This window comes from Alnus glutinosa, chromosome 11 (genome assembly GCF_958979055.1).
Source record: "Alnus glutinosa chromosome 11, dhAlnGlut1.1, whole genome shotgun sequence".
In the NCBI taxonomy this organism is placed as follows: Eukaryota; Viridiplantae; Streptophyta; class Magnoliopsida; order Fagales; family Betulaceae; genus Alnus; species Alnus glutinosa.
The window spans coordinates 8,448,560-8,592,738 of record NC_084896.1 but is presented as its reverse complement, the minus strand read 5'-3'; the positions used below and the strand labels follow the sequence as shown (position 1 = coordinate 8,592,738).

Below are 144,179 nucleotides of genomic sequence, written 5' to 3'. Positions count from 1 at the left end.
GGCTTAGGTGCGGTAAAAACAACTACAACATAGGTGTTGTAATTTTTTCAATGGTCAAGGTCTAATTTTAAGTGTTTTGTAAGAAAGAAAAAAAATATGAAGTTTGATCTTGACTATTGAAAAAATTACAGCATTTATACTGTAGTTGTTTTTACAGCACCCCAGCCTAATCTTCGAAATTTAGGTTGTTTATGGTGAAATTTGTTTCTTAAGAGTTTTTTATATTTTTTTATTTTTGTAACATAATGTTTTTTAAGAGTTTGTAACCACAAAATATGGCCTTTTCCAACTAATTTCAAGTATTTTTTTTTTCCTTTTTATCAGGGAATATGATGGTTTCAGTTGGCGTTTCTAATATATAAGTTTTCAGTTTTTTTTTTTTTTTTTTTTTTTTTTTTGGTAATGAAAGGTTTTCAGTTTTAGGCTATTTCTGATGCAATATAATAGGAAATTATTATTATTATTATTTTAAGTAAATAGGCAATTATTTTTTAGTTCTAAAGCATGATGACAATTTAGGACGGTCATGAGAGTTGTGATGTAAAATATACTTGTGGGACCAAATAAAGCAATCGGGGGCAACCAACACATGCAATTATAGGTAATTATTCTCAGCCCACCCACTCTTCGGAATCTTGTGTTTAGACTTCATGCGCTGCAGTTGCAGCCTTCAACCCTCCTTACTATAATAGTATAATCACTAAGGGTGGGAGGAAGTTTCACTAATCTTTTTTTTAAAAAAAAAAAATTAAAAATTGTAATTTATCTTTTTACACATGAGAAATACATATTTTTTTTTTCAAATAATAAAGATAAAATTAGAATAAATTTTATTAAAAATGTATTTGCTCTGTAAAAATTTAAAAGTCTTACTCATTCTCAAAAGACGCTTTGAGAGATAAAGAGTGTCCATAACTTATAAAGTTTTCAGTTCATGTATCTCTTGGCGATGCAAAACACTTTAACACACTCCTTTACTTATGACAACTTTGGCCAAATATGTACAATATCGGAAGGGAAAGATTTTTTATTGTCCAAGAAACCTACTATGATACCATGTAAAAAAGTCGGTAAGCCTTACTTATACATGCTCTTTCAACTTTGTCCTTTTATATATATATATATATATATATATATACTTCTCACATGCAAAAGAACACGTGACATTTTTATAAATTAAATCGAAAGACTTTCATCCAATTTAATTTAGAGAAAACTCTCTCAAAAAATAATTCAAAAACTGAAATAATAATTTAATTCATGCACTCAAAATTTATTAAAACACTTGATGAAGTCTGTTATTAATGTATCATGTCAACACCGACAGACCAATAAGACTTGTCACCCCCCATTAGAGGAGGGCCGTTTTTAATTTAGTCCAACCTAATTAATGACTGATTTTTGCATTTAATTTATCTCGTAATAATATACAACTTTTGACCGAGTTCACCGATTCTACTCAGACAAATCTCCCAAAACCTCCTTTAATAATAGCCCACCACTTGAAACACGAGAAGGAAAGTCACCTTGATCTGCGGCACATCTCGTCTGCTGCCACCGGCTCGCCAACTTCCGCGGCCTCCTCAGGAGGATTACGGTCCGCAAAAGGCTCGTCCAGATGGGAAATCTAAGCCGCTGGACGACAAGATTTTCCACGATTTCTCCGATTGAAGGACGAACCTCTTCGTTCGACGACACGCAGCGCGCTGCTATACATAGCATCTGTAGTATCGTGGCCTCCATGTAAGAACTGGGAAACGAGATCCTCGCGTCGAGAATTTCTGACACGCGTTGCTCTTCGATCAATGGTGTTGCCCACTCCACGATGGAAGCCGGAGCCCTGCAAATATCGATGGCTTTCCTCCCGCTGATAAGCTCCAACAACACGACTCCGAAGCTGAACACGTCGTTTCTGGTGCTGAGTTTGTCGGGCGTGGTGTAACAAGGATCCAAGTACCCGATAGTGCCGGCGGGTTGACTAGGCAGTCTAGGCGAGTCGAATCGGAGAAGAACAGCGAGTCCGAAATCTGCCAGCTTCGCATTCCAGTTTGAATCGAACAAAATGTTTGCGGACTTGATATCCCTGTGGATGACCGAAGGCTTCCCCTCGTGAAGAAACTGGACCGCCCGGGCGATTTGCATGGCGATTTGCATGCGTTTGGGCCACGTCGGCGGTGCGGCGGAAACGTGAAGCAAGTCGTGGAGAGAGCCGTTGGGCATGAGTTCCATGACGAGGAGTTTAACGTCGTTGTTGGTCGAGGAGTCGTGACTCGTTCCGAGACGGCGGATGACGTGTGGGTTTTCTCGCAGAGACGATAATACGAGTATTTCGTTGTCGAGTTTTGACTTGTCGTGAGACGGCTTCTTTATGGCGACGAGTTTGCTGTCTTTGAGAGTGGCTTTGTAGACTGATCCGTCGCTTCCTCTGCCGATGAGTCTCGCGGCGGAGAAGCTCTCCGTCGCCTTTACAAGCTCTTCATAGTCATATCCTTTCATTTTTCTACTGGTTTTTCTTGTAGGATGAGGGGGAAAAGCTAGCTTTTTGTAGAACCCAGAGAGAATAAAGAAAGAAGATACGGTCTGGGAACCATCAAAAGGAAAAATAAAATAAATTATATAATAGTAAAAAGAATTTGTTGAGAAAAGAAAAAGTTAGAGGAAGGGAGGGAATAGGCAACGATGTCCTAGTTGAAAGGGAAAGGTTCTGACGACTGACGAGAGATGAGATGCCCATTAGCTGCTTGTCGGGCCGGCCACCGCTACTTTTCTTTCATTTCCTTCCAATGAAATTTTGATTTTGATTTTCTTTTTCTTTTTTATAAATCTATTGTTATTATTATTATATATATTCATATGTTAGCTAGGAGGCAAAATTTACTGAATAATTTGGTTTGTGGAACCTGTCATAATAAAGAGATGATGTTTTCTGATGTCACATATTCTTCTACTAACTCCAATATAACACGGCATTCACGTTGGGTTATATAAAACCCACTTTTAGCTAAAATAGGTAACAAAGACGTCAAAACACTTCTACATTGGCTTATGAAAACCAATGCTACAATAGATATTGGGAGCATTTGTGAACAGTGTCACGCAACTAATACTGTTCACATACATATCTCATATTTTATTAATTTTTCTCATTTTCTCTCACTCTCTCAAAACTTCTTTCTTGTTCTTCTCCTACCTTTTCTCTCTCACACAATCTTCCCCTCCATCATGGTCGAGCTGAGCGCCGGCATGAAGATCTCCCGGATCTTCTTCTGGATTCGCATGGCACCCCAGAACGTGGAGGCAGGGGCTCTTGTGGAGGGCCAGGGTGGAGGGCACGAAGGAGGAGGTGCCAAGAAGAAGATCAGATCTACACTTATCACTCAAAAGAAAGCCAAATTCATCAGCCTCTACTTGGTTGATCGAAATTCCCCTATTTCTCTGTGTCGATCTCAAGGATCTTCTTCCTTTTTTCTTGGGTCAAATTTGTTTGGGGTTTTTCTTCTTCAGATTTGGTTGAGGTTTCAGAGATAATTGATGGGATTGTACAGTGAGAAGGTAGTTTGGTTGAGGTTTCTAAGTTGGGGCTTTTCAGTTTTGGTTAATTTATTGAGTTTTTGTTAATTGTTGAGCAAATTTTTGGTGATTTGGTGTTCCAGTTTGTTTGGGTGCAATCTCTTCATGTTCCTGGCAGATGGAGGGTTTTCTTTGGTATTTTTGGTGAAGATGTGTTTTTAATTAAAATAAATAAAAATAAAAATTGATTATTTTAATAAAATAGAGAAAAAGTTTAGATAAGCCGATGGATGAAGTTGTTGAAAAGTAGTTAACTACACTAGTGAAAGTGAGTTTCTGTTAGCTATTTTGAGAAAAAAAAAAATTACACAAGCCGCTGTGAGTGCTCTAATATAGACTATATAGTTATAATTTATAACCCTATATTTGGTCCGATCTCAATATAATGGCCATTGACATTGTTTTTGAGGTAAACGAATGTTTAGACTCGGCCCTTAACTGGGAATGGAATGTACACCGACCAGTGTATTACATCATGCTCATCATATCTCAAGGCGAAATTATAAGCAAAACTATAGTTTGGGTAGGACTAACTATGGTAGGACTCGTAGGGGTGGAAATGTGAACAGATAATAGCCGACTGCATCCAATATTCGCTATCCGCATATACGGATGTGGTTAGCAAAAACCATCATCCGCATATGTAGATGCATATAGCGGTTTTATAGTATGCGGATGCAGTTATTTAGGGTAAACCTAACTTTAACCGCATTCGCATTCCCTATATATATAATTAAATTCACTGAAACGACGTCGTTTTGAATTCGGTAAGTTTATGACTTTTAAGTTATGTTAGGTTTTTTTCACTATAATTTCAAAATTATACCTCACTACATATATTTTTTTTCTTTTTTTTTTTTCTTTAGATAATCCAAATCTCGATTACGCTTTGAGATAATGATCATCTATGGCTAATAATCATGAATTGTGTAGCAAATGAAATCTTAATTTATTTAAGCTTGCATATAGTAATAACTGCATTATTTAATTTTGCATATAGATTTAGATAATAATATAAAACGTCCATTACTTCATATGCGGATAGCAAATAATAACTGCATTTAATAACCGCAATAATTGCGTGAATGTGGACAGTAATCGCATGATGCGGATAAGTAAAAGTGATAACCACATTATAAGGATGTAGATATTACTAATAATCGCATCTACATCCACATTTTCACCCTAGGTAGGGGTGTTTAGCTGGTCGTACCACTTATCTATCTCTTCGCATGGATTATGGGTACATATGCAAACGGATGGCAAAATATGAATAGGTGGACTCGATCTATATATATAATCTTATAAAATAGCACCGTTTCAAGATTTAATACCAAAATTATGTCATTTCGTGTAGGGAAATAAGTAGAAAATAAAACTCTAATGCCTCATTTTCTTTCTCCTTTTCTCCATAGGCGCAACTTCCCTATCTCAAGCAACGCCCACAGAACACCGCCCACCGTACGCCGCCACTAGAGAGCACCATGTAAGCAAAAAGCCATTGAGAAAAATGCAAGAAAGAAGAAGAAAACCATGTAGAGGATGGACTGAACGGTGGGTTGTTTTTTTTTTTTTTTTTCTCTCTCTTTCTCTTTGCTTCAGATATGGGTTTGTTTTTTTTTAAATATAATGAACAAAACAGTTTTTCTTTTTTTCTTTCTTTCTTTCTCTTTCTCTTTGCTTCAGATATGGGTTTGTTTTTTAAATATAATAAATTGAACAGTGGATTTTTGTGGTTTGTAGAGGATTGATCAGTATCAGAGGGTGGAGGACGTAGACGCCCTAGCCATCATCGATTGAAGCTGCTCGTTCCTCCGGGTAAACTTTTCTTTCTCTCTTTTTTATTCCACTTTCGATTTCTTCGACTGTGAAAAATCTTGGTTTTGGGCAGACCTGTGAAATGAGTTTTCTTTTTTTTTTCTTTTTTTTTTTTTCCATATGAATTAGAGGTCACTTTAGTTATTTTTCTGTTGTGGAATAGTTTTGGAAACTTGTGGCAAAAAAAGTAGTGAGCAATTGAAATGCCTTTTAAATATATGTATATTTCTTTAACAAGCTTGAAAGGCTTATTAACAAAGTTAGTTTAGTGAATTGCTAAAAAAATTATTTGTTGGCAACCAATTATCTTTTATCACTTATTTTGCACTTGACTAGATATAATCTGCTTGTCTTGTATAAAATTAATTATTTGATTTTTTATTTTTTTGTGATTGATGATTTTTTTTTTCTTTCTACAAGGCAATTGATGATTTTTTTTTAGGTTCCCTTTGACTTTCTACATTGAGTGAATCCAAATCCTTGCACCCATTTTGATTAAAAGCTGCTCTATCTTTTGTGTTTTCAGTTACTCATTGTGGCCACCTCCTCCTAAATGGACTTTTCAAGTTCACACTTCGAGAATGAGGGTGAAAATGAATCTCTGTTTACACAGATTCCAAATGATGTTGCTTTGACCCACCAAGATGGTCCTCAAATTGGTTAGGCTATAAACTTTTGTTTGTTTTTTAATTTTGCTTCGACTGGGTGATTGTATGATTTATTGTTTCATTGTTGTTCCTATATTGATTGTTTCCTCTAAACTTTGTATTCTTTTTTTCTTTTTCTTTTTTTTTTTTCTTTTTTATATAGATGGAAATCCAAATGTATGGATTTAGAGTTGGATGATAAGGAGGACAATGATTCACAATACAAGATTATAGATGGGGATGAAAAAGTTCAAGAACCCAAGGAATTAATGGTGTTTAGTTCAAAAGAAGAAGTTTGCTTATATTATAGGACATATGCTAAGCAAGCGGGTTTTGGTGTCCTAAAAAGAGGCAAGAAAAAGAACAAAGATGGTTCTACAAAGTACATCATCCTTGCATGTGTTCGTCAAGGCACGACAGAAAGCAACACATCATCAAATGCTACAAAACCAAATCCAACAATTAAAACGGGGTGTAAGGCAAAGATCAATGTGCGGTGGGCCGTTGATGGAAAGTGGTTTTTGACTATAGTTGTGGTTAAGCATAATCTTTTAAGCCCAGGGAAAGTAAGGTTTTTTAGATGCAATAAGAAATTAAATTCTGCTGAAAAAGAATGCTTAAGCTAAATAATAGAGATGGAATACGTCTGTGTAAGAATTTTAACTTGTTGGTTGTTGAAATGGGGGGGGGGGGGGGGGGGGGGGGTATGAGAATCTTGTCTTTGGAGAGAAAGATTGCCGGAATTTTATTGAAAATGTAAGAAATCTTCAACTTGGCAAAAGAGGTGCCGAAGCACTTCGTGATTATTTCAATAAAATGCAAAAGCAAAATGATGGCTTCTTTATGTGATGAACATGGATGATGAATGTAGGTTGCGAAATGTATTTTGGGTTGATGTACGCAGTAGGACAGCGTATGAAGATTTTGGGAATGTCATTACGTTTGACACGATGTACTTGACTTATAGATATGGCATGTCATTTGCTCCTTTTGTAAGAGTGAATCATTATGGTCAATCATTTGTTTGGTTGTTTGATACTTGGTTTGGGTACATGAACGGCTGAGCTCTAAGTGCAATTATAACATATCAAGATAAGGCTATGAAAAGTGCAATTGCAAAAGTTTTTCCAAACACTCGACATAGATTTTGTCTATGGCACGCTATGAGAAAACTCCCAAAAAGGTTTGGAGCACATGCTGAATATAGTGACATTAAGAATGCCCTACAAACTTGTTTGTATGATTCTCAAACATGTGATGAATTCGAGGAAAACTAGCAAAGTCTACTTGAGTGTTTTCAACTTCAATATAATGCATGGTTGCATGGGTTATATAGGGAGCGGACTTTTTGGGTGCCGATATATATCAAATATAGGTTTTGGGCAAGAATGACTACTATGCAGCGGAGTGAAAGTATGAATGTATTTTTTTTATAATTATGTGCACTTATGGATCACATTAAAAGAATTTACTGACCAATTTGATAAGGCTTTGAGAAAAATGGTTGAGAATGAGACACGTGCTGATTTTAAATCTTTTAATAGCACGATAAAATGTGTAAGCAAGTTTTCTTTAGAGAAGAAATTTCAAGATATTTATACCAATGCAAAGTTCAAAGAAGTGCAAGAGGAGTTTACGATAATCAAGTTTTGTAATAACTCTCATCTTAAAAAAGAATCTGCAATTTCTAACTATCAAGTGATTGAATTTGATGCCATTAGTGAAAATTAAATTAAAGATATAACATTTGTGTTTACTTCAATGAAGATGAAATTGAAGTGCAGTGCAGTTGTGTATTGTTTGAATTAAGAGGCATTTTGTGTAGGCATTCCACTTATGTGCTACTTACAAGGAAAGGTACAACACTGTCATCAAAATATTTTATTGACAGATGGAGGAAGGATATAAAGTGAAAATACACTTTACTTAAGAGTAGGTATGATAATGTTGGTGATAAGTCTAATGCCCAAAGATATGACACCATGTGCAAGAATTCTCATGAATTAGCATCTCTCACATTAAAAAACGTTGATCATAACATGGATCATTTACATGGATGTGATGAAAAATGTTGATATTTTAAAGGAGAAATACCGTGCATTAAGTCTTGAACCTAGTCAGGTTTCCCAAACCATCTTCTAGCAGTAATGAACTCAGTGAAAGTGATGATGGTTTGGCAATGCAAAGAATAAGCTGCTTAGTCCTTTTAAGTTTCAAAGTAAAGGGAGACCACTGATAGGAAGAAATGTGCCTATAGTAGAAAAAGAGACCAAGAAGTTACAATAAAAAAAGAAAGCACAAGCCAAAAAGAATCCACCGAGTGACAGCAATGCGAAACAGAATAGACGAAAATAGCAGGCCGGTTCACACATTTTTGTCCCTTCTTAAAAACATGTGCACTGCCCCCACATAGATATTTCTTGTGTTTTGTTGGAAATACACTTACACAACCATTTTTTAATTGTAGACCTATAAAGCAATGCAGGATCAAGCGAACACAAGTTAAATTCCATTGCCTTTGGTAACTAATGACAACACGGTCATATAATTTTTACTCAAGATAGTATAATTACTCAGGTATACAAAATAAAATAAAATCAGTGGACACAAATATGACTGGTTACTTGATTCCTAATTTTACAATTTTTTCTTTTTTCGTTATGTAGGATTTCGTATTTTCAGCATCGACAGTGGTTCAAACATTGGGTGGTCTCTATGACGTCTCCGTATTACAGTCTCATTTTATTTTCTTTGGAGCACAAAGTGCCAAAAATTGCTTGAGTGGAAAATGGACTTTTACCCCAATGTTTTTTGGTCGAAATGATTTAAACCATGAGGGTACTTGTTTGTTCATGATCATGGACTTTAATTGAATATTTAAAATTTGCTCTTCCAAGTGTATTGTGCCACTTTTTTCTTTGTCAACCACTTTTTTCAATTCTCATTTAAGTTGGTTGTTATAATTACAAGGGATATGTTCATTAGGTTGGGGTGCCGGTTGATCGAACATATGAGTTATCACAATTGCTATTTAAACACAAATATGAGGAGGTTGTCACTGCATCTCTACAAAGAAGCAATGTGTCCATTGTGTCTTGGGATCCGGATCCTCTCCAGCTCTAAAGAACCGGAGAAGAGCTGGTTGATGGCCTGGATCTCTTTAAAGGGATCCAGAGGCCATCAACCTGCCACGTCCTCAAGAAAAGAAAAAATCAAAATTAAACCATCCCCATTCCAACCTGTCGCTATGATCCACCCAAAACTTCTGCAAAAAAAACCAAAATACATTAAAAAATCCTCACCTCTCTCCAGACCGCCATCTCCCTGAAACCCATCTTCCTCGGCTCTCTCCAGCAGACCCACGAACACCGGGAGGTTCAGGAACCGATTGGGAATCACGAAACGCCTGCGTTCCTGGCTAGGTACACTGCGAGATGACCCGGCGAGGTGCGCCGGTTCGTACCGGAATCGAAGGAGCAGGATGGGTCAGTCCGGAACTAGAGGCTCATGTGTGAGACGAAGTAGTGGTGGTCAATGTGCGACGTGGTGGCTAGACAGATCACGACGTCGGCGACGAAAACCACTAGAAATGAGAGGATTTGGACCATTTTTTACAGACCCGTGTGCTTCTCTACGGTTTCTTCTCTGTCTCCGATCCTACTGCTAGTCCGACGCTTTTGGTAAGGTTTTTTTTTTTTTTTTTATTTATTTATAAGTAGTCAACAGAGGACTTCCAACTTTGATTTTGGCCTCCCATTTATTGGGTAAGTTCAAAATCTAGAATTCAGAATTTTTAATATCCAAATTTCAAATTTTGAAATTCCTCTGTTTCTTCTCTGTTTACAGATCTATTTGAATTCTAGCTTTTCTGGAAACCCAGCTTTTCCAGTATTAGTTTTCACCTTGAGAATTTTTTGTCAGGTTGAATGTTACGGTGGTCTACTTTAACTTGTCAAATGGCTTCTGATCAAGTGGCCAACATTCATAATGGGTTGAAGACCAATTCACATCGGCTTGCAATTGAATTTATGGCAATTTCTTGCCTAATAATTTTGCAATATCTACACTTGTGATGATAGTGACTGGGTGTGGAGCAATACTAGGATGTACATTAGTTAAAGCCATTTGTTTACAATGTAAATGATGCTTTAAACTATTTATTGATGGCATTTTTTTGTTTATCTTAAAATTTGAATGGTGTGTTTGTTGGAGGTAAAAAGGGAGATGTTATTGGTTGATAATTGCCTTATGGAGCATTATATTATTTACTTTTACTTTCACTTTCAATGCGGGTATCACATAGTTTTGTCTTCCAACTAATCCGCAAAGGTTGGCCTGCAAAGGTGGCCTCCTTGGAATCATAATAAAAATAAGATCCACCTAAAAGAATTTTCCTCTTAAATAATTTGAGAAAGCTTTGTACCATCCAATTAGAGCAAAACATCTACCCAAAACAATTCAAGGGAGGAAACCAACCACATACACATATCCAAAAATTCTTAAGAAATAAACCATCTTAACATAACAAATTGGTACAATATTCACCATCATCAAATAAAATCAACAACACATAACCACCAAGCTCCTAGACCTTCCACCATGTTCCTTCATTCATGAGACCACTAAGATCCTACAAGAATTTAAAAAACAAATTCAAAATATAGTATTCATGATTCAGTTTCTTTTTTAGTTGCATTCTTCTTAGTCAGAAAATAACATACCTGCAACTTTGTAATTAAAACATGTGTTTATGAATATATTACCTTAGATATTTAGGTAAAGTTAGGAACATGAGCATATGTGATATCACCGTTACTCTTTTGTGCCATGCAATCATGTGCTTCTATACCCTGTAAAAATATTATGCTTTTAGTAAGATAATAAAGTTGAACATGGAAAGTCAATAAGAATAATTTAGTAGACTACCTTTGACACTTTGATTTCCTTTGTTTGATTATTTGATGTGTCTTCTTTTGGTTTCTTCATATTTTCCATCCATGATTTGGGTCAACGTTTCTTATTACGATAAGTCTCTTTTTTCTTTATTCCTTTTGGTCCTACAATGACTGAAACACATTGATGTAATCTTTTGTTTACCAAAATATATCAATAATAAATAACCACTCGCAATAGGACGAATCCTTGTAGGATAAGGCTATAGAGAGGATGTTGAACCTCAAGGACTGCGTATGTGTTGTTATCAAGCTTTTTGAGATTAAAAATAACTTAATTTAAAATATGTTTGATTTGATTTTGTTTTCTAAAAATAAATGCACAAAAGTAAAAGACATAAATGTAAATAGAATAGGGATGAGATAAAGAATAGGGGATTGATTTTACCACTTACCGCATAACAATGATCAATCATAAATTAATAAGGAAAATTCATACTATGCATGATATAGGGCTCGTCTCACTTGAGTAGTCAAGAAATTACCTCTAAAGAATAAGTATAATCCATCTTCGGTTGGCACGGACCGTCTACCTAACCACTAAGATGCGGTATGACCCGTCTTCCCTAGGCATGGAAGAGCTACGTCTTTAATAGGATACACACAATCAATGAAATAGTATAACCCATCTTCGGTTGATACGAACTGTCTACCTAAATTACACTAAACTAGGGTGTAGTACAATCCGTCTTTCCTAGGCATGGCCTATCTAATCCTCTTGATTATATGTCAATTAAAACAGTTGAATAACAATCATTCACATAATCACAGAAAATATGAAGGATTGAGTTTAATCAATATAAAAGATTTTCTAAGACAAGATAAGAAATTCAAATTGATTGAATATAAAATTAAGATCAATTCTCACAGTTATACAACCATCATGCATATAGAAAATCTCAAATAAAAATACAATTAAATCATTGTTACTTGGAAAGGGCTATATCAATACCCTATTAGGAATTTAGCTGCTCATCATGGTGCTGGAATGGCCTCCTGCCATGTTCTTCTCCTCTTCAATTTGTCAGGCCTCAAAGAAGAATTTTCTGTCTAAATCTAATTAAGCACAAGCCCAAGTACAAGAACTAGCACACCTTCTCTTGAAGCTTAGGAGTCTATTTATAGGGACTATGAGAGGCCTAGAAGCTTTGGGAATTCTAGACAAATCGTCTCTTGAGTCTTCTTGTCCAAGTAGGAGATTGAAACTTCAATCCAAGTAGGAAAAGGATTCCAAATTCGTCCAGAATTGCGGTCTTTTATTTCAGGGAGATTTTGACATAGTAAACTTCCGAATTATGAAAAATCTAATTCTGACATATTTGTTTAATTTTTTATTATCTTTCCAACGCCACCAATTTCATTACAATCCGATATCTGACATAAAAGTTATGATCCAAACACTGAGGCATATACAGAATCCAAATTTGAATCCAATCCGATTTTGACTCTTAATGGAGAAATTTCGATTTAATCCTTCACTTGATTTGATTAAACTTAACCACATCATATAGGTCTTCTATTATGATTGGTTAAGATTAAACATATCTTCTAGGCCTTCTCAAAGTGTGCTTTAAGCCCAAAATTAATGGAATTAATTGTATCTTTATTTAAAACCTGAAAACAATAAAACAACACAAAATCAAACAAATAACAATGCTAAGGAATTAACATATATAAATTAAGGGGCTTGAATGTGCAACATTTAATGCTTATCACACATGATTGATCTTCTTTGTCCACAATATTAGCTGAAAGCCTAATATTATCTTCTTTTACATTACCTTGGCAATTCTTTGCATCACAAAGTCTTTTCTTCAAATCTACAACAATTGCGTTTAGAATATTAAAGCCTTCTTCAGTTTCACATGCATCATTCACCAATTGAATATATTTAGGACACAAAGCTCGATACCTATCTGCATATTCCAATCGAATATCTGACTCAATGTCCTTCTTTGTGAAATGTTTTGCATTCTCATCTTTTGCGTCTCTTCTCCATCTCTTTGTAATATATCTGTCAGGAATCAACTTGATATCCAATACATCAAGAATTTTTAGAGCATGTTGACACAAAATACCAAATGTCTCAAACTTTCTACAACTGCAAGACAAAGTTTGATCTAATGGATTCCACATAATTTTGTATTCTCCATGTCCATTGAAAACTCCAACAACATATGTGTGTGTCGCTTGACTTGCATTGTGGTTGATAATGGAGAGTGGTTGTACCTCTTCAACTTCATTTTGAAATAACGCAAACACCTTAGGCGTGTACAATTTTGCTACTTGATTCAAAATAGGTGAGCTTTTGAGATTCAACCTTGGTAATTTTTGTCTAGAGTTGTATTCTGCTTCTAACTCCTTATCACGTTTTTGATTGATAACTCTTTCAAAATGAGTGAAAAATTCTAGTATATTGAGATCAGTACGCAAGCAATCCTTCAAGTCACAAAAATTGAATCTCTCACTTAGTTGTGTAGTCCTCATTCCTGTCGTGAAGGTCCTCTTTACATATGCTTGGGCCCATTTCTCCTTCAATTTAAATATATCTAGTAGCCATTTATTTTCACGAGCATCGTATTTTTCCAACATGATATTCCAAGCAGATAGAAAGTCATTTTCATCATTATACTCATAGACACATGCTAAAAAGTCTTTATTAAATCGGGACCCACCTTTACGTAAATAGCCCAAGTGCCTATTAGCATTCTGCCACATGTGCCAACTACACAACGCATGATATGTTTCAGGCATCACTTCCTTGATGGCAGCTGACATTGCTGCATCTTGATCAGTGAAAATAGTAATTGGCTTCTTTCCGAACATTGCCTCTAGGAAGGTCTCAAATAACCATACAAAAGACTCAATTGTTTCATCAAATAATAGAGTAGCTCCAAATACAACAGTCTCTCTATGGTGATTGAGTCCCAAAAATACACTAAGTGGCCTTGCATCTCTATTTGTGCTATACGTTATATCAAACGTTATTGCATCACCAAAGTGGCCATAATCAATGATCATTCTTGCATCAACCCAGAAGATATTAGTAATCAACTCTTCAACATCCAATTGATAAGCATAATAATATGAAGGATTTTCTTTAAGTCGACCTCTGAAATATCTTTCCAAACTAGCAGCTTCCCTAAACTTCAAGGCTTTTTGTCGCTTATTGCGAAAATAGTTCTTATGATCTTGCTTGGTAAAACCAAGGTTATCACCTCCACCAACTTGCTTACTCATAAACTGATAAGAATCATTTAGTTTAAACCTGATTCATATGCCAAATCAATCTCAGCAGCTTGAGTTATAAACATTTTCCGTTGTGATGGCATCATGTGCACAGTTGTTGAGAGATGGAGATTATGATTATGCTCAGCAATGAAGTCAGTCACTATGTATTTTCCACTAGCTCGATTATATACAATACCTAAACGTGCATCGCATCCACATCTTGTTTCCACTCGAGGTTTCCTTGTTTTAGTATCTGAAAAATGGAATTTGACTTCTAAAATAAATAACAAGTGTGTGCAATAGTGTACAACAAAATATCACAATGCGAAAGTAAAAGAGACAGATATTTTGTTGACGAAGTGGAAACTCAATTAAGAGAAAAACCACTCTGAGGCAGCCAAACCCAGAATTTTCACTATGCAGAAGACAAAGCTAAATACAAAGTAGTAACACTCACATACCCCTGATGCAGTGGTCGTACATTGCTCTCTAACGTGTAACCCAACACGAACGCCTCCCAACCAAGTCTCCTACCTGAAGGGGTCTTCAATGGAATCATTTACCTTAGGGCCAACCCCTAAGATAGACTTCAGTTAAAGCCCACCAACAGCACACAACAACAACTTCAGAGAGAACAAATCAGCTCACTATCTTCACAAAATAACTCTCTGAGCTCTAGAGGAATTCAGTACCGAATTCTTGCAGTTCTCAAGCCCAGGGGCCTCTATGTATGAAATGGGCGAGTAGCTTGATAAATATGGGCGCCTTCTGGACGGTGATCATAGGCCGTCCGGATGGACAACTGTGCAACAGAAATTCCAAGATTTTCGCTGAAAATCTTTCATGTTTGAGAGCCGCGTCCGGACGGTGATGCACTGTCGTCCGGACGGTCGCACGTCCGCTGCAAGTAACTTCCATATAAGGCTTCGCGCGTCCGGACCATGGTAATGGGCGTCCGGACAGTTGATCTTCTACACGCAATTTCCATATCTGTTGTACGTGCGTCCGGACGGGAATCCACGTCGTCCGAATGGTTGAATCAATCTTCCCTTATTTGAACTTGGAAAGAAAATCTGAAGCTGGTCAAACATTGAGAGTCGTCCGGACGGGCTGTTGAAACGTCCGAATGGATGCAAGCTGGAGCAGTTCGAAGCTTCTTGATACAGAGGAGCATCCGGACGGAAATCCACGTCGTCCGGACGGATGATGCTTTAGTCTGATAGGCGTCCGGACGGTATGACACGTCATCCGGACGGCTGGAGCTTTGGACAGCTGGGCATCCGGACAAAAAGACACGTCGTCCGGACGGCTGACAAGGAACCACATTTTCTGTCTTGCAAACTGTGCAGAATCTTATGAAAATACTTCTAAATAGTGAAAACCTTGTTAAAAAGCATTTTTACATCAAGTGATTTTGTCCAATCAAAATGAGGCCGATTACAAACTAACAAACTCCGCTTTTGGCCATTCTGGGACAAAAATCACTTGACCGGTTTGGAAATACATTCCCGATCCAAATCAAAAATTACTCCCCCTTTTTGTCACAAAGGGACAAAGGGTAAACATAGTAAAAAAAAATCATCCACAACAAAAATTACTCCCCCTAACGGTCTCTGAAGGACCAGGGTAAACAGAGTAATGTAGTCCAAAATATCATAAAATATGCCAAAATATTTTAACAGAGGGAAAAGAAAAAACAACAACGAATACATAAAAAAAAAAATCTCAAACATCCTTTGTGATGAGTGCCAAAGATTGCATATGTGGACCCCTTAATTTGCATTTACTAAACCTTTAGTTTTGTTATTTTCTAATGTTTTTGGTTAGTTTTGGTATTTTAGTATTTTGCAGGTCATTGAGAGAAAACAATAGCTTTATCGTGAAAGAGAGCACACTTTGAGAAGACCTAGATGATGTGGTTATGTTCAACCAAATCAAGAAGAGGACTAAATCGGAATTTCTCTAATTGGAGTCAAAATCGGATTGAACTAAATTTTAGATTCTGCAGATGTCACAGTATTTTGAACATAACTTTCACCTCAAGTATCCAATTAAGTTAAATCAAGCGGTCTTAGAAATCTAACTCAATTTTATACAAATCCTTGTGAAATAGGATTTTCCTAATTCAGACTTCTGCTATGCCAAAATTTCTCCGCAATAAAAAACCACAAATCTAGACGGATTTGGAGTACTTTTCCTTCTTGGATTGTGTTTTGAGTTTCCTACTCAAACTAGAAGACTAACCTCCGATTTTACTAGAAATTCTAGGGCTTTTAGGATTTGTTTTCTCCCTATAAATAAACCTCTAAGGCTCAAGAAAAAGTGTGTGAAGCTAGAGCAAAATTTTGGTGTCTTCTTGCAACAATTTTTCTTGTAAGTTCTTTTAATTTTTAATGTTTTCAATTCTTGGATATCTTTTGTGATTTAAGGATACATTTGATGATTTATGATAGTTCCATAGAATTGATTGTGCTTGGTTTTCTTTGTTTAAAAAAAATTGGATATCCCTTGTGATTTATTTTACGGATACAATTGATGTTTTGATTTAAATTGGATATCTTGTTGTGATTTACGGATACACTTGATGATTTAATTTAAATTGGATTTTTTTTGTGATTTGTGTAAAGAATGGATACATGGGATGGTTTTGATTAATTATTTAAAGCAAAAGTAAAACATACTTAAGATTTTATTGTGAGAACTTTGGAAAATATTATTGATCATGGGAATATGTTGCTATGAGTTTGTGAGTGCGAATTCCGATACCCTAGTGCTTTGTTTGATTGATTACATTCACTCTAGTTAATTTTGTTTATGCTTGGGATTTTTATTCACAAAAACAATTTCTTAATTTTTGGAACTAGGTTAGGATTAAATTAATTTGGATTTAAATTTTGTTTGCGAAAACGCAATTCCCTGTGGATACGATCTCGCACTTGCACATACACTATATTGCAAACGATTCGTGCGCTTGCGAGTATTAAAATTTGCACATCATTCTGCCATAGGTGCAGCCCTAGGAGCATTATCATCATCATCACTGATGGAAGGATGATGGAACTTGAGGCACTCCCGGAGATCAAACTGGTTCTGCTCTACCCGAAGGTTGATGGAGTGAACCGCCTGCTGCATGGTAGATATGGACGCCTACATGGATGACATGGAGAGCTGCATAGTACTCATCCCTCCCTGGATAGCTGCCAGTGCCTCCATGATCTGAGAATAGCTAGCATCCTGCTGAGGTGGCGAAGTAGTCTGTGAGGAAGACGCCACATTAGGTATGCCTACAGGAAAGGGAGGAGGCGGGGGCACTTCATCGTCATCCGGATCATCTCTCCGCAGCTGAGCATTTGACTTCATCAACATCTGCTTGTTCAGAGGATCCTGTATCTTCATCTTTGGCTCACCAGCAATACTAATACCGGACTGGAGTATGATCTGTGTGAGCAAGAAGCCGAAAGGAAGGTCGGTATTGCTCTCATCACGAGCCTCCAACATAACTCCCAAAATGTGCTTGCACAGGCAGAAAGGCAAGCGAAGGTTGATGGCATAAACAAACTGAGCCCTCTTCAAGATCAGGTCACTGCGCCTGATGACTGGCCATAGGTTATGCTGAACTATTTTGGCCAGCAAGCGATGAGAAGGAGATAATGCGTCGATCCTGATGGTGGTGGCGCACTCATCTCCCTGTGGGACTGCATGGAAGAACTCTCGAAGATCTTCCATAGAAGGAGGAACTCTCGGTGTTGTGGATTGCTTGCAGACATGATTCTACAAAAGAAACCAACAAGTTTGCCAAAAATAATCCAAAAATATTCTTATTAGGTCACAACAAAAATTTGGCAGAATAACAGCAGTAAACATGACTTTTCCAAAAAGATAAAAAAAATCACATGGGAGTCCTAAAATATTACCACCAACAGTCTCAACAAGGCAAATATAATCCATATGCATTGCATAATTTCAAAATCATTCCTAAAGAAACCAACATTCTAACAATTTAAAAATAAACTGAAGAGAATAAGGCTAAACAATACCTGGAATGTGAGAGAATGCACAAAAAGACAAGGAGAAGCAAGATAAATCCAAAAGCTTGCAAAATTTTACTCACAAGATGCCAAAAAAAGAGATTTTGGTGGGGTAGGGAGGATATGCGGCGACCAGGGGTATAAATAGCACCTGTGGGGTCCCCGTCCGGACAGTGTATTAATGTCGTCCGGACGCGCACTGCCTTGGAAACATGCGAACAAGTCGCGCGCGTCCGGACAAGTAACCTTACCGTCCGGCCGTTGGTTGCCGCGTGCGTCCGGACGAAATCTAAACCGTCCGAACACTTCACACTGAAAAACAGAAAACTGAAGAAAAATTTACAGAAATTTATTTTTCTGAAGTCAATTTCAGAACACGCATGTATAATCCACTGATAACACAATCAGAGAGCATCTCAAAACTAAGCAGAGATATAAAGGAGAGTTGAGATTTCAATCAGCACAAACATTTTCCTGGTCATAGAAAATTCAAATAGACAACTCAACTCATGCAATGCGTGTGTGTGTGTGTGAAGACAAAACCCACAAGGTATGACTTTCAAAAACATGACAGATAGCAACCAGATTTTCTAGACAAGAGAGAAAATCAGTGACAGATTAGTCAAAAGTCAAACCTTATAACTTACTAGGGCCTAGCCATCCTCATCTGATACACTCCCCCTAAGATGCAGCACCTAATTGTTTTACTTGTACCATGAAGGACAAGGTATATTTTACTTGCACGTAGAGGGCAAGACATATTGCAAATTTAGCACATAAGCAGTGATTATACAATTTAAAGCGCATAATTTATATGTTTACTGCTTAATTCTTATGGTGCTGCAATCTAAAGGGAATGCCAGAGTTTTTAGGTTCTAGGTTCAACTAACTTGTGGTCAATTTGGTCATCTTATCAAAGACCTCTTCTCTTATCCAAAGTTTCTAGAAACAAAAAGTCAGAGAAGGAAATACATACCTTTAAGGGAGTCTTGAATAGTGCACATTTTCATCGCATGAAGAAAGAAGCTATCCTACTTTTGTATAAACAGGAAAACACTTGGCAAATATAGTCATAAACTCTCAATTATATCTAAGCAGAGTAGATCAATGCACAAAGAATTGAGATATCAGGTGAAAACACATACAATATCTAATAACCGAAGAGAAAAAAAAAAATATCCTGCAAATTCTCCCCAATTTTTTTTTTATTAAAAAAAATGCAATATGGAAATGACATCATATGCAAGGCAAGATCAAACCTGTGTACGCTCGATGATGCCAATACAGAAAAACAGTCGCTCGACCTGTTTTTTCTGTCTTCTCCAACAAGTACCTGCAAAGTTCTCTCAAGAGAAATAGGGGGCATAACAACCAACTGGTTCCTAGATTGCATACAAAGTATAGCAAGTAAGATACGCAATCAAACCTGATGCCGTAGGATTAAGAACCAAATCCTAGGCATGAACACCTGAACCTGCTAGGTGCGTCTATTCCCCCTCATAGGGTAACTGTCATTCTTGACCCAAGCCTGCCTTCCTATGGGTGGTTGCTGGCAGGACTTCATCATCCACTCCATCATGCTTTGCATCCAAATAGGTGGCTCACTATGGTATTGATCTTTTAACACCTTCTGAGGCCTCCTAGACTGCTTGGATCTGTTCTTGGAGTTGCCATTATGATTGGCAGGTACAAATCGCTGCTGAGGCCGCTGATGCTGAGATGCTTGGTATCATGGTGCATGAGACCAAGGAGCTTGATATCTTGGTGCTTGATGATAAAGTGCCTGATACCATGGAGTCTGAAACTGAGCTGCATGATTAGCCTGTTGGGGCACTTCTTTCTTGGCCTTGGCTTTTTGAACCTTCAAGAGGGAGCACTGAGGATGAACATGCCCATTTAGACCGCAGTGAAGGCATTTGAGAGCTCTTCTGATGGAATGAGGCTTCTGAGTGCTTGGAACATCATCATTGAGCTTGTCCTTCCCTTTGTCTTCAGCAGTGGGAGGAGGCTCTGGGACTGCATGTTTCACAAATACAGTCTTTGAAGTAGAGGGAGCCTCTGAAGAGGGAGCTACGTACCCGAGACCGGTCTTGTCAGTTGGGCTCTTCTGAATCGACAGCATACGAGTCAACTTCTCATCAGTGAGTCTTTCTAGCTGGAGCTGCGTCTCTAGTAGCTTTTCCTCGAGCTCTTGTATTCTGAGCAGCAATGAACTCTTCTCAGTCTGCAAACTGTTCAGATCATAAAGGTGTTGCTTATGGCCTTCCCTCAGCTTCTCCTACTCTATGTAGAGTGTCTTGTAAGCCTCTTTGAGCTCTTCCCCATTATCACTATGCTCCGAGTAATAAGAGTCATCTTCCTCAACGAGCGGAGACACAAAGGCTAGAAATTTCTCGGACTCTGGAGCTGCTTCTTCTGGCTCATCACTAAGAGTCACATTGTAAGCTTTCCCCTTGCCCTTCTTAAGATTCCTGCAATCGGCTCGGATATGCCCAAAACCTGAGCATTCAAAACATCTGGGCCTTCTGGGATCCTTCTTTTCTTCTTCCTCAGGTTCAGCCTCTCTGGGAGCTTTCTTTAGTTTTTTAGAAAACTTATTTTTGAACCGATCATCTTTCATCAGTCTTCTGAAATTTTTGGCTAACATAGCCACAGTTTTTTCTTCCTCCTCAGAGTCATCTTCAGATGAAGCTTCTGCCTTCTTCTTGGAAGCCTTCAGGGCAATGGTCTTTAGCTTCTTGACCGGGGGCAGAGACAACTCATAAGTTTGAAGAGATCCCACCAGCTCTTCAATCTTTATCTGTTCTAGATCGTTGCTCTCTTCTATTGTGATCACCTTGATCCTGAAACGCTCAGGCAAAGATCTTAGAATTTTTCGGATGAGTTTTACATTCGAGATAGGCTTCCCAAGACTCACCATGGAGTTCCTCAGGTCACTCATTTTGGAGTAAAATTCTCCAAAGGTCTCTTCTTCCAATATCTTAATTTTTTCAAATCTCGAAATCAACATTTGAAGTTTGGCAGATTTAACAAGTTTTGTGCCTTCATATATTGTTTCCAAGATTTGCCATGCTTCTTGGGCTGATTCGCAATTTGAAATTTGTGCGAATTCAGATGGTGAAAGTGCTTGGCACAGAGCATGGAGGGCTTTATCACTTGAAAGACGAGCGGTTTTCTGAGGGACTAGTTCGAGTGCTGCATCCGCTGGTTTAGTCCAACCAGTTTAACAATACTCCAACAGTCAATAGATTTTAAAAAGAACCGCATACGTGCCTTCCAATAGCCATAGTTCGTATCGTCAAAGGTAGGAACAGTATTAAGAGTTTGAGACATAGTAGCAGATAGAAGTCAAAATAAATAACACTCAATAATTGAATCTAAACAGAGTGTACCAAGCTTTGATACCAATTGAAAAATGGAATTTGACTTCTAATTAAATAATAAGTGTGTGCAATAGTGTACAACAAAATATCACAATGCGAAAGTAAAAGAGACAGATATTTTGTTGACGAAGTGGAAACTCAATTAAGAGAAAAATCACTCCGGGGCAGCCAAACCCAGGATTTCCACTATTCAGAAGACAAAGCTAAATACAAAGTAGTAACACTCACATACCCCTGATGCAATGGTCGTACCTTGCTCTCTAACGTGTAACCCAACACGAATACCTCCCAACCAAGTCTCCTACCTGAAGGGGTCTTCTATTGAATCCTTTACCTTAGGGCCAACCTCTAAGATAGACTTCAGTTAAAGCGCAGTAACAGCACACATCAACAACTTCAGAGAGAACAAATCAGCTCACTATCTTCACAAAATAACTCTCTGAGCTCTAGAAGAATTCAGTACCGAATTCTTGCAGTTCTCAAGCCCAGAGGCCTCTATTTATAGGCTAGGGGTTCAAATGGGCGAGTAGCTTGATAAATATAGGCACTGTCCGAACGGTGATCATAAGCCATCCGGACAGACAACTGTGCAACAGAAATTCTGAGATTTTTGCTGAAAATCTTTCCTGTTTGAGAGCCGCGTACGGACGGTGATGCACAGTCGTTCGGACGGTCACACGTCCGCTGCAAGTAACTTCCATATAAGGCTTCGTGCGTCCAGACCATGGTGATGGGCGTCCGGACGGTTGATCTTCTACACGCAATTTCCATATCTGTTGTACGCGCGTCCGGACGGGAATCCACGTCGTCCGGATGGTTCAATTTGAATTGCGATTGCCTTATGTATGAGCGCGTCTGAACTGTTGAATCAATCTTCCCTTATTTGAACTTGGAAAAAAAATCTGAAGCTGGTCGAACACTAAGAGTCGTCCGGACAAGCTGCTGAAACGTCCGGACGGATGTAAGCTGGACCAGTTCGAAGCTTCTTGATACAGAGGAGCGTCCGGACGGAAATCCACGTCGTCCGAACGGATGATGCTTTAGTCTGATAGGCGTCCGGACAGTATGACATGTCGTCCAGACGGCTGGACCTTTGGACAGCTGGGCGTCCAGATAGAAAGACACGTCGTCCGGACGGCTGACAGGGAACCGCATTTTCTGTCTTGCAAAATGTGCAGAATCTTCTGAAAATACTTCTGAATAGCGGAAACCCTGTTAAAAAGCATCTTTACATATAAGTGATTTTGTCCAATCAGAATGAGGCCAATTACAAACTAACAGTATCTCGCTTGTTTATGCCTCGAATTCCCTCCTTCTCGAACACAAATCTCCTTGAAGTAACAATTCTGGTCTTTTTACATTTGTTCACATACTCTTTTTTTATACTAAAACCTATCATTCTCCCATACTCATTATAAAAATTATATGCAATCTCATCTGATTCAAACTCTATGCCTTTTGATGGGTGTAAGTTCCATAGGCATATTTGGGGACACAAAATCTTTCATTGAGACATCCATATATTGTAATCCCTAAAAGAAATTACATTACCAACCAAAAACATTAATTCAGATTATTGTTCTTAAATAATAATATTCACTGATATTTATTTAAACAATATCCTACATCAAAATCAATTTAAAGGTTTTAAATTTCAACCATGATGTGCCACACCCCACTAAAAGCCAAAATTTAGCTTTATGACTAAAAAATCGTATTGTACCTTCCTTTAAGAATTTAGCTTGCCTATTTTTTTTTTAGCACATATATTGAGTTGGTCACACTATTACATAATAAAAATTAATATAAGCAAACTAAATACCAAAAAAAAAAAATGCCATATTTTTTTATTTTTGCACTCGGAAGATTAAGACTACAAAAACCAAGCCATTTTTTCTTTTTGCATTCAGAAGATCAAAACTACAAAAACCAAGCCTTAAAATATGAAACATCATATAATAACCATACCTTGAATCTTGATCCAGCGAGCTTGATGAGGAGTTGATAACTGTAGGAAGAGAAATGAGTTAGGAAGAGGAACTGAGTTACGAAAAAAAATCAGGAAGACCACATATTTTGCATTTCTCTTTTCTGTCTTTTCTCTTCTCCTTTGTAAAGAGTCTTTGTCTTTTCTCTTCTTCTTTGTAAAGTGGACATTCACGTTGAGTTGGATCCCTTGTTTCACACGTTGCCACCTATTTTTTTTCGGAAAAGAAAGCTTCAGTCCACAAGCGCGCCAAATTATGTTTTTAGAAAAGATGAACTAGTGAGTCAGTGACAAGACAGGTGCTTTCTCTAAAGTTATTTTTCCTGTCATTTTAAGTTATTTTTTTCTTAACAACGTGGCCGGTTGATGGCCCTGAATCTCTTTAAAGATATACAGGATCCTATTCTTGTGTCTTGGCTATGCTCCTAGATAAATTTGTAGTTATTTTACTTCTCAATGTTATTGTTCATTGTTTTACACGATATATGAGCAACTAGATGATCATGTGCTATTTAGAAGGTGCATAAATGTGATATGATCGTTTAGATGTGCTTTACTTTCCCTAACAACTGTTGTGGATAAGAATTTTGGTTGAAACAAGTCGAGGGTTTTGAACTTGTGTGGTATTTCTTGTTATTTTCAGGTTAATCTATGGTAGTTATTGTTAATGGTTCATCTCCCTTTGAACCAAGAAGTACTGCTATATCTTTTGCAACAATTAACCTGTAATATCAGTAACGACCCTGTTTGAAAATTTTCTGGTATGACAAATTTAGCTAATGCCATAATCTCAATAGACCCAATGATTGCAGTACATGGGCGGCTCATATTTGATCAAGTTTGTAATATACTTAACCGTATGAGGTGTTTGCCTTCTATGTGTGGTCTGTCCTTTCATACAATACGGAGTGTTTTCTTTTCTTTGCTTGCATTCATCATGGTTGGAGAAAACTTGATGTCAGTCGATCACGTGGTGGCAGGCAATTCATGTTGAGATTTTAGATGACTTTTCAAATCAAATGTCATAAAAATGAAATCTATATTTTTTTTTTTCTTTTCTAAGTTATATTTGTTTATTTTAATTATCATTATATTTGCAATGTTTTTAATATTTTAATTTTTATAATATCTTTTAAATTATTATTAGTTGTAAAGTCTGCCTTTTGCTATTCAAAATGACAAAATTATATTGCATAAAATAAAATAAAATCAAAATCAAAAACAAACAAAAAAAAAGTTTTTTTTTTTTTTTTTATCGGCATAAATCAAATCAAAATCAAATCTTTAAGACAAAATAGAAAGTCATGTCTTTTCAGACACTCTTGTCAGTCAGAGGTATCCAGCAAGTCTTGAAAAATCCTAGGCATATCTTCGTTGCTGGTTCATTCAACAATATATAAAACTATTTTTTCTGTTCATAAACGCATATCTTCTGTGATTTTAGTTGAAAAAAGAAGGAAGAAGAAGAAGAAGCATTCTGGGGCAAATTTGTGTGGTGAGTTATGGATGGGATAAATTCTGTTGAGAGCAGTGGTTGTAAAAATGGCGGGGAAGAGGAAAACGATAGGATTACTGAAATGCCAGACTGCATCCTTGCTCACATCCTTTCGTTTCTGCCAACAGAGGATGTTGTGAAGATGGTTCTTGTGCCAAGATTTAGACATTGCTGGACTTTGATTCGCAGTCTCTCTTTTTCTTGTCCCCAAGATGAGGAGTATTATTATGATTATGATGGTATTTTTCCTGCTTTTGACGAGAGAGTCTTGAATCTGATTGAAAATGTCTTGATTCGTCACGAGAGTTCCACCATTGATGACTTCAGTGTCAGGTTCAAGTACAATAACGGATTGTCTGATGAAGACCCTGATAGAGCGAGTAAAAAAAAGACCATGGCAAAGAGAATTCGGACCTGGGTTCGTTTTGCAGTTACCAAAAAAGTGAAGGTTCTTGATCTTGATTTAGTGGGAGGTTCTTGTACTCTTGGAGGTTGTTCTACAGAGCTGGAAGTGAATTACAAGTTACCTGATTTTGTTCTTAGCAGTGATCATCTAACAGAGCTCAAGTTGGTTGCCTGTGCCATCAGACCAAGAGGGCATATTCAGTTAAAATCACTGAAAAAGTTATCGCTTAGGGAAATAATTTTGAGTGAGAAGATAATGGATGAAGTCATGAATGGCTGCCCCTTGCTTGAGGAATTGTCTCTTACAGATTGTTCTGGTCTTCGTAAATTGAATGTTACTAACCCCAATGTCAAGAGGTTGGTCCTTCTCTTTTATAAAAAGCCACATGAGAGGCTAGAGATATCCTGTCCTAATGTTGTATCATTGGATATTGATGGGTCATTAGAAAATGCTCATTTGGAAGATGTATCTTCTTCTCTTGTTGATGCATCCCTTTCCTTCAATTACTCTTTGAAAGGTGCGCTTATGAAGTATGACGGGGTCAGAATGCTTCTCAAGAAGCTTGGGAACACCCAGAGTTTTGCACCATGCCGTTTTTGTATTCTGGTACGATTTTCTTCCTCATTGTAAATTGTCCTCTTTTGTTGTATTCTTCACTAACATGATGTGTAATATCTTGGAGTGATCTCTTAAAATGTATGTTTATCTATTCATCATATATCTGGAGTTGAAGTCCTACAAAGGCTTGAGTGACATTTTTTTTTTTTTTTTGATAAGGAAGAGAAATATCATTAAACAGCGCAAAGCGCAATCAAGTACACAGGAAGTATACAAGAAAGGCATATAAGTAGAAGAAGAAAACAATACAAGGAAATCATTAAAGCTAAACGATAAGGGTGCGAGAAACGCAGCCGACCAAGAGTACAAAGAATGAAAGAAAAAGGAAATGAGATCCTCAGTAGTTCTTTCTTTGTCCTCAAACTGCCTATCATTGCGTTCCCTCCATAAGCACCACATTAGGCAACAAGGGACCATCTTCCACACGACTGCACTCCGAGAGCGGCCACCCGTCCACCAACCAGCGAATAAATCTACCACCCGAAGAGGCATAACCCAAGACAAACTGAAGCGACTAAAGATGGCGTTCCACAAAGCGCGAGCAACCTCACAATGGAGAAGAAGATGATCCACTGACTCCCCATTCATTTTGCACATGCAACATCTATCAATTACTATGACCCGCTTCTTCCTGAGATTGTCCAAAGTAAGGATCTTCCCATGCGCTGCCGTCCAAGCGAAGAAAGCCACTTTCAGAGGAACCTTGGTCCGCCAGATACTTTTCCAAGGAAAATGAATAGCCTCTTTGTTAGCAAGAGTCTTATAGAAAGATCTAACATCAAATTTCCCTTTGTGAGAAGGAGACCACCATAGCTTATCCTCCCCATCGTAATTCACTCTGGAAGAGTACAACAAAGAGAAAAAAGAGGCCAAAACATCCACCTCCCAGTCATGGGCCGCTCGGAAAAAGCTAACATCCCACTGATAAGACCCACTCACCACAACCAAATGGTCTGCTACAAGAGCGTCCTTGTCACGTGCAATATCATACAAAACTGGGAAAGCTTCCTTGAGAGGCGCCTCACCACACCACACATCATCCCAAAAACGGATCCTAGATCCATTTCCCAACATGAGTCTGATATGGTTGCGAAACGAACTCCAACCCTTCCTAATATTCTTCCAAAGCCCCACTCCGTGAGACCCAGGGGGGTTCTAAAGAACACCAACCATCCCGAGTAGGTCCAAACTTTGCATCCACAACTGATTTCCACCAAGCATCTCTCTCATGGACATAGCGCCACAGCCACTTCCCTAATAGAGCCTTATTGAAGAGCCTCAAATTCCTGATGCCCAAGCCACCACTTGAAATAGGGGAACAAACCTTGGACCAATTAACTAGATACTGGAAGGAAGATGCAGATACTAGTTGGTTTTCTTTCTTCTTTTCTATTTTTTTGTTTTAAATTTATTTTCTCTGTTTTGGGATTATTGAATGCAATCTGTTTTTGGATTTAAAGATATTGATGGTTGAGGTATACTCTTATGAATTATGATACTAGAATGAATGGTTGAGAGTTAACAGCAGCTAGAGCTTAGAGTGAAAGGGTAAGATTTTGGAACTTTTACTCTATCTGAGTGACTGAATGAATGAGTCAGAACCTGAGTTCTTTTTAGTGTTTTTGGTTACTGTTCAGATCACAAAATAGTAATCCCGAAACTGGAGTTCTTTTCCTTGTTTTTCCTCTAAACCAAACTCATTTCCTTACCCCATTATAAACCTTAAGTTCCCCAGTATTTCCAGCATTTTCCACTGTAAACCTAGCCATAGCTATCCCAAAACCCTAAAACACGCCTACTGTACAGAAAAACGTGCAACTCTACTACCTTTCCCCAACCTTTTTAAGCCTTCAAATTAAATCTTTCCTTACACAATTTGAACCATAAAGACTTTACTCTTTTTTCCCACTCTTTAGAAGTATAGAATCACAATTTTCTTTAACTTTTTCCCATATTTATTGTTAGGGCGGTAAATAAACCAGTTCGTTCGACAACTCGCTCGGTTTAGCCCGATCCAGATTTGAGCTCGATATTGTAGAAACTCGCGCAATTAGTTAGTGATACATATCTGACTCACTCGACAAAGCTCGATAGGGGCTCGGAAGCTTAGCTAGTTTAAAGCTTGACCGAATCGCTCACCCGGCTCATTAGTTCGACTTGTTAGCTTGTTCATATCTCTTTTATATATATATTACTAAAAATGAGTTATATAAATTTAAGCAGGTATATTAGTAATTAAGTAATATATGTTATATATGGTAATTACCATTTATATGTGTGTGTATTAGTTAACATACTAACTAGTTAATTCATAAACTAACATATTATCTAGTTATTTCTATATATATATATATATATATATATATATATATATAGTAGTTAACTATAGTCTATAAGTCATTTTTTGATAAAATATACATATATACTAAATAAGCATATAATATACTAGTTAAGTAAATATAGTATTATTACATATTAATTATAATACTTTGATAATAGTATTTTTTTTTTTTTTTATGACGGGGAACCCCTCCAAGGCAGGGTCACTTCGTGTACCCACCCCTGTCAGGTAAACTTCGAATTCATGTAAAGCACCATTTTCAGACGGATCAGGTAATACTCTGGCTTCACTGGCGGGCTGGCCCCAAAGAATTGTTTACATCCAAAATGATTCAAACCTTAAACTTCATGGGACTACCACAATGACCAAGGCCCTTACCACTTGAGCCAACCCCTTGGGTATTTAGTATGTTAAACTAACATATTAAGTTATTAATAGTTAGTATATAACAATATAACTATATTGAATAGTTAGTATATATATATATATATATATATATATATATATATATATATATATATATATATATATATATATATATATATAAACACACATATATCACATCACACATGGTTAACAATTGTTATATATTATACTTATGTTATAGTTACTTAGTTATATAGAATATATTAGACTTACTACTTGCTCACATTATACATATACAATAGTTTATACTTTCTAGTTATATATAATAACATATTGTTAATTTGTTACTTATAGACTATAGTTATGTACTATATTTTATAATATACCTTATGTAGTTACATATTTTATATTTATGTTTTTAATAAATTTATAGAGGTAGTTCACAAACTCGGGCTTAAACTCCGCTTTGATCATACATTGAAAAATTTAATAGCCTAACTCGAGCTCTAGTTAAGCTGAACTTGTCGAGTAACCCGGCTCGACTCGAATGGCATTCTCATCGAGCTCGAGCTTGAGCGCGAGTTTCTCAAGTTTTAAACGAGCCGAGCTTGAACACACATTTCATAGCTCGGCTCGAGTTTAAGCTCAACTCATAAATGAGCCAATCTTGAAATCTTAAAGTTCGGCTCGGCTTGGCTCGATTACAGCCCTAAATTATTTTATAAAAGCATCCTTATGCTGCTGTCCTACATTAGATTTCGTATCAGAGCCTCTTGCCTACATCAATTTTGGTACAAGAGGGGTTAAGCCATTTTGTTTTCACATTGTAAAAGATCCAACACACGTAGAATGATGCATTGAGAGGAATTGGGATTGTGTCTTAGAGTTAAGCTGTTCTAGGACAAACTTCAAGAGAGCCCTTTATGGTGAGATCAGTACTTTATTAACAAGGTAAATTGTCAATGATTGGTTATGCCATGATGAGCTAACTATCAAATGTTGAGTAGTTGAATGCAAACAAATGACAATTGTTGAGTCAAGGGCGGGCAGAGATTTTAAATTGAAAAGAAGATGTGTACTGTGCACATTTCCAAGAAACTATTAATACAGCTATTATGTTGGAAATAATCATGAGTTCTAAAATCTGACATTAAAGTGGAGGAAGCCGTAATTTGTAAGCCTAAACAAAAAGTTTTACTTTCACGGGAGCAAGCTAAAAGGCTTAAAATAGCCTGCAGTAAATTCTAGAATAGCAGCAAAAGTGAGCTAAAAAGCTTAAACAGGATGTTCTAATACCCAAGCAGCATTCAAGTGAACGAAAATATCAAGCTGTAAAGTTAACTACGGAAGCTTTTGTTATAAAGAATGTTCCCAAATTGCTTGACAAAAGAGAAGTTTCAAGATGATGACAAAGAAGAGGAGGTTAAAAGTTCTACTGTAGCAACCGAAGCTACCAAATCAGCTATTGATCAGCCTACAGAAGTGTGTCGAGTACCATATAAGCTGTCAAATGATCTTCAATATAAGTTGCTAATATATGTTGATATTCATTTGTTAGACTAACGCATGCTGTTTGGGTCTTCCTCTCATCCTTGTAGCTTCTTCAACTTCAATCGAATGAGTTTTGCTTTTGAATTAACAGTGTTCATTGCATATAGCTGAAGTACAACAGATTATTTTCAACAACTATATTGTCAATGATCATCGCCCTTAGCTTCTGACATATGCACTGTTTGTTGTTTCTTGGGTTGCCTCATCCATTATTTCGACAAAGTTTTACGAACATGTTATCTCTTGTCTACCAAGCATTTGGTGGCAAAGGCATGAGTGAAATTATAGCTGCATTTCAGAACGATTGCTACAAGTTGTTGATTACTCCTTCAATTTGACAGGTTCTTTCACTTTAATACTCCTTATGTGTCCTATTGGTGAAACTTCTGCAGCCCCATATATCTTTTGGTTTCACTTGCCTATTGCATTTGCATGTGCTCTTTGGGTTTATATGTACAAAAAATAGGTAAATATGAACTATTTTACTCCTGTAGCAGATTATTGATAAATTCAATGTAATAATTTCATTGATCTGCTTGGTCATGCCTACTTTGTGTTGAAATTTTTAACCACTGTTGATAGTTGCAATTTAATTTAACAAATAACATAGTACCACTCATACCACTCACAGACACCACCAAGTTAGGGCACGACTGTAACCATCTGCGCTCAAAGGCACGTCTAAGAGTATTCTGGTTACCTTCCCAAACATGGGTCTTCTTTGACCATCCATTGTTTCTAATTCCTTCCTAAGTGGTCTTTAATCCTACAACTCTACACGTGTCAGCAAGTTGTAAAAGAGTTGCAGGTTTAGCATAACCTTTTTTCATTTTAGTTGGCAATGGATATAAAATTCTTTGGACCAAATTTTGCTCCTTGATATCGAGAATGATTTTTAATTTCTCTTGAAGTGATGAATGGTTTCCAGGTCATGCAACTTTCTTTCATGGCAATGATTTTTTTTTTTTTTTTATGTGCTTAGGTGTTGACGATATGGAAGTTGACAAATCAGCCATGTCCATCCTTCAGCTGGAAGTTTCTAGTACTCAAAATTTGTCTGTCAAAGTGGCACCTCCCTGGGATTTTTACCTTATTGAGAAATTCTCATTGCTTGGAAACTCTGACTATTTATGTCTTCCGTGGATCAACTGATATGTACCTGCTCCAGGTATGAAAAGATATGGTAAATATGTTTTGTTTTCTCATTTAGATCTGATACCAATAACTTCTGCTTTGATCTATTAGAACCGTGAAGCACGATGGGTTCACGCGTATGATTTTGATGGTGGAAACTACTGGAATTTGGAGGAGGCCAGTTTCCATTGTCTGAAACACCACCTCAGAACTATAAGTATATATGGATACGTAACAGAGCCGTACATGATTGAACTAGTAGAGTTTCTGCTTAAAAATGCAATGGTCTTAGAGACGATGGTGATTTCAACCAAGAAATCACCTTTTCATGGAGATGAAATCCGCCCTGGTTATATTCCTCCGCCCATGGATCGCTTCACTTCAGAGGAACTACTTGAATTTTCTCAGAAGTTGTTAACCTTCCCCAGAGCCTCTACTCGTGCAGTTATTCATTTTTCATGATGAATGTTACCATGATTCTACTGCAGTCTGCATAAGTGCAATTTTATTTTTTTTTCCTTTTGTTCCAGCCTTTGCTTTTATTGACTTGTTTAGTATATATATGTTTGTGATACAAAATGTGTTTCCCCTTTTCAGTCAGGTAATTGCTTTTACATTTTGCAACACTGATGATAGGTTTGTAAGTATTTGATCTCGTTTCCCTTTTTGCATCTGCTGCAATTCTCAGCTGTTTAATACTTTCTCTGAATTGCTGGGTAATTTAATTTAAATTGGAGTACTGTTTAGAGGTTATTTGGGAATTTCGACAGATAGGAAATTGAAATCAGTTCAAGAAGTTACTGCAGATTTATTAATATCAATTGGTTGTAATCAAGGAATTTGGAGGGTTAATGTGTTTGTAACATTAAAATATCAATGAGATATATTATATTTACATGTGTGTATGTATATATCAATATCATTTGAATTGTTATCACCGACTGTAAATCCTTGTTACAACTAGGGGAACCCGCTTATTATCAAGCTCGGACTCGGGCAAGGTGCCTCCCACACGGATCGTAAGACTCGGCTTTGTTGCGGGCTTAGCCTCAAAGAATTGTTTGCACCCAAAGGAAATTCGAACCTTAGACCTGATGAAGATGTCACCAAGTCTAAGGCCTTCACCACTTGAGCTAATCATTTGGGGTTAATAAGTGAAGTCTCTCTCTGACCGTTTGATTCACTTAAAAGTAATCAGCTTGAGTCCTGTCATAGTTGAATCTGGATTCGTTGAAATTGAAACACGTTTCTTGTGTTCTATTATGAGACACATGTCACAATCTCAACGATTTATTATATTCCTATAATTTCGTATATTTGTGTGTATTTTTTTTTATTTTTTTTTTTTTTTTGGAAGGGCCTTAATCATTTTATTACAAACAGTGGCCTCTAGATCTAAGTTTTGGGCCAAACACACAAATGGGCTTTGAACCTAATCATCAAACTAGAGAGCCTTTGGATCTCATCCCAAGTCCACCATTTCAATGTCCTAAAAGTGTTCTCTGCCATTTTCATACGAATTCGGCTCGGGTGCCGTAAAAAAACTACAAAATAATGTGTTATAGTTTTTTTAACGGTTTAGATTTAATATCAATTTTTCATGAGAAATAGGGAGAGAAAAATTAAATACGATCCTTTTTTTTTTTTTTAATATTTTTACAGCATCTAAGCCAAATCTTTCAAACAGGGAGCCGACAGTCAAACAAACAGAACCAACTTGTAGTTAAAAACGTTTTTTTCTTGTGTAAAAGTTGATCCACTCAATTAAGAAAGAAAAAAAAAGACACTTAAGCTTCTAATAGAATTTTCATACAAATTAATGTGACAATTTATAATTTGTGAAATAATTAAGAGTGTAGGGTTGACAATGCAACCACTAATTAACTAAATTGATCGATTATATTTTTTTTGCTTAATTATTTTACCAATTACAGATTGTCATATCAATTTATAAAAGAACTTAAAGGAAAAGTTGAAATACCCCTAACATCGCTGTCTGCCAACAATCTAAAGTCATATAAATTGCTTAGAAAAAAACAAAAATCTAAATCAATTTACCGTTATAATTTATTGAATGAGATGAATTGATTAGAGTACATGAAGCTTTGTGAGAGCATAAGCAAGATTTTCAACCTCAAAACAAAAGAAACAAAACTCAATGATTGCCTAGACCTAGACATAACTTAGAACACACGTTTCTATTTAGGGAATTATTTGCCTACACACAAAATACTGAACACAAAAAATAAAAAATAAATAAAATAAATAAATGGAACAAAATAAATAAGATATGGCCAAAAAGGTAAACATCAGGGTGGGGGCAAAACATTAAATACAAGAAAAGAGAAGTCTCACTCCGGGACCCTTTTTGTTATTTCATTGACAATTGTAAACTCCTGTTCAAATTGACATTTATTAATTTTTTTTTTTTTTATCAATCTTGTTTCTGCCATGACATTTGCACATTTAAATGTTTCTCCTATGATTAATGTTACTTTTTCCACTTATTTATTACACTTATTTAGTTATTATACACCGACTGACATGACACAGTACTAAGTAGTGGTATTTCTTTTATTTATTTTAAGTAAATAACATGAAAAGTTACTTAAAACATGTTATGTCAACCGTTATAAAATGAGTGTGGTAAATTATGTGAATTAATAGGGTTGTAAGCGAATAGAGCTACTCGTGAACATGCTCAAACTCAGCTTGGATTAGTTCAGCTTTGGATTGATTCATTTATTGAATGAACAAAACTTGAACAAAAAATTCAGGCTTGTATAAATTTAGGCTCGACTCGTATAAGCTCGTATAATTTTATTTTTATTATTATTCTAATATTATTTTTAACTTTGTATGAGAACATGTTAAGTATTTTTAAATATAAATAAATAATTGTTCTTCGTAATGTAATAGATATAAGTTGAATTATTGTAATTGTGAGTCTAGATATAAATATAAATGCATTTGTGTGTGTGTGTGTGTAAGATAAACATATAAAATTGATATTAAATTATTTAAGATTTGAGTTAATTTCTCTAATTACTCAAACAATAAAACTTCATCATTATTAAGTAACTAATAATTAGTATAAATTTAAAATAAATAAATAAAACTAAACAATCGCAACATTTACTTTATATATGAAATGACTAAATTAATTAAGTAGCTCATGAACAAGTTTGAATTAGTTCAAAAATAAAAATAAAAAAATAAAAAATAACAGAATTTGAACAAATTATCTGGTTCGATGATAACTTCGAGCTTGGCTTGTATTCGAAAAAAAAATTAAACGAATCGAATTTGAACATTCAATATTCGACTTGACTCAGTTCGATTACAGCTAATAAATAGTAGCATTGCTCTAGTCGTATACTAATAAAAAAAAAAAAAAAAAAAAAAAAAAAAAAAAAAAGGATTTATGGACATTGTAAGTTGAGTTCAATACAAATTAAATAAGGTAAAAATATGATATAAAAAGTTGGATTATAACGATTTTTTGGTTTTTGGGCCACAATTGGGCTTCAATTTAGAAAAGGCCCAAACAAATGCAAATTAATAGAGACACTCAGACGTGTCAATGTGGTGGGAATCAAGAAAAAACAGAGACATGTCAGGTGGTGGGCCCACGTGACGTAGAAAAGATTGGACCCCACCAAAAAAAAGAACACGTTTCCTCAGGAGTCCTCCACACGCGCATCAAACGCGCGTGATGCAGTTCAACCACCGTCAAATAAAAAAAACAAAACACAATTTATTTATTTTAAATTTTAATAATAATTACCGCCGTAATTCAAAAGTTTCACGACGCCGCAGTGGACTGGTAGTCAATCGAAAAGAGAAAGAGAGCACGTGAGATGCATGTGCGGTCAAAAGCCATTAATTACAGCGAAATCCGTATAATCATCATGATTGCCCCACCACCCGCACCACCATCTTCCAGTGCTGACGTCAGCTCCTCCCCCTCTCTCTCTTTTTAGTGTATATAGGGTTTCTACTTTCTACTTTTGTAGGGTGTATACGTGTATGTGTACGTGTACGTTTGTGTGTGGCTGTGACTGTTTTACTCTGCACCAAATTTCCCGCCATCAAGTACCAGTTAAAACGCTGCCACTCAATAATTCCCCCACACGTACACTGATTTTCATAATTGTAGTCAATGGTCCCTTTTCTTTTGCATTATTTTGTTTCTGCCCACATCTTTTTCTGCCTTCTATAAATTGACCCTCTGCATTTTTGTAGATTAATCATATCTTCTTGTCAATGTATTGCACTTTGATATGGTTTTGGGAAGTATTGGAGAATAATTACTTTAATACGCAATTTAGAAAAAATTAGGATCTTTTGCTCCGTTTGCTTATATTTTTGTTCTTTATTGTCGAGACAAAAATATTAATAAACAAATCAAATATAAAATGCTTCAAGGAAAAAAAAAGAAGGTTTTCGCTTTTGAAATGACCGAAACCCAACCCGCAACACACAAAGACACAATAATGCAGCAAAGTGTAAAGTGAAAATGCTACACAAAGTAAAATAAAAGCAATCCACACATCCAAGTTCACAATAATCAAGCAACCAATAAATTTTGGTGACGAAGTAAAAAACCTTTGAGGATGTAAAGGTAAAATCACTAAGTGACAGCCAAACCCAAGAAGTTAAACACTAAATAAAACTCAAAGAACAAGCACAATAAACTATATACTTCGTTATAAAATACTAAGACTATTTGTAACCAGACAAGCTCTTCACTTGCCTAGCTCCATGCTTCCTTAGAGACTCCAACTTCTCACCGGCAAATTTTCTTTATATGACTTCCTTATTAACCCACCTGTAAACTTAAAGCGGTTGAAGGTTTAATGAAAGCTTGTAGCTTGTATTGAAATACAAAGTCCAAGAGAGGGAGAGTAGTGGAGCTCTACACCTCCCCATGAGTACTTTAACATGAAGCAAATTAAGTAAAATGGTAATTAGCTCTTCTTTAACCATCTTGACTCCCCTAGTTGTCAATTTACTAATAAACGTATTTAACGTGGTTTGGCAAGACGGTCTACGTCCACAAGCAGCAACAATGATATTTCTTCTTCACTATTATCAAGAGAAAAATACAATGTGGATTCAATATGGTGTACCTACTATGTAAGCCTATTGGTTTGGGCTTTATTTTATAACCAACAATAATCATTTCTTAAGAAAACTAAGATTCACAAATAGAGAAAGAATATGACTCATAATCCTAAGAAAATATACGTACAACAATAATCCTAACCAAAAAAGCATTAGAATTTCCAATTCTAAAACTACTAGGATTCCAATAGAGCACATACAATACTGAAACATGTAATCTTTTAAACTCTAAATTTGCTACGATCTTAGGTATCTTACATAGTTTTTATGTATAAATAATATGATATAAATTTCAAGTAAATTTTATCTTTAAAAATTGACTTGCAAGAAGAAAACGTTAAAGTTATGTATGATTAAGATTGCGCTAAAGCTATCTAGGATCGTAATAATATTATATATTGTTATTGAACAATCAAAAGGCCCTTTTAAGATAGGTTTGTCTTAATTTGTGTCCATTTACCTTCTGTAATCACATGTGCGACCTCTGGAGAGGATTGGATCATTTGTCTGACCTATTTTTTATTATTTATAATTATTTCAACATTATTTTAATTTATTTTAAATATATTATTGGAGAGTCCACTATTTTTCATTTAAATGATCTACTCTCATGTAACCCACTTCTTTTTCAATAAAAAAAAATATTAAAATAGAAAAAGTAGAAGAAGAGAAGAGAAGAGAACTAGAGAAGAGAAGAGATGAGAAGAAAAGGTCCCTTTAAGATTATGCTTGGCATTCAATGCAGTAAAATTTAGATGGAGAGAAGGACAAGAAAAATCAAATTTGAGACACAGCTACCCTCTTCCTAATCGAAGACCGTACATGTACTGCAGGTTTACCTGTTGTGCACACGTGGAGCCGCATCAATGCTTGACAATGACACATGAAGGTATGAAACTTTCTACATTTGGGCCAACGTACAAATGTACCAAAATTCAAGGGCTGATGCCGAAAACCTTCCTTCATAAAAAAAAATAATAATAATAATAATTTACTTTTACCGTCCGCCTCCTTAAGGGGACTGAAATTCAGGAAAAGTCGCAGCTTTTTTGGGTATCCTGGGTAATTGTTCATTTTAGCTGCAGCTTTTTACTGCTTGCTTATTATATTTATATATATTATTACCATTTTACATTACTGTCCATGAAAGAGAAAGCAAAGATTGGCTGGGACGAAAGTTGAAAGGGCAAATGGGTAAAATTAAGGGGGACTGTGAACTGAAAGAAATGAGAATCACTTCTGAAATATTATTAATTTCACAGGTCTCCACACTTATGGAAACACAAAGGATTGATTGAATGGTCTATATGTTTGAAGTAGCCCAATGGGGCTGAGTGTTTTTTTGACAGGCCTGTGACACCATCATCTCGGAATGTGATGTAATTTTAATTAATTTGTTGGTTGGGAAAAAGATTTAGGAGAGAGAGAGAGAGAAAGATTCAGGAAAATAAATAAATAAAAATAAATAAAAGGTCACTTTCGGGAATCCCTTTTTTATATATATGGAGAACCAAACAAAGAGGGTATGATGAATGAACAGTAATTCCCACTGTCACTACTGTCATAGCCTAGCAGGCACTAGAGTGAAATTAATATGGCAATTACACTTTTGTATGACACATACGTACACCCATCAACATTTATACCCAAACCAATTAAATATGCCCAGCATAATCATATATTTATTAATTAATGGCTGTCATATAATAAAAATTAATATTTAATAATTTTTTTTTAAAAAAAAAAAGGTTAAACCGATATATAATTATCATATGATGAGATGACGTAATAATAAAAATTAATATTTTATTTTATTTTAAAAAAAGATTAATTTTAATAGGAAATAGCATTGATTCATTGGCTTTCTTTAGTTGTTCAATTCTTGTGGAAGATTATGTTAATGGATCCGCGAAATGAAATAATGTTAATATCAAAGAGATAAAGATGTGGGTTGGGTTTGTGTGGCTATTAGAATTAATAATATAAGATGATTACATGTTCATATTAAATTAGTTTATAAAAAGAGAAAGTGGGCCCAGGTGGAACATCCTGGCTGATTTGTGTTTTCAAATTAATTAATTAAATTACTATATATATACTGTTGGCTTGAAATAGAAGAAAAGTGAAAATGATATGGGCAGCCCTTCAGAATGAATTAAAATTTGGCTGCCCTAATGATGAGAGGACCAATGGTTAATGCTTTCTTCAGGCTAAATAATAATAACCCGATTACTTACATAAAAATAAATAAAATAAAATAATAACAGGATTAAACGGTAAGTTTTTCCAGCCAAACAGTATAAAGGATCATAAGTGTGTGTATATATATATTAACTGCCCGTATCTGTTATTTGTACTTATTTGTTATTCGTTATCCGCACAAGTAAATAGCTAGTAAAAACTACTATCTGCAATTGCAAGTACTGAAACAGATAGTAGTTTTAAAGGATGCGTATGCAAATAATAACCGCATCTGCGTACCTTTTATATCTAATATATATTTATTTTATTTTATTTTTATATATATTCCATTTGTAAATTTATAGTATTTAGACAATTTTTGTTTTTTATGTTATGAATTTGAATTTATTTATTTATTTTTCGTTGGATTTGTATTTTTTTTTTCATGTTTGCTAACTAGATTGTTATGCTCATTGAAACATAGATAAAAAAAAAAAAAAAACATAAAGATGTTTATTGTGAGCATTGCTTACCATGAATATTTTGAAGTCGTATTCATCATTATCTTTTTTTTTCTTCTTCTTTTTTTCCAATTCTACATATTTTTAGTATTGCATTATATTTTTAAAACAAGCTCAAAAGACTAAAAATTGGTCAAATTTATTTTTAAAAGCGTTTAAAATATGCTCATTACCTATTTGTGGATAACGAATAATAATCATATTTAATAACCACGTAGTTACGAATAGTAAAAACTAATGTGTATGCATAAATCTAAAAGTGATGTTTGCATTTTGTGAATGCGGATGCGAATATCGCAAATAACTGCCCAGATATCCACATGTACACCCTTATCACCAATCATTATGCTAAGAACACTATTTAGGACTAATTCAACTCTCAATACACTAAGTTTTTTTTTTTTTTTTTTTTTTAAAAAAAAATACTTTTAAAAATTAATGCTATAAATTAAATTTTTATTTTATCATTATCTTATAATATATTGAAGTGGGAGTCTCAGCTAGACCCTTTTTTTTCTTTTTTTTGTTAATATATATTGATTTAATGACTGATCAGTACTACCACATGAATGATGGTGAAATACAAATGTAGTTTGTAGAATTAATCTACTTTTAATGGCTTCATAATAAATCTTCATATCCATTTATTTAGTCAAATGGTATCTTTCATTTTTTTTCTTCTTTTGCCCAAAAATAAAAAATAGTTCTAAATTTAATCTATTATGGCTATAATAAGAATTTATGATATTTCAAATCGATCTGATGCATGTAGAAAAACATAATTTACCAAAAAAGAAAAGGGTGGAACATATATAACACAGTATTATATACATATATGTATCTTGTTAAAAAATTTCAATCCATCTAAAATTATCTCAGTTTATTGAATTGTTTTGGCTTAAACTCACTACCCTTTTCATTTGGACAACTACACTTGAAGCATTTTTTTTTTTAATTGTGAATTTTTGTTATTTAAAAAAAAAAAAAACAAAGAGTAATGCTACACATTATCCCCTTGTCCTCCTTTTGTCCTCACAAAATTGATGTGGCTCTTAAAATTACCGTTGGATCAAAATCCAATAGTCATATATCAAAAATTCAATGGTAATTTTAAAAGCCATATCAATTTTGGGGGGACAAAGGGATGATGTGTAACATTACTCATTTTTTAATGGACATAAATTTCCTACAAACCAGTTTGTAGAAAATTTTCTACAACCCACATATAAGATTGACATGTGTTCCTTGGCATGTGAGAAACATATGTTATTTAAATAGCTTGTACTTCTTATATGCTTTTTTAATAGCATTAATAAAAAAAACATGTGATTATCATATGTTTAAATGATACATATTATTTTTATACGTGGGTTGCAGAAAATTTCCTACAAACCAATTTGTAGGAAATTTATATTCTTTTTTAATTAAGAATATAATTTCTCTTTCTCTTCTCAATAGTCAATATGTGATGACATTTATCGGATATATATATATATATATATATATATATATATATATATATATATATATATATATATAGAGAGAGAGAGAGAGAGAGAGAGAGAGAGAGAGAGAGTCTTTTTTCTTTTTCTTTTTTATAACTTAATTTGGAAAATACTCTCTCCAAGGATATTATATACATTATTTATCCAGTTGCCTTATTTGTTTTGATGAGATTATTTATCAGAAAGAGTACCCTTATATAAATGGGAACATTAAATGTATGACGAGTAATGCTATATTTTACACTCATTTATCATACCGGCTAACATTGTGTGTTTAAAGTGATTTTTCATGTTAGCCACTTAAAATAAAATAAAATAATAATAATAATAGTAATAACTATTTAAAACAGGTCACGTTAATCCTTGTGAAATTTATTCTGAAGAGTAACATTACTCAATGACCGACTTCGATTGTTTTGATGGAACTTTTTTATTTGCCTATCCATATTTATAATATAAAAAAAATTAAATTAGGAGGGAGTTTGAAATTATATTTTCTTTTGTAACACAAATTTTCAAAAAATAAACAAGATCTTGGAGTTGCATTTGGACATATTATTAAAGGGCAGTGTAAAAATATAGGAGTTGAATTTCTTTGAGAGAAGAAATTAATTAAAGCAAGATTTATTAATATTAAGACATTTAATACAACTTGCTATCTTTTTTGAATTAAGATCTTTTTGACTTTCCAGATGAATTCCATGGTAAAATTTTTAAATCCTAATAATTATTTTTAATTAAAAGCTTAACTAAAATTAATAGTTAAAATTTAATAAACCTAATATATATATATCTTAAAACTATGACATCAAATTATAAAATAATTACGAGATAAAAATATAATTTCTACTATTCTCAAAGTACAAATTCATTCACCTCCTAGACAAAGACACAAGCCTATTCTTTTATTATTATTATTATGATATTGGTGAAGCCAATTCATTTTTTTTTGTATAGATAATTTGTTGGAGTTTGTATTAAAAAAATAGAATAATTAAAATAATAATAAAAAAAGGTTGGTTTTGGTAGTTAAAATAATCACTATTATTAAAAATGCTTTTAAAACATGTTAAGTTAATAAATAGATATGAAAAATTATATTACACATCACATGACATATATTTTGTCTCACTAGTCAAGTTGATAAACTGTGAGCATTGTGAATAATTGATTCAATTAGCAAATCAGTAAGCGAGGGCAATACAGTCATATAAAAAAGCAGGGGTGCCCAAGTTGACTAAAACTCAAAAGAAAAAAAGAAAAAGAGAAACAACAAAACAGAGTGTGGGGTTGGGTTGGGATGAGCTGTCCTACTGCATGAGATGCTTTAATCTGATGCTTACCTGCGCTGTCTAGCTGCTTGCTGCCCTGGACTCATATATTTACCAAAATACCACTGCCCCAGCATAAACACCAATTCCTTCTTACCTAATCGCATCTCTCTGTCTTTTTTTCTTTAATTTAATATATAGAATAAAATTAGAGCTTGTAATTGTGTTTAGTGAGTGTTCAAGGTTAACCACCATGCATATGGATTAAGGCTACCAAAGTGGATGAACAAAGAAAGTCCCATTATCTGCCAAATATTCTGAATCCCACTGCATGAGAGAGGAGAGAGGAGAGAGGAGAGAGGAGAGAGAGAGCAGTTGGGTAAATTTTGAAATGTTCTTGACCGTTTCTTTGAGCATGGAGACCGATATATGATATATAGATTAATCTATCTAAAATTTAATAAGAAGGAAGTATTTGAAAGTACATATCGAATTTCTCTTGTTTATTATTCGGGGCACTTTAACTAATTATTAATAAGATTTCAATTGATTTTTAGATGATAAATGATATTTGACGTTGCGGTAAAAATTAACGTTAGTATAAAATATAAAGTGGAAGATAATTTTTACTGTGAGGTAAAAAGAATAATCAGTTAAAAGTAGTAGTAACATTTCTATTTTTGTGAGGGTAGCTTATATATTAACCCTTTACGAGACCCCACGAGTGGGCTTCTGCTACTTTTTTCCCCCAAAGGTCCCAACTGCTTTTCTCTCCTATCAAACCCTCTAAACCTACTCTCTCTCTCTCTCTCTCTCTCTCTCTCTCTCTCTCTCTCTCTTGCAGCTCAGGGAAGGACAACAGTCAATCACGAACCAAGAAAGAACCCCACAAACTCTTAGTCCCACTAAGCTCCAAACCTGCAAAATTTAAGACACTCTCTCTCATCTTTCTCTTTCTCTCTCTCTCTCTCTAAACGCAATAGGATGATGATCAGTTAGAGAGGAGCAAAGAGATGGGGTTGATGAATCACCTTTGAACCCAGTAAAGAAGACCGACCCCCCCACCCCCCACCAAATGGAACTAACAGATTTGCAAACCAACAAGCAAACCAACACCGCCACTCACCGCCACCACCACCAACAACAGCAGCAACAGCAACAGCAACAGCAACAGCAGCAGCAACAACAACAACAACATCATCATCACCATCACCAACACCAACAGCAGAATCAGTCTTCGTCTTCCCACCAGCTTGTGGTCCCTTTTGATGGCAGATCAGGAGGAGGACCCTTCATGGGCTCCATATCCATCCAAGCTGGCCTCACCACTTCTTCGTCTCCATCTTCTTTGTCCTCTTCCACCTCCTCTTCATCCTCCTCCGCCTCTACCTCCGCTGCCCCGCCTCACCTCGTCGACGCCTCCCTCGCCATCGCCACCAGATCCGACCGATCCACTCCCCGCCTCGACTCCATAAAAAAAAACCCACATCAACAATTGTCTGTCGTACCCACTACAACTGCGGTAACAACGACAGCCGCCACGACAACAACGGCCCTCACAGTCAAGCGATCCACGAAGGACCGCCACACGAAGGTCGACGGCCGGGGCCGCCGTATCCGAATGCCGGCCACCTGCGCCGCCAGGGTCTTTCAATTGACCAGAGAATTGGGGAACAAGTCCGACGGCGAGACCATCGAGTGGCTGCTACAACAGGCCGAACCGGCAATTATCGCGGCCACGGGGACCGGCACAATCCCGGCCAATTTTTCCACTCTCAACGTCTCGCTTCGCAGCAGCGGCTCCACGCTCTCGGCTCAGCCTACAAAATCCGCTCCTCATTCGTTTCCCGGCACTTTGGCTCTCGCTCACCATCCTTTCCACGAAGAAGCGTTCCCTCACCCGGCTTTCTTAGGCTTCCATCAACAGCAGCACCTTATGACAGCAGATCAAATAGCAGAAGCGCTTCCAAGTGGTGGCGGCGGTGGTGAGAGCGGTGGGGGTGGAGATTCCACCGAGAATTACATGAGAAAACGCTTCAGAGAAGATCTATTCAAGGAAGATAGTCATAGTCATAGTCAACAGCCACAGAGCGAGAGCGGTGGTGGTGGCGGAGAAGGTTCGCCTTCAGGGAATAAGGCTTTCAAGAGCAGCGGCTTACAATTACCAAAATCGCAAGTACAAGAGGCAGGATCTTCGGGGCTGCTTAGGCCCTCCAATATCCTGCCCGCAACTGCCATGTGGGCAGTGGCGCCGGCCCCCAGTACCGGCACGGGCAGCGCATTCTGGATGCTGCCGGTTAGCGCCGGTGCCGGAGGCAGCACCACTTCTGGGGCTGGCCCGTCAGAATCCCACATGTGGACTTTTCCGACAGCGCCAACGGCGAGTGGGAACACATTGCAAGCGCCGCTGCATTTCATGCCGAGGTTCAATCTTAATCCGGCAAGTCTTGAATTCCAAGGGAGTAGAGCGAGTCCTCTTCAATTGGGTTCCATGTTAATGCAGCAGCAACAGCAGCAGCAGCAGCAGCCGTCTCAGCATCTCGGGCTGGGAGTTTCGGAATCCAATCTGGGAATGTTGGCCGCTCTGAATGCTTATTCTAGAGGCGGTCTGAACATGAATTCCGATCACCAGCAAAACCATCCGTTGGATCAGCACCATCAACACCAGCCTCAAGGTACTGATAGTGGAGATGAAGGCCCAGATAGTTCTCAGTGAGCTAGAGAGTCATCAGAAGAATATACGATCGACTCGGTTAGTTGCTCTTATACACTATATATTATATATATAGATATGTATAAAAACAGCTTGATTTCTTCAACTTTTTTCACATTTCGTTGTATGCATGGGAGCAGGAGCTAGCTAGCTAGCTAGAGATTGCATGTTGGCTTTGTTTTGCAGATTTGGAAGTTGTTGGAATTTCATGTGACATCGTCTGAGAAGAGAGGCTCCTAGTTCTCATGATCATTTAGTGTTCTTTTGAGGTTTTTTTTTTTTTTTTTTTTTTTTTTTCTTTCTTTCTTAAAAACTGTTTTTTTGGGATTTGTCTAGATTGTTTATGTGGGAGTTTGAGAGATGTATTTGTTAGTTTTGGTCCAAAGGGACTGAAAGGAATAGGCAGAGAGAGATAGAGCTTGTATAGGAGGATATTTGTTGGTGTTTAGTATTGTTATTTGCTTTGTTTGTATGAGAAAAATGGAAAACAACCAAAAGGAATTAAGAGTAAAATTTGGAATTTTATATATATATATATATATATATATATATATATAAAGAACATGTATAATAATTTTATAAAGCATTTCTTTTCTGTGTCATAACTTTCAAGATAGAGTGAGGAAAATGAGCAAAAAAAATCTTTTTGAATTCTCCTTTCTTTCTTTTTTTTAAGTCTTTATGAGATTGATGGGAGAAGTTGCCAGATAAGTAAACCTCAATGCGTGTGATTTCTCATAGAAATGGCAAAAAGAGAAGATAAGGACAAAGAGAAAGGAATGCTGCAAGCAGCAGCCAACTAAAATCCTTTTTATGTATGTGAGAGAGAGAGTGAGAGCTGCAATAATGGAGTGGAGAGAAAAAAAAAAAACACAGAGCAGAGCGTTTATTTACCAACATTTTCTCTGTGGACTGTGGCTGTAAAGACGGATCCAAAGGCCTTGTCAGGCGGGTTTCACCTCCCACTTGTCCTTTCCACCCCCATTTACTATATATATGAAAAATTACATATACTCTTCCTCAAATTACTATTTTATTATTATGAAAAATGTTAGAGCTTCTTCTAGTGTTCATATATATAGAATATTTTTATGCCGACACGACACCTTATTTTTAATAATAAAAAAAAACTACAACTTAATTTCTTTTTTTTGTTATTATTAAAAAAAAATAGGGTGTCATGTCAGGATAGAAGGACACCAAAAGATACTAGAAGGAGCTCAGCATTACTCCATTGTTAATTGATTCTCTGCTCTTAAACTATCGAAAAATGTCAATGTCCTCCCAAATGACAAAAAATACTATTCATAAAAAATTTTATTTTTTATTTTTTTTAAAAAAAAAACTAAAAACTAAAAAATATAAAATATAATAAAAAAGTAAAAAAAAAAAAACGGTTTTTCTTTTTCTTTTTTGTTTTTTTTTTTAAATATTTTTTTATATAATTTTTCGTTATTTTTTTAATTTTTCGTTATTTTTCATTTTTTTTCGTTTTCATTTTAATTTTTTTTTAAAAGTTATTTTTTTAGTTTTAGTTTTTTTTTTTTTTCAAATTTATGAGGACATTTTTGTCTTATAAAAAAAATTAAGGTCATTTTTGTCTTAAGGAGATATTGATATTTTTTTTGATAATTTATCGAGAAATATTGATACAATTAATAATTTAATAGGACATTAACAGTTAAATAGTAATTTTAGAGGAATATACGTACTTTCCTCGTTAGTATTTTCTTGGGCGTGCATGTCTTTTTTTTCAAGCAAGCCACACCTACCTACCGGTATCTCCCTGATTTTCAGCCTTCAGAAATACTATTTTACTTGAATGGTGGATCGTTTAGTACTAATTAATATATCATCAATTTTAATACTTGACTTTATTAAACTATAAAGATATGATAATATTTTTTACTTTTTTTTTTTTTTTTTTTTGGATTTTGTAAACAATTATATCAGAAGAAAAATGAACTTACGCAACGACCGAATTTGAATTTCTTACGATTTTCTATCCAAAAAAAATAAAGATCAGAGGTTGTGAGAGGCGCCTTTGTCCAAGCAATTTTTTCGAGCGGGTAAATCATTTGCTCAGATAGAAAGCCCATCTTCCCGCCCTGATCCAATAACAAAAGTAGAAATAACAATAGGTCGAATTTGAATTTCTTACAATTCTCTCCAAAAAAAAATAAAGATCAAAAGTCGTGAGAGGCGCTTTTGTCCAAGCAATTTTTCCGAGCGGGTGAGTCCAAGCAATTTCTCGTGAGAGGCACCTTTGTCCAAGCAATTTCTCCGAGCGGGTGAGTCCTTTGCTAAGACAAAAAGCCCCTCTTACCGCCCCGATCCAATAACAAAAAAGCATAAATGTTAAGGGATAATAACAAAAATTCCAAAGTATAGAGAAAATGAGACATGTCCCTTCTAAGAGAAGTACTTGTTTGAATTCAATTCACTCCCTAATTCGTTGGTCCCCCTTTTTCATTTTCTTTACCGTTGGAAAAGCATGCATCACATCGGTGATCTACGTAGACAAGAAGCATACATTATATGGGATTGGGACCCATTGATCATGTTTTTCAATTCTTGAGCATTTGATTTGGCAACCTAAAAATAGACAGGATTTTTACATGGTACTCATGCTACATAAAAAGTTTAGGTGAAGTCTCGTTTTATAGCCAAATTTGGATACTAATTTGGTCCTAAATCTTACAACAAACCAAGCGTCGCTCCTTTTAAGTGTGTGTCAAATCTAATCTAAATTATAATCTGTTGGGGATCAAAATTATTGGTGGAAGCATTCAAACAACCCGCTACTTATAACGTTTTTTGTTTTTCATAATTAAAAAGGGCAGCAGGGGACACCGTTCAAGCCCGAGTAAATCATAGTCTGACCGAACCCTGTCAATGCATTAATAGGAACTGATGTGATTTACACTAATCAAACATGAAGATTTATATTGCGGGATTCAAATCCATATCTTAGTGTGTACCTAATCACTTTGGAGATTTCCTTGGGCCATTGAACCGCTATCCTAGATGGTCACTACTTAAAATGTAAGTGCACAAGTTCATTGCATGGAGAATAACTCCTACTACATGGCAAATAAATGTACTATTGATCAGACAATTGCAGTCCGTCACGTGGTAAGCATCTAGAAGCCATATTCAAGAGCCTCTTATATTAAAATGGGGACCTCAAATCAAAGATTAAAAAAAAAAAATCACGCTTAGATACACTCTCTCTAACTCTAAACTTCTCCATTTAGTTTTCGCTCAAAGAATACACTGATTTAAGTATTTGAGCGTTCCCGATCTTTTAGGGAACGGCAAATTTCTAATAATAAATTTTTTATTTTGCAAGTAACACGTCGTCAATCCCGCGGTCGGAAAAAAATTGCCACATGATTCATATGCTTTTGGATTTGGATCGATCATTGCCACAACCAAGTTCAAAGCAGCTATATTCTTTACTACTTTTTCATGCTTGGAGCAAAGAGGTTCTGATCATATTCCTTTTGGGGATCAAAGATAAGATAAGTATCATAGTAGTAAGTTTCTACTTTATAAAACCACCGTATCAAAAGCTCCACATGGATAAATCAGCAAAATTGCAATGAGGCCCAAATTCTTTCTTTTTATTCTATTATACTATGTTTTTGGTAGTATAGGGCTTAGGGTTCGTTGGCAATTTTTGACACGACCCGCAAATTCGATAAGAACTCAACACTAAATCAACGGGTTGTAATTGAGGAATCTGACACGTTCAATTAAATGGTTTGGTTTAAGGTTAACCTATATAATCTTGTACCCATGTCTCGACATGACCCGAACCCGTCATGCGGCATAATTGTTAAAATTTTTCTTACACAACTCGTAAATCTGATACAAACGCAACATAAAATTAGTGGTTTAAAGTTGATAGACTGACTAGTTTAATTAAATAAGTCAGATTATGGTTGACCTATGTAATTTTATATTCATATTTCAATACGGCCTGAACCCGAGTCGCTGAACAGTAATTAACACCCAGGCCAAAATTATGTACTCTTTGCTTTTTTTTTTTTTTTTTTGGTAGAAGAGTTTATCACATGAACTTGGACAGACTCAAAGCTCGAGTCAACCTACCTTGTTCCACCATGCCCTGGTTTTGTGTAGTAATGGACAAAACTCAACTTTCACTCTGTACTGAAGAAACCTTTTTTTTTTAAAAAAATATATATATATATATATATATATATATATTATGCTAAGCATATTCACTTAATTATATAATCTTTCCCGCCTTCCTATGTTTTGGACATTGGCAGCTGTTCCTGTAATCGGTAATTTCCGCAACAACAAGCTACAATTGGGATTTTATTATTATTATTTTAATTATCTTTCTAATTAAAGAATCTCTAATTCAATGGAAGTACAAATTTTGACCTCTATAATTAAAAATAATGACATCGAATTAATAAAACAAAAACAAAAAAGTTTGCTCGGATTACTGTTTAAGGAAATGACACAGAAGCGCTTATCACGAGTGATCTGTAAAGTGCATGGACAGCCAGGATGACTCCGTCTTGGGTATGCTCACCTGTTCACGAGGCTATAGTATAGTATGGATCATCCAGTTGATTTTGGGAATAAATTAAAGTTCTACGCGTTTCACGTGCTCCAATCATAGAGATCATAAGTGTGGCTTTCCTCAAAGTGGAGGGCGATATAGCGCGTGGAACATTCTTTTTTCCCTTTTTTTTTTTTAATCCCTTTTTCTAGATTCTTTTTTTCTTTTCTTTTTTTTTTATAACTTTTTATTGTACTAAATTTATTTTGACCAATAAATATTACCATAGGTGAAAAGTTAGAAAAGAAGAAGAAAAATTGCTGTAAATAATTTAATTTGCTATATTTATGGTGTTAGAAGAAATTTATACTCATATTTCATATATATGATTTTTTATTTTATTTTTAATATTACCATAGGTGAAAACTTAGAAATGAAAAAGAAAAATTGCTGTAAATAATTTAATTTGCTATATTTATGATGTTAGAAGAAATTTATGCTCATATTTCGCATATATGATTTTTTTTTCTTTTTTTACTACAGCTTTTTCTATAATTTTCTTACAAACTTATGTGATAGTTCACATTTTAGTGGTTGAAACGATAAGTGCCACATGAACTGCCGCTTTGTAAATGTGATAAATATCATGTGGAAATTCATATTTAATATTATAAATGTCACGTAAATTATTATGTTAATTTTGTAAAAGATTTATAATAAAAGGTACTAATATTTCTAAGAACACTCTTTCTTGATTAGTGGCTCGTTTGTAGATAATAAGTCAAATCAACAATTAGGAGTTTGCTACTTGGTACTAGTATAATTTATGTGAATGGAAGCCATCATGAGGATAGAAATTTATAGTTAAATATTTTATGTAACTTTTAAGATTATGTGATCACAATTATAGTTAATATATTCCATATTCGATTTTTTTTTTTTAAAAAAAAAATAGTTAATTGCCGAGAGGTGGTAGCAATGACTAATGAGTGGTATTTTTTTTTTTTTTTTTTTTTTTTTTAAAAAAAATATATTATTTTACACAAAAGGTATCCAATTAACTATATTATCTTCTTTTTGAGCATGTTGGATACCATTCAAGCTGTCAGGGGTTCATTATCTTGCCCATGTCCTTGGCAATTCTTCTCATAGTGACATCATTTCTTTTATTAAAATAAAAAATAGTAACTTATTATTATTATTATTATTATTATTATTATTATTATTTATTTTTAATTATTTTTCTGAGTGTTGTTGTTGTGAGTACTAGTACTACTGGTTTCCTAATCAACAGTGTCCTACCATTGCTGGGTGTGTAGGCTTTCTAGTGGCGACAGGGGTTGCACCTACCGAGTAGATTCTCTGAAGAAAGTTCCAAAAAGGGCATACAATGCGAAAAAAGCATTAAAACAAAAGAAAACCAAACAAAAGGACTAGGAGAAAAAGGCAGGGGAACCCAAGAGGCCAAAAGAGTGAATTAAAAATAAATCTATTTTTATATATATATATATATATTTTTTTTTATATTTTTGAATATTTGATGCAGAGTATAGTCAACTAGAAAATGTTTTTAGTTGGAATAATGCTATACATTATTTTATTATCCTCTCATCCTTCCAAAGCTTATGTAAAGTAGTTCTCCAGCTAAATAATAATAATAATAATAATTTTCATGCACCAGATTGTACAGGACATCACGCTACATCAGCTTTGAAGAGATGATAAAAAATAATGGAGTAATATATAACATTACTCTTTCAATTGATAAAAAAAAAATGACATTCACAAAGAGTAAAATAGTTTGCTCTTCTCATTTGCCTAAACTATTTTCCGCCGCTCTCCAACATCTTCGGGCAAACAATTGTGAGAGGGCCCCTTGTAGGACATACCTGCACAAACACCTACTTGGACAAGTGGAACCCACAAGGACTCTCATAATTGCATACCTAAATTGTAAGCAATATTAATAAACAACTACGCTAAATCTCAATCTCACTCCCGAAAGCCTTCTATCCTCACTCTCTTCCTCTGTAACTCATCTTTACTTTATATCCTGTCTTTATCTTCCATTCAACTCCTCATATTATACAAAAATGCAAAAAATATTTTGTGATTTTACATTACAAGCCAAACACGAAAAAAAATGTTTTTCACACTATTTTCAATTTAAAAATAAAAAATAAAAAAAAGTCACTTTTCTGCAAAAATGTTTACAGTTGAGAACATTTTCTGACACCAAAACAAACGGGAAGACAGTAATACCTTCCACCTCTAGGATCCATCTCATAATGTTAGCCCCTTATTATATCTTTAGATCAGAGTATTCTTTCTGAGATCAAGGTAAAAGACTAAAGTGATGTGAAATTAGGTCACCCTGGTTATCTGATCCTCGTAAAAGTTGAGACAAAAGAAAACAGTGTTCGGATTAGGTCGAATATTTATCTATTTATACAACCACATAGTCCTAACCAACCAGAAATGTAGATAGTGATAAGAATATTAGTTAAGCCTTTTGCCTAATTTTCAACCTGTAATTCTATTTAAGAAATTCTGATCAAACCAAAAATTTACACAATAAACATACTAAATAAAGGGATCTGTTATACCAACAAAACTATGCAAACAGTTCACACAACTATAATATGTTAAATCCATTTGCTTCCACTAGTTGTAAATACTTTTTTTTTTGCCAGCCAAACACAACTCATTGCATTTAGAAATGAACCCGTGACTTCATCCTCCTATTCCTCTATTAAATTATTTAAGCAATAAGCATAACAAACTTTATAGCCAGCACAATTACAGTTCATCTCTTAGAAATAACTAATGTTATTTTGTAGATTGCTATACGACTGACATACAATTGAAATTACGTGGTAGTGAAAATCATCATCGGATCAACAAGGCTTTGTAAAAAAGAAAAATCAATGGCTGATTTACATTGTCACGTTATTCTAGTTGTATGACAGTCGTATAACAGTCTACTAAATAGAATTTTTCCTAAAAAATTTCTCGCTATCTGACAAGCTCACAAAATCTGACCACCAATAGTTTGTAATGAACAAATTACTGTACATATGAACCCTTATGTACACTAGATACAGAACTAAAACTCTAGCCGGTTCTTATGCTTTATCTCCAACTATCGTGCTTAATGTACATACACATTGTGCAGAATTTCTTCGATAATCAGCTTGGACCACACCTTTATGTTGTCACATGACAAAATGAAATTAACAAATGAATTAGTATAGCATTTCAACGAAAACTGCAAGGCATAGGCATGCATTCTATCAACTGAAAACTTACTGTTGTCATAACTTCTTAATGTGCCTTATTGTCTTGCATTTGGTCATGACGTTCTAAGGGCAAGAGAGATAACACCCGCAGCCTGCGGAAGATGGTCCAATCAAGACATGCAGAGCATTAGTCTCATACTATAAAAGTTCAAACAGTACCAGTTTTCCTTCTTGAAGGATTATAGAATATGACACCAAGAAGAACCAATCTCTTTGCAGTACTAACAAGATGCTAGCATGAATTTAATTAAAAGTGATTTGCAGATATATGTTCTTTGAACACATCCTCAAAAGTCCAAGCCTAGCGTCTTCTGCAACTCGAAAATCATGTATTACCATATAATTCTATATAAGTTCTTAAATTGCATATGCCTATATCTAAAATGACTTTGTCGTAAGCTTCCAGGAATCTTCACCAATCTTAGCAAGTACAGAAGTTTGAATAATATGATAATAGCTACAGAAAAAGAATCGAGCTGCACTGTTATAAGTGCATATTTATATTTTTGTGTGCTTGCGCATGGGTGTGTGAGAGAGAGAGAGAGTCTCCATAAGATGGACTAAGCGGCTAAGCCCCTCAAACTTGCTTAAATCGGGCCAATCCACTAGATGATCACTTATCAAATCTAAGGGCGTTATCTTAGAGTTGACATGGTGGCTGAGGTAGGTGATTTAAAGGAAGGCATATGCAAGGCTTCAGCCAATTTCTAGGTGTGTTAGAGAGCTTTAAAATTTGGCATCAGGGCAGAAGAGAACACAGAGAAACCCAAAATAATTTATGCATTCTTCCTTGGAATGTTGTGCTGCTGGATTATTTCTTGATACCAGTGTCATACTAACGAATGAGTTGTGTGAAGAACAGTTAAAGAAGTCCACTCTATTCCAAGTATGGCAGCACAAATTGAAATGGGTATACTTCAGAAAGCCTTTAAAGCCCAAAGGATGTTAGAACAAATTGTCAAATAGTTTACCAGAGGGCAAGCCCATTGACAAGACAGACTTATCAAAATAGAAGTGGTTTCTTCCATCTACAGCACACAAGAGGGTGAACATTTAGTATAGAATTTGTAGTGTACTCATGCACCTCTTTCAGAAAGCAAATTATCTTTTGCTTCCTTGATGTAGGATCTTTGGCAGCTTTCAGAAAAATCATCCACCAAATTTCCTAAGAACCTAACAAAATAATTGTCTAATCTAGTTCCCCTGTTTAAATCATAGGTATATAAATTGTTAGTTTACATTTCCAAAACATAAAAAAGTTGCTAATGATCCACAAAATGGGTAGTGATGTTAAGGTGCCCAAATAATATCTGAAATGGTCCATTGTATTTTCTATTATATTTGCAAAGTCTTGTTTATAGCAATTCAACATGTAACTTCCTTTGAGCAAAGAGACAATGAGCAAATTGGATAGCTTACGACAAAGTGTCCGCTGCATAAAATATTGGAAGCCTTCCCAATCCAACACCTTTCCATTTTCTTCTTTGGAAAGAAATATCCTGTTCAGCCCCTGAGCTTGTTGCAGTTAGGACAAACTGAAAGACACAATGTCAACGGTCACTCACATCAATGAAGAAAATATAAAAGCAAAATTGAACTTGAGCAAAGAGGAAACTAATCCAAATCCAACAATAATCAACCAAAAAGAGAAACGTTAAATGTACCAGTGGAAAGAGTATAGCCATAACCCCATAGCTCACAAGAGGTGAGAAAAAGAATATGGCCAGAACACAAGGGCTTCCTGGAAAACCATTAAAGAAAATAAGCTGTTGCACAGGCCACCCAAATCATGAATATATGAGAGGAAAGCAAATAGAGAGTATGCGTAACCTCTAATGTCTATTCCTACAGTAATATTAGGCTGCAAATGATGAAATTTGAGACATCACAAAGACCATAGCTTGTATGCATAAATCTAATTTGTTTCGCATCCACAAAACATATTTTAAAACTCTTAACATTTTTATTCTTTCCCCAAAATTCAACTCCTTTAACAGAACTAGAAAAACCCTCTTCTTCAACCCCTGTTCCTCCAACTTATGAAGGAGAAATAAAATTATTCAAAAGAGGCGTCAACAGTTCAGATTCAAAATATAACTTCTCCTAAAACGTCACAACAACCAATCTAATGTCCTCATTGGTCCTCAGAACCCATAGGCAAAAGTTTTGAAAATAATTTAAAACCACATATCGAATTTAATATCGATGGTTAAATTCACAAACTCAGAATCCGCAGCATGGAGTGTGGACTTCACCAACAGATCAAGAGTAACATGCAACTGATGCCAATAAGATGCCATGGAGGAGAGGAAAATACCCCAAGAGAAGAAGAAAGGCTGATCCAAAAAAAAACATAGTATTTGGCAAGATGTTCAACTGTAACTTGCTAGAAGAATTGAAATGCTGCTGTCAAATTCTCATTTTTGAATAGTTTTATGTCAAATCATCCAGTTATCCCAAAAACTTAAGTTGATAGGAAATTAATGATTTAATGATTTAATTAATATTCTAACACTACCTCTCACATATGGGTTCAAACTCTCTCATTAATAAGTGAAGCCTAACATGTAAAATATTTAATTGAAATGGGAGTTGAATGACAAAGACAAAATTCAAACTCATGACCTTTATTCTGATACCATGTAGAAATTTATGATGAAATGAAAAATGAGAGAAAAGTAGAAGCAAGAGAGAAAAGAGAGAAGATTTTGGGGCGGTTCGGCCTTATAGGCCTACGTCCTCCACTGAGAATTGCCACTTATGGTTACATTCTGCTCTTATTGTCTTGAATAATTTACAATACGATATTACCCTAATTATAAGAAAAATGGGGTAGGTGAAAGGTAGGGGTGGACACGGGTTGGGTCGGGTATTGGCCATTTCGGCAAACAGACCCGCATACTGCGGGTTTTAAAAAAACCCTACTCGAGTCCCGGCTACAGTGAACAGTATCCGCCGGGTATCGGGTTTTGAGGGGGAGGGTTGAACATGGCGGGTATTTAGGGTTTGGCAGAGTGGGTCGGGTCGGGTCGGGTCGGGTATTATGTGCATGGCATTTTTGTAACCCCCTGTACCTGCCCCTTTATCACAACCCTCACCTGTAATTCAAAACACAAAACCCATATTGAAAACTCTAATTTGCACAAATAAAACTCATAATCAGGCCGTAACAGATAGATCAAGACAGACCCACTATCATAAATGACTGAATCAAAACCCCTTGTCATGAATTATCAAAAAATACACAGCAACCCATCACCCCCATATGATTGCAAAACCTAGTGAACTCCCACATTACACACCACGGATAACCCAGGAGAAACAGCCAATTAGCACAAATGACTGGAAATCCTAGAGAGACAACCAAAACAAATTATCATAAATGAATGGTAAAGCACGTACCATTTTGGTTGAAAGCTAGGCGGAGTCTTGAGCAGCGACCTTAGGAGTGGTCATGATGGGCAGAGAATGTCGAAAAATGAAGAGGACAAGGAAGAAGAAGACGAGAGCAAAGTGAAAGAAGAGAATGAGCAAGATGATGGTGTTAAGAGTGAGTGACATAGGAGGATTAGGTTAGGGTTTTTTTGAAAATCAATTTTTAGGGTAAAAATGAGGGGTAGGGCGGGTACTTGGGATTTTAAAAACTTCATATCTGTAACCCACCCCGTCCCGCACAGATAGTCCAATATCTTAGCTGGAACCGCGATTTTAATACTGAAATCTGGACTTCGCAGGGCAGGGAGGGGTGGATTTTGCCCACTCCTGGCGAAGGGAATACAATAAAGGTATAAAACATAAATGGTAAATATTCTAATAAGGAAAAATCTATCAACCTAATATGGATATCATATATTCTAGTATCTCCCTCAAACTCAAGATAGAAGCTTGAGTTTGAAAAAGAAAAACAACGGACTTTTTTTTTAAGATAGTTTTTTTGAGCTTTCTTTTTTTGCTGAAGTAGATCTAGTGCGGCAAGTACCAATTAATGAACACGAGCTCGGCCTTTAGATGCATCGATGAAGTAGATGAGATTCTTGTGTAGCAACAGCTAAAGCTGGACGTGAGCTCAGATGGACCAGAATCAAATGCGATGCGAAACAAAGGATGGGCATCAAACCAGGTTGAGATCTGGTGATGTTGGTGGAGGGCCACTGTATATGATGGCAGACCACGTAGGACCCCTCGTCCACCTCACCCTAATCCACATTACTTAGCCTTGGAAGGAACAAATGTACCTGTCATGGACCACCCGTGAGATCGTGTGGAGTAGCATTGCAGGGTGGCCACTCTGCAAGCACGTGGAGCAGCATCCTAGAGTAATGGGTAGTTGTTAAGCAGTATCTTAGTGGGTAGTTACATGCAGTATCTTAGTGGGTAGTTTACATTCAACATCCTAGAGTAATGGGTAGTTTACATGCAATATCTTAGTGGGTAGTTTACATTCAGCATCATGTAGTGGTCAGTTGTTCGTAACTCTAGTATAAGACAAAGGTCCAGAAATCAGATATGGTATTGATTATTGTATTGACATTTGTCATTGTGGTTTGTATGCAATCCTTAATTGGATTCATTATCTATCAAATATCTTTCATTTCTATTCAAATTACCGTGAGCTCCTATCAACTTGGTATCAGAGCATGGCTACCAACAAGGAAAGTATCGAGAAATTGGAATCAGAAATGCAGGAGCTAGAAGAAGGTATGCAGAAGATGAGTGCGGATTCACAGTCCAACTTTGCGGCGTCGCAATCCAACTTTAAGGAGCTTAATGGTGCATTTAGCAAAAGAATTTTCAAAAACAAATATGATTCTGATTTTGCTTTTTTCAAAAACAAATCATATTTTATTCAACTTTTTTAAAAAAGTCAAACTTCGAAATTTGCGCACCAAATAAGAATTGAATTCTGTTTTCAAAATCGAACACCCAAACGGACTATAAGGAATTATTCTCCAAGGGATTTGACCAGGGTGAATCATCTGCAGCCAAAGAAAAAGGATCATTTCAAGGGCATGGAAATCATTCTTCCGGGCATTCAAATGGTTCTAAGGGATCAAGTAATTTCACTAAGTTGGAATTTTCCCGTTACTTGGGAAACGATCCCAATGTATGGCTAAACCGGGTAGTCCAATACTTCGACTATAAACAAACACCGGAGGAGCAAAAGGTGTCCTTGACAACCTTTCATCTCGAAAGTGAAGCCAATCAATGGTGGCAATGGGTTCAAAATTTGTGTAAGGAAGAACCAGTACCCATCACATGGGAAGCCTTCGAACGAGAGTTGTTGATTCGATTTGGTCCTCTCGAAGTTGAGGACTATGGCAAAGCCCTCACCAAGATACAACAAGCCAAAACATTACGTGAATACCAACAAGAATTTGAAAGTCTAGCAAATCGAGTGGAAGGATGGCGTCAAAAAGCATTAGTAGAAGCATTCCTCGGAGGGCTGAAACCAGACATTGTTTCTGCCGTGCGTGTGTTCAAGCCCAAGACCCTCCGTGACGCCATTGAATTGGCACGCATGAGGGATGAAAACATCTCCAAATCACGGAAAAATCCACGAAGTGACGAGCCAAGACCGCAGTACACCAGCTTCATGCAGAAATCTACTGGGCAAGTGACATCAACCAATGGGCAGGCAGCAACGACGTCCGTTGTCCCTACCACAAGAACATATTCTTCTGGGGCTGCCAAGAAGTTGTCTTGGAAAGAAATGCAAAAACGTAAAGAGAAGGGATTGTGTTTTGGGTGCCAAGAGAAATTCACGCCCAGGCACCGGTGCCAAAAACCACAAGCCTTCTTCATTGAAGCCTACACCACTAAAGATGAACTGCTGGACTTTGCAAAAGCAACCAAAGGAAACAAATGTGCTGAGGAAGAAGAACCACTCATCTCATTTCATGCCATTGCTGGCAATAATGGGCCTAAAACCATGAGGATCAAAGCTGCCATTGGTAGGAGAAACTTGGTGATCATTTAATTAATATTCTAACATTTTCAAGATGAGGGCATTGTGGTCTTTTCATATTGTTCACACCAGCTGTTTACTAGAGCTTGATTATGTGCGATGCCTATGTAAGGCTTCATTAATGTTTTCAGAAGTGAATGCAAAATTGAATAGGTAGACACCGGAATAAGATCCTCTCCATTTTATAAACCTAATGCTGTATATGTTGCCACATGGTGAACGCGTTGTTACGTTATTTAAAAATTTTAAATGATGTGGCATCATGAGCATTGTTAGATATAACAAAATAAAATCTTAATTATAAAATGAACCCTCTTCGTTTCACTTGAAATGGAGAGGATCCTTGTCCATAAACACCTAAATAAGGCTTGTATTAATGTTTTCAAAAGCCAACGAGAAGTTGGGTAGGTAGAGGCGTATTAAAGCCATGTATTAGTAGGCAATTAATGAAGTAAAAAACACGTGTTTATTTCATCAGTGATCAGCTTTATCTTGGGTGTGATGCTCAAGAACCATAGTATGATGCTAGGTTGATCTCCCTCCCTCCCTCCCTCTCTCTTCTTTTCTATTAACTTGCTGTTTGCTGTGCTCCATCCCCTTTACACAGATTATTCCAGCCCTAAATACTAATATCCCAGCCCCAAACACGACTATGAACCTAATCCGTACAGACCTAAGCAGATCTGTTAGTTTCCCCTAAACCAGTACCAAAATCCTTAGATTTTCAGTCATTGGGTGCTGAAGATAAGATCCTCCAACAATGACTAAAAGAGGCACTCGTCCTTACAGATCTACATGTTTATTCTTTCTTTCTTTTCGCTTTCTTTTTTTTTCTTTTTTTTTTTTAAGCTTGAAACATCAGAAAGTTAATAAATGTTCAAATTAAGTCAGGGTACGCAGCAATTCTAGACACAATTCCCTGTTGAAAACAATAAAGTCTTGGGCTACCTCACACCCACAGCTTGATATTTATTTCATTAGACAGTATAGAATGGTTTTGATTAAAGCACACCATCATTATAAAAACTTGACTAAACTAGTTATGTCAAATACTAAACCTTCCTCTCAGCATTGTGGAAACTGGTGCCACAATTTATCAAGTCAGCTTCAATTCCTAACCATGAAGCCACATGACTAAGTACTCTCCAGCATTGCTACTTAAGATCAGTAATCATGGATTCTCTCATATGAGAAACTATAGAGCAAACAACTAAAGGGAAGCCAGGTGTATCTGAACAGCATATTTTGCCATGAGAAAAAACCAACAGATACACTTAAGCAAATCCAATTAAGCAATTGACTCCACTGAAAAGTATATTACCAAAACCAGCAAAATATGGCCAGTTAGATTCAAAGAAGTCCAGCCTTTTGTCCAGAGCCACTTCAGAAAAGTTCCATTTGTATCTAATAAGTTCAAAAGCTTAGTTAGTATTATCTGGCCAATTGTGAGTATAACATATAGAACAGCAGATTAGATGCACAACATACTCGAAACAGTAGTAGGCATACATCCAGGATAGTAGTAGGAAATTGAGCACTTTCCCTACATAAGGTACAAATCCTGTAGCAAAAACCTGCGCACAATTCTCAAAAAGTATCATGTCTGTCATCCATTAAGTAAAGAGATAACAAAGTGATGTTAAGTTTGTGCTACTCCTACTCCTAGGGCGGGAAGAAGATAAGAAAACACAAAGAATTGCAAACAAAAAATGCAGTAACAGCCTCATCAAAATATAATATACATATATACACAGACAAACACACACAGCAAAAATAATACAAAGATATATTTCACCTCTAAGAAGAAGAAGCTCAAAAGAAGAACTGAATACACCTGCTCTCCTATTCCAACCATGACCCTGTGTGAACAAGAATAAATGAACCCTAAAAATTTATTGTGGAACGTTTTAATTGTGAATAAGTGCCTGCAATCAGCAGTAAAGAATCCATTTTTAAACACCATCAGTGACCAATAGTAACTTTACCCTCCCAGGCCAGCAAGTCTTTCCGTATGAGCTGTACTTTTTGCACTTGGGCTTGAGGGTTCCACTCCAGAAGGCCCAGATCTCCCCATTGCAGCAAAACCAAACTTGGCAATGTCAGTGTACCTGAATGAAGACATTCTTTTAAAGCTACAGATCAGGTAAACAAATAATTAAGCTTCAGAGGTAATGTATGGGAAACATTGAATTTGTACCCAAAAAAAAAAAAGGAAAAATGCAAAATCAGTCTATGTAGTTTCACTAAGTTACAAATAGCTCCCTGGGGTTTAAAAAGTGACCGAAAACTCCCTAGAGTAAGCAAAAAACACAAATACGTTCCTAGACGCGTTTTCCGTAAGCAAATTGGACGGAATCCATTAATGTTACCGCTAATAATATTGTGGTAAGTCTCTTTTATAATAAAAAAATAAAAAAAAATAAAAAAAAAAAAAAAAAAAAAAAAAACCAAAACAAAAACTATAAAATATAAAAACAAAAGGCAAAAAATAGAGAAAAAAAAAAAAAGAAGAAGAAAAAAAACCACATTCTCCTTGAACTTCGCTTCCTCGAGAAATTGGAGAATCAGAATCACCAATTCTCTGCTCAAAGACGACATTTCGGCCCCACCGAAGGTGCCCAAGACTTCAAGTTCAAGGAAATGGGTTTTCTCTTAATGTTAAAAATTGGAGATTTTTTGAGAAGATAGGGTAAGATAGGGTTTAGAGAGAGAGAGAGAGTGTGTGTTGTTGCTTAGGAAAATTCAGAGCTTTGGCGTTTGAGTGAAGGCATTTTCTGGAGTTTGGTGGGTTTTATGGTGGGAATATGGTGATATTGGGAGTGGTAGCCTCTAGGGTTTGGGGTTCCATGCTCAGCCGTTCAACGAGACCAATTGTGGACAAAAAAGTTGCCTCAGTTTTGGCCAAAGGGGGTGACCAAACCACCACTTTTTTTTCTTTCTATTTTTTGCTTTTGCTTTTTCTTTTTATATATATATTGTTCCAAAGGACACGTGTCACAATATTATTAGTGCTGATATGACAAATTAACAGATTCCGTCCAATTTGCTAAAGGAAAATGCGTCCAGCTTATTTATGTTTTTCGCTTACTCTAGGGATTTTTCCATCACTTTTTAAACCCTAAGAAACTATTTGCAACTAAGTAAAATCACAACGATTGATTTTGTATTTTTCAAAAAAAAAAAAAAGGATTGCTTGCTCATATTATTTTTTTTATTAAAAAAAAAAAAAGAAAAAAAAAAGAGTATACCATCATCATAATTGTTTACAAGTCTCGTCTTCAAAAAAAATTGTTTACAAGTCTCACCCAAGTAATGACACTGGCCGATATTACATTCCAAGAAAACAATTAAAAGCATAAATTATCACAAATTTCCATCTAATTAGTATTTTTTTTTTTTTTTTGAAAATATAAATAATGCATATCATTAATAAGCGCAGAGAGGCGCAACCCTAATACACAGAATGTATGACATCCCAAAGTTTGTAGCAAAAACTTCAGCCTCTCCTCTATGTGATGTAACAAGTAATGTGCTTAGAAGTGAGTTGAACTCTTAAGTTATTTAGTTTGGCTCGTTTCAAAGATGCTTTCATGGCAAATCATTTACAGCTTACTAGTGACTCTCCTCAAAAGAATATTGATTTTATCAGAGCAGCACATGTCTGAGAGGTAGATTTTTTCACTACTTTTTTAATATGTTGTATTCCATCAAGCTAAGATGGGGCGGTGAAGACAAGTTATGTTGGGCTCCTTCCAAGATAGGGTTGTTTGATGTCAGATCGTTTTATAATATCCTTGCTCCCCATGACAATGACTCTTTCCCTAGAAAGAGTATTTGGCAGAGCCAATCTCCCCACGTATCTCCTGTTGTTGTTCCCTATTCCTTTGAGGGTGGCTAATCGTCTTGAAAAAATCCAGAGGGATTTCTTATGGGGTGGGGCATAGGGGATGAGGCCAAATTTCATTTAGTGAAATGGAACAGGATTTGTACTCCGTTGCATTCAGGTGGGTTGGGAGTTCACAACCTCACCCAGTTTAATCAAGCTCTTCTGGGTAAATGGTTGTGGAGATATGGTAGGGAGAGAGAGGCTTTATGGCGTTTGGTGATTGACGCCAAATTTGGGCGCCTAAAGGGTGGGTGGTGTTCTATTGAGGTGTTGGATTCCTATGGAGTGGGGGTTTGGAAATATATCAGGAAAGGATGGGAGAAGTTTTGCAATTATGTTTGGTTTGTGGTAGGGGATGGGTCACATATCAGTTTCTGGCATGATTGGTGGTGTGGGGAGAGATCTTTGAAGCACTGTTCTCCAGTTCTGTATAGTATTGTGAGGAACAAAGCTGCAATGGTGGTGGATAATTTGGTTGTTCATAATGGAAATATCCATTGGAATGTTCTCTTTACGCGGCAACTCTAGGACTGGGAGATGGAGATGGTGCTTTCCTTCTTCGAGTGGTTGTACACCACTTCGATTCGACAAGGAGGGGGTGACAAGTTAGTTTGGAACCTCTCTACAAGGGGCTATTTTGAAGTAAATGAAGTGCTTAGTAGGAAAGAAGGCCCATCATTCCCGTGGAAGAATATATGGTGTGCTAAGGCTCCGACAAAGGTGGCGTTCTTTGTATGGTCTGCAGCTTTAGAAAAAATATTGACCCATGACAATCTGCGAAAGAGGAATATTGTGGTTATTGAGTGGTGTTGTATGTGTAAAAAGAAAGGGGAGTCTATTGACCATCTGTTACTTCATTGCGACACCGCCCGTGAGCTTTGGAGCTTTATGTTTTCTTTATTTGGAGTTGAGTGGGTCATGCCACAAACGGTGCTGGAATTGTTGACTACATGGGGTGCGTTTTTTGGGCATGGCCTAGCTAAAAAAGTTTGGCGGTTAGTTCCTCATTGTGTTTTGTGGAACATTTGGCGGGAGCGGAATGCAAGGCTTTTTGAAGATGTCGAGACTGTAATGGTAGTGTTAAGGAAGCGTGTGCTTAACACGCTATATCTTTGGATAGCGTCCCGTCTTTGCCACCTAGGTGTTTCTACTTTTGTAGACTTTCTAAATTTATTAGCTGTTCCTCCCGTTTAGGAGTACTCTTGTATACTTCCCGTGTATTAGGGTTGCGCCCCTCTGCGCTTTTTTATTGAAGTTGAAATTACTTATCAAAAAAAAAAAGAGTATTTGGCAGAGTAAGGTTCCCTTGAAAGTAACGTTCTTTGCTTGGTCGGCCGCTTTAGGAAAGATCCCCACTTTGGATAATTTAAAGAAACGGCATCTCATAGTGGTAGATTGTTGTTGCATGTGCAAGAAGAGTGAGGAATCTGTAGATCACCTTCTACTCCATTGTGAGACTGCTTATGCCTTTATGGAGTTTTATTTTCAACCTTTATGAGTTAAAGTGGGTCATGCCTCCGGGGTTAGTGGATCTCTTCGCTTGTTGGATAGGGCAATATTGTTCTTCTCAAAGTATAACAATGTGGAAGATGATCCCATCTTGTTTAATGTGGTGTATGAGGAGAGAAAAAAAAATTATAGTTTTTAGGATTGTGAGAGATCGGTGGTGGAGCTTAAGGCCTTCTTCAAAACCATTTATCACTGGACAACAACCTTTGATTGTCTTCATTTTACTAGCTTTCAAGATTTTCTTAATCCTTTTTCTTTTTCTATTTAGGTGTCTCTCTTGGATACTTCCCGAGTACTTGGGTTGCGCTCTTTCACTTTTTATTAAAATTTTGATTGCTTATAAAAAAAAAAAATGACACTGCATGATTATAGTCATTCAAAGATGACAACATGTAGTACCCTAGTCCAACTCATAGCTATAGGCACCAAGCTGAAACAATCAAAGATATACATAAACCACAGAACATAGCCATCGGAAAGGAAGAACGGTACCATATATTGCTTAGAATTAAGCTGAACACATAGAGTGGGTAGAACCAAAAGACCTGCAAGTTATGATCAGATAAATGATTTGTATCAGCGAAAGTTAACAAAGGAACTGATGGAGAAATAAATTTTTTTTTTTTTTTTTTTCATATAGAACAAAAGCCACGAATAAACATGTTTCATCATCTGAGCCATGTCAACAAGTTATGTCCAATATGCCATTCTATTCTCACCTTGTTAGGAAAAACAAAAACATTATGCATTTTTGCTCAAAATAAGGAAAAGGGGTGGGGGACGTATAGCATCCTTGTAATCTTAAGTTACCACCTTGATCAGGAAGTCAATTGATATACTTTTAATCAAGAATTCCAGAGAATGGCATCTTTTTATAATTCTTTAACTATCACTAAGAAATTCTCCAGGTGAATAGCATAAGATATTTCTTTCTTAAAAACCGCCATCACTTGTCAACATAATCAGAAAACATGGATAGTTGACCATGAGGAAAAGGGAACCTGATTCTTCAGCCTCAACATAGTATGCAAATAAATTCTCAGAATTTTGAAACAACAAGAAATGCATGGTAACCATATGTAAGATTACATATAAGTTTGCGATGAGTAAGGTTCTTTAGTTTAAACTATATATATTAAAAGGCAGAGTATTATAAAGAGAGGAGAAGAAATCTCACAAGAGTAGAAAAAAGCATGACAGCAAAAGTTGTATTGGCACCAAAACCAATGGGAGGCTAAGATTATAGTTTATTTTATTAGTATTAATGATCCAGTCTAGATGGAGTCATCTTAATATGTTAGAAACTTGTTTGTGGGTCACAATGTAAAAATAGTTTCTGCATAACAATTAAAGCCAATTGGACTTTGTAGTAACCTTTAACCAAAACACCCGGATAGTTTGATGGTGACAGCTATGAAAATCAAAATGTAGTTTGGTGCTTTATAACATCAGAGAAAATATTGAGTTTCTGAGATTCATCTTGGGGAATATCTAGTTTCAGCAGGATGTCTTTGTAAAATTTTAATGAGAATCAAACCTATTTAGATTTCTCTTGCGAGACAAAAAGTTGTCATTCGCAGACAATTAGAACCTCAGCTTGGGGCTCTAGATAGACATGAGATCTGTTTTTCCATTGTACCTAAAGCTGAGAGAGCATCTTTACAGGAAAGCATTTGATCATGCTTACAATAGTGGGCTGTTAAAATTTGAGCTGGCTCTGGCAGCCCATATGTGTTTGTGCTTTTTGGTATCCTTTACATGAGTTTTTATGGGTAACATACGCATTTGATGTGAGTTTTCATCATATCCTTCTCTTTTGCACAAAATTATAGCTATGCTAACTTATTTACCCCATAAGGTCTTTTGAAAACAATGCAAATATCCAGTTTCCTGATATAAAAAGAACATATAAAAGGCATCTATGAAGCTGAACGATGAGACATTCCTGAAATGATTTTTAAGAAAGCTACATAAGTGAGGGTACAAAATGATAAACATGATACTGATACTTACATAAAAGAGTTGTATGAGTCCAAGACGTACGAAGGAATAAAATTTTAAAACGCCTCCAAATGAGCCTGCTATTTGAGAACTAAACTGTGAGCTCTGGTCAGGTAATATCCAGTGGAGCATTGGGATGACAACTGTGTTGAGGACAAACATACTGCAGAGGTATTGAAGATATTTAGATTATTAGAGCATGGCATGCATGATAAAAATACACTGCTTCACGACCAACAGAAGCATTAATACATCAACTAACACAGTAGGTTCAAATTGAGAAACAAAGGCCCAAATAACTGTAAAATATGTATGAAAAGCAAGCTAGAAAGCACTAGATAAATACATTTCCATTTTTTATAGTATTAAATAGAAAGATCTATTAGAGGTTGTGCCCCGCCGCCGCCCCCCCCCCCCCCCCCTTCCCCTTTTTCTAAAAGTGTTGAAAGCTATCTTTGCTTAGATTACTTATAAGAAAAAAACAAAACTTAATTAGCCAAATTGCCTACGGAGAAGAGTGAAATTCATAACATGCTAGGGTATTTAAGTCAATAGAATGAAATAACCACTGCATATAAGGTTTCATTTCCTGTAATTGACAATCGCTGCTGCTCATTCTTCTTCCTCTTCTTGTTTTCCCTTTCTGTGTGTATTTTGTTGCTCCCTTTAGAATTTTAAAAGCAGCTTCATTAAGCAACATTTTTATGATTTCTTAAAGGTCAGTCTCGTGTTTACCCATCATTGTACAAGAAAGATGTTCTCTGATGAATACATGGACCAAATATTGTTGTATGTCTGTCAAACAATCTTCAAACTGTTGAAATATCATATCCATAGTCTTAACCAACTAGGTGCTGCACAGGTCTGATTACATGTACCAAATTTTGGCCACTAAATGTTATTCTCATCAGCCAAACCCACCCAAGCAAGTTCTTTTTTTTCTTTTTTTCAAAGAAAGAAGAACAAACTTGTGGGCAGTGGACACCCGCTATACCATGGAGAAAGTTAAATAGTAAAGTCTGCAAGGTAGCAAATAACCTTGTAAGTGATGGGATCAAATCAACTACCATCTACCTCATGGGGTGGTATGACAGCAAAAGATAGGGCAGACCTTGTGCAGAGATCACAGTTATGGAATATTTAAATACTGCAAATTACCCAGTTGCTCAACTTTTAGTAAATACACATAGCATTACCTAATGGATCAAATATATTAAACACAACCGAAATTTCTAATCAACTACAATATTGGAATACCGAATAGACTACAAATGCTTTTAAATAAAACTGAGATCAAAACTGTTATCCAATTAAAGAATTTATAGAGAAATAAAAAGTGATTACCTTCCTAAGAAAATAAACCCATTCAGTAGAAAACATTGCCCCGTTCTGATCAAAAGCTTTCTCGACCTGCCACAATAATTTTTTTTTAAAAAAAATATCCAGAGACAGTAGCTAAAAGTATAAATTTGGAACCTAGTTTTCTTACAAAATCGAAGAACCCCTTAGTTTCTTCTATTTTCAAATATTTTCTCGTCAACCAAACGGAAAGCAAAGGTGATGAGAAATAGAGGCGTGCAAGGGAAGTTAATAATTTGAGAGAGTAATAGAGAGGGAAAGAACCTGCGGCAGAGAATGAAGACCCGGTGAAGACAACAGGCCTCTCTGAAACCCTCCAGCCATAGCAGCGTCGCTTGCTTTAATTTTGCGCTGTAAAGGTTCGTTAACGGTTTAGAGGCTTCCATTACAGAGAGAGAGAGAGAGAGTTTAGCTACGGAGACCAGGGCGTTGAGTACTCCACCAATAAATAAAAGTACCTTCGGAGTTCACCGGTTATAAAAATTTGTATTTTAATAATGGAAAAATTACAGTGTAACACTTAAACTACATGTCGTTTTGCAATAGTCTTACAAATTGCCAACATTTTGACTCTAGCCCTCCAAACTATCAAAATCTTTGAAAAAGACCCAATATAACAAAATATTCTCATATTACCTCTGCCATATGTCATTTATCAATTAAAAATAATAAAAAACTAAAAAACAAATTAAATTTTTTTAATTAAAAAAAAAAATTAGTGTTTGGCCAGTGGGGAGTGGCCTACCAGTGGCCCTAGGGCCGGGGATCAGTGGCAGCAGCGGCAGGCTCACTTTCGGAATCTGCCCGAACGATGAGACCGTCGATCCAGTGTGTTCCGGTGGATCTGAACAACATGGGTTCGTCGTAGGTTGGTGGTTTAGACGGCATGGAAGGCTTTCAGGAGTGGCCGGTTTCTCACCGGCTTCAATGCTGTGAGAAGAAGCCCTCGCTCAACCCCTACCCAACTATCCTCTAGTTCCCCGCAGTTCTGGTATATTTTCATCTGGGCAGACATAACTAATCCATGAGCAACAGAGAACAAGAAAACAATGAATGCATAAATGGTTCTATGAAGCTAGCAAGAAGAAAGGTTCACAGGATGGAGAGAATACCCATAGTTCCAGAAGCGTCGTTGCCACCATAGAAAGTAGTATGGGCGCTCTCCCACTGCCCACCGGTGTAAGCCCCTGGGATTCTAGCGTCAGCCACCGCAAAAAGCATGAGAAGGGAAGCAATGCTTAGAACACTCACCGTAGCCATTGTTGTGCGTTTGTGGGACAGAGAGAAAGAGCGAGAGAGAGATGTGGATTTCGGGGTGGCTGCGTGGCCACCCTTGACCCCTAGGCTGGCTGCGAGCCACCCCCAGAGGTGACGCCGGCCACCCCTCCCCAAGCATTTTCCTTAAAAAAAATAAAAATAAAAATAAAAATAAAAGTATTTTTTAGTTTACTTTTTTATTTATTTATTTTTTAGTTTTTTAGTTTTTTTAAATTGAAAAATGACACGTGGCAGTAGTAATATGTGGATATTTCGTCAAATTGGGCATTTTTCAAAGGTTTTGGACCTTTGGTAGTTTGGGAGCTAGAGTCGGAGTGTTGACAGTTTATGGAGTTAGTTGCAAAACGGCTGGTAGTTTAGAGGGCTAAACTGTAATTTTTCATTTAATCATTTATAGGTTAAAATATGTTTTTCTGCCCTTCAATTTATGAATCACATTTTAATTTTGACCTTAAATTATCTATTGTTTCAATTTAGAATACTACACAAATCTTTTCAAAAAAAGAGTACTACACAAATATTCTAATATCCTACAAAGTTAATTTGGAAAGGTCTAATAACCATTTGATCAAACTTTGTTAAAAAAATAAAATAAAGGGATAACCTCATTTAAGAGTACTGAACTTTCACAATTTTTTAAAGAAGATACCTAAACTTCAAACCGTCTCAATTTAGGGTATCAATTTTTCGGAAAGTCTTAATTAGGGGTCCTCCGTTATGATTTTTCGTTAAATTTTATCAAAATTTTCAAAATACCCCTGTGTTTTTAAAAAATTATAAAAAATTTCAAAGATTCAGGAATGTATATTTTTGCAAATTCCGTTAAATTCTAACCAACACATAAATCCTAGCAATTTTTTTCTTTTTTTTTTCCTAAAAAAAATGGGCATTTTGGGAATTTTGATATGATTTAACAGAAAATCCTAACGGAAGACCCCTATTTGAGACTTTCCAAAAAATTGATACCATAAATTAAGACAATTTGAAGTTCAGGTATCTTATTTAAAAAATGTGAAAGTTTGGTACCCTTAAGTTAAGTTCTCCTTGAAAAAAACAAGCGATAATTACACTTTACCCCCCTGATTTATCCACGGGGTGGCGATTTACCCTCCAATGTACCAAAATTGTTAGATGACCCTCCCGAACTTGCCAACGTGTAACAAAATCGACCATCCGTCCAGTCGCCCGTCTGTTTGGATGGAAAGTCAGTCATGTGCAAGTCACGTGACCGTTTAAGACAGATTCCCTCCCCAAAATACCCCCGCCTCATCCAGTGCCTGCCTGCCTTAGACATTGTGCGTGAGGTCCCCACTTCCATTTAGCACTTTCGAGGTCCCCACTTCCACTTAGCACTGTTACTTTCGAATGTTCTACACGAAGACTAACCCACCCATACCTAGTCGCCGAAATTCAAAGGAATCTGAACCTCTCAACTCTAAAAGGCGTTCATAATCGTTGTTAAAGAAAGGTTAGTGTTTTTTTAATGGAGAAAGTTTTTTTTTTGTGTGGGCGATTTGGGGGTTTTTGTTAATCTAGGGTTTTGAATTTGGGGGGTTTTGTTAATTTAGGGTTGTCGGCTTTGGGGTTTTTGTTGATGTTGTTTGTTTAGTCTCATTTTTAATATAGAAATTGACTGCAATTTGAGTATAAAAAAATCTTAGGGTTTGTCGGGATTTGGGGGTTTCGGTCCATGTGTTTTATAATCATTCACAGTGGTCCTGATATTCCCCGTTTTTCAATATTTTGGTATGCTTGGACCGAGACAGTGATTGGAAGAAGTTTGCTTTGCACGTGGTCTCGATTTGTATCTTTTTTTGGCTTTGTTTGTGGTCTGCCGAAAACCTGATTGCTTTATTAAAGTGCATTGGGTTTGGTTTGTTAACTTTATATGCATTGGGTCAATGGGGTTTGTTTTGTTTACTACTTTATATGTAGTGGGTCCTAATTGCAATTGATTTTGGAGCATTATTGGGTCCTTATTTAATATGTATGTGCATTGGTTAATATGTCTGTGCATTGGGCCCTCATGCTTTTGAGTTGTGCTTTGTACATTAGTTGCAGTGCCTTATTATAGTGGTCCCCTTGTCCCATGCATAATATATTTTTTTGTTTGCATGTGTAGAATAAAGTCGGTGTTTGAAATAAACTATGAGGGTAGGTTTGACAGAAAATATGGATGTATTTATGTAGGGGGTCAAGTGGATGTCCATCCGGATAACGTTGATCGGGATAATGTGTCATTTGTCCTGATTGAGTTTATTGTGGGACAATATGGGTATAGTCCAGGTGATTTGATTTGCTTTAGGATCCCTACCAAAGATCTAATGGATGGTCTGCAACTAGTATCCTCAGATTATGATGTAGCTTATATGGTTGTCAAACATGTGGATACTCTTATTGTAATCTTTTATATTGTTTCTTTCCAAAATGATAGAGGTGGGGATGAGGAAGATTGGGAAAATGATGAAGAGGGAGATGATGGAGGTAGGGTTGATTTTAATGATCCATGGTGGGATGATAAAATCAATGATGATGACGATGTTTTTGAAAAAGATTATCTGGTGGATAGTGATGGCTCCTCAACAATGCCAGAAATTGATGAGGTCGTGGAGGGTGATGGGGATGGGGATGGGGATGGTGATGATGGTACTGAGGTTGAGGGTGGGAGTGAGAGTGGGGGTACTTTGGGTGATAGTGATGGTCAAAGTGGGTCATCTGGTGTAAAAATGACATCATTTAAAGATGTTGAGGTGGATGAAAATGACTTTGAGATTGGTAGAAGTGACATCCTATTGTCACCACTTGTAACGCCCCAAATTTGAACCAGCAAATTCGTAAGTAGAAACCTCCGGTTTCCACGTGACATTACTACATCAGAGATAAACTCTTGCAGCGGAATATATTTTTTTTTCTTCTAAAGCCTTAGGAATTGATAACACATTTAGAGCTGACTGAAATACCTCGATATGTTTATAAAAATTTACTTAGGTTTATCTTTACACGTCATTTGCACACTAGGTGCATTAAAAGATAGATGCCACAAACGGCACATAAACATACAACATAAGAATACACCAAATAAAACATCGTCATAATTATTACAAGCCTTGAAATAAAACACATATAAATATGCCTAGTAATTTCTAAGCTAGCACATATTACTATAGCAATGGTTTCAAAAACCATTAAAACTGGCATATGAGTCCATGCCTTCTTCGTCTAGATCTGCATCAGTAACTATGTAAATATGACGTCATCATATTTACATAGACAAACAAGTGAGTCATCTATTTTCATATCTAAGTTACCATCAGATCAATAACAGTTCATAAAGAATGCAAATGTATGGGTTGTATGAATATGCATCGTAGTAACCATTTAGTTTGATATTTTATGCTCATCTTTCTTCAGACTCTCGTGGTAGGTTATCTGAACCCGTTCATGTCCTTTGCCTCACATTTAAAGTCTTACCTGTTTTTACTGGAATCCTACTGGTCCCAGCATTAGTTATATATTAGGCCTTCGGACACCCCTGGGTCACTCTGAACCCCCTGGATCCACTGACTAGCCTTTCTTCCCCTTGCTACTACATCAGCTTGTTAATGGCTATCTCATCAGCCGTTATATTATTTTAGACACAACATGCAATGCATGATCAACCACATGCAATGAACGCACACCACACAGTCCTAATGAAACATAGAATCATTCCTTAGTAAGTACATCCATACTTACACTCTTTGGTATAGTTTATTTGCTCCTTTTTCTGCATATAAATCAATCCGTATATATATCAATTATCTATCAAACAAAACATTGTTTATAGACACTCATATTTTTATCCATTACTTTATTATTTGAGATGATTACTTATAACAATCTTAAATGATTTGGTGCCGAGGCTATATGACCAATACCACCAAATACGATTATGAAGGATTTAACATATATTATAAGAACATAAAGTAAATACTATTAAGATTCATTATGATGCAAGGGTTAGGTAAGCAGTTGGCTGAGCCTCCTTACTTAATGCAAATGCTAAGATAAATAGGTAAATATATATACTAACAAGAATATATTCACTATTAAGTCAACTAGATTCATTTCTTTGATTCATGGTTGAGCACTGAAACGGTTGACATAATGCTCAAACATGAATCTTAACATGAAAATACATCTTAGAAATCACTTATGAAATACTTGAACACATAGAAAACTTACCAAACAAATTCTGAAACAAAAGCCCCCCTTTAAGCCCTTAGTGACCGGTTTTGGAGTTGCTAGTGTTGTCTTGGTTTTGGATCTTGGTTCTATAAATCTAGGCCAAGAAATAGTAAGATAAGAGGTATATCTAGCTCCCCTAAGGTTGCTGGACAGAAAATCAAAAGAGAAATAGAAGGGTTTCTTCACCTAAGCCAAGTAATGAACAAAGGAAGACTAAATTGTATAAGTATGAACTTCTCACTTGTCTTAAGGTAGAATGGGAGGTAAGGCTTGTCCCATATTTATAGGAGTCTTAGAACATCAAGGAAATGAAAGGAAATTCGTGCTTGGAGTGCTAGAGGGCTGCTGGAAATTGGATAGACAAAGAGAACTTCTACCACCTTCCTTTCCATGCTTATCTTCCACCTTGCATTCCACCTCATCACTAGGTTTTGTTTCTTACTAAATCAAATCCCAGCACTTGCTGAATGATAATATTTTTAATATAAGGTGGCTAGGGATGGCTGCTAAGTGTATTACAAAACATTTCTGCTAATATTTCGACAGTCGGATTAATAAGGCACCGGTTTTGGCCAAAAAGTCAACTGTTACCAAATTGAATTCTGACTTCACCGGTTTCAAGTATAAACTATATATATACAATATTGAGTAATTAAAAGCCATAAAAACATATTTATCTAGCCTAAATTTGAAGGTCAAAGTTTAACCAAAAGTGCCACTTGGCACCTAAATAGTCAACTATAAACCAAAAAGTCAACCGGTGGACTTTTTACTAACTTTTACCATGTGATAGATCTTTCTTTTGTAAGCACAACGGTTTTCGAATCAACTAAATCTGAGTTCGTTTGACCTATTTTCGGATCAATCAAAGTTTAAAGCTTAAATGAAATTCTTAAGTTCTCAAGGGTTTTTAGGTTTGCTTATAAAAACATGTGGATATTGTTTCCTCAACAATATCAATGATTTCTTAGGAGCTTGAATTTCCCGGGCGTTACACCACTTGTCAGTGATGAAGAGAATGGTGGGATTTCATCTCACCTTGACTTGGAGTTCCACGAAGTTGACCTGGTCAATCCAAACTTGAAGCTTAAAATGAAGTTCGCTAGCATTCAACTATTTAAAAAAGCTGTTAACAATACAATGTGAGAAGGGGAAAGGACATAAGGTTTGAGAAAAATGAAAGAGCCAAGTGTGTAGCAGTGTGTAGAGATCCAGGTTGTGGTTATAGAGTGTATGGTAGACAGATGGCGACTGAGGCATCATTTGAAATAAGGTCCTTAAGACCCAAACATTCTTGTACTCGAGTATACAAGAGCTCAATTGTCAATTCGAGGTGGATAGCAGATAAACTTTATGATAAGTTTAAGGTTCAACCAGACATGCCACTGCGAGTGATACAAGATGAAGTCAAGAGGAAATAGAATGTTGAAGTCACCAGGAGTCAAATGTATAGGGGTAGGAAGAAGGTAGAACATAAGATATGCGATGGTCTGGGTGAACAGTATGGCAGGTTATGGGATTACTGTGAGACTTTAAGGCGTACTAACCTGGGTACCTGTGTAATGATGAAGGTTGAAAGACCAAACCCTAATTTGCTTGCTAAGTTTCACAGACTCTACTTATCCCTTGCAGCCATGAAGAAAGGGTTCTTGAAAGGTTGTAGGCCTGTCATAGGCCTAGACTGATGCTTTCTTAAAGGACCCTACAAGCAAATACTACTGGCTGCGATTGGTCGAGATGCCAACAACAACATGTACCTAATTGCAATTGCCTGTAGAATCCGAGATAAAAGACAGTTGGACCTGGTTCCTAGAGTGCCTTGTTTCAGATCTTGGTCATCATGAGAGGCACACTGCTCCTACATTCATTTCTTATCGACAAAAGATTAGTTATATTACTTGCATAATTTTACATATTACTTTTTACTATTTTTTTTTGTCTACATATAAACTTACCCTTTTGCACATTGGATTGATGCAGGGTCTTGTGCCAAGTCTTGATGTTGTTATGCCAATGGCGGATCACCGAATCTGTGCAGGGCATTTATATGCCAACTTTCGAGATAAAGGATTTCGGGGGGTGCCCTTGAAAGAATTGTTGTGGAAGGCAGCATTGTCTTATACTGAGCTCGACTTCAGATTTCAGATAGAAGAGATTAAGAAAGTCAGTCCTGATGCTTTTGACTACCTAGACAAGATTGACCTCAGGGGATGGTCAAGAGCATGGTTCAGCGACTATCCCAAATGTGACCTCCTTGTCAACAATATATGCGAGTGTTTCAACTCATACATCCTGAAGGCCTGTAACAAGCCAATTCTGACAATGCTTAAGATAATTAGGAAGTAGCTCATGAGAATGTACCAATTTAAAAGAGATGGCATCAACAAATTGCAGGGTAAGTTGTGCCCTAGAATTGTTGAGAAGCTTGAGGCCATTGGTGAGGCCGCATCGGACTGCCTATCTCGTTTTGCTGGTGATGGCATATTTGAAGTAGAGCAGGAAATTATGCAATATGTTGTGGATTTGAGGAGGAGGACATGTGGCTGCAGAAAGTGGGAGGTGACTAGGATCCCATGTGAACATGCACATTCTGCCATAACATGTCATGGGCATAAACCGGAGGATTATGTAGATCCATGTTATAGCATTGAGATGTACAAGAAGGCATATGCTCCCATCATATATCTAATGCCTAGTGAGGAACAGTGGGTAAAGACCGCGCATGATGTATTGGATCCGCCTAGATCGAGATTGATGTCAGGCGGACCTCGAAAGGCCAGAGTAAGATAGGGGTGGGCATGGGGCGGGGTGGGGCGGGTTTCCGCATTTTTTGGCCCCGCCCCACACCTTTGCGGGTTGGAAATTTCCAACCCTCAAACCACACTTATTAAAGAGTAACCGTGCGGGGCGGTTCATTGCGGGGAGGGTTCGCGCGGGGCGGGGATTGCGGGGCGGGGCGGGTATTTTGAGTGGCATTTACGTAATTTTGATTTTATTTTGTAAAAAATAAAAAGGGTTAAATATATTTTAGCCCCCCAAACTACCACCCTTTCTCCCGATGGCCCCCTAAACTACCAATGCTTAGATTCTGGCCCCCCAAACTACCACTTTCTGATTTTTTGGCCCCATCCGTCTATTTATGCCGTTAATTCTAACAAAAATTGGCCAAAAACCCGAAAATACCCCTCCCTTAACCGTAAGAATTTCAAAGTGTAGGAGGAGTATTTTCGGAATTATGTTTAGAATTGACGGCATAAATGGACGGATGGGGCCAAAAATTCAGAAAGTGGTAGTTTGGGGGGCCAGAATCTAAGCATTGGTAGTTTGGGGGGCCATCCGGAGAAAGGGTGGTAGTTTGGGGGGCTAAAATATATTTTTCCCAAATAAAAAATTCAAAAAAAATACTGGTTTTTTAAATAAAAAATTAAATTCATATTTTCATTCAAGAACATTTTTCATGGATTAGCCTTTTAAACTAAAAGTCCTATTAATTATAAGATAAAATTCTAAGAAACATGATTTATATTTTCTCCCATCAACAAAGCATAATGAATAAATGACAAGAATAAAAAGTTATAATATTTCACTATTCTATGTCATCAATTTTCTTGTCTTTTCCAAAAGTAATGAAAAGATTATTTCAAATAACAATACAATAAAAATGTATACACTTTAACATCCCATGAAATTGAACCATAAAAATTGTATTTCTCACACAATGAAATGAGTCCACTAGTTAGTAAACAACTAAACATGCAAAAATATAACAGTCCATTGGTTAGTAAACATGCAAAAATATAATAGTGAACCAAAACAATTTAAAACAAAAGGAAAAAATGAAGAAGATGAAGAGAAAGAGATAGAGAGATTCCCTCTTCTAGCCTTCTAGTTTTCTTTCTTTCCCTTTTTTTTTTTTTTTTTTTTTTTTTTTTTTTCTCCTCTTTTGTGCGGGGTGGGGCGGGGACCCGCGTTTTTTAAAAGTCTAAACCCGCAACCCGCCCCGCATAAATTTCTCAAATTAGGATCCTAACCCGCAAAAAATCTCGAAAATCCGGTCTTCTGCGGGGCGGGGTGGGGCGGGTGCTGCGGGTTTTGCACACCCCTAGAGTAAGAGGTCCTGATGAGTCTAGAGTTCCTCAGAATCCTTATAGAATGAGAAAGTTTGGATTGAAGGGTAGATGTAGGCTTTGCAAGCTGGTTGGACACAACTCCAAGACCTGCCTAAAGAAGAAGGAGCAAGCATCTAATTACAGGCAGCCCGCGACAGAAGTTGATTTGCCTACTCCACCCCCAACAAGTGTGAGTTTCACTAACCAATATAGTTGTATTATAGTTTATGTGCTATTTTATTTGGGTATTGTATTATTTGATGTGTTATTAATGTTGGCCTTCAGACCCAAAGCGTTGGATGTAGCAGTAGTATAAGGGGAGGTGCACAACCAGCCCTCAAAAAAGTAAGCAATTTATTACAAGCAAAAAAATCAAGTTAATTACTTACTTGGGGATGATACTAATTAATCACATGTCTGTTTTGGTTCTTAAAAGGGTTTAAGGACAATTACCGCTGCTACACAGCAACCCATTGCCCCGCCTATTGTAATAGTTGAGAGAAATTTGGTACTTATCTTACTTTAGTTTTGTCTTTAAAATGCATCCTATTGTTTATTTATCAATCTCTCATATTTAAAACTTATGGCAAGAAAATCATGTTGGACTTAGAGTGTCCAGCTGTAACAGGCACCCGCTAGCACCTAGATCACCTCCACCTACTGCAATAGTTGAGAGAGATTTGGTACTTATCTTACTTTAAGTTTAGTTTTTAAAATGCATCCTACTGTTTATTTATCAATCTCTCATATTTGAAACTTATGGCAGGAAAATCTTATTGGACTTAGAGTGCCCAACTGGAACAGGCAACCACCAGCACCCAAACCATGCATACTAGTTAGAAGAGTGTCTAATCGAATCAGGGCCATGGTGCGGAGTGTTCCAATTGAAAAGGCTCCACCTGTTTGGATTGACCTCACAGCTAGGACTAGTACTGATGGAGGAGGGAGAGTATTTGGGTTGACCCCAAGAACCCCACAAGTTGCAAAACATGGTGTGGGGACAACATTCTCAACACCGGCGAAAAAAAAAAGGATCGCCCATATCATTGAAAAAGGATTAAAGATTATGGAGTCAAAGCTGAAAAAGAAAAGACTAGAATAGAAGCATTGAAGTTTCTGATATTGGACGTGTTTTTGTTTTTTGGAATGTAATGGCATTTTGTATATAGGAAAGGGTTGGACATGTAGTTTATGTAAGTTTGAATTGCATGTTGATTTTTTTTGGACAGATTTTGACAAATTTTGGCATCTTTAAAAAATTGGACACTTTTGGTTTGGCTTATGAAAATTGGACAGGTTTGGTTTATGGTGTAGTAAATGCATGGTTTTGGTATGTTTGGACAGATTTGGTAAATGCATGGTTTTGATATGTTTGGACATATTTGGTTTATGGTGTGGTAAATGCATGGTTTTGGTAAATGGGTTTGGGGTGATTTTAGAGTGAATGCATGGTTTTGGTATGCAGGTTTTGGTAAATGGGTTTGGACAGGTTTGGTTTATGGTGTGTTAATTATGCTTGACACAAAATTATAGTGGACATGCTTGACTACAATATCATACAACCGGACTCAAATAAGTTTAGGTTCAACGCACATACATTCTTCATTTCCAAAACATCATCCATTACGTACCAATTATGGTCTACATAACGTAACATTCAACACCATAAACACATACAAAAAATGGATGATGTGTTCAAAACAAAATCACCATAAATAACATCACCATAGACACAAACAAAAAATGGATGATGTGTAGAAAACAAAATCACCATAAACATCACCATAAACACATCACCCTAAACTCTGCCCAAAACAATATCACCCTAAACCCTAAACAACATCACCCTAAATCTTAATGGTAACAACAGATGATCATGTCTGGAATCAAATACACCCTTCGATCCTGATCCAGCCATAAACAGATACACCATCATCAATATCCATGTACATACAATTATTGTCTTATAAATCTTCTTCATTGTTTGGTAATTGATCCACTGAATCTCGATTTCTTTACGAAGGGCAGCATTTTTAATCTTCATATTTGCCCTCGACTTTACAACTTCAGCTTCAACTATAAGTCGGCATCGTTCGGCTTCTTCTATCCTCATATTCGCCTTCAACTTTGCAACTTTAGTTTCAATCATTGTACAACATCGTTCAGTTTCTTGAATCAAACTTACATGCCATTCATGCAAACGACCTACTACCCTCTCTCCACGTGAACACATTTTAGGATCAACCCGTTGCCAAAAACCACAAGCTCCGTTTATCTGCAAAACAATAACAAAAAAAAAAAATAAAAAATAAACAAACAGAAACAAAGGTTATTTATCACTTATGTTATTCGAAAATTAATCTTCTTAGGTTATTTATGCACTTTTCCATATCATTTCAAAACTTATTAAAGTTCAGAAAATTATCAAAGGATAATACATGCTCCAAAAAAAAAAACTACAGTAGTTGCATGATGAATGGGATCATAAATAAATAAATAAAAACGTACATTATATCTCTTAAGCCACAACTTGACCTACATAGTACAGTAACATTTTCAACTAAAAATTTGAAATGTTATTGCTAAATAAAAATCAACCCAATCATTTATTTATTATTTTTTTATATAAGTACAGTAAAAGGTAGAATTGAATTAAGCAGCATTGCTCTTCTTAAAAATTGCTGTAGATTTTGGGTCTAATGGGCATACAACCATCACTCAAGGTAATTTCGGTTAACAGATATGCGACATACCCAGCTGAAAATATACACTTAAAAGTCTAAACCCTAAATTACCTTGTAATTCTGGCATTTTAGAAACTTTTTACCGAATTTTTTTTCGGTGTAGGAGGTTAACATACAAGCCGGACGCTCACAATAACAGATCGACTTTATTGCAGAAGTTGCCCAACTCCTTGTTGACTCCGACTTCATAGAAGTAGTGCCTGATGTTTGCATCTTCGGGAAATGGTGCGAAAATTGGTCAGAAATGTCAAAAACTGGAAGCTCACTTCAAAAACCCTAGTTCTTGTAGAGCCGTTGGTGAAGGAGATGAGAAAAATGTGCAAAAACTGGCCCCTCTCATTTTGAAAAATCTAAGGCACGCACGGGGTATAAAGGCTGGATGAGGCGGGAGTATTTTGGGGAGGAAATCTGTCTTAAATGGTCACGTGACTTGCACATAACCGACTTTCCGTCTAAACGGACGGGCGACTGGACGGAAGGTCGATTTTGTCACACATTGGCAAGTTCGGGAGGGTTATCTAACAATTTTGGTACATTGGGAGGTAAATCTCCACCCCGTGGATAAATCAGGGGGGTAAAGTGTAATTATCCCAATAAATAATGTCTACTAGATCTTACCACACAAACTTTATGAAATATATGTGAGATGTTTGAGTGATATGTACCATAATAAATTACATTTTTAGCCTATAACTATTTTATAATGTTGATGTGTCAGTTTCAACAACCCTGTGATCAATCATTATTAAAAAAATAAAACATTCTAAATGTTATTAATAACTGACACATCAATTATATGCTGTTTTGAGATAAGGGTACCGAACTAACAAATGTCTCAAACTGAGATATCCAAGTTTCCAAATGTCTTACTTAAGGGTACTCCGTTAGGATTTACTGTTAAATTTTGCAAAAATTTCCAAAATACCCCTGTATTTATTTTTTTTAAAAAAATTTATAAATTTTTTCAAAGATTCAGGCATGGGTATATTTGCAAATTTCGTTAAATTCTGACCAACATCTAGATCCTAACATTTTTTTTTTCCTAAAAAAATAAGGATATTTTGGGTACTCCATTAGGATTTAACAGCAAATCCGAACGGAGTACCCTTAAGTAAGACGTTTAGAAATTTGGATATCCCAGTTTGAAATGTTTACTAGCTCAGAACATTTATCTCAAAATTGCGTATAATTCGATACCCTTTTGTGAAGTTATCCCTTTAATTTTTCTCTAACCATATGAGCAAAATTTTATGGTAATCCTCCTATAAATTTGTTTTTCCAATAAGGGGCTCTATTATCAGTTCTATCTAAAACTCTTGAAAGAAAAATATCTTTATACCATATGAAATATCTTAAAGTAGGGCATTTTAAATGTTATAAACTATCATAAATATTTTATCTATATGTTGTTGGATCTCTTATGACATTTTTTGTAATAGCAAATGTTAAAGTGTTAACTACATCATCTATAGGTTGATTATGTTAATTTTTTATAAGATTTCCAGCGATATCATTTTTATAAGCTGTTTTTAAAAATGATCTTTGTTCTTCTGTTAAAGTATTATCCCATGATCATTTTAATTGTCCTGTAAAAACAATTATTAAACTATTTGCTACTTGATGATCTGTCTTATTTATTGCCTTATAAACATTTGCTACCATCATCATTTCATGTAAGACATTCAATACTTCATACTTTGATAAACTCTGCCTTTCTTTACATTCTGATGCCTTTATATAGACTTCCAAGAAACAAAAAATAATTCATGGATGAACCGTACATGAACAGTGACTTTTGAACAGTAATTATTCCGTGATCAATAATGCTTGCCGAATGTATTTTATCTGGTTGCGTCGGCTGAAAATAATTGACGTCGGCCAATGCATGCCGATTTGTCCTCTTGCGTCGGCTGAAAATGATTCTTGTTAGCCAATCCGTGTCGAAAATGATTCATGTCATTCTTGTCGAAAGTTGGTTTATGGAAAAAATACAATTGAGCCCCCCCAAATTACCACATTTTATTCAGATGGCCCCCCTAACTACCAAGGCTTGCACTCTGGCTCCCAAACTACCAAAACTTTTGAAAAATGCACATTTTGGCGAAATATTTCCATAATACTCCTACCACATGTCATTTTTCAATTAAAAAAATTAAAAAATTAAAAAAAAACTAAAATTTTATTTTTTATTTTTAAAAAAATATTGCGATCGATCAGAGGACGTATTGCTTCTTTCTAGCATTATCGTTGGGCACGATGCACGCCTGTAGCTTGGCGAACTCGCCTCCGCCTCTTCGAACGCGGATATGGCTAATTTTCTATCATTCGATGTCTATGATATTGATCTTTCGAAGGTTATGAATGATTCCAATCTGAATTTTGTTTTGTTACAAACAACAAGCAAGTTTATCATCATTGTTGAAGACCTCGATTGGTTTCTAACAGATAAATCAACGGTCGTGAGCTTGTTCGTTGATGTTCATATCCATTTTCATCTATGTGATTTTTTGGCATTCAAAACGTTGGCCAATATTTACCTGGGGCTTGAGGATCACAATATTTTCTCTCATGTGGATGATAATTTCTAGAGTGGGGCGAGCTTGAACTCGACCGAGATCAGTGGGTTGATGATTGGGAATTGGAACTCGCCAAGTCGGGCTATAAAATCTGTCATCACGGATTCACAGCGTTGCAAACGGACGGTGACAAAAGGGTGTCGGGAAGATCGGGTCGCGGTTGAGAAATAATGTCACCCTAAACACCCATCTTTTTTTAAAACAAAAAAATAAAAAAAAATAAAATTTTAGTTTATTTTATTTTTTATTTTTTTGAATTAATTAATTATTTTTTTAATTGAAAAATGACACGTGACAAGGGTATTATGGGGATATTTTGCAAAAAATGGCATTTTTCAAATGTTTTGGTAATTTGGAGGCTAAATTGTATTTTTCTTTTGGTTTATCTTTTTCTGATAATTCATGTTCATTTTGTCTTCTTGTGTTTATAATTCAATATCATCATATGAGTCTTGAGCATATCCTGGAAGCATTGATTTACCTTCGTCTTCATCATCCGATAATTGAGATAAATTTTCCAATAAATTCTTTAGATTCTAAAAGCATTTTTTAAACACAATGACACAACCTCAGACAAGCTATACATCAACCAACTACGTTTCTGAGCAACTTCTTTACAAAACTACAAAACAACAAAACAAATAACAAAGCTATAAAATTCAGCAATGTAAGCTTGTTTTTAATGGTCCTAATTCTTTTTCCTCTGTGTTTTGCGCAACCTAATTAAAGTTATGGCATGATTTAACTTTAGTGAACATTTTAGTTTGTCTATTATTGGAAGAACATATAAGAGTACCAAAGCTCGTACAAAAAGTTAATGACGACGGACAATAGCCAGTGATGTCTGACGACGGCAAAAAAAGGCTGTCGACTTTCGGTGGCAAATTTCGGGCAAACTTCGATGGCAATGACTGGACGAGGATTCCGGCAGACTCTGGTGACGAATTTAGGCAGCAGTTTCTGGCGAGCTCCTATTGCTGGAGGTGGAGAATAATGCACCGCAAGAGAGAGTGCATGCAATAAGTAAAAGTTCAAATTAGAAATTGGTTTACGATTTTAAAAAATGGAAATCATCTTACATAAATTAAATAGATTTTTCTGGTCAATTAAAAATGTTTTAGATTTAATCATGATTTTCGGTCGTCCAAAATATTGAGAATAGGGAAAAGAATTTCAAAAAATTTTTTTACGTCGAACATAAACGAATCTTAAAACCAAATTGATTAATTTGAATTAGAACAAGCAAAACAATGGCACAATTGAGCAAAATCTCTCGAGAAATGCTACACATATTATCAAGTGTTTACTCTTAAATGATTTCTCTCTGTAAAATGACAGTAAAAATTACAATTGGATGTTGTTGGGAAATCATATTCTGAGTCGAATTGGGTAGTAGTCTCAATCCGAGTCTAATAAAGATTCTTTGAAGAATCTGATTAACAGTCCAACTCCTAAATTTCTAGTTTAAGTAGGAGTAGTAAACCTAATTCAGACTTAATTCCATATCTTTGCGTCTAAATAGGCCCCCATACCCAGGTATAAACTACAAACTAAATATTTTATGCATATAACATATTTTTTTCTCAGAAGTTAATTTATGCATCAAAGTATGACCCTGGAAGGGTCTCTTAATTTTAGTCATGGGACCGTGAAGAAGATACTGTATTAGAAAACTCGTATTGGAAAACTGTACCAACAGATGTTAATGGTAATTTTTACTGCCACGTCAAGAAATGAATATTCAAGAATGAGTATTTGGGAATTGATCGAATATTATGTGCTGAGATTGTATTAAGAAATAGGGTTTTGAGAAAAAAAATTTTCTCAAAAATGCGTTTTTCATTTTTAAAGCAAAAAAAAAAAAAAAAAAAAAAAAAAGTTATAGAAGTACTTTTTAAATTTTGTACCAAACGGATATTTTTTTATTTTGCACAATTTTATATGTACGAAATATACATTTTAAGCTCCGCTTTACGTAGCAATCCTCAAATTCCAAACATGTGAAAGTCGAGATCCAAAGGACTAACAACGACGCACCAGGGGTAAAACCGCCAACTAAAACCAACAAAAAAACAAACCCACACTATTACTCTTCCACTAGCCAGTGTCTGTGTCAGGTCTGTGTTTAGGTGCTTTCCTCAACTCCTCCCTCCGACCAAAGATCCGAGCTGTTTGGGAAACCCTAACCCTAAAATCCCACATACGAACCGCAAAGTTTCGCCTCGTCAAGCTGTCACAATCGCTTTCAGGTGCTCTCTTTTCTTTCCTTCTCTGTTAAATTTGAGCTTTACACTGTTTAAAATTGGAACTTTCCTTTGTTCTCTTTGAGCTTTGCTTATACATTGCTTTTCATGGTGAGTAGATCGATAACATTGTTGGGCTTTGTTTGGTTTCCGAGAAAAGAATGAAGTGAACCCAAAAACTTAATTTGTTTTAAGAGCATGTGAGTTATAATTTTCTTTTTCTTTTCGTCTCATCTGTTTCTTCTCAATTTCTTACCGACCTAATATTATCTGAATCAATTGAAAAAAAGGTTTTTCTTTTCCTGCCTGTGTAATTACAGAATATAGAGAAAACCTGTTTCCTGAAAGCTAAGAGAAAGCTCTTAGTTTGGAAACAAAATTACATAACTGGCAGGGTGATTAAGCAACTTTACAGGTAGATAAGAAGCTAAGAGCTTGTCCATTTCTTGGAAGTTTTAGAATTCTGTTGGTTTGTAAGTGACATTGATGTTTATATATGAGGATTCCCTTCTGCATTTTGAAATAATTTCATTCTTCAGAAATTATGTGCAAGTAAAGCTTGTCTGTCCTCTAATCTCTCAGAGGCATCAGCACTGGCATTCCTGGTCTTCTTGTTGCTCTCTTTGAGGCTAAGGCTTTTATTTCTCACATTAGGCCGTGTTTTAGAGTGGTTGAATTGGACACCATCTACGTTAATCCGGCAAATGTGGGAGTTCTTCTTTTAAACTTTTAAATGATTGCTTCGTTGCACATTGCAGTCTTGCAATATTCTTTGCAACATCATTTATCTTTCAGTGTGCCCTGGCCTTATGCTTGTCTGGATGAGAATACAACATAGCATCACTCTTCTAAACTTGCTGGATGCAATCAATGATTTTACTATTTATTTATTTTTTGGGTGAAACTGCTGCTTAATGGTCATTGGAATGTTATCTTACAGGCTCCTAGTCTGAGTATTTCCGGTGTTTGTATCAAAGTCAAATGGACTACAGCTCTGAAGAGTCAGATATTAGTGAATCTGAGATCAATGACTACGTAGAGAAACCATATGAACAGCTGAGGGCTGGAAAGTACAAAGTTAAAGATCTCAACGGCACGCTCAGATGTCCCTTCTGTGCTGGAAAGAAGAAACAAGATTATAAGTACAAGGATTTGCTTCAACATGCTTCTGGAGTGGGTAAAGGTTCTGCTAACAGGAGTGCAAAACAAAAGGCAAACCACCTTGCCTTGGCAAAGTACTTGGAGAATGAACTAGCAAGTGAAGTGGATCAAACCCAATGTCCAATTTTACCAATACCTGTCACTCAGCCTCCAAAGCAAGATGATCTTTATGTGTGGCCTTGGATGGGCATCATTGTTAACATAGTGTGCAACCAAAGGGATAGAGAAACTTTTCATGGTTCTGAATATTGGTTGAAAAGGTTCAGTAAATTTAAACCATTGGAAGTTAATATTTTCTCTGATGAAAATGACCTAAATGCACAAGCTATAGTGAAATTTAATAATGATTGGAACGGTTTCATGAATGCAACTGAATTTGAGAAATCGTTCGAAACTGAGCATTGTAGCAAGAAGGATTGGAATGAACGTAAAACACATCTTGGCTCTAATACATATGGGTGGTGTGCACGTGCTGATGATTATGATGCAGAAGGTCCAATAGGGGATTTCCTTCGCAATAAAGGGCAGTTAAGAACTGTATCTGACATTGTCAAGGAAGCAGCTCAGACCAGAAACAATGTTGTGGCAAATCTAGCCAATGAAATCGATATTACGAATGAAAATCTCAATGAACTACAGTACAAGTACAATGAAAAGACCATGTCCTTAAGTAGGATGCTCTTGGAAAAAGACAAGCTACACTCTGTTTTTCTTGCAGGTTTATTCCTGGTGCTCTATGTTTTTTTATACGTGCTTCCTAATACAAGCACATGCTCATTTGCAGCGTCTCGTGTCTGGTGAAACTTGCCTTTTTGTTAGGTTAATGCTTAGCCAAACTTGTCTAAATATAGAAATGGTGGCACTGTAGGTCCAAAAGGTGTTATGCATGTTCAGTTCACTATCCTTGACAAAACAACAAAATTTTAGGCTTGTACTTACTCGTTACTATGCCTTATGAAAGGATTTTTTTTTTTTTTGAAGGTTACACTTTGAAATAAGTTTGTAGTGTTGAGACCCAGGAATTAGACAGTCACAAAAAATCATGCCATCATTTTAAATTATGTTAATGTCATCATCATTATGCATGACATGAAAATGATATTTAACTGTTTGATTTATCAGAAATAAGGAAGATGCAGCGGCTTTCACGTGATAATGTTCGAAGGATATTTGATGAACATGAAAAACTAAATCACGAATTGGAGACTAAGAAAAAGAAACTTGATTCCTGGAGCAAACAACTGAACAAGCGTGAAGCACTAACTGAGCGTGAGAGACAAAAGCTTGATGAGGATAAGCAAAAGGTGATATATGGGAATGTGGCATTTCCAAACAATCAATTTTTTTTTTTTCAATAAATAAGATTTTTTTATAATTCAATTTCACTTTCTTATGTGTTGGTTATAAATCTTAGTAGTTTTAGACATGTTGGTATGATTTGATCTAAGCTCGTTTGGGTGCTTGTCCCATGCTGGTCTACTTTCACTTTTATTGTAATGGTATATTTACTGTTATCCTTCATATCTACATCTTTATATATAAGCTTACTGCCCCAAGTATCTTTCAGTTTGAACTGAATAAAAACTACTAGTATTGGCTTATTTGAAATAAATAAATGACAGATTTAAGAGAAGCTCTTTGAAGTGCTACATGCAAAACATTTGCTTTGATGATGTACAACTACACTTCATGCTGGGTACTGATGTTTATTTTTGGTACTTCTAGCATGATGTGAGGAACAATTCACTTCAATTGGCATCCATGGAGCAGAAAAAGGCCGATGAGAATGTCTTAAGGCTGGTTGAAGAGCAAAAGGTGTGTGACTCAGGTTTTAACTAGAGTCTGTTTATGCTGCAAAAGAGTTGCTCTTCATTTTACACTTTCTGTAGCATTTATTAATCAAGAATTTTAATTTTTCAGAGGGAGAAAGAGGAGGCCATTAGTAAGATACTTCAGTTGGAAAAGCAGCTGGATGCTAAACAGAAATTGGAAATGGAAATTGAAGAAATCAAAGGGAAACTACAGGTGATGAAGCATCTTGAAAATGAAGATGATACATCAGTTCGGAAGAAGATGGAAGAAATGAACGAAACATTGCAAGAAAAAGTTGATGATCTAAACGACATGGAAGAAATGAATAATGTTCTTATTGCTAAAGAGCGATCTAGCAATGATGAGCTACAAGAAGCTCGCAAACAATTCATTGCAGTATGATTTCTTTTGCTATATATATGTTTGTCTATTTGCATGTGTCTATGTATTTGGGGACCTTATGCGTCTAATAGTCACTAGTTCAATAGTGTGCTAAAAAGTGGTTTAGCATCATTGTGTTGAAGATTGTATTAAATGTGTCTTAAAATATGTAGTTTCAAGTTACACATAGGAATCAGGAACCAACTGATTGAAATGTCCCACTTGAGAGATCTCAAAAATCAGAAGTAGCAAATGTCTTATTATCCAATTCACATTGTCGTTTCTGAAAGGAGATAGAAACGAGATGAAGTACCTTAATCATTGATGTGCTTGTGACTGGTCACTTTAAGAAACAAGCCAATGACATTCAATTGATAGCAATTGTGTGAGCTAATTCTTTTTAGTTTTCTTGAAACGACTGCAAGAGTTTGAGGATAAGAGAGGACTACCACCAATTGTGTTGTCCTACATGCCATAATGGCGTCTAATGGACCATAAAGTAAAAAGACATAGGCTCCTAGAGATGAATCTCCCCATAATCATGCCATATACTAAAATCAAAGGAAAAAAAATTGCATTAGTAACTTTTTCATGTTTACATGTGTAACTAATAAGTAATGGAAGCTGCTTTTCTTTTTTCCTTCTTTAGGGTTTGACGGAGATGATGCTGGGCGGTCGCACTAATATTGGAATAAAGAGAATGGGAGAAATTGATTCGAAGCCGTTTCAGAATACATGCAAGCAGCGATTTCCCCTTGAGGAAGCAAATGTGCAGGCCTCGACACTATGCTCCTTGTGGCAGGAGAATTTGAAGGATCCAAATTGGCATCCTTTTAGAATTGTTGATATCGATGGTAATACCCAGGTATATTCTTTTAAATACTGTTTAAGCCTCTTATTGCTGTATTCATGTATGCACTTGTTTAGGAGCTTGTGTGAATTTGCATTTGTCATTTATATCATATAGTTGTTTATGTTGTTATTATAAAAGCATGAATCAAAATTAGTTTGTAGATATTTGATTTTTGCTTACAAGTTATTCATGATGGGCTGAACTGTCTCCTAATTGATTGCACAAATTTTTTCTCATATGAAGTGTGTGCTTTAAAGCATTCAAACGATGACTGAAAAAGAAAGTTGTTTGTGTTGGTTTGTCTGATTTCATAAGCCCCAAGTATACATCCTGTGTACTTAGGGGCGCCTTACGCTTTTTTAATGAAAATCTCTTACTTATCAAAAAAAAAAATATTTTGACGCTCTTTGATGCAGGAAATAGTAAATGAAGAAGATGAGAAGCTACGAAGTCTCAAACAGGAGTGGGGGGAAGGGATATACATGACTGTCATTACAGCATTGAAAGAGATAAACGAGTATAATCCAAGTGGCCGTTACATTGTTTCTGAGCTCTGGAACTTCAAAGAAGAAAGGAAAGCCACATTAAAGGAGGTCATCAGTTACATCTTGAAGAATATCAACACACTTAAGCGCAAGAGACAGTGAGGCAGAGGTTAGTATTTTATTCATATATCTTAATTGAAGTTTTAATTAAGTGCAATGGATTTAAAATATTAAGCTCATTTGTAGGCCAATTGGCATATTGGGATTGCCTTGCCAAATAAGCTCCAAAGCTAATTGACATAAATATTGGTTATTAAAATCTTTCGTTTCCAAAGATACAATTATTTTTCAAAATGTAAGAGATAACTCCCATGACTGTCAAGAAATGTAGTTAACTATCACTACAAATGAGCTGATGAAGTTGTTTGGTAAGTAAATGGGAATTGGAATATTTATTTGAATAGTAGTATGAAATGATTGATGTGATATAAAATTTGAGAATGTTTTATAGAAAAGTGAAAAAGTTTTGTTTTGTAGTGAGTTTTTTTATTTGAATAGTAATAAAAAATTATTGATGTGATGTAAAAAGTGTAAAAAAGTTGGAATGTTTTTGATTTGATTTTTTTGGGAGAAGTGAAATGGGAATTGAAAATATTAGGATGGGTTACCAAACAGGCTCGATATATGTACATTGATGGGACTTCCAACTTTTGCAAATTCATGATGCAGTGAGTGAAATTATTTTTTATGAAACTTAAGTTCAATCTAAATTGTTATATAGAAAGGTGAGAATGAGTATAGATAAGCATGTTGGTTGAATATCTCCACCTAATTTTCTAATTGTGAACCATGCCCCCCCCTGCCCCCCCAAATCATGTTCATCTTCAGAAGGTTATGAATGACAACAGGAGTTTGTTCCAGAGGTATGGTTTTGTACCTCTTAGTGATTAGCGATGGGCTATCTAGGTTACTTCTATGTTGAAGTGAAATCTTTCAAAATTCTATATGAAAGTAGGAACAGAGGTATTCATCTAGTTGAGAGGAGCAAATGAGTTCACTGTGCGGTGATTTTGGGCAAGCCGAGTGTGGGTTGGCTGTTAAAAATGGTGGAGTTGATTAGAGGAGACGATCAACGGGACTTCTGTAAGACTTTCATAGTGGATAGTATAGCGCAAGTTGCTTAGAGGTGTGTGAATAGCCATGGTAGATTTTTGGATGTATTAGAATATGGTGCAAAAGGGTGGCAAAGTTTCATCATCATCCCAGAGAGCCAAGAAAGGAGTGTGTGGTCCACTATTTTGAGAAGAAAGATACTGTTGGGAGTAGTTATGGAAAAGAGCTTGGGGCTAGTCTGGTGATGTTGTGGCTAGAGGATCATGGATGATTGCCGTATGTGGAGGCTCTGGTAAGGAAGGGACATTCTTAGGAATTTGGGTCTTCGAGTAGGGGTATTGTGGGTAATTTGGGGACTCAAAAGGTAAGAGAAACGCCCCATACTCCCTCTCTTCGCGAGCGGTGGCGCTTGTAGGCGCGTCACGCAAGCTCTCAAACTCAATTCACTTTCATCTTCTTTCCTCTACTCTCTTTGTCAAGGAGTGTTAAGAAAAGAGAGGATCGGCAACCCTGAAGAGATCTATGTTTGCATCTCTTTGGTTTTCAGCCATGTGAGGCGCGGTTGTTGTGAACCCCTTTGGGGGTTGTCGTGTGCGGTAGGGTATGGAGAGTCGATTCTTTGTAGAGGCTAAATCCTTCATCTTCGTGGTGGTGAAAGGGTCTGTTGAGTTGAGGGTGGCAGAGAAGAGGAAAGGATTCTCAAGGTGGGTTCTATTGGGTGAGCGATGCATTGCTTTGCTATTGTCGATGGTGGAAGAGGTGTTGTGAAATCCTGGCTCCGAGGATTTCGTTAAATCTTTTTCAGGTAGGGTTCGAAGGTGACTATCGTTCGGAGAGGTGGGAATAGCTTCAGCCGGTTCTTGGAGTTGGTGGTGTATGCTGTGGGTGGCCGGAGAGGGATGGTTGTGTTTCCTAAAGGCCGTGATGGGCGGGATTGGGGTCGTGTTTCGGGGGAGTTGAGCAAAGCGTTGCTGTTTTTGGGGACCACGGTGGTGTCGTCTTCTTCTAGTGGTGTCCCAGTGAGGAAGAGTTTGGGCAAGGTCGCAAGTGTTTTGTCGTTCACTGAGGTGGTGCGCTCGCCAGTTGATGGCGGGCCTCTGGTTTAGACAGCGGCAGTGGTTTGGTGCGAGGTGGAGATGATCATTTCGTTGGGTCCGGAGCTGGAGTCTTTCTGGCAGGCGGTGGATTGTTACGCTTTGGAGAGGTCCTCTTCCGGTCCTCTGGGTAAGGACCTTCTGGCATGCTCCAAGAAAAGGGCTGCAGGTGACGCATCAGTGCAGGAGTTTGGGGTCTTCGGGAAGCTTGATATTTTTGAAGAGTGGTGGTTGCCGTCAGTTGCTCCTCAGTTGCCGTTCCGGCGCTCTTTCAGTCGCCAGTAGACGTGGGTTTCTCGATGGGGTGCTTGTCAGTAGGTTTGGCGTCGAATCCATTTGGCAAGGGGGGTGTTCCTTCCCCCTTTTAAGTGGGTTCTGTTTCCACCGAGGCCGTTCTCCTCAATGCATGGGTGTTCTCCCCAGTTTTTACCTGGGATGTCTTGGAGGGAACAACAGTCTTCTTGGGTCTGCGAGGTGGGTGAGTCTTCGAAGGGGGATGATCCTGGGGGAGGGGTTGTTTACCCCAGGGTAGTGCAAGATGTTAAGTCGTGTTTTTGCACGATGAGGATTTCTTTCCAGGTGTCTGAGAAGCGTTTTCTGGATTTCTTGACCTTTGTTGATAAAGGGCAGCTCTCTGACTCTGCTCCTAAGAAAAAAGGGAAAAGAGATGTCAAGAATCTAGAATGCTCGATCAATTTCAGTGCTAGGGGTGTGGGTTCTAGCCAGGTTAGGGGCAAGAAGTTGAGGGTTTAATGGAGCCTTTCTTCTGTTTTTGAGTTTTTTTGGGTGTTCTTCATTTGTTTTCTGTTTTTCTTTTGTTTTGTTGTATAGTCCATGTATGCTTAAGGGCGCCTTTACGTTTTTTTAAGGCTATTTCTTTTATTACCTATAAAAAGAAAAATGGTAGGAAGGAGTGATAGATTGAGTTTTCCTTTGAGGGCATGGAATCCCCTTAATTTTTGGTATGTAAAAGAGCTGTTGGTATCCTTTAAAAGGGAAGTGGAGAGGTGTATGACTCAAGGAATAGCGTTAACCACATCTGCGCTATCACCCCAAAAGGACTAATCAATTTTGAAGCTTTCTTAGAATCCCTTATAAAGTCCAGTTTTACTTAGTAACTAGGCAATGTAAGACTAACACCCATGAGTGTCTTTATAAACCACTTACTCTATATAAGCTATTCATCTCTTGCCAATATGGGACTAAGGTGTTACAAAGTTCCCCCCTTAAACCCATGACGTCCTTGTCAGGGTCATGTCATGCATTGCTCTAGTACCACATGACCTGACATTACTAGGTGGCTTTAATACCATTTGTATCGACCTAAGGAAAAGCGCTAGACACATCTGTGCTATCACCCCAAAAAGACTAGTCAATTTTGGAGCTTTGCTAAAATCCCTTTTAAAGCTCAATTTCACCTAGTAACTAGGCAATGTGAGACTTAGCACCTATGAGTATCTTTATAAACTACTCACTCTATATGAGTTATTCATTTCTTCCCAATATGGAATTGAGGTGTTACAAGAGGTATCTGGAGATGTTAGAAGTGGGCCAAACATATGGGCCTGGGAATGTAAATTCTATTTGTAAGCCCACTGAAGGAGAAAAGGCTCTGGTTACGGGGAATGAAGGATTGGGCTCGATATTTTCCAGGGCCAATGTGGCCATTAGGCTAAATAAGCCTATAGGGTCAGATGGGAAGAAGATTATGGGTGAGGTGATTGAAAGAATTGAAGTCCAAACCCTTTCGAAGACTCGTGATTTGGGGTTGTATATCATCGGCAGTCTCAACCAATAGTTAAGGTGAAATGGAGGGTGAAAGAAGAAGTGGGTTGTGTGGCGAGTTCGAGCAAGGCTAGTAAGACAGACGTTTCTCCAGCAGCAACTCGGCAAGAAGTTGTGAGTAATGTAGTCAAGAAGGGAGTTGATGTTGGGGCATCATCAAGCTCGGTGATTGGTTAGACAACGACAGAAGATGCCGGAGCATATGGGTTCTTACACAAACAAGACTGAAGGAGGGGGGGGGGGGGGGGGGGGGGGGGAGTTGATGCTGGGTTTCAAGCAAGCTTGGCGATTGTTCAGACCATTATGTAAAAAGTAGTTGGAACAACTGGGTTTTACTCAGATAAGACTGAAGGAAAATTTGATGCCATTGGGGAAGGAGTTCTACGGCAGGAGTGGGCTGGTGTTACAGGGAAGTTCATCGTGTGTTGTTTTTGGCGTTTGTTTAGGAGGTAACAATGAAGGGAAAGGTTTGGGGGTGAGTGGGTCCTTGGAAGTGGGTATGCCTTCAGAGAGCTCGTTAGTTCAAAGGGTAGACTATCATTTGGGTGATCAATATTTGCATTAGGTGGTAGATTGTGGACAAAAGAATAAAAGGCCCATATTGAATTTATGATCTGGGGCCCCTTTGGCGCTCTTGGAGAATGGGGTAGGGAAAGAAAGTTTTGAGGGCCAGGAGTAAGGGTAAACTATTTGAATGGAATTGAGTATGAGATTGGAAAAGGTTTATCGTGGGGATATGATTCATCCATCTATGGCTGTGGTGACTTACTCAGATGAGGAGTTTAAGTGAGCCGTTGAATGTTTATCCAGTTGTTGTAGTTGAGGAATAGAGAGTGTTGTATTCAGTGTCTTTAGATTGGGTGGTTGAGGGTAAAAAATTTGTCATGTAGTGGGGTATCATGTGAGGGTTTCAAGGACCAATTGTTGGCTTTGTTCACTACAATCAAAGCAAGTTGGCATCAGAATGGTGAGTAGTATTCTGGATTTAAGTGTTAAGTCAGCTAATATTGGAAATTGTGAGTTAAAGAGATTGGTGTGTTTAGTTAATTATGACATTAAGGGAGGTAACTCTAATAGTGTGAAAGGAAAGGGAAGGGGTGCTAATTGTTGCTTATGAAACCTAAGATTGTATCATGGAATGTGACAGGGTTGAATGAGAAGGAGAAAAGATTGAGGATTAGAGGTCTTTTTGCGGATTGGAAGGCATATATTGTTTGTTTACAAGAGACAAAAATGGAGTATATATCTAGGGAGGTAATTCATACTTTATAGGGTTGCAACATGTGGAGACTGGTCATATTTGGGATCGAGAGGGCGGCGTCAAAAGGGATTTGTTAATGTGAGATAGGTGGGTGGTGGAGAAGATTGAGGATTGGAAATTTTTTTGCAACCGTGCTCCTTTATAAGTGTTATTGAGAATTTTGAATAGCCGTTTGTGGGTGTGTATGGCCCTCATGATGATGTTGAAACAAAATGTCTTTGGGATGATTTGGTTGGCCTTATGAGTTTATGGGAGGTGTCGTGGTGTATTGAGGGTGATTTTAATGTTCGATTTCCTAGTGAAAGATCAGGTGATCCTAGACAGTCATTAGCGACGTTGGATTTTTTAGCATTCATTTTGTATCAGGGCCTCATGGACATCGTGCTTGGAGGGGAGAATTTTACTTGGTCTAATAATCGTGATTCTCAAGCATGGTTTAGAATTGATAGGTTCCTTCTATCTCTGGATTAGGAAGAACATTTTCCGAATGTTGCTCATAGATGTCTTCCTAGAATCCTGTCGGATAACTTTTCTTTGATGTTGGATAGTTGTGAGGCGGGTAGGGGTAGTTGGTATTTTTAGTTTGAAAATGTGTGGCTGAAGTCAAAGGGTTTCGTGGAGCTGGTTGTCCTGTTATTATTAGGGTTCTCCTAGCTATGTTGGCACAAAAATTGAAAGCATTGAAATAATATTTGAAGAAATGGAATGCGGAGGTTTTTGGTAATGTAGGGAAGCGAAAAAAGGTTCTTTTGGATGGTATCCGTGAACTGGATATGATTGCAGAGGGAAGACCTTTAAATGAGGGTGAAAGGTAGAGGAAGAGAGATATTTCTAGAGAGTTGGAGAGGATCATCCTTCTTGAAGAAGTGAGTTGGAGGCAGAAGTCATTGAGAGAGTAAGATAAAAATACTAAATTCTTTCATCGAGTGGTGAATTCACATAGAAGCAATAACTTGGTGTAGTATTTAGTTGTTAACAAGGCTATGTCTACATAAATAAGGGAGCATATTGTATAGTTCTACAAACGGCAATGTTTCGAATAGTATAGTTGGCAACCAAAGTTGGATGGCCTTTCTTCCTTTCCATTGACAAGGAGGAGTGAAAAATTGGTTGGAAAGACATTTTGAAGAAAGTGAAGTGTTACAGGTGGTGAGAGACTTGAATGGTGATAAGGCCCTAGGACCTGACAGATTCTCTATGGCTTTGTTTTTTTAAAGTGTTGAGGTATTAAGAGAGGACATCATGAAAGTATTCAAGGAGTTTCATGGCCAAGGGAAGTTTGATAAAAGCTTTAATGCTACTTTTGTGTCCCTTTTCCCCAAGAAAGCCGATGTAGTGGACATTTAGGATTTCCATTCAATTAGTTTAGTGGGTGGTTTTGATAAAGTTATTTCTAAGGTCTTGGCGAACAAGCTGAAATCGGTATTGGGATCATTTGAAGTTAATAGAATGCGTTTATCAGAGGTAGACAAGTTCTGGATTCTATCATGGTAGTTAATGAATGTCTAGATAGTTGGATTAGATCTAGGGAACTTGGAGTGTTGTGTAAATTTGATTTGGAGAAGGCGTACGATCATGTTAATTTGGAGTTTTTGCTATATTTGTTGAAGAGATGTGGAGTTGGAGGGAGATGGAGACATTGGATAGCACATTGCATCTCTACGGTCTGGCTTTCCATTCTCATTAATGGTTCTTCTTCTGGTTTCTTTAGCAGTTTGCGTGGATTAAGATAGAGGGATCCGTTGTCTCCATTATTGTTTGTGGTTGTTATGGAAGCACCAAATATGATGATATATGCTACAATGGATAGGAGATTCTTATCAAGATTTTCAGTCGGATCGAGGAATAATGAAGATATTATAGTCACATTTATTGTTTGTAGATGATGCTTTGATTTTTGTGAGGCGGATTGTGAACAATTTTGTCATTTGCAGTGTCTTTTCTTATGTTTTGAAGTGGTTTCGGGGCTGAAAATTAATTTGACTAAAGCAGAGTTGGTTCTTTTAGGTGATATGGGTGATTTTGAGGCTTTGGCTCATATTCTTTGGGAGCTTCTTACAAGGCTACTACTATTTGGAATGACATTATTGAGAAAATGAAACATCGTTTGGTAGGATGAAAGAGGCTTTATCTGTCCAAGAGAGGCAAGTCGACTTTGTTAAAAATTCTTTCTTTCTAATTTGCCGACGTATTACGTCTCTCTTCTCTATTCCTGTACATGTGGCTAATAGGCTTGAAACACTTTTGAGGGATATTTATGGGGTGGACTTGGTGATGAGTTTAAATTCCATTTAGTGAATTGGTTGGAATTTTGTACTCCAATAAAATTAGGAGGATTGGTGGTGATAAAAAATCTGATTTAATTTCACCGAGCTCTTTTGAGAAAGTGGTCATGGCGGTATGCTACGGAGATGTAAGTTTTGTAGAGATTGGTGGTGGAAACTAAGTATGATAGTTTGAGGGGATGTTGGGTAAGGAGGTTGTGGGGCCCTTCGGAGTGGGGAGTGTGGAAGTATATAAAGAGGGGATGGGAAGCTATCTTTAGATTTGTTAGATATGAGGTAGAAGATGAGTCCAAGCTGAGGTTTTGGCGTGATTTATGGTGTGGGGAACAACCCTTGAAGATTTCTTATCTAGACTTATTTAGTATTGCATGTAGTAAGGGTGCGTAGGTGGCGGATTATGTGCAATTCCAAAATGAAAACCTTCAATGGAATAGATTCTTTACCAGACGAGTGCATGATTGGGAGGTGGAAGCGGTCTCTTATTTCTTTGAGTTGTATTTTCACATAGTAAGGCAAGGAAGAGATGATAGAATTTGTTGGATCCCTTCCAAAATGAGAAAGTTTGAAGTGAAGTCCTATTATCATGTGTTATCCATTCCTGCTCCAAATGGCAATGGACTCGCCGATCAATCAGTAATGAAACAGAGGGATTCGAACCCTCGATAGTTCATTTCTTCTTCTTTTTTTCTTTTATTGTTATTTATTATTATTATTATTATTAACTATGCTGGTTTTCAAGACCAGAGCTATCGACCACTTGGCCACCTCTCCTAGGAAGAGTATTTGAAAGAGTAAAGGCTCCTTCGAGTGACGTTCTTAGTGTGGATGGCGTATTTGTATCCAAACCATTCTCCTCAGCCGCTTGAATGGAATATTTGATGCATTGTACTTTGAAATTAGAGGTTAAATACTCAATTATACCTTAATTCCGACAGATTGTAGTTGATTCATGAATCATTTAGTTGAGGAAAGCCCTAAATTCGGATTTTGATAGGGTCTGTGTTCATAGTATTTCATTAAGTTTTACCTCAGCGTCAATCTACACAAATCACCAAGCAGACAGACTTGATATTTGGGGTAAAATGATGAGTCATTTCTACTATCTGTAACACCTACAATTACTTTCTAACATCATATTTGAAAAGCTCGTATGTTCCATACATCAAGCATCTAATTTGATGGTTATGAAGTTTTAACATGAATATATTCATAACTATATCATGTTGGAATCAATGATGGGCAAGTCATCAAATATGAATACACAATTCTTGTTGAAGTTTGATTTAACTGCTGTTTCATCATATGATTTTAATGCTAGGTGACGCAGGAAATTCCAAGAGGTAAATGGATGGGGAATCCATAAAGGATCTGGAAGGTGGTAGCATAAGTTCCTGGTCCATATCTTATCTCAGCTACTTGGCTCCATTTGTATGTATGGTATATACTATATATATAAGATGGGGGTCTTTTGGACTTGAATTCGACACTTGTCCAATGAACTTTATTGGTGGGAATTTCTTTAGTGACTGCAGTTTCATAGTACAATATTATGACAAAAACTTCTTCCAGGACCCTTTTTCTATTTTAATATTTGCAGCTCAAGATTTTGGCAGCTCCTGATCTGAGTTTGGCCAACTCAGCCCTAGTTTCAAAATAATATTGCATTGAGCTTATGGTGGTAATTAAATAACTTGGCCTTTTTTTTTTTTTGCCCTTTTGGCTAACACTTCGTTTGTTATGATGTGAAGTATTTTAAGTTGAAAAATATTTTCAGGTGAAAACATTTTTCGGCTTTTGGTTTGTATAGATAATCAGCAACTTCTGACGGCGACTGAAAACGGCTGACAACCTTTGGCAACCGATTTTTGGATACAAAACACCGAAAAATAAGAAAAATGTTTTTCAGAAAATATTTTATGCAAAACAAATAGAGCCTAAGGTTGTGGTAGTATTTTTTTTTCTTACTTTTGGATTAGGGATCTTTGAAAAGCTAACAGATATTTCTGACTTTCGAACTACCTTCACTTGCTACCCATTTATCAAGGGATTAAAAATTAAGATGTATTAATGAAAAAATATAGGCTTCGCCCCCAACTCTCTCTGCAACTCCCTCTATCAAACTTACCATGGGAGAGCAGCTCCAAGCTTTTGAAGCTTCTCTCCCCCCCTCTTTTCTTCCCCTCTTCTTCTCTTCATCCTGTTTGCCCTGCGCACGCCTCCTTTGAGGTCCTTATCTTCCTTTGTGATACTTTTCTTGCTAGATTTCTCACTAGCCTCTCCTCAGACTTGTTGCTATAGCATCGTTGGTGGGTTTTCCTCCACTTGATCGGATTGGTGTGCCTCCCATTAATGGCCGTGGATCCCTCGGTATTTTGAAGTTCTTAGATCTGAGGTTTTTCACCTTAGATCTACTAACTTCAGAAGGCCCATACGCCAAGCGACCCACTCTATCAGAACCATGGCTCTTCCCCCTTCAACCCACTATCAACCGTTTCATCGCCCGGCACTCCGGCGTTGGAGCGTGCAGCCCACACGCTAGATCTAGACACTGAGCGCGCTGATTCACACCGCTATCTGTTGCTAAGAACGATTTTCGGCAGATTTTCGTCACCTCCGATGCTTTGTGATAGGTTTATACTTTATGTTTTTACTTTTCTGTATTTTTCTTTGTTGGGTTATGGTCTCTTTTGGAGATCCGTTCACTAGAAGTTTTGTTTTGTTATTTGTGGTTTCAATCCTCTTCCATATCCAGATTAGTGGTCATCGAACCCTCTCAAAGGGTTTGTTTTGGACCGGGTTGAAGTCCTCTGCATGGGTCATGCCCTTGTTCACCACTTATTTGATATTTATCCGTCTTGTGCGAACCAAGCCTTGGCTTTGTTCAAGGTAAATAGGGTTGGAATATTTTCAGTTTCTCTAGGAACTGAAAACTCACAATTCCCTCCTTGGTTACCATGTTACTCTTCACGTTGGTACTACTTTTTTCAGATTTGGGTTTATTGTTGGGGAACCCACCCCTCTGCTTTAATGTTTGTACCCTTTCCGGTTGAACAAAAATTCATACTTACAAAAAAAAAAAAAAAAGATGTATTATCTGTGTTGAATAATGCTATGCAAATAAGCAAATCCTAGGAAGTAACATGCACCCACAAATGTTATTCTACGGGGAAAAGCCTATTGCACAATAATTGTGCACAACCACTCCTATTGGTGTGATCTATATGAGTAAGATACACATACATGGATCCTACTAATGTGAGTGATTGTGCACAACCTTATTGTCCAGGTACCAATCCCCTATTCTATGTAATTTTGGAAGGAAATGTTATATAGATTGTCAATGCGATCAAAGCAAAGGGCAAAAATTGGAGCAAATTTAGACATATTGTGGGCGGAATCAAAGACGGTATGCTTCACTTACAGTTGAGAAGAATTGATCATGTAAAGAGGGATACAAATTCTGTTGCTCATAGTTTAGCCAAAGAGACAGTAAAGGATGTCATGAATAAAATTTAGTTAGAAGAAATTTCAAATTGTGTCTATGGTATATAATCCGTGAGCAATTTACCCCCCCGTCTCATCATTGATTTTATGAATAAGGCATGAAATTTGTTAAAATAAAATAATACAGCTAGTTTTTATATGAAAAAATATGCCCCAAAAAAAAAAAACCCTTATAAATGCTTTAGTGATAAATACTGAATTATTAAAAATAATAAATATTAATACGATAACATTTTAATAATTATTTTTTTAAAAAAAAAAAAAAATCGAAACTATTACGTGGCATTTTGCGAAGGTCGGTTCCCAGTTAAGCTTACCATTTCTAGGCTTCGCTGAACTGAAACAGAATCCGGAGAGAGAGACAGAGAGAGAGAGAGAGAATGGCACAACCGAGCAAAGAGCCGTGCAAGAAAGAGGCATGCGACATCCAAGCCTGTCTCTCCAAGAACAACTTCCTCTCTCAGAAGTACGTTTTATGTTCATGTATTCGTGTTTATATATTTATATTCATGATTGTCTTCTGTTTGGTTGCCGATAATATGCAAGAAAACAAAAATAACGGAGAAATTTATTTAAGTTTTATCCTGTTTCGTTTTATTTAGAAATGAAAAATCAACTCTTTGATCCGAATAGCTCTGTGCTTTTCTCATTAGACGGACGGGGAATTGCTTTCTTTGTTATGTTTTCCTAGATTTTTCTCAGCATCCATCGAATACTTTTTGAATTGACGATTATCATGTTTCGATAATTAGGGTTCATGGTTGTCGTCTTTCCTAACTTGTAGCTGTCTTTTTTTGCTTTTTTTTTTTAATGATTAATTGGTTCATTACGATGATTTAGCCAATAACTATTCTGATTCACTTTCTTTGAAAGGTTTTGATGTTTTATATTGATTTGAATGATGAATCCTTCCTGTGTTTTTTTTTCCCGGTTTTATTATTATTTTTTAATTTGATTGATGTTACTACTTCCCAGAGACTAAAAATTATCAGCAAATTTATTGTTTATCGCGGATAAAGGTTAAATCAAATGTTGGTAGTCCCACTAAAATCGAGGAGGAAATTGATGTTTCGCTCTTGGTGCAAACTTTCACTTGTTTAGAATTATCAGCATCATCCAAATATGATGTTTTTGATACTCAAGGAATAATTTAAGACAAAAGTTGTTGAAGTAAGTGTAGCCAGGTAGAAGTAAAGTTGCTCCGATAGCCAAGGGGGTTATCCTGCTCGTCAGATGATCCCATCAGGGCTACAACATCCATTTAGCAGAAGTTTGCTATTGCCGGTACACATGCCCTGGCTAAACTAACAAGGCGGTGATGCTCTTATTAGCTTTTTCGTCCAGTTGGCCTCTTTAGTTTGTCTAAATGTTTGCTTGAGGATCGAGAAGATATTGGTGTTTTCTTGGTTGCAATCTTGCATTTGTTGTTAGCCAACCAAGGTCTCTCAAGTCAATATGACATTTATACGAGGCATTTACAAGAGAAGACATCATTTTTTCTTCTTGAGTGGGATCATAAAGAAGAATTTTTATCCAGCCAGTGGATATATTTCTCTTGGTATATTTCTGACTCATACCATCTTAATTTTGATGGAAGCAATTCAACATGAAGCTCATTTTTCATGACATTTTTCCTTGAAAGAATACTATACAATTAACAACAAAATTCATTTGTTTAAGACATTAAAAAAATTGAACATTTTTTCGTATCATTATAAGTGCTCTTAGAAACAGTAGCTTATGAACTCTATCATATTTGATATCTATCCTTTTTTCTTTTTCTTTCAAAATTTTTCCTACTTTCCAATTTACTTTTTTATTGTGTGTGTTTGTGGGTGGTTGGGTTTAGCTTCCATCTTCTAGTTAGTGGAAACCACATCTCAAGTTGCATATTGAAAAGAACAATTTTAAAGGCTTATTAGTTAGAAGATCATCATACAGCAGGTCCTAATTCAAAAAGGTCAATAAACGTTTTCTAACTAAGGCGCGTTTCAATGAACTTATCTGCTTTCCAACCTGTTGTCCATTTTTGGAAGGCACTCTGCTCAAGCGTTCAATTTGTAATGCAATTAGAGAGTTTCATATATGGTTTAGTTTAAGAGGGCTACCTTCATATCCTATATTTGGAGTTTTGGCCCAGAACAATGATATGCGGCCATCATGTCTTTAAAATTAGTGTTGTTTAGTGCTCATGCTTAGTGGGAGCTATTGCTCAGGTGATACTTTGGCCACCTGTTGTATGGGGTGAGTTCAGTTTGTAAACATGTGGTATGAAAAGTGACACATTACCCACCTGAGGTCCATTATGTTACTGTTTGTCAAAATCTTCCTACAAAACTGGTATCTGCAGATCATGCGCTTTAAGAAAAAGCAACCATCTATCAATTTATGATTTAGAAAAATGAAAGGTAGCACCTTACCTGCATGAATTTTTTGATTGTTGGTTTCACACTTTCACTGTAATATTTAATAGCATAATTTATGGATGATAATAGAGCTGATCTAGGTGAGTAATGTGCAACTTTCCAAACTACAAACTTGTCCTGTACCACCAGAGGGTAAAATGTAGTTTGCCCTAACTGATTTGGATCCTTATCCACATTTGAAGTCTTCTCATGGTATGTAATAATGCATGATGAGGTGAGGGTCAAACACATCCATTATTGATGGACTTTATTCAAAAATTCTCATGCAACCCTCCTATTGTCTTCTTTGACACTGCTTCTACTTAATAACCCGAGGTCATGCAATATCTGGGGTTTGCATTTCACAAACTTTGCAGTTGTTTTGGATTGATGACCTTATTACCTTTTCAACCTAAGCTATCAAGGACTAGTTAGGCACTTAGGCATATTTGGTCATTCTCAAACTTGAATTCTTGTCTAGCATTCTAGGGGGCATTTTTTGCTGCATGAAATAGTATGGCTAGCTTCGTTTTGGTAGTTTTTATAATTAAAGTAAACGTGAAAAAGATCGTTAGCAACCAATGCTTCATTAAACAGCTTCCGAAAAGGTAATAGATTCATGCTCTTTAACTTTACTTCCTCTCCTATTCCTTTGGGGGACAGCTTTCTCAATTTCCAACCGTTCAAGAGAGTTGCTACTTCCATTTTCTGAAGTGTTTGATCGAATGGTAGGACCAAGAATTACTTAAAAAAACAAAAAAGTGGCAGGGCGCAGGACCAAGAGCATTGGGTTAGTTGCAGTGATAATTATAACTTAAGTTTAGGGAGTACTTATTGGCGCTGTATTTGCGGCTTTGAATTTGATGGAACTTGATTTTCTCCCAGCTTTATTATCATCTGTACCACTTTTCCCTTTAGCCAATTTTTTTTTAACAGTTTTGAGTTACTTTTTTTTATTCTAACCCAATTTATGATGTTGGTCCTCTTAGTGTCACCTAAACCTGCATGCAGTAGATTTCCCAATGGGTTGTTTCATGTATTGAGATATTAAAGCATTAGTTAAAATCTCAATTTGTGTAATCTTGATGCCATTGTGTTAATGCTGTAGGTGCCTTAAAGTTATTGAATTGCTGCAGTCCTGCTGCGAGAAATGTGATTATAAGTCAACACACTGTGCATCTGTCTCTGACCTTTTGAAGCAAAAGCCCAAGTAAAAGGCATTATCTGAAAATTTTAGACTAAATATGGCTTGTGTAGATCTTTGTTTATGCCATCTTTTGGGCAAATGCTGCAGAGCCACGGCACTGGATGTGGTTAGTCAATTCTTGGAGTTTCTCTTTCTCAGACAGGCTTATGGTGAGGAACCGATTCCAAACTTATTGCAGTGCTTGGTAGAGAGGGGGAAAACACAATAACATGATTTCATCATCTCAAAAAATGCTAGAGAAATTTTGAGATGGGGATTAGTATTACTAACTGTTGAAAGGTACATCATTTTAGTGGGATACTTTTTACATGTCTGATTGGTGCTTATTTGTACATACGATCTGAATTTTAATTATTTTCATGTTCAAGAAAAGAGGCAACCAGTTATTTTCAACTCATTTTCTTTTTTTCTTTTTTTTTTTTTTTTGTCTGTCCAAGTGATTTTTTTGTAGTTTACTTGTATTACTCCCACTACTGCTGTTGTGCACAATTATGACGTAAATGTTAAATGTAAGACATTAATTTGTAGTTATGATGAGCATTAATCGAATAGACGCGTTTCCCTCAAAAATCTATGAATTATTAGAGGGTTCACTGTATTCTCTCTCCTATCATCTATTCTCAAATTATGAAACAAATTTTTGCGTAAATAAAATTACTTCATTTGCCATGATCTTTCTTAAATATGTCCATTTCAGAGAATTTATTCACTGATTAGTCACTAGTCAGAACTTAAAAAGAGCCCATGACCTCATGGAAGAAGTAATGCAATGTTACCAATTGCTGAGAGCAATGGCTAAAGTCTTGGTCATTTTACATTTATCTTTTAAATAACATGTCTTCTAACGCCAAAAAATTCAGATTTTAGGAACACATTATATGAGGGGGCATCCTCCTTTGATGAAACTTTTGTAAGACCAAATTAACAGAAGAATCAAGGGGAAGATTATTGCAGTTTTTTTTATGTCTCCTTCGTAATTCTTTTCAGACCCTAGCCTCTGAACAACTACCTCAAATAAACCGAATCTCTCAACGCAATTTCTGGCTACTTTTCTTGTTTCAGTTAAAATCCTCGTTCGTTGGAAGTTGCTTCCAGAGGAGATTGTGCTTCTTTTTTTTTTTCTTTTGGCGGTTTAACTTCTGAATAAATTGACAACCTTTTTTTTATTATCAAAGCATCCATAAGTTTATGTGAAAGGGACCGTGATACATGTACTACAAGTGCAAAACTAGTGCACAACTCCAAAACACATTAGGGGACCCACACTGTCTTGGAGTTGTACACTAATTGTATTTTTAGCATTTCCCTTGAGTGATAGATTGCTTGAATTTACTTTTATTGCTTTACTGCATGAGAGAGAGAGAGAGAGAGAGAGAGAGAGAGAGCTCAAATTTGGGAGGAAAAGCATGCATAGAACGTTGGAAAAATTAAAAACTAGGATACACTATATAACAAATGAGCACAAAGTTATGAAGGCCAATGCATTTCGTATGGAGTGGGGAGAATTGCGTATACAATGCAAGAGCTGAAAGCATGGTTGAGAAAGGAAAAGAAGAAAAATCAAAAATCTCACATTTCTCTCTTCTCTCTCTCTCTCTCTCTCTCTTTCTCTATCCAAGAATAACATGATCGTTTCATCAGCAAGATCCCTCCCCAGAAAAAGTACGCAAGTTTTTAAGAGTGGCAAAGCAAAGATACATACATCATGATCTCAAGGATTCCTGCCGCCTAAGAGGGATGCCTTCAGCTCCATTAACACCGTCCTCTTCTGAGTGCTTAGAAAGTCGCATCGACAGAGATGTTGACAAACCTGTGCACGATTTCACAAAATCACCCATTAATTCAAAGTCATGAACCACACCGAGTTCCTACGGGACCCTTGTAACCTATCATCATTTGATATGAAGGGTTGGTTCACAAAGTGCTATACATATATATATATATATATATATATATATATATATATATATATATATATATATATATAGAGAGAGAGAGAGAGAGAGAGAAGAGCATACCATCGGACATATCCTTCGTTTTGTGAAGAAGAAAAGTCCCCGCAAGGATTGTCACAAACCCACACATTTCTGTGACTACCTGGGTTGGACTCTGCCTATCCCAGTCCTGAAAGTAAATTAAAATTACTCAATCTCATCATTTTGTTATCATCACATGATAATTGCAAATGAGTCCCTAGATTCAATAATGTAAGCCCCAGGGGGAAAAAAAAAATCAGAAATTACTCTTTGTACATCAGCTAAAATCTAACATTACATAATTAAAAGCAAGATTACTGTTGTTCTCAGGAAGAATAGCAATTGAAACAAGGAAAAAATAAATGAGTAGTTTGTGCATGAGAGAGAGAGAGAGCGAGAGAGAGAGGGACATGGAGCAAAATTACATCTGATAAAGTACAATAAAGAGTCTGGAAAGACTCAGCTAGCTTTGGAGTATGACAAATCATGTTTACCACTTCGCATATGAAAGATTAAGGCCAAATGCAGCCTCACAACCATTTATGTGAATTTTCATTTTAGATTGATGTACATCAATCATATCATACATGGACTTCTTCACTTGCATTTCTTTCATTTTATGTTATTTTCAAAGTTCCTTTTTCCTTAAACAACCAGTCGAAGACAACAACAGCCAGGTTTTAGGCTATCTTCATACCATCAATCTTCTTTCTCCTACACCTACACTCTGATACAGACAGAATATTGGAAGGGCTACGTGGCGGTACCGTAGCCCTCGCGCCGGCAGTGAATAAGGAGTCGTATCTCTATATTTTCTTTCCCTAATTGTCATAGCTAACAAGGAATAGAATTCCTCTAGTATTGTTCTTTCCTAGTAGATTTCTTGCATGATGTAAACGACGGCTAGACCTAATGGTTATCTCTTATGATCTAACCGTCTTCTATTTAAGTATAACCCTAATGAATACAGAGGCATGCTGAATATTATCAAAACCTAAAATATCTTTTTGTGTCATGGAGGTCATGGCTCCCTCGAAGTAGCCCATGTCCTTTTACCTTTGTTCTTGTGCTATTTGATTGCATCAAGTGGTATCAAAGCTTACTCCCTGTGTACTAAGAGGCGCCTTACACTTTTTTAATGAAATTCCTGTTTCTTATCAAAAAAAAGAGCTAGGGTTTCTCTCTTTAACAAGAAATTGTTAAACCTAGAGGCCCGATTTCCCTCGAACAAAACCAAAAAAAAATTGAGAGAAAAGTGAAACAGTCATCATAGGCCGTTCCCGGAACAAAAGCAAGACCTACCAGGATTTTTCACTCGAGTTGAGGCCGGCGACACGCTCCCTCACGCAAAGAATTCAGCAACAACTCATGGAAGGACGGATGGGAAGCTTGGAGTAGTCAATGCACTCCCGAGACATCAGCAACTCATGGCTCGGATTACTGAAGTTTTCAAGAAGCTGTCCACCCAAGGTAGGAACCAATGTGAAGAAGGAGAGAATTCGCGGGGGAGAGCACGCATGGGAGACAGAGAGGATTTCCAGGCGGAAGAAAGGTCTCACACCTTCGGCCACCGCCATGTTAAGTTGGACTTTCCCGGTTCAATGGGGAAGAAGATCCGACCAATTGGGTCTGCAGGGCAGAACAATTTTTCATATTTCAAGGAACCGGCAAAGAAGACAAGGCTGCATTGGCTTCCTTCCACTTAGAAGGAGAAGCCCAACTTTGGTTTCAAATACTGTTATGGGAAGGGCAAGAAATAGGCTGGCCAGAATTCAAGGAGGGCGTATTTGCTCGTTTTGGGCCTACCCAATTCTATGATCCCTTTGGAGAATTAACCAAACTGCAGCAAGAAGGAAGTATAAGGGATTATCAGGCCAAGTTTGAATCCCCACTCTCAAAGATAGGGACTTTATCTCAGAGTCAGCAAGTAGTTGTTTTGTAAGCGGCCTAAAGGAGGTAATCAAAGCGGACTGCTAGACGACCCCTTATTCTCACTTCAGCCATCGGCCTAGCAAGGGTCTATGAAGCCCACAACATGGCTCTGAAAAAACACGTGCCTTCAGAGACCCGGAGACCACCCGGGTCAGCCACTTCTTCCCATCAAAAGGTTAACACCTAAAGAACTTAAGGAGAGGAAAGAGAAGGGTATATGTATCAAATGCAATGAGAAGTATGGTCCAGGGTATCGTTGCAAAAAGCTTTTCATGATTGAAGCTTACTTGAGGGAAGATGAAGACGAGGACGTGATGACACAAGATGAGGAGGATGACACCCCGAAGATTTCTTTTCATGCCATTATCGGAAGGACACACCCGAAACCATGAAGATTTATGAGAGGATTGGGCGATCAATTTTTCTAGTACTCATTGATTCGGGCAGCACTCATAATTTTATGAGTTTAGCCCTTGCCCGCTTGTTGAAGTTGCAACCTGCAGAGGAGGGAGGGATGGACATGATCATCGCCTCAGGAGAAAAGATACGCAGTCTAGGTCAATGCGTTCAAATTCCAGTAGAGTTGCAAGGCAGAATTTTCACAGTAGATTTTTATATTCTGCAATTGGAAGGTTATGGGGTTGTGTTAGGCACTCAATGACTACAGATTTTGGGACCCATTAATGCATTTATGTGGAATATGGAGCAAGTAGTATTATATGGAATCAAGAATAGGTCCGGCAGGTCAAGGGAGTTCCTGTCTCTCTATCCAAAAGAAGCCGAAAACAGCAAGGGGGTACTGAAACATAATGGGAAGGAGAAGGAAAAAGAGATGGAGCAAATGTTGGAAGAGTATGGCGTGATTTTTGCAAAACCCAAGAAGCGGCCCCCACCACGCAGCCACGATCATTGCATCATCCTGCAGAAGGGAGCTGGACCGGTTAGTGTCAAGGCATACCGGTATCCATTTTTCAGAAAACGGAGATTGAAGAACAAGTGAAGGAGATGCTGGAAAGGAGCATAATCCGCACTCCAACAGTCCCTATTCATCACCGGTACTCCTAGTCAAGAAAGGGGATGGAACATGGCAGATGTGTGTAGACTATTGGGAATTAAACAAGATCACGGTGAAGGACAAATTTCCGATACCCGTAACTATCAAACAAAAATCAGGAATTTAGCACTGATTTTAAAGTTGAATGGACTCATTCATAGGAAATAACAATGGTCTATGACATGCCTATTAGAAAATTGGTATGAACCAAAGCCCAATTGCATATCTTGAATAAAAGGCCATATGGAATACTTCCTCATTTGCAGACCTTTTCTTCTCTGGATTGTCGTTTTCATTAATCCTAAAAGTTATTAGAGGGCGAGTATGAGAGTGAACACAACATTCTAAACAGCCTATGTTCTCTCCCTTCACATATTCACTTAAACTTAATTTTTACAACTCAGCTCATGTATCTGATGACCAATGTTATGATTTTTCATAATATAAAAAAATAATAATAAAATAAAATAAAAACTGAAAGAAATATTTAAGGGACTAGTTTCAAATTTTAGGTTTTGAACAACGACCAATACCAATGGATGCCCACATAATACAGGGGCTTTCACATTAGACATTTTTAATAGGATGAACTGATCAGATCATTTAGATAAAGTGAAAAATAAAAGCAAGTGTTCAGATAACACTGATCAGAAGAAGAATATACCTTAAACATGATGACACTAGCCAAAATAGTAAGTGATGTGAACATAACATAGTATATGGGAGATACAACGGCCGTATTAAAAGTATCAAGAGCCTGCATCAAACAAAGAAGAAAAAAAATCAGATGAATGATTATAAAACAGTAACTATCAAACAACAGGGGACCAAAAGAGTAAATAAAATAACTTTTCAATGTCCATATGAAGAGAAATATATGGTAGCATTCAAGAATTTTAGTTACGAGTCTTTCTGGCTTCCGACCCACTCAACTGACTAATGATTTCTAACATTATTTTAGCCTAGACCCGCAAGAGATAAATTGGAAAATAATGACCTCAACAGAAGCTTCTGCACCCCATAAAATACTATAGGTTGTGTTTGTTAATGTATTTGCGTAAGTTTTTTTGTGTTTTTTATTTGAAAAAGTGTTTTAATATGACGCAAAGGTGAGAAGTGTTTTTAGAAGTGTATTCTGGCGAAGTCCACATTTGAGAAAATGTTTACACCTGCTTATTTTCAGAAAACCCAAACATATGTAGAGTCTTACTTATAAAAAAAAATTAAAAAGAAAAAAAGAGTAGCCATGTGGTCCCCTCAGTGAAGGGGGGTGGCTCTGATCTGACTGGCCCATCATACGCATATAGTTGTACACTAATAGACTCCACCAAACCAAATTCCAAAACCTGCAAGTTGCAATTTCATAAATGAGGACAAATATACCCTGAATACCAAACCTGCATACAATGTGCAGCCAAAGAGAAACCCCCTTGAGTTAATACAAACAAATGAGGAATCGTATCACACTAAAGATTCAACCAAAAATGCAAAGGTCGGCACATGTGCATGAGAAAGATATTATCACCCTCCATGACATCGTTATCAAAGAGATCCATGCGCCCAAAATCATCACAATCTATTCAATTCCAAATGTCCACGTTCTGCCAAATCACTTATAGTACCAGTTTAATCAAACTCAATAATCTATTTTGCTCTCCCCAAGTTTCCAAACTATATTATGCAAAGTAACCCTATCCATCACTAACAACTTACAAGTATCTAATTCTCCATACTTTACCTTGGCCTCGTCCAAACAATCCTCTTAAATCAAACTTCACCCGCACCCTTATTTTGCATCATGGCATCCTAAAATGACTGAAATCCCCTTTTGGATCTCTTACAATAATAAAAAATTCCTTTACCCAACCTGAACCTTTATTCTTTTTAACCCACATTTAGCAAGAAACTCCTAACAGTGAGTTGAGTGAGTATCATCCCTCCAGAATCAGTCAAGTTCTTGGAAAACCTCATGAAGCCCCCTGAAAGATAACATTAAGAAAGACATAGAGACACATTTCACCAACACCACCTCCATCCAATATTAAAATCCATTTTCCAAAGAATTCCCCAATCAAGGCCAATGGTCACCATCACCATCAGGCCAGTTGATGAATAAGATTACTTGGTTGACAGTCCAAATGTAGAAAATTGTGAGTTGCCGCAGGCATGTCCCTTGTGAGCATTGGAGATGACTGCTTATCTTTGACAAGGACCCAAAATTGCATGTTATGGGAATATAATTTGTGTTCTGATGTACTTATCAAAATAATAATAATAATAATAATAATTTGTGTTCCAATGTTTTATTACATCAAGTCTTTATGACTCAAGAAACATAGCCCCTCACGAGCTTCAAAATGAGATGGATTTTAACTTACCCATTTCACTTCATTTCCTTATTCCCGCAGCAACCAGATATTATAGGATACATGTTTGCCAGCTTTGAAAAAGGCATTAGTTTAATGGGAATATAGTAATATACTCCACTCATAAGCCCTAATGAAACGATAAGTTTAAATAAGCAATTTCCAAGTAAAATTTGGTACTAAAGAAGATGAAAATTGGGAAAACAAAAACTACTGAAATAAATGAATAAGAAAGAAGACAAAAGGCAAGGGCAGAAAAGAGATAATTATTACCTTATTTAAATAATTCATTTGGGTAAGAACACAAGTAACTACAACTAAAGTGAATGCCCAAGTTTGGGGATAAATCAGTTGATTCATTCCCGACAATGTCAACTTCAAAGCAATTCCAAGTGCTTTGACACTCATGACCTGTCAAAGAGCACCTTATGTTTAAAATACTTAGAAGATATGACTTGGGAAAAGCAAACTACATAAAGAGTTCACAGTTAAATATTGATACATACCGACAAAGAACCTACAATGGAACAAACTCCAATGTAAACCATTATATGGGTCTGCCCGTATTGTGGGATAAAGTAGTATATAAGTATAAATGCAGCTCCTATGACAAAAGCTGCATACATGAGGAAAGCTGGAAAAAAAAAAATCAGATTCAAATTTTACCAAAGGAAAGAGTCAAAGAATATATGAACATGAAAAGCCTAGAATGATTTAATCAATTAAAAATAATAAAAAAAAAATTTGATTACCTGGCTCCATAGCAAGATCCCAAACTTCTGTCACAGATTCAATCTCACGTTCTTGGGGAGCATGTAGAACAATTGTCGTAGAACCCACAACGCATAGAACACAACCAAGAATTCCAAAAATATGAAGCTTCTCCCGTAAAATAACATGTGCAAGTGCAGCACTGCAAGACAGCATGATAGTCAGCACTCAGCACTGAAGAATTAGACTATTTATAGAGAAAAAAAATTTATCATGCCTGATAATAATGCTGAGAGCTCCAAGAGGAGTGACCAGTATAGCTGGCGCAAATGCATAAGCCGCAAAATTAGCAATTTCGCCAACGATCACTGTTGTGGCAATTTCCCATGAGAAATTCTTAACTAAAATCATAAACTTCTTTCTTATAAGTAAACAATTTCATTAAAAACAAAGGGAACACCCAAGTACACATAAAGTATAAAAGAGAAACATCAAGCTATAAAAAAAGAAAAAAGGTCAAAAAAGTCATGAAAACTAGAAATATGAAAACAATCATATGATTGGAAAAGGAAATAGAAAAATAAGGCCTTTAGCTCAGCCACCATCCTCTCACTATCTTCAAAGCTCCAGTAATTTCTTTCTCTCCAAATACACCACATCATCTAGAGCGGAATTATCTTCCAAATAACTTTACTTTGAGAACTACCAAACTGCCCTTTTCAACAAGTGAGGAGATCACACACTCAACGAGGTATGACCCACACTAAACCGAAAATCAAGGTCCATTAGGCATTGGCTATCTCACAATGGAGTAGGAAGTGGCCAAAGGTCTTCCTACTCTTCCTACACATGCAGCACCAACCTACTACAATAATATTCCACTTTCTTATGTGTCCAAAGTGAAGATCTTACCCAAAGCGGCCGACCAAGTGAAGAAAGCCACTCTCATAGGGGCCTTACTCCGCCAAACACACCTCCACGGGAAGTACTAACATGGGGGATTAAGACATTATAGAACATTTTAACATCAAACAACCCTCTCTTAGAGAGGTTCCAACGAAGCTTGTCCATGCCATCCTGTTCCAATTTGATGGAATACAACTGATCAAAAAATGAGGAAAAGAATTCCAACTCCCAATCATGTGCCGCTCTAACAAAATTAATGTTCCACTGAACAGAGCCATTAGAGAACTAAAAGTGATTTGCCACAGAAGCATCCTTAAGGCAAGCATGTTATACAACTTCGAAAACCCTACCTTAAAGAGTTGTTCCCCACACCACACATCATGCCAAAAACTAATCATGGAGCCATCTCCCACCTCAAATCTAGCATATCTAGAAAACTCCTCCAAACCCCTCCTAATGAATTTCCAGAGACCAAACCCATATGACCCAATGACTCCATTAGAGCACAACCCACCCCATCGACTACCATATTTAACATCCAATACCATTCTCCAAGAGCCTCTTTCTCATAAGCGTAACACCATAACAACTTCCCCAGAAGGGCGTAACGCCATAACGACTTCCCCAGAAGGGCTTAACGCCATAACGACTTCCCCAGAAGGGCTTAACGCCATAACGACTTCCCTAGAAGGGCTCAATTGAACATGAACAAATTTTGAACCCCCAAACCCTCTTCATTGATCAGGGAATACACCTTGGACCAGCTTACCAAGTGGAATTTGACATCTTCATCCACAACTCCTCACAAGAAATCCTGATGTAAATCCCCAATTCAATTGGCAACACTAGCCGGCAGGGAAAACAAAGACATCAAATAGGTAGGCAAATTAGACAAAGTGCGCTTGAACAATGTAATCCTCCCCCTTTTAGACAACTACAACCGCTTCCAGCCAGCCAAACGATGCCCAGCCTTCTCAATAATGACATCCCAAATAGATTTGGCTTTAAAAAAGGCATCCAAGGGAAGACCTAGGTAATTTATAGGCAAAGAAGAGACCTTGCACCCCAAGATCCTAGCCAAACCTTCTACATCATTGACATTACCCACAAGAACCAATTCTAACTTAGCCAAATTTGATCTTCAAGCTCGAAACAGCTTCAAAACATAAGAACAAACAACGCAAATGACAGAGATGATCTGGGTCCGCCACATAGAAAATTAAAGTGTCATCTGGAAACAGAAAATGAGAGATATCAATCCCACCAACATTTTGAGTCCCCACAAAAAGACAAACAACAAATCCTCACTCACTACAGTAGAGATCATCTTGCCCCAAAGCCTTCATCACAATGACAAACAGTAACGGAGACAGAGGGTCCCTTATCTCAAGCCACGGGATCCTTCACCAACTTAAATGAAAAATAATTTTCTAAGATATCTTTTATGATTAGTTTCTAGAAATGAATACACAGATGTCTAATGAAGAAAACTATCATCATAATCCAATTAAAAAATATTAATAAACCCTTTTGTGATTCACAATGTCTTCCCATTGAAATTTGAAACAGTTTGGTTACTACATCTAAAGTTATCACAAGCAATTCTAGAATATAAACAAGACCTAAAAAGAAGCATTACAATAGAAGTTTGTATAAACCTTTTAGTTGTTGTCAGGGGGAGACAAAGCAAATTTTCGAAAGGAATGCGTTTCTGTGGCACACCAATTTGAGCCCAAGGCATCCGACTCTCTACTGGGAACTTATTGATTATCACACGATTTCCAAACCTCAAATTACCTAAGAAAAGACGATTTTGTAGCTTTTACAACATATTTGGTTGCAACAGAATCAAAATTAAAGGTTTTCTTGTCTCATTTTTTCATTAATTTAGGGTTCGAAACCAATCACACTTCATCATAGCTTTTTTTTAATATATAAGTAACCAAAATATTATTAAAAAAGCGCAAAGGCGTAATCCAAGCACACAAAAAGTATACAAGAGATACACCCAGTCCAAACGAGAAAGAAAATCAAGAAACATAGGCAAATTAATATTGTCCAATGCAGTTGTCCAGTGGTAAAGAGTATTGAAGAATGAAGACTTTAGTTCCACCACCATCCTCCCGCGGTTTTCAAAACTTCTATCATATCTTTCCCTCCAAAAACACCACATTAGGGAAGACGGAACCATCTTCCACACTGCTGCACTTTGAAGGCTGCCACACTTCCCTCTCCAACAAGCAAAAAAGTCTACCACTCGTCTTGGTATAACCCAAGCTAACCCAATACAGCTGAAGAAAGCATTCCATAAGGCCATAGCAATCTCACAATGGAGTAAAAGATGATCCACAGACATCCCACTCCTTTCAAACACACAACACCAATCAACCACTAAGACATGTCGCTTCCTTAGGTTATCTATGGTGAGGATCTTCTCTAGGGCGGTGGACCAAGCGAAAAATGTCACTCTCATAGGGACCTTATTCCGCTAAATACTTTTTCAAGGGAAATAAGTACTATCATGGGAAACAAGGACATTGTAGATCGAACAACCCTCTCTTGGAAGGGGCCCAGCAAAACTTATCTCCACCTCCTCGTCTCAATCTAAAAGGGTACAACAAATTGAAAAAAAAAAAAAAAAAAAAAACATCCACCTCCCAATCACATGCTGCTCTGATAAAGCTTAAATTCTACTAATGAGAGTCATTAGACAACTCCAAGTGATCCACCACAGAAGCATCCTTAACGCAAGCAATACTATACAAATTCGGGAAAGCTTCCTCAAGAATCTAATCCCCACACCACATGTCATAGCAAAATCTAATCTTGGAGACATCACCCACTTCAAATCAAGTACAAATAGAAAACACCCCCCAAGCCTCCAAATATTTTTCCATAACCCCACCCCATACGACTCATGAACCTCATTTGAACACCACCTACCCACGAGCTTCCATATTTAAAATCCACGATGACTCTCCACAAGGCCTTTCTCTCATGCTAAAGGGAGATTACCAAGGTTGAAAGACCTAGGCAATCAAGTTAATCCAGTTATGATTGGTAACTAATACTATAACAATGATAACTACATGCTCTACCTCTACAATTTGCTCATCTTTTATTTTTCTTTTGATAAATGACCTTTACATGCTTCAATCAGCCCGACCAATCATCAATATGCAAAACTACACATTATAAACAAAGGAAGTGAATAATGTCGAAACCCCTCAAATGTATGCATGAAAAACCAGGTAATGCAGCTTGAACCTCATCAAAACACATTTGGATTTATCTAATCAGGTGCAACCAAGAAACTTGAACTTAGTTGAGTATGCAGCTTGAATCAGACTTATACACAAATGAGCTTACACATAAATCATGCAATCCAACCCCATTGCCCTTGTTGGACAAAGTTAGAACACATAAAAATGTGTTTCAGACAGGATGAAAAGAAACTCTCACAAATACTGCCAGAAAAGGCCACGTAAACCAGCCATGGATTTCAGAATCGGTTTAGCAATGTACATTTAGCATATTTCGGTGTCATGAGATACGGACAGACACTTTGGAAACTCCTCTTTTTTTTAAAAAAAAATAAATAAATAATAGGATTAAATGATTAACAATATATTTTTGATAAGTAACAATACATAAAGAGAACCAAAGGCAACTATCCATTTCTTAGTGATAACACATCTCTCTTTTCACATCTATTTACAGAAAGGAAAAAAGAAACGAGGGAGACATTATATATGCTCCTAATGTCATTGATTATACAATGGAACCTTTAAGCTCACTTTCATTATTTTGTAAGGATTTGCAGTAGAAGCTACTCAGACATACTAAACACAAGGAAGTCACTTCTTTTCTCCATATTCTTCAATATTCCTTGGAGGATTTTATCTTCAACCCTGTTCTTAAAATTTGGTTTTCACCCTCATGTCTGTCACCACTGCTCCAGCAGCTAAAAGGGGTCAACGAACTTAGACATAGCATGTGTTTTTCTTACTTATCAAAAAAAAAAAAAAACTTAGACATAGCATGTTGTGGATGCTTGTATCATTTTGAGTCGGTACTTATAAACTAAAGTCTTTAGGTACACAATACATTGTTTGCAAGGATATATAGAGTCGAGCCAGCGGATTGAACGCACAATACCTTGCTTTTATTATGGGTAACAATCTATTTTCTGTTAGTTCCCATCATAATGAAAGGGGAAGTTGAATAGTAAATCTAGTCATTGATCAATAACCAAAGGGAATCACATAAACTCACTTGTTATCATGCCCACCCACCATAGTGGCTCATATAAGTAAGAATAGCCTCCAACACCTGTGGAAAACATCAAACCTTAATTTCAAGAAAATCTGCTACATACAACATTACCCTCAAAAATATATCCAAAGTACACAAGAGCATGCACAAACTATATAAGGCAACATGCATCCCACTAGCACCAGAGTATATTAAAGACAGACGCGAGTACATGGCAACTGCTATGAAAAGGGTAATATAAAAAGTAGTCTAAAAGATACACCATCAATTCATGTAGAGCAAAATACAAGCATTCAGGCCATGCACGCATGAAAAAGAAAATTGGAATCAACTTTCCCAAACTTGTCACTCAACAAGAGTAGCAAGAGTCCCCAACCCTCAATACTGTTCTATTACATGTATCAATGCACATCCACACAGTGATCATATAATAAAAACACAATACTAAATTAGGTTACTGGTTCGTCCAACATGGGTACGAGGACCTGCTTAAATTTTAAAAATTCAATTTGCAATTCCATTTACCGAACACACAACTGGGTATCGGCAAAAAATGAAAAAAAAAAAAAAAAAAAAAAAAAAAAAAAAAAAAAGGGAAGAAGAAGAAGAAGAAGAAGAGAGAGAGAGAGAAAAGGGATGCCTCGCAAATTATAAAATTCTATTTTAAGCACATCAATAGGTCAAGGAGTTCCCTATCCCTTTCCAATTATAGTCCACGGAGTCGACTGTACTATCGATTATAAATTCTTATGTTAAAAAACTCTACTAAATAGATTTTCACTTTGGTAATAGTCCAACTCATTTATGATATTTAGTAGATCCAAGTCCACATATTCCCAAAGGTAGCAATCAAAACTATGAAAAATCACAATTTTTCAAACACAGGCTTCTTATATGTCACATCAACCCATCTCAGAGTCCATCAAACAGGATTTTCTCGATTGTCAGTAATTTTTTTTCCATTCAACCACTTACTGTCATTGCCACTAAAAACTTAATAAAAATGAATCAAACACCCGGTAATAATGAAATATTGAACAATCCGGAGATTATTTTCAAAATGAGCAACAACGACCACAGTATTTTCCAATCCAATTACATTGATAGCTTCACCCATTTTCCCATTTTTCACACAATTCAAACTAAAATCTGAAGAGTAACAAGCAACAAAAGAAAATTACTGAGCGCACCCTCGAAATAACGGATATCTAAAAAGCGGGCCAAAAGTTACGGAGATTTCGATACCTGCCCTGACTCCAGACGCGCCAGCCTTCTTCAAGCCCTTCTTCTTGACAATGAAGCTGGCGCCGATGAAAATACTGGACGAGAGAGCAAGCACGAGGCCCTTGACGTTGTCAGAGGACATGCCCTCGCGCCAGCTCGTCGGCATAGTCTGAGTGGTCGTCGTCGCCATGGCTGCTCAGAAGAACCAAAACCCTAGCCTCCACCGCCACCGGTGACTCTATCATACCCCCACCGGGAGGAGCATGAAATGAAATTTCGCTTCTTGACTCGGTGATCTGAGCACTCTGATACCGAGTTCGAACAACGAGTTGGATCTTAAGATTAATTAATTATAGATTAGAGAAGGCCTTTTGTCGGCGCTTGGTGGATTTGGTGGGTACAGCTGTGAACGAGGTTTCTGGGATCGGAGAGAGAGAGAGAGAGAAAGTGTGTTGGGGGGTCTTTGGCTTTTAGTTTGGGTAATTGGGTTCACCAAAATAAGGACTCCACTCCGACTTCAGGTTGATGACTGCTCCACCCTATCTTCTTTCTTTCTTTTTATAGGCAATTTCCCTCTTTATTTTTTGTTATATTTGGAAAAAAAAAAATTAAAAAATTCATGTTATTACATATTTTTTAAAAATGTTAGATTTACAACACCAACGCAACAAGTACACAACACTCCCTCACATGAGGGTGAGATCCAATGTGCGGGACTCACCCTCATGTGAGGGGGTGTTGTGCACTTGTTGTGATGGTGTAGTGCAAGAATCAAATCCCCACATTTTTATCACATAATTATTTAATTTATTTTACTATGCTGACATAATAGTTTCAACATATTCTCGCATTTTTATTTTTTTAACAATGATTGATTAAAGAGTTGGTTGTAGCTATCACGTGAACAATGTGTGATAAAAATATGATTTCTAACATTACTAAAAAAAAAAAACCTAATAATGTCTACAGAGAAATGCTAGACTTCCCAAAATTTTCTTCCAAAATTTTGTTCCCAAATGATGTGTCACAATCTCATGAAATTATGAGACATTTCTCAAAATGATAGATCAGATAAAATTGTAACACATCATTTGGGAACCAAATTTTGAAAAAAAAAAAAAAAAAAAAATTGGATTGCATAGAATTTCCCATGTCGATAAGCTCTAGAGGAATACTAAAAACTATATTTTTGTTCTACAATTCTTCCACCCAATTAACTCTTAAATCAATCATTGTTAACAAAAAAAATAATTAAAAAAATCAACAGTGATCCACGTTAGCATTATTGAATACTTGTAGAATAAAAATGTAATATATAACATTTCTATAAGTTCTAATATCATATTCTACCAGTTTAAGTTATTATTATTATTTACATGGTTATTAATTTGCACATAAATTTTTACTGGTCAAGCTAAAAGATTAATAACAAAGTTGACCTGAAAAATTAATGATGTTTCATTGTGCTTTGGATTAAATCCAAAAACATGCATAACATTAGCAGATGAGATGGGATTTAAGGCTTATTATTTGGCCATTCTAAGAAGTAGATGAAGTATTAATACCTCTTAATCCACCAGAGCTTCGTCATAAGCTAAAGTTATGAATGATATTTTATACATGAAATTGGAAAGTGTTAAATATTAGATTACAATCAGAACACAGAGATAAAGTGATAGAAATCAAAATGTATATAAGAGTAATTATTATTTGCCATATTTATATTGAAAGAAATATATAGTTGTCTCGAGATGGTGAGGAGGTCAATGTCATGAGACAAATAACATAATTTAAAGCGTTATCAACGATGAAAATTAAGAAGATATTAAAGAAATAAGGGAAAATATGATAGGATCTCCTGAGCTTTATCCGATTTTAACTTTTTTTTTTTCTCGTTTATTTTAGCGTAATATTTTTTTTTTTTGGTTGAAAAATATTTTCAAGTAAAAATACTTTATAGCATTTGGCTTATGCGAATAATATCAATTATAGTACAACAATTATCAATCAACATTTAAATAATACAAATCAGGCATTAAGTCATGCTGGAACTAGTTTTTCTAGTTATTTAAAAAAAAAGTTTAAAGATTTTCACATTGTGTACTTTTGTGCCGTGATTTACTATGCAAATCGATGTCATGCCGTATACGGTCTTAAAATGCCTAAATAAAAAATTCAACCACCTTGCCCATAATAAACCAGTGTAAAATAGACTCTTATAGAGGTCACATACTCAAGACTTACTCAAATAAGTATGCCCCGTAAGTAATTCTTATAACGCCCCCATAATTAGATAATTGTATTTACTTAACTGTGCGGGTTACTGGCAATTCTCTCAGTTTAATTAACTGGTAATTGACTAGAGGAATTGTCCTTAACTATATCAAAGTAAAAAATGGCATACAAAAACGAAAATCATGATCTGAGATTTTTAGTTCGGTATTCTCAACACATAATCATATACCATCAAACACACTCAGAGTTTCTAAACAAACATTTCTATCACAATCAAACTTTTATTACCCAAACTTGACATAAGAGTTATTCGCTTGGCATCTTCATCCGAGTGAATTTCTCTATATTGCACCCTTTTCGAAACCTGTTGTCCTGCACAACACCAATGTATTGTATAGTGAAAAAGAGAAATAACTTCGTAAGTCTACAACTTACTAAACAAATATTTACAAAATCGGCAATCCAATGAGCCTTTAGTAATAGTTTCATCATTTCATGTCTTTGGAATCTTAAATGTGGGTTTTCACAAATGATATGTATTACTCCCGTTATTACGCTCAGATAGAAAAGTAATTTATTTTGAATAAACGACAAGCATAATTATGGTAAACCCTTATCGGTAGAGTTGTCGTTGTCCCGAGGGACCTGTAATATAAAACCGGTGCCTCGCATATTATACGCTACCGTCCATCAATAACAGTCCGACCGAATCCAACCTCGGGTGGCTCACACCACTAATAACTTCCTTCTATAGTGGCTACTACTCAAGCGTGGTTGCACCGATCACAATAACTATTGAATCCAAGGCAAAACATCATTCCAAGTAACCTTCTGACCATAGGGCCAAGCACGTATAGTAAGCTCATGGCCATCCTACTGCATGTACCGGTGTACCATATCATACGATGCTGATATTGTTCATTTATTACATTGTAAAATAAATATTACCTGTTACGAAGTAGTAGGAAAACAATAGCTCATAACATATTATTATGAATAATAAAATGTGTTCAATCAGCTGACATATTGCATGTTAAAACGAGATCAATTTGTAGATATTTACTTATCTTAATCGCTCATCCTAAAGCTCAGATATCTTGCATTCCCGCTACTACGAAACATATTATAATATTAAACAAAATAATTTTTTTTTTTGACATGTCTACACATGAGGGGGAGGGGGGAGGGGGGATTCGAACTAGAGATCTCCGCTTCATGAGGCGTGATCTCCAACTGATTGAGCTACCCCTTGGAGACATTAAACAAAATAAACTAAGATTCCTAGCTCATGCACGTAGAAACCCTAAATACAACTTAAGAACTCTAATATATCATTAAGGCCCTAATTAACATTTTCTGGTCACTGTCAAACATTCGATATCAGGGTCGATCGTTCGATCATCACAAGGATCGAACATTTGGTCTAGTATAACGAACTTTCGAGAAGTACCAGAATGCATGAAAAACCTGAAACTCAAACTCAAACTATTTTCTTTTAGAAACATAACTTAAAATGGCTTAAATACAATATGTTAAAGCATGCCAACGTGAGATCTTATGAAAAATAAGTCTAAGCTCCTAGTTTTTCAGGAAAACATTCATTTTCAAGAGATATTAATTATAAACATGCCATGGTATGTTAAAGGTTCATTACAACACGTGGTTAGGTTACTAATAGCATGAAAAATAGTTTAAAGTTCAGTGTTTACCTCAAGGAAGCTGGATAACACCAATATCATATATTCTCTCTTACTCAAGAAATAAGGTAGCAAATATGCATAAGGGGTGTGAAGCATTTGAAGGACGTGGTGGTAGTTTATATAGATCAGTTTAGTGGGGACAAGGCCAAATGAGGTGGGTAGTATGTTAAAATTGCTTTTCAGGTAGGATCAGACGTTTGATGTATTGTTTTGAAAAATAAGAATGTGTCCGCATCGAACTTTCCAAAGATGTTTCGAACTTTCAATGTGTTGTTCTGAACACGCGCATAAGTGGTCCACATCGAACTTTTTGAAGATGCTTTGAACTTTCGATGTATTGTTCTTAACACGAGCATAAGTGGTCCATATCAAACGTTCCGAAGATGCTTCAATCTTTCGAGGGGGTCCATATCGAACTTTCTAAGGGCCCATCAAACATTCGATAATGGTTTATTTTAAACAAAATTATTATTATTATTATGTAATTTGATAGGGCAGTCTGTTTTCATTAATAGATTTATTGAGTTAACATTACTATGGAAATTCAAAATTATAGATACTTAAAAATTATGAATTTTGGGGGTATTACACTTCCACAGTTGTATGCCTGAAAATATAAGAGAGTGGCAAAAAATGATTTATGCATATGAAAAGCGTAAACCATTTTATGCATCATGAAGATTATTTTATTTGGTCAACTGAAAACATTTTCAAATTGACCAATATTTTACGCCGGGCCAAATATATATATATATATATATATATATATATATTAAAAAAAAGAAAAAGAAATAATTTTATGCCGAAGCAAGTGGGGGAGATGATAACTTTTTCAAGGAAACATAAAAATGTCAATCAATTTTATATTGGTTCTTGGTTTGGATACATCATTATCCAAGCACCTAATGAAACTTTGGTTTATATTTTCGGTTTGCATCTTCTCCAAATTTTGGTTGAAAGTATAAACTTAATTAATCAAAATATAATTTGGGAATTAAATTACAAAATCTACCTTCAATTAACATACTAGATTGATGTTTCTTGGAAATAGCCAATGGCTTGATCATGGTTTTCTTTAATGCCCTTTGCTTCATCACAGCTACCTCCCACAATGTTGACACGGCAGTTTCACCAACCTTTGGATCCATGGGTTTGTTAGGACTGTCATGTAAGTACTGTGAGACAATTGAGGAATAAAAATGTAGTACAAAACACCTTTATCACACTTTTATCTCACTATGATAACATAGTAGGGTCTAATAGTTATTGGATCAACTATTGTTAAATAAATAATAATTCAATGGCTCCCAAACCTATGAAATTAGCATAATGAGATCAAAAAGTGAGATACATGTGGCAGGTATAACATTACTATTTCCTAATGGGAAATAGTAATGTTACTTATATACCACACCTTTATTCCATTTTGCTGATGTGATATTGTCAATTAGCCCTCGACTATTTTTTTAACAACAGTTGATTGACAATGTTACATTAGCAAATTCGGATAAACGTGGGGCAAAAGTGTGATTTATAGCATTTTCTTAATAAGCAATGTTATGCACATGACCTTTGTCCCACTATACTAACCTGATAAGGTACAGTAACCCTTGGATCACTCATTGTTAAAAATTAAATATCCAATGACTATTATACATTGCATGTTAGCATGAAAAATATAACTATGTGGTATATAACATTACTTTTTCCTAATTGTAGTGGTATTTGTAAATCACAATCCGAGGGAAAAAAATGGTAAAGTAGAAAACAACTAAAAAATAATTTTGTAAAAAGAAATGTTATACGCCACACATTCATACTTTTATTTTATTATGCTGATATAACTGGTTTAGCATCAATATGATCAACCTTTGTTAAAACAAAATAGACAATGACTACAAAATCTGTCAGGTCAGTATAGTATCATAAAAGTGAGATAAATGTTTTGTATAACATAATTATTTAAATAATGCCCCACAAAACAAGAGGGGAAAAAGAACCCATGTAAGAAAATTTCAATTCCTAGACAGATTTGGAAATTGACTTAGACTCCATTTGTTTTGGCGTAAAACGTTTTCAGCTGAAACTATTTTATGGTGTTTGGCTTTAAGGAAAATCGATAAATATTTGTTACATTTTCATATGATACGAGGAATTGCAAGGAAGAGAGTGAGATCAATGAGGAGGTATAGAGGAAGAGAGTGTGAGAGAATATAAGGGCTTGTTTACTAATGTGAAATTCTTTCTCGTCTTAAATTGAAAATTAAGACGATTGGATTTACACCAATAGAAACCATAAAATTTGATATAGGATTATTTTCAACTATTTTTTTTTTTTTTTTTTTTTTTAAATTGATGTTTAGGTCTAGTTTTCAATCCAACTCAACTTCTTCTTTTTTTTTTTTCTTCAACCCAACTCAAAAAAGAAAGAAAAAAGACAATAATTTTTCAAAAAATCAAGGGGTGCCATGACCACCCCTAAAGCTTTTGGGGTGAGATTGAGATTCAGTGCAATTACTTGTCCGTATTGTTTGCAAATTGAGCAGAGATTTGTGAGAGAGACATTATGGGGTTCACATAGTGGTGAAAATGCGGTTATCAACTTATCACCTTTAGGCATCAGCATTCGTGTCACATCCGCATCCACATTATGTGATTACCATCTGCATCTGCATGGTTATCAACCGATATCTGCATACAAGGTACTTGGCATTTTTTATTATTATTTAAACCCATATGCAAGATTAAATAATATGGGTTATTACTATATGCAATGTTAAATAAATTAATATTTCACTTGTTACACAATTGATGATTATCAGCCATAGATGGTCATTATCTCATAGAGTAATGAGAATTTGGATAACCCAAATAAAATAAAAAAAATAAATTTAGTGAGGTATAACTTTTAGATAATATTGAAAAAAACATAACATAACCTAAAGGTCATAAACTTACAAAATTCAAAATGATATCGCTTTATTGAATTTAAGTAAATATATATTATATATAAAGGGAATGTGGATACGGTTATTAACCGCAACCACAAACCCTAAAACCGTTACTCACATCAGCATATGCGGTATGCGAATAGCGAATAATTGATACAAGTGGATATTATCCGCAAGTATTTTCACCCCTAAGTTTACCTGCCCAAGCAAGAATTCGGGCCTCATAAGAGATTTTCTCATAATAGCCTGCCTAGAAGTGTGAGAGAACAACGAAAAATAGTTTACACAGATGAAAAGTGTAAACCAAACCAGATTACGTCTCGTGAAAGTTGATTTCTTTAGTCAGTTAAAAATATTTTCAAATCAACGAATATTTTACACCGCATAAAAACTCAAAACATAGAAAAATATTTTTTCCCGTGAATATTTTAAGTGAAAACAAACTGCCTTAAACATGTTTGAATTTATTATGAATGAATATCATTTATGATTTGACGAATTTGTGGTTAAAAATATAAGATCTGGCTTGCATGCGATAGTGAAAACTACAGCATGCCCACTTAATAATAAAAATGTATTAAACCTTAAAAATTATTAAAAAGCAAAAAATATTAAAAACTACAAAAAGAAAAAAAAAAGGAGTGACTAACCACCCCATATTAAAGCATGCGGTAGTGAAAACTACAGCTTGCTGCATGCCCTCTTAATAATAAAAAATTTATTAAAACTTAAAAATTATTAAAAGGCAAAAAATATTAAAAACTAAAAAGAAAAAGAAAAAAAAGGTTGCCAGTCACCTCATATTAATTTTTTTTTGGCTTTTTAATAATTATTATTATTTTCTTTTATAATTTTTAAGTTTTAATAATTTTTTTATTATTTAGTTTTTAAAACATCATTTTTTTAAGTGAAAAACAGTACGGTTTAGTCGTATTCAACTACAGTGCAAGGCAGATCTGAAAGTGATGTGTTATTTTTACATCATATTATCCTATATCAACTCTGTACTAAGATACATTGGGTATGAGACCTACATATATAAGACTCACATGTATGTGTCCGCCATTTTATATGTCTTAGATGTAGAGTTAATGTTGAATAACGTGATGTAAAAAAATTATTTCGATTCCAAATTGAATATATGGCAATGGCGCTGAATGACGTGGCTTCTTTTAAGGGATCAGGTTGAATTATTGAAATGACGTGGCACAGTTGGACCACCGGACAAGGATGACTACACTCAACGGGATCTGAGCAACGCAGCAGAGCATATACCTAAGCCCTTGATTTGTTTCCAAATTGTAAAGCGGCGGCGTTTTTTTGGCTTCTCTCTTTCACTCACGCACAGACAGTGACTCGGGACAGTGAGCAACCATGTCCGTTTGGATGCTCTCAGCTCCAATGCCCTCTCTTCCCGTCTTCTCTTCTACGCACATTTCAGCGAAGCGTACCATTTGGTGCTGCGTCTCTCAGTCCCAGGTGGCGGTGGTGAATGGGCGGGTGGACGACAGCAGGGTCTTGGAGAGGAGCGAGATCCGTATCGGGCTCCCCAGCAAAGGCCGAATGGCCGCCGACACGCTGGATCTCCTCAAGGTATTAGTTCTTCTTTTCCGAATCCTCTGTTTGGTTCCCGAGAAAATGCCGGAAGATGAGCTCTAACCTTTTGCCTTTTTTGTGATGAATATTTTAGGATTGTCAGTTGTCTGTCAAGCAGGTCAATCCTCGACAATATGTTGCAGAAATTCCTCAGGTGCGGCATTCTCCTAATTGTGGATAAATTGAATTGTCTTTGCTATTTCATCTAGCTGTTAGAGGAAAAAGCTTGTAGAAAGGATCTTAAATCAATTTAGTGCATGTTGTGCTATTGCTTTGCTAAAAGAAAACTGTGTTCATGCGTGATTACATTGTGGAAACAATCTAGTTAATTTTGGATGGTTAGTCCTAATCACTGTAGGTTTTCTATGGATTGTTTGTAATGGGTCTGATAGGTCGGTTACAAGTTGCTAGAAGTAGTTGTTGTAACTCGTATATAAAAAGAGCTCAAGAATGATGCACGAAATAATCCAAAAAATAAACAAATTTCCTTTTTCTCTAATTCTTCTTCTTCTTGGAGAGTGACTTCTCGAAACATTCAACCCTATCTTCTACTACATACATTCATTCGTTCCACTTCCATTTAATTCTTCATCTTCCTTCCAATTCATTACAATTTCCATTAATTTACACTGGATGTAAATTGTAAGTGTAATGAGTTGGTTTCATTGTTTCTTTCGTTTGTTTTAATATATCACGCTTTAAATAGTTACTCGTAAATGCATGTTTCTGTAGCCAAATGCTTATATGTCAATGTCTTTTGCAGCTCTCCAATGCTGAAGTTTGGTTTCAGCGGCCAAAAGACATTGTACGGAAATTGTTATCTGGGGATCTAGATCTTGGTATTGTGGGGTTGGATACAGTCGGTGAATATGGTCAGGTAAGCATTAAGGTATCTGGAGTATTTTGTGTAGCAGGATGTCTCATTGATATTTTAGTACCTAATTATTTGGGTCCTATGGCTAGAGAAAATATTTTGGTCTATAATTCGTAAAGTAAAAACCTTATTGCCTTCCCCTCTCTGCCATTTTGGTCTATAATACTTTGGTCTATATTTCGTGTAGCAGGAATATTTAGAAAGAGCAGGGTTTTATCTCTTTTAAACACACACAGATGCACCCACTGAAAATTGACAGAGTGCTTCCAAAACGTCAAAACAAACTTGTGCATGTAGATTACACCTTGGAATATTGGTAGTGCGTCCAAGGTTCTCCGTATGGTGATAGCGAGGGCTAAAGGTGTATAAATGCAATGGATCCCACAGTTTGCTGGTTGACTGTTCAGCCTGATTCATGCTAATGGATTATAAGTAGAGGGTCCCATACTTTTATCGAAGGGGGAATTGCAATTAGCATATCATATATACTTTGGGTTATGGAGTCATTGTGGAATTAACTCTCAATTGTGTATTTTTTTTGTATCAAGAATTGGTATAAGGAAATGCATTACCATTAGGCTTATTTGTTACTTCTGTCAGGATAATGAAGATCTTATTCTTGTTCATGATGCTCTTGAGTATGGTGACTGCCGTTTATCCCTTGCAGTAAGTCATTCTTGCAAGTAGTCAACCGAAGCATGCTGCTCATCTCATAAAGTTTTCTGTTAATACCTTTGTATATCCTTTGTTCTTTTAGATTCCCAAATATGGGATTTTTGAGAACATAAATTCTCTAAAAGAGCTAGCACAAATGCCTCAGTGGACTTATGAGAAGCCTCTCCGAGTCGCTACTGGATTCAGCTATGTAAGTTCTGTGTTTCATTTTGTTACATTATATCATTGTTTGCTTATTATTTTTGGAGACATTTTCTTCTGTAAGCTTCTAGGCAGATGGTTCTTTATTGATTTTGGTTTTGATTTCTTCTTCTGCACAGCTAGGTCCTAAATTTATGAAAGAAAATGGACTAAAGCACGTGACTTTTTCAACTGCTGATGGAGCACTAGAGGCAGCTCCTGCTGTAAGTTTTTTTTTGCTGTATAATTAGGAGATTTTCATTCTGCTTTTTGTTCTCTCTCTTTCCTCATTTTATAAGCAATTGTTGTCTGCTTTGTTAGATAGTTTTAGTCCCTTAAATATCAGCAACGGAATGTTATTCTCAGGGAAGTGATGAATTTCTGCTGATTCAGAATATTGATGCTGCTGCTAGTCAATTTAGTAGTTATTGGCATATTCTTAATATATATATATATATATATTTGTCCCTTTTAAACTAGGTTATATATTTTATATATCTACTTATTTTTCTTCTCTAATATTTTGCGAGTATAGTGCTTATTAAAAAATTACAGAGGAGCGCAACCCTAGTACATAAGAAGTATACAAAAGTGCTTCTAAAAAGAGGAAACAAAAGAGTATGAAATTAAAAACTTTGCAAAAGTAACACGACTCGAGCTGTGATGAGCCGAAACCCATACAAATAAAGTATTAAGCACGTTTCGACGCAACTCCAACATCAGTGTTCTACATCTTTAAAGTGCAGAGCATTCCTCTCACGCCAAAGACCCCACATGATACATAAACGAACCTGCTTCCAAATTTGCTTTACTTGACCACGACCCAACGAATTGCCTTAGCTACTCAACAAATCCAGCACTCGTCGCGGTATAACCATTCCACCCCAAACAAAATATAAAAAAAGCTCAATATATCTTGTGCAACATCATATTGAAGTAAGAGGTGGTCAATGGATTTCCCACTTTTCATGCACATACAGCACCACTCAACCACCACTATATTATGCTTACGCAGATTGTCATGCGTCAAGATCTTTCCTAAGGCTGCTATTCACACAAAAAATGACACCTACGACGGAGTCTTAACACGCCAAATATTCTTCCAAGGAAATGAGGAAACCTCTTGACCAAGGCTTTATATAATAATGTAACTTCAAAATGCCCCCTCTTAGAGAGACTCCAAACTAACCTGTCAACCCCTCCATGCTGAATCCGATGAGAATACAACCGCTCATAAAAGGAAAGGACCATCTCCACCTCCCAATCCTGTGCAAGGCGTGTAAAGACAACATTCCAGTGTGCAACTCCATCTAGCACAAACAAATTATCTACCGACCAGACATCTTTAAATCGAGCAATACTGAACAAAGCTGGATAACAAAGCTTCAACAGACTATCTCCACACCAAAGATAATGCCAAAACCATACATTATACCCATCCTCCACCTCCAAGTGCACAAACTTATAAAAAGTATCCCACCCCCTTCTAATATATTTCTAGACACTCACACCATAAGACCCCACAACCTTTGATGAACACCATCCACCCCTCAAACTCCCATACTTAACTTCAATCACCGATCTCTATAAAGACTACCGCTCCAAAGCAAACCTCCACATCCACTTCCCCAATAAAGCTCGATTAAATTGAATCAAAGTACAAATTGTGTGTGAGTTTACTAAATGAAATTTCACCTCATCCCCAATGCTACTCCATAAGAAATTCCGTTGTAGTCTCTCAAGTCTCAAAGCCATGATCATAGGAATGGGGAACAATGACAAATAATACGTAGGAATGTTGGAGAGAGTATTTTTAATCAGAATAAACCGATTACCCTTAGACAAATATAATTTCTTCCAACCAGCTAACCGATGTTCCACTTTCTCAATGACTCTATTCCAAATAGAAGTAGCTTTCAAAGACGCTCCCAACGACAAACCCAAATAAGTCATCGGTAGAGACGCAACTCGACTCCCAAGGATGTGAGCCAAATTATCAACATCTTCCACCTCGCCTATGGGAACAAGTTTTGATTTTCCTAAATTGATCCTCAACCTTGATGCGACCTCAAAGCATAAGAAAATACCCCGCAAATTTCGAACATGTTCTGCTTGCGCACCACAAAAAATTAAAGTGTCATCTGCAAACAACATATGATTCACCACCAATTCTTCATTATCCTTGGATCCCATGGAAAAACTTGTCAATAATCCCTGGTTCATCGTTGCATTCAACATTTGGCTTAACGCCTCCATAACCACCACAAACAACAAAGGAGAAAGTGGATCCCTTTGCCTTAGTCCACGAGAACTTAAAAAACCTGACGGAGTTCCATTCACCAAGATGGAAAATCTTACCGTAGATATACAAAATTCTATCCAATCCCTCCGCTTCTCCCCAAAACCACTCCGCTGAAGCAAGTAAAGCAAGAAATCCCAATTAATATGATCATAAGCTTTCTCCAAATCCAATTTGCACAATAATCCAGACTCCCCCGACCTAATTTGACTATCCAAACATTCAGTAGCTATGAGAATCGAATTCAAAATTTGCTGACCTCCAATGAAAGCATTATGAGAATTGGAAATAATTTTGCCCAATACTGAATTGAACCTGTTAACAAGTACCTTAAAATGAGTTTATAGACCCCTCCCACCAGACTAATTGGCCTGAAATCCTTTACATCCATATCTTTTGTCTTCTTTGGAATCAAAGCAACAAATGTTGTAGTAAAACTCTTCTCAAACTAGCGTCGACTATGGAATTCTAAAAACACTGCCATAATATCTTGTTTCAAAACATCCCAACACTTATGAAAAAAAGCCATTGTGAACCCATCCGGTCCCGACGCCTTATCACCATTCAAGTTTTGCACCACCTCCCATACCTCTTGCTCCTCAAACTCTCGTTCTAACCAAGTACCCTCCTCCGCATTAATGGATGAAAAAGAAAGCCCATCCACCCTAGGCGTCCAAGTACTCTGCTCGGTGTACAGTTTATTATAATAGTGTATCATATGCTCCTTTATCTCCAAGGAATTATTAGACATAGCCCCATTTATACTCATGTGGAATCTTCCACACGATTGTATCTACGATGCGAATTGGCTACCCTATGAAAGAATTTCATGTTATTGTCCCCCTCCTTTAGCTACAAAGCATATGTTAAGAGTCCAATAAGGAATAATCTCCAATAAGGAGTTTGATTCCGATTCTTTTTAGTCTAGAGTTAATAAGTCAGTCTTAATCCTAATCAATCAGTTAGATAGTCTAAGAGTCATATTTTGATTAGTAGTTATCTTTGTAACCGACCAGTATTGCTCCTCTATTTAAGAGAGATTATTAATGAAGAAGTATGCATGTTGAATATTATTAAGTATAGTATAGTTCTCTGTATTTGGGAATTCCTGGCTCACTCGAAACAGCTAATTCCGCATTTTGAAGATATTGTTTGCTTAACATGTTATATATTTGGATAGCGTCTCATTGCAGATTTTTTAAATTTATTTTCTGTTCATTCCTATTTTGAGTACTCTTGTATACTTCTTGTTTATTAGGGTTGCACCCCTATGCGCTTTATTAATGAATTGACATCACTTATCACAAAAAAAATTATCTTTTTTTTTTTTTTTCCTCCCGTTGATTAGAAATATGATTTTCTATGAAAGACGATAAGAAATGCAAGTATAAAGAAGGTATTGTTAGTTTCAGGGACACGAGGGTTGTCCTGGTCGCAAAAAGGCTTAGAAAGAATTTGAGACAGAGTGAAGAAGAAATGGACAGAAACACAAGCAAAATAGAAATAGAAGTAAAATGCGAGGCACTGAAAACATAACTAAGTGACTGCATATTCTTGGCATCTTTTCTTCTCTTATTAAGGGAAAAAAGAAAAAAGAAAAGTTGTAAGACTCCTTGAACTAATTCAGTTTCATGGTGAAAAAATCGAGATCCAACCCCACTCCAAGCACAAACAAAGCAATAATGCAGCAAATATAGCAAGTAAAATTATGCAGCAGTTGAAACAATCACAAACCACGGAATTTAAACAACCACACAATCAACACAAGGATGGATTTGTTGACGAAGGAGAAACCCTTTGAGTACCTCAAAGGTAAAACCACTCCGGGACAGCTAAACCCAGGAAATCAGTCACTAAAGAAGATTCAAAGTATGTGCATAGTAAACTTACAAACCCTTTGAAAAATACTAAGACAATCTGTACGCAGACAAACTCCTCGCTTGCCTTTGCCCATGGCAGCTCTAGAGCTCATCAATGACCAATCTTCTTTATATGGATTCCTTACCGACCTTGCCGGTATACTTCAAGTTGATTTGCATGAAGAACTTGTGGCTTGGACAATACCAAGTCCAAGAGAGATAGCAACGGAAGCTATAAACCAAAACTCTCTTGGCACACAACAAGAATGAAGCTAAGCAACAATTTTGAACTCTCTGAAGGCTTAGGCTTAGTCTCCAATTGTCCAAGACATCCTTATAGAGAGAAATGATGAAAAACCTTAGTGTTTGCATGCAAAAACCGTCTTAGCATTCTGTAGGAAAACGAGCGGCGCGAGGACGCTTTAATGTCATGTTTGTGCCTCTAGGATTCCTTCACAATTTCAACGTAAAACATAGTGGCGCTAGGACACCCAACTGACGGGCTATCTGATGGTGTTCTCGAGTAGGCTATTGGAAGTCACCTTTCACGAGTCACGTTAGGACGTCTAACTGATAGTTTTCTCGGGTAGGCTCCTGAAAGTCACTTGTCTCGAGCCACATCAAGACGTCTATCTGACGGTCCAGCTGAGGCCAGTTCAAAAACTTATTTAATCCATACTTTTCCATCAAAACACTTAGGTGTTTAAAAAGGTACAACCCTTGTTTTGATTACCGAAAGAGGCCAACGCTAAAACCTAACACATAGTACTTTCAAAATGCACAATTTATGTGTGCCATGTAAATGTCATACTTAAAAAGTTTAACTGCAAGTCATGGGTGTAGGATGGTTGGAGCTTCTTCCAACATAATATGATGCATCTGTAACTGAATTGTAATGTTGTGCTGGATATTATACTAATATTTGATAATAGCTACTATCTTATGAAAATATTTGAAATTATATAAGAATGGTTTACAAATTTCTTTCATGCTACAATGTAGAAGATGAGTGTTGTCTATTTTTTACTTTTCCGCTATCTACTATATTTTGTTTTTGTTTTTGTGTTTTTTTTTTTTAAATTTTTTTTTATAAGTAATCGAAATATCATTAAAAGTGAGAAGCGCTACTCAAGTACACATGAAGTATACCAGGAAAACTCCTAGCTAGAAGGAGAGAAAAGAAAAAAGAAAAAGGACTTAAGCTCCACCAATGTCTTCTCGCGGTCCTCAAAACTTCTATCATTTCTTTCCATTCAAAGACGCTACAAAGGAAAAGAATGCATCATTTTCCACACAGTAGCACTCTGAGTGCTACCACTAGTCCATCAAGTAAACAAGCCAACTGCATGTCTAGGCATCACCCAAGGCAGCCCAAAACGACTGAAAAAGTATTCCATAAGGTACAAGAAACCTCCCAATGGAGGGGAACATGGTCTATAGACTCTCCATTCCTCTTATACATACAACACCTATTTATCACAATGATATGCCACTTTGTAAGGTTGTACGTGGTAAGAATCTTCCCTAAGACCGTTGACCAAGCAAAAAAGCCACTATCAAAGGAACCTTAGTCTGCCAAATGCTCTTCCAAATAGAAAAGAGTGCCATCATTACAAGCAAAGACATTGTAAAGGAGCTAACAACGAACAACTCTCTTTTGGAGAGGGCCCGCTAAAGCTTGTCTTTACCTTCTCGTCTCACTCTAAATGAATACAACAAATTGAAGAACGAGGCAAAGACATCCACTTCCCAATCCTGAGCCGTTCTGGCAAAGCTTACGTTCCACTGATTGGAGCCACCAAAAAAAAGTGAGCAGTTACAGAAGCTTCCTTCACACAAGCAATACCATATAAATTTGGAATGGCTTCCTTTAGGGCCTTGTGTTCACACCACAGATCATTCCAGAATCTAATCTTGGTGCTATCTCCTACCTCAAACCTGGTATGACTTGAAAACTTTCTCCAATCCCTCCTGATATTCTTCAATACCCTTGCCCCATATGACCCAAGGGGCTCATTAGAACACCCATTCCACAAACGGCTAAATTTGGAGTTGATCACAACTCTCCACCAAGCCTCTCTTTCATGCACATAGTGCCAAAGCTATTTTCCTAAGAGACCATGATTGAACTTTAACAAGTTCTGAACCCGAACCCTCCCTCAGAGATCAAAGAATAGACCTTGGACCAGCTTACCAAGTGAAATTTGAACTCTTCACCTAGCCGGTCCCATAAGAAATCTCAATGAAGCTTTTCTATGTGGTTTGTAAGACCCGCAGGGAGATGGAAGAGGGACATGAAATACATAGACAGATCGGAGAGAATACTCTTTATAAGGGTAACCTTACCACCCTTAGACACATGTATTTCCAAATAGCCAACCAACGTTCTATCTTTTTAATAACATTGTCTCAAATAGACTTGGCCTTATAGAGGCCCTCAACAGAAGACCAAGATACTTCAAAGGTAAAAAAGAAACCTTGCAGCCCAGAATGCTAGCCAACCCGTCCACATTGTCAACATTACCCACAGGAACCTACTTCGACTTAGCCAGATTAATCTTCAAGCTGGAGACAACTTTGAAGCATAAAAATAAAGCACATACTACGTAGATAGGAAGGTGGTCAAGCTTAGCCCCGCAAAAAGAAGAAGAAGAAAGTATCATCCATAGACTACATATGTGAAATGTTAATCACACCCGAATGCCTAGACCCCACAGTAAAGCTCGAGAGAAATCCCCCATTAGCAGTTGTAGAAAGCATTCTACTTAAGGCCTCTAGAACAGTAACAAAGAGAAAGGGTGACAAATGATCTCCCTGTCTTAAAATGGAAAAGCGCACCGAAAAATTACAATGCATTATTCAAGAGCGCCATTTCTCCCCGAAACCACTCCTCCTCAACAAGTAAAGTAAGAAATCCCAATTAACATGATCATAAGGCTTCTCAATATCTAGTTTGCAAAGCACCCCTAGCTCACAAAATCTGCTTCTACTATCTAGGCATTCGTCTACAATGAGAATAGGATCAAGGATTTGCCTACCTTGAACACAAGCATTCTGGGGCTTCAAAATAATCTTCTCCACAACCTTTCTCAACCTATTGGCAATGACTTTGGCAATAGTCCTATAAACTCCACTCACAAGACTAATAAGCCGGAAGTCCTTAAGAGCAATAGCCCCGAATTTCTTCAGAATGAGAGCAATGAAGGTGGCAATAAGACTTTTTTCAAACTTACTACTTGCATGAAAATCATGGAGAACCCCCATAATGTATGCCTTGATCACATCCCAACTAGCTTGAAAAAAATCCATAAAAAAACCATCAGGCCTAGGCACCTTATCACTAATTCATACCTTTCACCACCTCAAGAATCTCACTCTCCTTAAACGAACTCTCTAACGTTGAGCATGTATATCTTGTATATTTTGTGGTATATGCTTCTCCTTGTATATCTTCCCTTAAAAAAAAAAATGTTTAAACATTTATGGCAAGCATTGATCGTAGGTAGTCCAATTTGTTACAATATTATTGATCGACGTGTTTAATTGGAGGCCTCTATAAAGTGTTTTTTTAGCGACTTTCCAACTTATTTCACTTGGTGAGTAATAGAACACAATAACCCTTGCTGTATAATATATTCACCGTGCTCATCTCATTGAGCTTTGATTGATATATATAGCATTTACAATCTATAAGATTAACTACAACTTTACCTCTTCTATGTCTTCATATTGAAGTATAACTCTTCCTCATCTATACATTGAGTTTGAGTTAGATTACAATGTCTTCCTATCTCTATCTCTTCATGCTCTTATCCCTTATCTCTTTATCACTAGACTCATGTATAGGACAAGAAGTGTCTTGAGTGATTGAGTCCTTTGATGATAAGTCATGTGCGTTAATAGTGAGATTAAACATGAAAAGAAATTGAGTGATTATAGAAGAAATCAATTCTCGCTGGTCCCACCAAAATCTTTGCCTCATGCCTATCATGGAGAAAAGTGAAATTAGTAATGCAAAATTGAGCTGGCAAGTCACAAGTAAATGTATATAGAGTTCAACTTTCCCCATTATTCATCTTCCTTTAAATCCTCTCCCCTTCTAATACATAGACAAAGGGAAACGATCACCCGCCGTCTACTTTATCCTCATTCCTTTCTCCTTTGTTGTTTTTGGGTCAAGACCAACCTCAGTGGTATTCCTCACTAAATTCTTGATAAATTGGTCCAAAACTAAAAAACTTGAATGCTTCAACAAGCTATGGACAAGAAATGACATGCACTCTCATATGTTTTTCAGTTTATTTTTGGTCCATCTACTATCATGTTCTAGTATTTTCGTACTTGGATTAAGCACTTACGGTATTCTTATTGGTCAGAATTGTCGTGGCATAGAGGTAGGCAATGGCTTTGAGAGGAAGTTTTGGTTCTGGTTTTTTGGTTCTTATTGCAAATCAATTAAAAAGTTGGAATAAACAATGTTCAGTTACATTGGGCTCGTTTGGCAATGCCTTTAGCGTTGCCTTTTGCTTTTTAGAAAAAAAAGTAAAAGTATTAACAAACAACTCAAAACACAAAAATCTCAAAACTACTTTGACCTTTATGTCACATTACAACTAAAAAGCAAAAAAAAAAAAAAATAAAGCTTTTAAAAAGCATTGTCAGACAAACCCATTATCTTCCTAACACTCTTACTTTAAGATTTTCATGTTTTGGATAATGCTGTCACTTGTTGTAAAAGAAAAATATGTTTTGGATAATGATCTTATTGAGTGTAGCTATCTAGGTAATACATACATGCTATAAGGCAAAGTGTGTTTGTTTCTAATTTTTCTTATTTCTTAGAATTATGTTCTTCTTTCTCTATGATTTAGGGGTTCTTTGTATACTCACTATGTACTAGGTTTGTGTTCCTCTGCTCTTTGATTGAATACACATTACTTATCAAATAAATAAATACATTCTATAACCACATTTTTTTTTGATAAGTCATATGCTATAACCACATGATGTTTATGTAGACTATTTGTCTTTTCTGTTAATTTAGATGGGGATAGCTGATGCTATTTTGGACCTTGTGAGTAGTGGAACAACACTGAGAGAAAACAATTTGAAAGAAATAGAAGGCGGAGTATTGTTGGAAAGCCAGGTAAGCTATCTTGGGCTGTGGATGACCTTTCCAAGCATGTTATAGTTTCCAGAATGCTATTAAGAGTCTTAAGGCAGCTGGTTTTACATTGTCTTTGTCAAATCTTGTCTTACCTAAAGGTTCAAATATCCTTCAGGCTGCTCTTGTTGCAAGCAGGAAATCATTGACCGAGCGGAAAGGCACATTGGACATGACACATGAGATTCTTGAGAGATTGGAGGCACATTTGAGGGCCATTGATCAATTCACGGTATGTCATGTTTCTTAAGCTGGGTTGGTTTTCTATTTATCTTCAGTTTTCTATTGTTTACATACTTCCATTGGCAGGTAACTGCAAACATGAGGGGAAGTAGTGCGGAGGAAGTGGCTGAGAGAATACTGAGTCAGCCATCATTATCTGGACTGCAGGTGTGATTTGGGATGAAATCACTTTTCTTCCCCCAAGTAGCTTTCCCACTTTCAGTATTCACTATTTGTACCAGTGAAACATAAATCATGAAGAGATTGTTTTTCAGGGTTGTATACTAACCTTTTTGAATGTCAAGAGCTCCTCTAAATCCTTCGTTTACATGTACAGGGACCCACTATAAGTCCGGTATTTTGTAAAAGTGATGGGAGGGTAGCCAAAGATTACTACGCCATCGTCATATGTGTACCGAAAAAGGCACTCTACAAGTCTGTACAACAATTGAGAGCGGTGAGTCATTACTATATGTCTTTGTTGATAATTATTTGCAACGTGAAAGGTAAACTGGATTTCCCATCTCTTTTCCCAGTATCACATGACTGTTAGCTACGTTGGGTAGCACATATGCATGCGTGACACTGTTACTGGCATCAAAGCTCTTTCATAATTTACTTTCATGACACACGCCAGGCAGGCCAAATATATCAAAAAATAATTTACTTTCTATTTCGCTTGCCTCAACGTGTGTCATTCCCTTGGGGTTCTAGCTAGTTCCACCTTGAATTGATTGGTTGAGTTTCCCCAACCACATATCCACCTGTGAACTTAATTGCTTGGATATTGGTTATGCAGATTGGAGGAAGTGGAGTTCTCATTTCTCCTTTGACCTATATTTTTGATGAAGAGACTCCAAGATGGCGCGAGCTTCTCTCCAAACTTGGGCTTTAGTCCTGTGCCGTTGATGCCTTGTGCAGCTTGTTGTGGTTCTGACTTCTGTATTAGTATTGATGAAAAGTTGGACACAAAGGGTTTTCCTGGAAAAGAACCACACTCCTGCTTTTCCAAAATGCAATCTGTAGCTCAAAAATCACCTTTTGAATTTAGGCACCAAATGTCTGTAAATCACTTCTTAGTTTTAAAGCGGTATTTGACCTCAAAAAGTCTACCAAACGGCCCCTTAGAATATCAATAATCATCGTGATAATGCGATGTGTGGGTTTCTTTAGCATTGTAGGGGCTTTAACGATTTATATTTCAATTTTTATTTTTGTTTGAACTCTTTGTTTTTGCAATGGCATTCGAGATGGATGGAACACTGCCATAGAAGTGGAAAATTTTCAAGATTCTATTACTGAAACTGATGAGGATCTATTGGGTTTCCTAGTTTTGTAAATGCTATCAGTCTTCCCTATCATCTTTAGAGCCATTGCCATGCATGGTTACCTACTCTTTACCCTTTTTTTCAGAAATATACTTGTTTTTGTTATGACACTCGTTGAACATAAAAGAAAAAAATATTGACTATTTAATCACTTCAACAAATGAACATTTCAGTAAAGTTAAGAAAGCAAAATACAAATTTGACAATTTTGCATTACATGTTAAATTGGTGGATTTGAAGGTCGAACTCAAAATTTTTACCTGGGTTTTCATGAGACTCTTTTTTTAATCAATGTTGGATTTAGGATTTTTTTTTTTTTTTTTTTTTTTTAAAAAAAATTTATTTATTTTTTCTCAATAGGCGAGAATATAGTTAATTATATATTGGTTGATATTGTCTTTCACGAAAAAGGTTTTCATCTCGAATCAATAAATCATTACAAGTGTCATTGATAAGTTTTCATATTTTGGATGGGTTATATGCTCATCTCCTCATTAATCCATAATTCCATTAAAAATAATAAATTAAACCAATCTCAACACTTTTGGTAAAATATGAATTGATACTTTTTTTTTTTTTTTTTTTTGAAAAAAATGACAATTTAACATGAATTTTTTATTAGCTAATAAGGAATTGAGTGAACTTGGCAACACTTAAACTAATATGACATCTAAATATTAATTAGTTTTAATTAAAACTAAATAAATCATGAGAGAGACATCTTAAACCGCTGTAATATTCAATGTAAATGGACAAGTCAATAGATGTTAAATGTGCTAGCTTTTTTGTTAAACAATTAAAATGTCAAATAAATGGAACTCATGAATACATAGATGGAAGATCGCCTAATGTCTAAAAAACACTAACTAGTTTAAATAGCTCAATTTAGGCTTGTATAACTGCCCCACAACCGCTAACCGCTTATAACTGTATCTGAAGACGATTATAAAAAACCTAACCGCTAATCGCCTAAGACGGAGTGGTTAGCGGTTTTAGAGGTAGGGGTAGGCAGTTAATAACTGTTAATCGCCTACCCTTATATATAAATAATATAAATATTTATATTATATATTTAATAGTTTTATGTAAATTTTTCACAACACTAAAATATCAAAATAGGGTTTCATCATATTTTCCACAACTCATTCTGTTTACCACGCCATCACCATCCATTATCCAACTTCGTCTCTCTCTCTCTCTACTCTCCTCACTTTATTTTATGCAACCACGCCGCTACTGACCCTGCTTTAGGGATTCTGAGCCTGATTTTGGTTTATCTATAATGGGTGTTTATGGGTTTGTGGGTGAGAATTGACATGGACAACATAGAGTACGTTTCAGTCTCGAATTTGGACAAGGACGAGATCCACCATCTGCTACAGCACAAGATGAACAAAGTTTTGGTCAACCCATGACATAAACGGTTGCTGCAAGAAGCTAAATATCGCTTTTAATTCCAGCTTTTTGAAGGTTATGGGGCTAAAAAAAAACGGTTATCAACCACCAGTTATAAGGTTTTAATAACCGTTAACCGCCGGTTATAAAAATAATTGATAACCACCTAAGCGGAGCGGTTGCAGTTAGCTGTTAGAGCCAATAACTGCTAACCATAATCCCTTGTACAAGCCTAGCTCAATTTGTAAAAACAATTTGACAAAGACATGGCATTTCCAATTCGTAGAAGCTGCTATTTTTGTTTAGAAGATTGTTGAGACACTTATTATTATTATTATTATTATTATTATTATTATTATTATTGTCCAGATGACAGAAATTGGGTGGACAATTCTTTTAAGTCAAGGTCCAATAGAGAGGACATAAAGCCCAAAACTCATGCCACCTATTGTAGCTGGCAACCATCAGGACACTATAAGTCTGTAAAAAAAGACTTAAGCCCAAAATTTCACAAGACAATAAAGCCCACGTGAATGTAATTAGTAGTAATTATATTTAGTTAACATTTTTAGCCCAAAGTTGTAGTCCAATTTGAGTTTTCCCCTATCATTGAAAGAGATCATGCCACGTGGACTGCGAGAAAAAATAAATAAATCAACACTCAACATTTAGCCCCTTAAGCCACGTGTGATTTGGTAGCGGTCACGTTTGGCAAGTTAGTTGAGGGTAGGAGCGGAACCACCCCTAGCCTTGGTGGGTTTTAAGCCTCTCCAAAATTTAAAAAATGTCACAAAATTTTGAAGATTTCTTCTAAATTTTACATGTTTTTTATGAAATGAACCCCCAAAATTAATTTTATCCCCAAAAATTTTATTTTATTTTGTTCCCCTCTAGTTGAGGATCTCTTGCAGGTAATAAATGGAACACGTAATGTTGTATTTTTGCTGCTTCCTTGGGCTACTGAAAGGACTCCTCAAGAGGAAACTGCACAGTTGCAAGTAGAGCTAATACTCTTCCATTGACATATGTTCACTTTGCATTTTTTTTTTTTTTTTGAAGCTTGTGTTTTACTTGTTTGATTTTCTTTTATCTTCATTTTCTCAACAGTCACCCTCCCTCAATGCTTCAAAGGATAAGGGTGATTCAATTTAAGGAGATGACGAAGAGTAGTATGTTGTTGATGCTGCTACTTGGTCTCAAGCTATGTTCTTGTGCTTGATTATCATCTTACTTGCTATAGCTTGGTGCATTGAATTTGATGTATAATGTATTGCTTGAGCCAGATATAGAGATGGAGTCAATGAGTTAGGATAAGCTCATTAGAGAAAATGTTGCTGCTAATATTGATCTAGTAATTGAGCAAGGACTATCATTACAAAGTCTTGAAGATGATGTTTCCATTGAATCTTACAAATAACGTGACCTTGGCTGAATCCAGAAAAATTCATAAATGAGGTCCTTGAACAACTTCAAGGAATCCAAGGTACGAAAAACTTCATTTCTTTATCTTTTTTCTATTTATGCCAATTAGATCTAATCTTTCTTTATTTATACATTTTCTATGAAGGATCGTTCCTCGAAGGGATCGATCGTTCTTCTTCCAGAACATGATTTTCCCTAATACATCCTACAAGATCCTAATCTCATGCTTAACCAAGACTCCTAAGGGTCACAAAGGTCCTATAGAACAATATACATCATGCATATACATTTTAAAACAAGCATGGCCACAAACATTACTCCAAAATATTAAAGGTCATAACTTTATTCCCATAATCACAATCACCTGTTAAATAACCAAGGAAAATGCTTTAAAGTGTTGATAGATTGATATTTTAACACTGTTTTGAAGTTAAAATGGAAACTAGTATTTAAAGTTCACATTTTTCATTTAAGAATCAAGCTTTTCTTCGTAAAAGAGCAAATTTTAATTATTTATAAAAGGAAAACAGTTCATAGTGTAAATCATGCAAAACAAACAGGGATTAGAGCTAGGTTAAGCTTCCATATCTCAAGGTGGGAGCTTTCCAAGCTTTAAGGAGCAAGATCTCCAAGGAGATCTAAAACTTCTAGGGTTGGTTACCAACAACCCACGACACAGACCCCAACACGCAATGGAAAATCAAACAAACAACAGTTAAAAAACAATTATCACAATATAGAAGTTACTGCGGTTCTAAGATATCAATCCATTACAATAATCATCATCAACACACAACACACGATTTGTTGACAAAGAGAAAAACCTTCAACAAGGAAAAATCTCTTCGGGACAGCTAAACCTAGGATTCACTTCACTACAGAAGAACTAACTACAATGCATAGTAAATTTACAGTTTCAGTAATCTTACTACACTGTTCGTAGGATGACCCGTTGTTCATATAGTCTCAACTCCAAAAAGTCGTTGGCCGATCTTCTTGAATCCTTACTGATCCTCACTAGTAGAGTTCAGTTATGTTTGTGCAATCACAACACATTGATCATTTTGGCTTGAATCTTCTTCTTCCAAGAGTTACGACACGCACAAATTCTTGTTATTCATATACTCAAGAATTTGTATCAAGTTATTGAGACTTGTCTCTCAATACTCTCTATGGAGCCTCACAAAGTCGTGTGTCAAAGAGAAAGTTAGAAAGACTAAAGACAAAGCAGTCTTTAAATAGCAATAAGCTATTCTGTAGGAGTAGCACTCGGATATGATCTTATAGTGTATGGACACAACTAGGGCTTTATAAGTTTCGTAACCCTAGCAGCCTTTCATGTTCGGACATATGTCTTTGGTGTCCGAACATTAGGCAAACAGAAAGTTTGTGTCCGCAGTCTCGTCTAGACAGTTCAGGGAACAGTAAAACTTCTTGAACTGTTGGTGTCTAGACATCTATCAAATAGAGAGTTAATGTCCGCTTCAACATTCAGACTCTCAGCAACTGGGGTTCTCAACTTCTTTGGAACAACCCATGTCCAGACATTTGTCCTTGGTGTCCGGACATCTTTTCTTGTATTTGTCTTTTATACAGTAGTTCTTCAATGTCTTGAACTGCATACCTAAGTACAAATCTACCCCAATCTTTATAAACATAAAAATATGTTTTGGACATCAAATGAGCCAATCATAAAAACTAACAAAATCCTTTCTCTCTCTCTCTCTCTCTCTCTCTAGGGTAAGGTATTAGAAATGGGCGAAAATAGGGCCTTATGGTTTATCATAGGCCCTTAAATAGAGCACTTCCCACATATATATGCTGGAAAGTTATGTCCAAAAGCATGCAGTCTGTCACTGATCGATCATTCATCAATCGATCATTTTTGCCACGTTGCATCGTTCAATC

General features: G+C 36.4%; 9 protein-coding genes across 12 annotated transcripts; 5 read left to right on the top strand and 4 right to left on the bottom strand.

Annotated features, from left to right (window-relative positions):
* Positions 1–1,246: 1,246 nt before the first annotated feature.
* LOC133882002 (serine/threonine-protein kinase-like protein At5g23170) lies at positions 1,247–2,560 on the bottom strand. The gene has a single exon (XM_062321089.1). The coding sequence runs from the start codon at positions 2,494–2,496 to the stop codon at positions 1,456–1,458; it is 1,041 nt and encodes a 346-aa protein (XP_062177073.1). The 5' UTR covers positions 2,497–2,560; the 3' UTR covers positions 1,247–1,455.
* An 8,097-nt stretch (positions 2,561–10,657) lies between these two features.
* On the bottom strand, positions 10,658–17,716 carry LOC133881072 (protein FAR1-RELATED SEQUENCE 5-like). The gene is made up of 3 exons (XM_062320036.1): positions 17,370–17,716; positions 12,769–14,255; positions 10,658–10,665 (listed from the first exon to the last, which is right to left on the bottom strand). The coding sequence occupies exons 1-3, from the start codon at positions 17,714–17,716 to the stop codon at positions 10,658–10,660; spliced, it is 1,842 nt and encodes a 613-aa protein (XP_062176020.1).
* A 7,213-nt stretch (positions 17,717–24,929) lies between these two features.
* Positions 24,930–32,200, top strand: LOC133881385 (putative F-box/LRR-repeat protein At3g18150). Its single transcript, XM_062320300.1, has 3 exons — positions 24,930–26,123; positions 31,376–31,561; positions 31,639–32,200. The coding sequence occupies exons 1-3, from the start codon at positions 25,119–25,121 to the stop codon at positions 31,987–31,989; spliced, it is 1,542 nt and encodes a 513-aa protein (XP_062176284.1). The 5' UTR covers positions 24,930–25,118; the 3' UTR covers positions 31,990–32,200.
* A 10,691-nt stretch (positions 32,201–42,891) lies between these two features.
* Positions 42,892–45,365, top strand: LOC133881663 (transcription factor TCP8). The gene is made up of 2 exons (XM_062320654.1): positions 42,892–44,884; positions 44,986–45,365. The coding sequence occupies exon 1, from the start codon at positions 43,208–43,210 to the stop codon at positions 44,846–44,848; it is 1,641 nt and encodes a 546-aa protein (XP_062176638.1). The 5' UTR covers positions 42,892–43,207; the 3' UTR covers positions 44,849–44,884; positions 44,986–45,365.
* Positions 45,366–52,262: 6,897 nt separating this feature from the next.
* Positions 52,263–67,850, bottom strand: LOC133882124 (protein EI24 homolog). 2 transcript variants are annotated; one of them, XM_062321230.1, is made up of 12 exons: positions 67,669–67,850; positions 67,390–67,455; positions 66,058–66,208; positions 64,537–64,589; positions 60,635–60,757; positions 60,445–60,508; positions 60,138–60,223; positions 59,971–60,053; positions 54,349–54,425; positions 54,104–54,219; positions 52,695–52,776; positions 52,263–52,590 (listed from the first exon to the last, which is right to left on the bottom strand). In XM_062321230.1, the coding sequence occupies exons 1-11, from the start codon at positions 67,788–67,790 to the stop codon at positions 52,710–52,712; spliced, it is 1,008 nt and encodes a 335-aa protein (XP_062177214.1). In that variant the 5' UTR covers positions 67,791–67,850; the 3' UTR covers positions 52,263–52,590; positions 52,695–52,709. The 2 variants fall into 2 exon arrangements, with proteins under 2 accessions (XP_062177214.1, XP_062177215.1); XM_062321231.1 differs by having other exon boundaries at positions 60,159–60,223.
* Positions 67,851–84,361: 16,511 nt separating this feature from the next.
* LOC133881598 (factor of DNA methylation 1-like) lies at positions 84,362–98,379 on the top strand. Of its 3 annotated transcripts, none has more exons than XM_062320550.1 (8): positions 84,362–84,587; positions 85,522–86,460; positions 86,865–87,046; positions 87,468–87,557; positions 87,663–87,950; positions 88,585–88,800; positions 89,205–89,442; positions 98,139–98,379. In XM_062320550.1, exons 2-7 carry the CDS (start codon positions 85,563–85,565, stop codon positions 89,433–89,435), a joined length of 1,905 nt encoding a protein of 634 aa, XP_062176534.1. In that variant the 5' UTR covers positions 84,362–84,587; positions 85,522–85,562; the 3' UTR covers positions 89,436–89,442; positions 98,139–98,379. The 3 variants fall into 3 exon arrangements, with proteins under 3 accessions (XP_062176534.1, XP_062176535.1, XP_062176533.1); XM_062320551.1 differs by lacking the exon at positions 98,139–98,379 and adding an exon at positions 96,534–98,004; XM_062320549.1 differs by having other exon boundaries at positions 84,364–84,587; positions 98,130–98,379.
* A 2,211-nt stretch (positions 98,380–100,590) lies between these two features.
* LOC133882273 (uncharacterized) lies at positions 100,591–104,263 on the top strand. Its single transcript, XM_062321403.1, has 2 exons — positions 100,591–100,781; positions 103,829–104,263. The coding sequence occupies exons 1-2, from the start codon at positions 100,696–100,698 to the stop codon at positions 103,932–103,934; spliced, it is 192 nt and encodes a 63-aa protein (XP_062177387.1). The 5' UTR covers positions 100,591–100,695; the 3' UTR covers positions 103,935–104,263.
* Positions 104,264–105,340: 1,077 nt separating this feature from the next.
* On the bottom strand, positions 105,341–118,890 carry LOC133881626 (probable magnesium transporter NIPA4). Its single transcript, XM_062320592.1, has 9 exons — positions 118,393–118,890; positions 117,148–117,204; positions 112,244–112,334; positions 112,008–112,168; positions 111,762–111,889; positions 111,529–111,666; positions 109,554–109,646; positions 105,946–106,051; positions 105,341–105,737 (listed from the first exon to the last, which is right to left on the bottom strand). Exons 1-9 carry the CDS (start codon positions 118,559–118,561, stop codon positions 105,631–105,633), a joined length of 1,050 nt encoding a protein of 349 aa, XP_062176576.1. The 5' UTR covers positions 118,562–118,890; the 3' UTR covers positions 105,341–105,630.
* A 7,615-nt stretch (positions 118,891–126,505) lies between these two features.
* Positions 126,506–139,451, top strand: LOC133882727 (ATP phosphoribosyltransferase 2, chloroplastic). Its single transcript, XM_062321944.1, has 11 exons — positions 126,506–126,850; positions 126,948–127,007; positions 127,617–127,730; positions 128,328–128,393; positions 128,485–128,592; positions 128,723–128,806; positions 137,785–137,886; positions 138,023–138,136; positions 138,214–138,294; positions 138,464–138,583; positions 138,926–139,451. Exons 1-11 carry the CDS (start codon positions 126,632–126,634, stop codon positions 139,019–139,021), a joined length of 1,164 nt encoding a protein of 387 aa, XP_062177928.1. The 5' UTR covers positions 126,506–126,631; the 3' UTR covers positions 139,022–139,451.
* Positions 139,452–144,179: the final 4,728 nt, after the last annotated feature.

Coding starts and splice junctions, on each gene's coding strand:
- LOC133881598 (XM_062320550.1), top strand. CDS start 85,563: ATGGACTACAGCTCTGAAGAGTCAGATATTAGTGAATCTGAGATCAAT. Junction 87,558..87,662: donor GGCTGGTTGAAGAGCAAAAG/GTGTGTGACTCA, acceptor TTAATTTTTCAG/AGGGAGAAAGAGGAGGCCAT. Junction 88,801..89,204: donor ATATCGATGGTAATACCCAG/GTATATTCTTTT, acceptor TCTTTGATGCAG/GAAATAGTAAATGAAGAAGA.
- LOC133882002 (XM_062321089.1), bottom strand. CDS start 2,496: ATGAAAGGATATGACTATGAAGAGCTTGTAAAGGCGACGGAGAGCTTC.
- LOC133881072 (XM_062320036.1), bottom strand. CDS start 17,716: ATGTTGGAGGCTCGTGATGAGAGCAATACCGACCTTCCTTTCGGCTTC. Junction 14,256..17,369: donor CAGCTCTCCATGTCATCCAT/GTAGGCGTCCAT, acceptor CATATGAATCAG/GTTTAAACTAAATGATTCTT.
- LOC133882273 (XM_062321403.1), top strand. CDS start 100,696: ATGGCACAACCGAGCAAAGAGCCGTGCAAGAAAGAGGCATGCGACATC. Junction 100,782..103,828: donor AACAACTTCCTCTCTCAGAA/GTACGTTTTATG, acceptor TTAATGCTGTAG/GTGCCTTAAAGTTATTGAAT.
- LOC133881626 (XM_062320592.1), bottom strand. CDS start 118,561: ATGGCGACGACGACCACTCAGACTATGCCGACGAGCTGGCGCGAGGGC. Junction 111,667..111,761: donor CCATTGTAGGTTCTTTGTCG/GTATGTATCAAT, acceptor GCTCTTTGACAG/GTCATGAGTGTCAAAGCACT. Junction 105,738..105,945: donor AACGAAGGATATGTCCGATG/GTATGCTCTTCT, acceptor AATCGTGCACAG/GTTTGTCAACATCTCTGTCG.
- LOC133881663 (XM_062320654.1), top strand. CDS start 43,208: ATGGAACTAACAGATTTGCAAACCAACAAGCAAACCAACACCGCCACT.
- LOC133882124 (XM_062321230.1), bottom strand. CDS start 67,790: ATGGAAGCCTCTAAACCGTTAACGAACCTTTACAGCGCAAAATTAAAG. Junction 54,426..59,970: donor GCCATATTTTGCTGGTTTTG/GTAATATACTTT, acceptor ATGGTTTTCCAG/GAAGCCCTTGTGTTCTGGCC. Junction 54,220..54,348: donor TGGCTATACTCTTTCCACTG/GTACATTTAACG, acceptor TGTGTCTTTCAG/TTTGTCCTAACTGCAACAAG.
- LOC133881385 (XM_062320300.1), top strand. CDS start 25,119: ATGGATGGGATAAATTCTGTTGAGAGCAGTGGTTGTAAAAATGGCGGG. Junction 26,124..31,375: donor CATGCCGTTTTTGTATTCTG/GTACGATTTTCT, acceptor TTATGTGCTTAG/GTGTTGACGATATGGAAGTT. Junction 31,562..31,638: donor CTGATATGTACCTGCTCCAG/GTATGAAAAGAT, acceptor TTGATCTATTAG/AACCGTGAAGCACGATGGGT.
- LOC133882727 (XM_062321944.1), top strand. CDS start 126,632: ATGTCCGTTTGGATGCTCTCAGCTCCAATGCCCTCTCTTCCCGTCTTC. Junction 138,137..138,213: donor GGGCCATTGATCAATTCACG/GTATGTCATGTT, acceptor TTCCATTGGCAG/GTAACTGCAAACATGAGGGG. Junction 138,295..138,463: donor CATCATTATCTGGACTGCAG/GTGTGATTTGGG, acceptor TTACATGTACAG/GGACCCACTATAAGTCCGGT.